The 104,906-nt window shown below is 38.4% G+C and overlaps 12 protein-coding genes across 14 annotated transcripts; 5 read left to right on the top strand and 7 right to left on the bottom strand.

Annotated features, from left to right (window-relative positions):
• Window positions 1–3,068: 3,068 nt before the first annotated feature.
• On the bottom strand, window positions 3,069–3,746 carry LOC117300961 (alpha-N-acetylgalactosamine-specific lectin-like). Its single transcript, XM_033784834.1, has one exon. It carries the CDS (start codon window positions 3,722–3,724, stop codon window positions 3,215–3,217), a length of 510 nt encoding a protein of 169 aa, XP_033640725.1. The 5' UTR covers window positions 3,725–3,746; the 3' UTR covers window positions 3,069–3,214.
• A 1,271-nt stretch (window positions 3,747–5,017) lies between these two features.
• Window positions 5,018–13,048, top strand: LOC117298688 (KATNB1-like protein 1). Its single transcript, XM_033782008.1, has 10 exons — window positions 5,018–5,087; window positions 6,772–6,897; window positions 8,115–8,164; window positions 8,393–8,480; window positions 9,216–9,383; window positions 9,816–9,982; window positions 10,691–10,789; window positions 11,426–11,533; window positions 12,020–12,113; window positions 12,704–13,048. Exons 2-10 carry the CDS (start codon window positions 6,772–6,774, stop codon window positions 12,731–12,733), a joined length of 930 nt encoding a protein of 309 aa, XP_033637899.1. The 5' UTR covers window positions 5,018–5,087; the 3' UTR covers window positions 12,734–13,048.
• Window positions 13,049–14,732: 1,684 nt separating this feature from the next.
• Window positions 14,733–16,608, bottom strand: LOC117295903 (palmitoyltransferase ZDHHC22-like). Its single transcript, XM_033778693.1, has 2 exons — window positions 15,245–16,608; window positions 14,733–14,949 (listed from the first exon to the last, which is right to left on the bottom strand). The coding sequence occupies exon 1, from the start codon at window positions 16,098–16,100 to the stop codon at window positions 15,246–15,248; it is 855 nt and encodes a 284-aa protein (XP_033634584.1). The 5' UTR covers window positions 16,101–16,608; the 3' UTR covers window positions 14,733–14,949; window position 15,245.
• Window positions 16,609–18,116: 1,508 nt separating this feature from the next.
• Window positions 18,117–20,213, bottom strand: LOC117300376 (palmitoyltransferase ZDHHC22-like). The gene is made up of 2 exons (XM_033784156.1): window positions 20,086–20,213; window positions 18,117–19,492 (listed from the first exon to the last, which is right to left on the bottom strand). The coding sequence occupies exon 2, from the start codon at window positions 19,481–19,483 to the stop codon at window positions 18,599–18,601; it is 885 nt and encodes a 294-aa protein (XP_033640047.1). The 5' UTR covers window positions 19,484–19,492; window positions 20,086–20,213; the 3' UTR covers window positions 18,117–18,598.
• Window positions 20,214–20,343: 130 nt separating this feature from the next.
• Window positions 20,344–28,209, top strand: LOC117300872 (ubiquitin-associated domain-containing protein 2-like). 2 transcript variants are annotated; one of them, XM_033784729.1, is made up of 9 exons: window positions 20,344–20,497; window positions 21,266–21,393; window positions 22,554–22,673; window positions 23,606–23,715; window positions 24,358–24,478; window positions 24,971–25,291; window positions 25,419–25,497; window positions 26,120–26,223; window positions 26,858–28,209. In XM_033784729.1, exons 1-9 carry the CDS (start codon window positions 20,467–20,469, stop codon window positions 26,966–26,968), a joined length of 1,125 nt encoding a protein of 374 aa, XP_033640620.1. In that variant the 5' UTR covers window positions 20,344–20,466; the 3' UTR covers window positions 26,969–28,209. The 2 variants fall into 2 exon arrangements, with proteins under 2 accessions (XP_033640620.1, XP_033640627.1); XM_033784736.1 differs by lacking the exons at window positions 20,344–20,497; window positions 21,266–21,393 and adding an exon at window positions 21,550–21,589.
• Window positions 28,210–28,414: 205 nt separating this feature from the next.
• On the bottom strand, window positions 28,415–42,972 carry LOC117290751 (PLAC8-like protein 1). Its single transcript, XM_033772299.1, has 5 exons — window positions 42,580–42,972; window positions 40,137–40,219; window positions 30,745–30,799; window positions 30,077–30,216; window positions 28,415–29,732 (listed from the first exon to the last, which is right to left on the bottom strand). The coding sequence occupies exons 1-5, from the start codon at window positions 42,944–42,946 to the stop codon at window positions 29,628–29,630; spliced, it is 750 nt and encodes a 249-aa protein (XP_033628190.1). The 5' UTR covers window positions 42,947–42,972; the 3' UTR covers window positions 28,415–29,627.
• LOC117290740 (tetratricopeptide repeat protein 22-like) lies at window positions 32,113–37,664 on the top strand. The gene is made up of 2 exons (XM_033772290.1): window positions 32,113–32,283; window positions 34,683–37,664. Exon 2 carries the CDS (start codon window positions 34,702–34,704, stop codon window positions 36,100–36,102), a length of 1,401 nt encoding a protein of 466 aa, XP_033628181.1. The 5' UTR covers window positions 32,113–32,283; window positions 34,683–34,701; the 3' UTR covers window positions 36,103–37,664.
• A 3,619-nt stretch (window positions 42,973–46,591) lies between the features above and the next one.
• Window positions 46,592–64,315, bottom strand: LOC117291107 (E3 ubiquitin-protein ligase synoviolin B-like). 2 transcript variants are annotated; one of them, XM_033772645.1, is made up of 14 exons: window positions 64,044–64,315; window positions 63,165–63,257; window positions 61,310–61,462; window positions 60,749–60,797; window positions 60,156–60,259; window positions 59,273–59,399; window positions 58,194–58,293; window positions 56,590–56,655; window positions 55,510–55,751; window positions 54,506–54,733; window positions 52,417–52,521; window positions 51,285–51,468; window positions 50,319–50,539; window positions 46,592–48,924 (listed from the first exon to the last, which is right to left on the bottom strand). In XM_033772645.1, the coding sequence occupies exons 1-14, from the start codon at window positions 64,170–64,172 to the stop codon at window positions 48,776–48,778; spliced, it is 1,950 nt and encodes a 649-aa protein (XP_033628536.1). In that variant the 5' UTR covers window positions 64,173–64,315; the 3' UTR covers window positions 46,592–48,775. The 2 variants fall into 2 exon arrangements, with proteins under 2 accessions (XP_033628536.1, XP_033628528.1); XM_033772637.1 differs by having other exon boundaries at window positions 52,417–52,524; window positions 64,044–64,314.
• LOC117295310 (speedy protein A-like) lies at window positions 64,280–71,632 on the top strand. The gene is made up of 8 exons (XM_033777912.1): window positions 64,280–64,317; window positions 64,827–64,912; window positions 65,787–66,134; window positions 66,567–66,625; window positions 67,180–67,265; window positions 68,153–68,324; window positions 69,140–69,452; window positions 70,542–71,632. Exons 1-8 carry the CDS (start codon window positions 64,280–64,282, stop codon window positions 70,595–70,597), a joined length of 1,158 nt encoding a protein of 385 aa, XP_033633803.1. The 3' UTR covers window positions 70,598–71,632.
• A 190-nt stretch (window positions 71,633–71,822) lies between these two features.
• Window positions 71,823–90,203, top strand: LOC117294938 (4-aminobutyrate aminotransferase, mitochondrial-like). The gene is made up of 16 exons (XM_033777496.1): window positions 71,823–72,562; window positions 73,006–73,120; window positions 74,058–74,179; window positions 74,676–74,708; window positions 75,475–75,592; window positions 77,367–77,416; window positions 78,251–78,331; window positions 79,680–79,772; window positions 80,718–80,777; window positions 82,860–82,923; window positions 83,857–84,005; window positions 84,985–85,122; window positions 86,783–86,950; window positions 87,427–87,576; window positions 88,089–88,200; window positions 89,960–90,203. The coding sequence occupies exons 2-16, from the start codon at window positions 73,033–73,035 to the stop codon at window positions 90,076–90,078; spliced, it is 1,545 nt and encodes a 514-aa protein (XP_033633387.1). The 5' UTR covers window positions 71,823–72,562; window positions 73,006–73,032; the 3' UTR covers window positions 90,079–90,203.
• Window positions 90,204–91,580: 1,377 nt separating this feature from the next.
• LOC117303067 (tRNA (adenine(58)-N(1))-methyltransferase, mitochondrial-like) lies at window positions 91,581–99,062 on the bottom strand. The gene is made up of 8 exons (XM_033787528.1): window positions 98,972–99,062; window positions 97,403–98,167; window positions 96,422–96,611; window positions 95,962–96,064; window positions 95,280–95,423; window positions 94,242–94,396; window positions 93,285–93,453; window positions 91,581–92,620 (listed from the first exon to the last, which is right to left on the bottom strand). The coding sequence occupies exons 2-8, from the start codon at window positions 98,140–98,142 to the stop codon at window positions 92,457–92,459; spliced, it is 1,665 nt and encodes a 554-aa protein (XP_033643419.1). The 5' UTR covers window positions 98,143–98,167; window positions 98,972–99,062; the 3' UTR covers window positions 91,581–92,456.
• Window positions 99,063–101,692: 2,630 nt separating this feature from the next.
• Window positions 101,693–102,274, bottom strand: LOC117295213 (alpha-N-acetylgalactosamine-specific lectin-like). Its single transcript, XM_033777791.1, has one exon. It carries the CDS (start codon window positions 102,272–102,274, stop codon window positions 101,693–101,695), a length of 582 nt encoding a protein of 193 aa, XP_033633682.1.
• Window positions 102,275–104,906: the final 2,632 nt, after the last annotated feature.

Raw genomic sequence — 104,906 nt, 5'->3', positions numbered from 1 at the left:
TCATACCATTATCCTAGTTGGCTTTTCTTTTATATTTAATTATAAGTTGGATAGTTGCTCAAAAGTTAGGAATTTTATAATTGATGGGTTTGATACGAAGGATATGAGATGTCTTTAAAAGGCTTTTAAATAATGTAATTGTTTTTTTTCTGGGGGAGAACAAGCCTCATATAGCATTTGAATTATTGAAGAAGAGAAACATATAAATTGAACATTGATGCAACGCAGTGATGAGGGAATTATAATATAATAATAATAATAATTGACACTTAATAAAGCGCCGGTATCCGCCGCAAGCGGCGCTCATGGCGCTACTCTACAAAGGAACAACAAGCAATGAAAGTAGCAAACCAAAAAACAAGAAAATAAACTTAACCAAAAGCTTCTCTATGAAAATGAGTTTTTAAACTGTTCTTGAATGTGTTGAGTGATTTGGAGAGTTTCACAGTGTCCGGGAGGGAGTTCCAAAGCTTTGGTGCTGCGCTTTGAAAACTTCTCTCCCGCCATACATGTTTAGTTGTTTTTTCCTGGAGGAGTTTGTGTTTTGTAGACCGTAAGCCACGATGTCCTGGGGTGTATATCTGCACAAGATCACTTAAATATGCTGGGGCATCACCTTGCAAGACCTTGAAAATAATGAGGCACAGTTTATATGTAACCCTTTGTTGGATGGGGAGCCAGTGCAAGCCGGCTAGCACTGGTGTGATGTGTTCCGTTTTCTTGGTGTAAGTGATCATCCTTGCTGCAATATTCTGTAATCGTTGAAGGCGAGAGAGTTGCGTATTGTTAATTCCGTATAGCGAGTTGCATGCATCTACCTTGGATGTGATGAAGGCATGGACAATGGTTTCAGCAGCTTCCCTTGTGAGGTGATTGCGTATCCTGCCAATGTTCCTGATTGACATGAAAACAGACTTAGATGTTGCTGTCACCTGGCTTTCCATTGTCATAGCTTGATCAAACATCACACCCAAGTTTCGAACAGTAGTGGATGGCTTTATGTAAGCATCACCAACTCGAACATGCTCAATATTCACTTTCATTATTTGCCGTTTGGAACCCAGAATTATGAATTCAGTTTTTGCGTCATTAAGTTTGAGGAAGTTATGATTCATCCATGTTCCGACATCGTCGATGCAGTGTTCGATTCTCTGAAGAGTGGAGTTAACGTCTGCCTGTAAAGGTTTCACTGGTATGTAGATCTGAGTATCATCTGCGTATAAATGATAGTTCAGGTTATACCGACGAATGATGTCCCCGAGTGGCAAAGTATAGATTGGGAATAGTCCAGGTCCAACACACGAACCTTGAGGTAGTCCACAATTCAATCTAGCTGCATCGGAGATGTCGTTGTTAATGCAGACTGCTTAATTGTGTTCTCCCAGCTAAGTATGATTTTAGCCAATCCAGAGCCACACCACGGATACCGATACGGCTTTCAAGACGCTGAAGCAGCTTATGGTGGTCCACGGTGTCGAAAGCCGCCGAAAGATCGAGCAACACTATAAGCCCTATCTGTCCATTATCCATGACGTGTAGCACATCATTCTGTACTTTCAGAAGGGCGGTTTTTGTGCTATGAAAAGCACGGTAGGCTGACTGGTAGTCCTCACATAGGTTATGTTGATGTAAAAAGGGTACCAGCCGTGCCAGAACTACACGTTCTAGCGTTTTACCAAGAAGTGACAAGTTAGAAACCGGTCGGTAGTTCTTAAACACATTCCGATCAAGATTCTCCTTCTTTATGAGAGGACGAATGTGTGCAACTTTCAGGATGTCCGGGAAAATGCCAGTTCCTAATGAAGTGTTGACTATCTTTGTCATGGCAGGTACTATAGCATCGGTAGATTTCTTAAGGAGTGAAGTATCTGCCGCATCGACACGGGACAGGTTTAAAAATGTAAAGAGTTTTCTGAAGTGACATGTCTGTTGGTTATTAAAGTTTGTGGAAAGGATTTGTGAACAACAGTTATCATCCGCGGATTGGTACTCTGGTCTGAAATGGATCTGATGTAAAAAAAACAGTCCCGGTGTCTTGGGGAAGTCTGTAATGACGTCATCAGCTCCTTCAACATCTTCATGGCATTTGAATTGGAAATCTTTCTGGTCTTTTACAAATGAATGTCCTCAATGTAATGCAATTCCTGTCATTCCACATTGATCTATCATACATCTCGACGCAATCCTCTTTACCACTGTTATTTGGTTCTCCCGGGGCCCAGTTGGTGTAGCTCCCGGCAGGGCTGCCGTCGATCCAGACGAAGGAACCCGTGGATAAATCACGTCGGTAGCCGAGCCATGTGTACCAAGACACCGCTCCGTCCATCGTTGTAGCAAGATCGACAAGGAAATCATTTTCCTCTTGGCTCATAATGGACGCCAGATGAGATGGTCTGCCAAGGCGTGACAAACTCTGACAGTACTGTTCAGCTTCATTAAAGGTCTTGGTATCCGTCACAAGAAGGTAACAATGATTCCCAAAACTTGTCCATGGGCTGCGGCAGGACAGGCATGCAGGAGACACAATCAGGAAATGCGACTGAAGGAGTGCTACAAGAATACTGAAAACAGTGAAGTTTGCTGCCATGTTGAGCGCCGAGTGATACCGTCTGTTTTCGGCAGGGCGAACACAGGTTGTGGTAGCTGTATCAAACTGCACCCTTGCCTTTCTTCTGTTATACCATTATCCTAGTTGGCTTTCCTTTTATATTTAATATTTATAAGTTGGATAGTTGTTCAAAAATTAGGATTTATATAATTGATGGGTTGGATACGAAGGATATGCGATGTCTTTACACGGCTTTTAATATAATCGCTGAGATCTTCATGTTTTAATTGCCCCGGCCATAAATAATGTAATTGTATCTTTCCGCACCATATACGCACTTGGTGATAAACACTTTATACTTCATATAAATGCTGTTAGAGTATTCTGGGGGAGAACAAGCCTCTTAGCGTTTGAAATATTAAAGAAGAGAAACATAGAAATTAAAGTTTGATGCAACGCAGTGAGGGAATTATCTGCCGCATCGACACGCGACAGGTTTACAAATGTAAAGTGTTTTCTGAAGTGACGTGTCTGTTGGTTATTAATGTTTATGTGGAAAGGATTTGTGAATAACTCTGGTCTGAAGGGGAAAATTAAGTCTGATGAAAAAATTACCCCGGTGTCTTTGGGAATTCTGTAATGACGTCATCAGCTCCTTCAACATCTTCATCGCATTTGAACTGGAAATCTTTCTGGTCTTTTACAAATGAATCTCCTCAATTTAATGCAATTCCTGTCATTCCACATTGATGTATCATACATCTCGACGCAATCCTCTATACCACAGTTATTTGGTTCTCCCGGGGCCCAGTTGGTGTAGTTCCCGGCAGGGCTGCCGTCGATCCAGACGAAGGAACCCGTGGATAAATCACGTCGGTAGCCGAGCCATGTGTACCGAGACACCGCTCCGTCCATCGTTGTAGCAAGATCGACAAGGAAATCATTTTCCTCTTGGCTCATAATGGACGCCAGATGAGATGGTCTGCCAAGGCGTGACAAACTCTGACAGTACTGTTCAGCTTCATTAAAGGTCTTGGTATCCGTCACAAGAAGGTAACAATGATTCCCAAAACTTGTCCATGGGCTGCGGCAGGACAGGCATGCAGGAGACACAATCAGGAAATGCGACTGAAGGAGTGCCAAAAGAACACTGAAAACAGTGAAGTTTACTGCCATGTTGAGCTCACGATAACGTCTGTACTCGGCAGTGAACAGGGCTTATATTGTTGGCAAGCAGCCCCACTCTCCACAGCGACGCTGCAAAAGAGTCAGCCGTCATTGAAATAACAATTAGAATTGGGACTGACAGGCAATGCTTTTATTAGCTTTAGAGCTCATTAAGAGAACACGTAGATGCATTGATAGTGTTAGGAAAAACTGCCGTGCCACCTCGGTGGCATTAATTAGGTTAATAAGTTCCGCATAACATTACCTGACATTAAATTAATAGGCTCTTTGTAGTTTATGAAGCAATTTATTTTATTAGTAGTAACCCAGCCTTGATCGAATGAAAGCTATTGATCGATGTAGGAGATTCTGTCGCCCCCCCCCCCCCCCGCTCAGCAGTCAGTAATACAAGCCTTTGCCTTTACGTGCAAGAAAGCTTCTATCTTGTTAATTAAAGCAAAGCCATTATCTAATAAAGCAGCAACTCAACTTTGAAGGGAGTATAAAATGGATGACGAATTGGTTGGTTGGTTGTATTTGTTGAGATGGCATTTCAGCCTTTTGGGTGAAATTTGTATATAATGTAGGTCAATTACATGTAAGTTTACAACCATGTACCTCTCACGCGGGGCACATTCATACAGCGCTGCTAAGCTGCAAGTCTAATATCGCCTTTAGATAGTGATTATTGTCGCTTTTGGTTATCCGCAGGCTTGTTCTTTGTGAAATCATAATTTGTTTTATTACCTATTCTTTGTATGTACTGTTTGCCTGGATGTAAATAAGTAAATAAATAAATACATAAAGTTATTGTTGGAAAATTAAAACTGCTAAGCAAAAATGAGCAGGATACTAGTCACAGATGTATACATGTCACATTATTGTATTTTGGCTATTAAACTTACTATTCTTGTTAGCATCATTGGGCCACGGTGGTCTGAGCTCACAGTAGTGACTTTTTGAAGCCATTATTTCAAAGAGCCGGCCAAATTATCTCAGTAACATTATCTCAGTAATAGTTTTTATCTCTCTCTTTCTATAAATTGAGAGAGGAATGCATGATGCAAAACTACTCATTCTGAGAATATACACATTCTGTACATGATACCCCCAAAAAACAGTCAATAATTTAAATGGCCAGTTGGGACCATTGGGACCAGGCAAATATTATTAAAAACCTACGTCACTTGTGCCTTTTGGGGGAAACCCACGCATGGCGATAATATAACTGTAGAGGGCGCACTATATTGAACGATCGATGCGAACGTTTCATTGGTCAACGCGTGGTGTAAACAAGTGATTTGAAAAACAGCTGGGTAGAAAGTTGTTGATACTTTTTGACACGGGAACTTCACTGATCACGTTGATTGATGTAAGTTGTAAAAGATAGTTTAATATTAACTTAATTGCTAGTTTAGCATGGTTTATGGGGACGATACATCGTTCGATCGTTGCCATCCCAATGAATAATAAAATGCCAGCAAATTTGTGTCTGAAAATAATTCACTGTGTCTGATTTGCCCTGGCTGCCTGCGTACATTCATTGATTGAGAATGAGAGTCAGTCTTCCTCCATTGATAGAATGTAGTGATATGAGTGATTAATGCATACAAAGAACAATCCAACAGCAACATACATTATTATTAAATGTGTGCACTCAGTAACATGCACCGTCAATAAGTTTTTAATTTTACTTACCTAGTTAGATCTAGATTCTCCTAGGGATTTTATGTTGGATTTTTATATAATAATTGGGTGTTGGATTTGGAGTCGACTCCAGTCCAGTCATCACATGTCATGGTTCACAAATCACGTCTCCTTTTCCCCCTTTTTAATGATTTAATTATTCGATGTGCAGTTGTGAGGTGGAAAAGTTGAAACGCTATGTTATTGTTATCTAATTGGCTTTTTTTTTTTTTTTTAAGTTAATTAAAAATGAAAATTCAAGCGCACTATTTCACAATGACAAAACAATGATACACTGCTGCGGTGTCATGTGAGTCCAGCGTACTGACACAAATACTATAGAATGGGGCTACTTCTTCTACTACTACGTACTAGTTAGTTACTAGAGTAGTATACACATATATTGACTGGCAATGAGGTAACTAGTGTACGTCGATTCCCCGAGGGACTTTGAGTGACCAGAAGAACGACCTATTTCCAGAGGTCGAGGGAAATAGGCCCCTAGTCTTTTTCAAAGACTAGTGCCCGCTTGGGAACTAGTTCACACAAAAAAATCGTGTGCGATCACTAGACTATATTATTAGTTCATCCCACACGTGACCGTGTTTCAGCCAACCAGAATACAGAACAAGCAAGAGGTGCGTTATAGTATTTTATATAACACCCAAGCAGATCCTTGCCATTTGATTGGAGGATTGTCCGTCACGTGATAGCAAATAAAAGTACCATTGCACGCTGAGTCACTCGCCGTGCTTTTTCGTTCCATCCGAAAAGTACCATTGCACGCTGGCACGCTGCCAGCGTGCAATGGTACTTTTCGGATGGAACGAAAAAGCTGAGTAAAAACATCACTGCGTGCGCGTGTCTTTGGTAACGCAGCAGGTGTTACTGCAAGAAGGCATAGTAAAATTACTAGCATTCGGCTTCTACAGTTGAAATTGTTTGTTTTGAAAGTTGTTTCTTTCAATCAAAATGACAAAGTTCTACTTGGATGTTATATAAAACAAATAATGAATGTTTTTCATTCGTGCAATGGTGCGAATATGTTCATTCGTTGAAAGCTGGAATGTTCCATTCGAATCGGCTCCGCCTCGTTGAATAGAACATTCGATCTTTCAACTCATGAACATATTCGCACCATTGCACTCATAAACATTCATTATGTGTATAATATTAAGGCTCTCTCACAGGGGAGCCTTTAGTTTCTAGGAAGAAGTAGGATGGGGCTAGCTTTTAACTCTCTGTCTGACCTTCATGCAAGTAAGGATTGTTAAGCCCGGTGCATAAGCCCATCTCAAATGGATGGGAAAGAGCAGAGATGAGCTTCAGCTAACTTTTAAAATTAACTAACTTTGTATACTCTCTTATAGATGGCTGATGCGAGAATACACCAAGCTGCAATGAATGCTGGAGGAGGGTTTATCAAATGGGACTGGAATAAAAATAAATATGTGTGGGTCAGCAAAAGTGAACTGCAGAAGAAGTCCGAGAACAAGGTGGGTACTCATTGAGTAGCTCCTACTCCTAGAGCTATGATGAGTTTTGTTCTGCTATCATGAGTCATGGAAAGTGAAGTAGTCGATGAGTAGCTCCTTTTCTTTTAGAACTATGACTCATGAGGTTCCTTTTCCTATCAATTATGAAAAGATAGCTAGGAACTAAACTCATAGTTCTAGGGCTAAAGTAACAATTGAGTACATGTAGCTCCTATAGACCATGTAAACTTTGTTTACAATAAGTGTGAACTTGTGCATTCTTCAGGTATTCTGACAGGCAATTACTACACAGGTCCTACTGTACATGTATGGGAAAGTTGGCATTTTGTGGCATAATTTCCACATTAATTTAAAAGTTTTGAGATGTGCCCCCTTTCATCATATCAAAAGTTGATATGAATTAGACAGTGCAATCTCCATAAAATGTAAGATTTTATGTTTTCTTCTATTAGGCTGTGTACAAATCATGCCTGCAGGAAGTCCAGGCTCTGTGGCTCTTTTGTAAACATGTGATGTCACAGGTCACATCGTCTATACTCCTAGAAGAACTATGAGGTTCATTCTGCTATCAATCATGGAAATGATAGTCAACCGGGCCTCTTAGTTCCAGGAGAGTGGGTAGTCATTGAGTTGAGTAGCTCCTATACTCCTAGCACCATGACGTTAATTCTGCTATCATTCATGGAAAAGATAGCGGAACAAAACTCATAGTTCTAGGAGTTAGGACTAAGTAATCACATTAAGTAGCTCCTCCTGTACTCCTAGAACTATGAGGTTTGTTCTGCTCTCAATCATGGAAAGGATAGTGGAACAAAACTCATAGTTCTTGGAGTAAGGACTATGTAATCACATTAAGTAGCTCCTCCTGTACTAGAACTATGAGGTTTAATCTGCTCTCAATCATGGAAAGGATAGTGGAACAAAACTCATAGTTCTTGGAGTAAGGACTATGTAATCACATTAGGTAGCTCCTCCTGTACTAGAACTATGAGGTTTGTTCTGCTCTCAATCATGGAAAGGATAGTGGAACAAAACTCATAGTTCTACCTACCTAGAACTATGATTTCCACAGTTGAAAACAATCAAATTGTGCCTGAGCCATTGTTTTGAAAACGACTCTAAGCGCTGGTGTAATATTGTAAGTACTTTAGGCCTACTTGTAAACTGCTCTTGCTTCAAAAAATTATATCAAAATACTTTTGTTTCATTTATTTTAGAAACTACCAACGCCATCACCATATGAACAGAATGTGGCAGCTCTCAAGAAGTGAGTATAACATAACAAACTCAAATTCTTATGCTCTAAACTGTAAGTGATGTTAACTTTTACTTGGAACAAGTTGTTAACAAATTTGTTTACAAGTATTTATTTTTTCCTTCTGTTGTTGACTGTCACGTTGTACAAGGATTTTAATAATTTCTACAGGGATTTATCTTCTGTGTGAAACATTGTCATTTCTATTTCTGACAGGTTGGTTTTGTCTTTTTGTTACAGACACCGGCACCATAACCAACCATCCTTCAAAGTTCCAGTAAAGAAAGCTTACAGGCAGCCATTACAAATGTCGAACAAGCAAATTAGGGTATTTGTCACATACATGTAGGAGAGTATTATAAGCAATGCTAGAACCATAATTTTCTGCATGATTTGTTTTAAGTTGTGTGAAATTTAAACACACGGGCGACATCAGGACTCAAATTAGGGGGGAAAAATCCAAATAACCGCAGGGCTTGTAGCTCAAAGTTAGTACTGGACCAGAAGTTTTTGGACGAGACCAGAATCAAAATGAGGACAAATCTGCACGAGTCATGACAACATGTAGTTATTGCACTAAGACAGAAGAGAAGATAATATTGATCTCATCTGTCTTTTGGATACTATGTAAACTTCATTACTCAATACAATTTAAAGGTGTTTTCCAGACTCAAGGTCAACATTTGAACATGATTTGTTTCTGTTTAAAGATATTACACAGTGAGATACTACTGTATTATTCAATTGAGAAAAAAACCAAAACCACTGGACTTGTCAAGTCAAGAGTTTACTGGCTCCACACTTAAACCATTTTTGGTCTGGAAACGCTTGAGTATTTTTTGTTAACCTTTGCCAAATATTTATTCAAAATTCTTGTGAGGCCTCAAAATTCAATCATGTTTTCAAACATGTTTCAAATCCTACTCTAGTAATATACCTGTGATTGTTTCTCAAAGTTCGGAAAAGTACTGAGTACACAGTGCTAACACACATCAGTGAATATGGGTAAAACAAAAATTAGTTTACTTGAACTAAAAAAGCTTTTTTGTTTGTTTTCGTACAGCCATCATCAAAGGGTCAGAAATCCAACTGTGAGATTCAGAAGAAGGAGAGAGCGGTTAAACCTCTAGGCCGAGATGACCTACTCAAGATTAGAGAGAAAGCTAATAAGGAGAATCAATCTGAGCCGTCAGCGAGGGTAGAGGCAAATATCCCTGCACCACCAGCCGAGGTATTCACATTCACCCATATCCCCCTGACTGATAATAGCCCTTTTAACACTGTATCTATTATCCCCAGGGAATACGGCCCTGGGGAGGCCCCACGATCTTTCACACTGTGTATGAAAAAAACATGTGAAAACTTTAGCTCAATTGGTTGTTGAAGTTGCGAGAAAAATAATGGAAGAAAAAACACCCTTGTTGCACAACTTGTGTACTTTCAAATGCATGATTTCAAAACCTCAAAATCTAATGAGGTCTCGAAATCAAGTTCAAATATTATGGTGAAGAATTACTTCTTTCTCAAAAACTACGTTACTTCAGAGGAAGCCTTTTCTCCGAATGTTTTATACTATCAACAACTCTCCATCGTTCATTACCAAGTAAGTTTTTATGCTAACAATTATTTTAAGAATATATGGCACTTTGGAATAATTTTGCAGTTGTTAGCTGGACATGGTACGTTCGTTTCCATTGTTTCCAATCGAGCGATTCATTTGAACGCTGCTCTGACCTTCTGGAAACAGAACCCGGGATCTCTCATCTCTTACTTGATTCGTACTGGGGATGACTCGCTCACCGTCGACGTCTTGCCGATTCTTACAATGAGGTAAGCTGGGCTGACAAATAATAATAATGCCTTCTTAAAACTGCGCATATCTGTTACTCAGGGTGCGTTTGATTAGCTTACCTGGGTCGACCCTGCAGTGCTAACTCGAATGAGCCCCTGACAAGAGCTAATCGAATGGTTACTCACCCTCTGTTGGTGACGTCATGCACCTGGGGCCAGCCCAACCCACTCCACAAGCAGGGAACTTGGGGCTGACCCGGGTGAGCTGCTGGAATGCAGTCAAAGCTAATCGAACGTTCCCGGGGAGCAACCCAGGGAGCTAATTGAACGCACCCATTGTGATGCCCCTGGCTCTTTAGCATGACAGTATTTCCTGCAAGTGATATGGGACTACGATTCAATTATGAGACCTCCTTGTTACTCAGCACCATGGCATGGTTTACAACGTGCTGTGGCGCAACATGCTGCCAATCAAAACCAGGAACACCTGGGCCAACGCCTTCTCTTTTTGATGCACTGGTTTTGTTTACATGCGTTATGCAACACACAGGACCAATGGCTTCACGTCCCATTCAAAGGACGAAGCATCATGGTTAAGTGTCTTGCTCGATCGTGACACAGGTGTCACTATTGAGACTCAAACCCACTCTCCTGATCAGAAACACCGCAGAGTTTGAATCTGCTGGGCCATAAAACAGATCATTAATGTTTCCTTGATTAATCCAAGTGTTACTTTTTGTTATGCAGTCTTGTTCGTCAGACAACAAAGGCCAAGCAGATATCCATGGGCGCCTGGTTGGACTTCCTACCGACTCTACATAAACTACTCAGCAGCAAGTTTGCAGAGTAAGTATAGTGTGGCTAATACAAAAAAAATACTGCCCCTAAGTTTTCTCAGCCAATTTCAGCACAAATCCATTCATTTTACCACCCATCTCATTTCATTTCATTTGAAAAAGAATGCTCCGTTGAATTAGCATTTAACAGTCAGTAAGAGTAGTTCAGCAGGAAATGGTGCTTGACAAATTTCTTTGCTAAGCAAAACATGAGTAGGGGCACCAGTCGCAACAATGTAAACTTTATGGAATGTTGGCTGGTAACCTGTTTTTGCTAAGCAAGATTTTCCTGTGCTTAGCACAAAAACCAGATTGAATCCTGTCTTTAGCAATACTTCTTTAATTGAGTTTTTTGGATCAGGTTGGCTCAGTGGTTTCTGTCCCTGCCTGTCACCTGTGTGGACCCTGGTTCGAATCCAGTCTTAGACCCAGAGCCTTGCACATGCATTGGTTTTTCAGTCCCTACCTCATTGCATGGGTCTTCCCCCTTTGGGGTTTTCCTCCATTATCTAGAACTGATTGATTCCTCTCATTTCCTATTCAAATTGAGCTGCTGATGTGTGATATTTGAAAACGACTATATTATAGTTGACGTCGGTAGCATGTATTTTTTTCTAACATTGTATAATTGATAATTAATTCCTAGCTATATTAAGGTTTGCTTGGATTTATTGCGTACTCTACTGAGGCACTGGGCTAAAGAACTGCAGAAACAAAAGGATTCTAGAAACGCGGATCTCCTTCTACAAAGCCAGTAAGTTGATACTAATATTTTTTATCCCCGATGCAAACTTCCATCTAACAAATCTCAGTGGTATAGTTGGTACGACACTATTCTAGAATTGCAAAGGTCGTGGGTTCATCTTTGGTGTTTCTGATCAGCAGAGTGTGGTTTTGAGTCCTGGTCGTGACACTTGTGTTCTTTGAATGCAAGACTCTTTACCATTATTCCTGCACCTTTGGATGGGACGTAAAGCCGTGGGTCCTGTGTATTGTGTAATGCACATAAAAAGATCCTAGTTCACTTATCGTACAGAAAAGGGGTTCGCCCTGGTGTTCTTGGTTTGATTGGCAGCATATTGCGCCACAGCACCTTGTAAACCATTACATACTTCAGGCAAACCTGATTGTTGAAGGGCCATGAGCATCACTGAGTGATGGATGAGTGTTATATAAGTAGCCACTATTATTATTATTATTATTATTGCTAAAGCAAACCCATTCTTTTTAACCCCAACAGGAGTGTCTCAGGAATCTATGGCAGTTTGATTTCCATGACAGATACAGTAAACAGTTTAGCTACGAGGAATGGAAGTGTAGGCAAAAAGGCAAAGGTAAATGTTTCTTCCTGAAAAAGCAAACATGTTTTATGGCCTCGTATTTCGATTTGTCTTTGTGCAAAAGACTTAGGCTCAGAACACTAATTGAATCACTATTCACGGGATGTGTAGTTGCAAACAACTCTGGGTTGAAACATTAGGCTATTAATACTTTAGTATCATTTTAACCACTGGCAATATTTTTGGTTGGTAAAGATTTTGCAAAAGAAAATTCCTGGTGGTTTTTTTTCCATTACAAAAAAAAAAACTAATTTTATAAACTTGAAATCACTACATGTACTAAAGCAATCAATAAACATGGAAGCATGTGATGATGTTTACAATATAGTTTCAGGCCTGGGATTTCATCATTTTTAAGGCAAGGCCACTTTGGCCTTTGATATGTGCAAATTTTGAAGGGCACCGAGGCCAAAGGAAAGGACACCAAGGCCAAACAGACAACTTTTCAAGGGCCAATTAAAAACAATTAGCTCACTTTGCCAAATGTTTTAGCAACTAGAGAAAAATGAGTAAAACCTAAGTTTAGAGAATTATCAACACTTTAAAGGTTATATAATTTTCAAATATTTGTCTTCTTTTTTTAGGCTGTTAAAGATCTTCTGGACCAGCTTTGATGTCTCAGAGAGTATTTATTTCTGTGTGATCAAAAAGATGTACAAATTCCGTCCACTGTTTACTCACGTGTAATTTTAGTAGAATTTTTTTTTATGTCATGAAGCAAAATATTATTGTACCATCCGAACAGTCAAAAATCCAAAAGTTTTCTGACTTTGGAGCAAAATACTTTACTATAAGTGCTTCTCATCACCCAGGGGTATAAATGGGTACAAGTTCCTGCGAGGATAGAGGTCGATATTATGTATGAAAAAGCCTTTGGAGCACTACGGTTGCTCAAGTTGTATACTCCCAAGGGTGCTGAGAAAGATTAAAGGAATGTTATTGTCCCAATGACCAGGGCACTAATGTAAAGCGCATTGAGACAGTTTTTGTAAAATGTGATATATGGACTAGTTATTATTAAGGACTGAATGCCCAAAGAATAATTGCCTAGTACTGAAACAGACATTAATTTACAAATCTTGGTCCAATTTCTTTACACTTTTGTGTAGGTGTATGAAATTGGGCCCAAGTTGTCTTTTAGTTTTTAAAAACATTTAGATGCTGAATTAAAGATGCTATGTGAGATTTTTGGCCCCAATTTTGAGTGAATGGCATTTCAAAGAGTATTACCCGCTCTAACGAAAAAAAGTTTAACTTTTACTTTTAATGGTCAGGAACCATGACAAAAATTAAAAACGCTTCTTATACATGTAAAACGCATAAGAATTGATCACGCGATATATTGTCGGGATCACAACAAAAACTCATTTTGAGCACTTTATTTCACTGCTACTAATAATTGGCGGACTTTTTCGAGCAATGGCTCAAATGAAAGCTTGTAACTTTCTCGACCCCCATCAAAATACCTATTGAGTTTTAAATCAAAATTTTTGGGTCAAATCGGCCAAAAATCTGACATAGCATCTTTAACACAGGAAGAATTTTAAAATAATTAGTAATAGGAATACACAAGAGTAACACTTCTCAGATTCAATTGATGGGGATAGGAACTGGTATATTTACCTATAACCAAATTACTTCACAATGAAATTATTCTCAAAATGATTTATACTATGGAAAGGTGCTGTACCCCTTCTAAGCAAGTAAGTTTTGATTGCCATTAATTTTGTAACCGCACCTGACATTTTATGTAAAGCTAAACATTATCAAGTACTCCGTCCACAATATGTACAATATTCTTCAACTTCATAATCAACAGAATCAAAGATATTTATTTGACTTTAAAGTCAACATTTTGAACATGAGTTGTTCTACATAAAAATGAGGTAATGTATAACTATTTCAATCACACCAGACCGTCGGACTTGTCCAGTCTGAAGTTTACTGGCCTGATGCTGAAAACACTGGCCCTAGGCCAACAGTCCAGTGTTAATTTAGAGCCCCGACAAGGTGTACATTATTTTCTTAATCTAAATCAGGTTGTGCACACTGTACTACAGTAGCCTATATGTATGTTTTAAAATGCAAGTTATATTTGATGTAAATATTACACAACACTTGTCAAGATTGATAAATAAATGCACCAACAGATAAAGGTACACAATTTCATTGCAAACTGGTATGAGTTCTTTAAACTTTAAAGAAGGATATTTATTTTGGTTTGACCCTTACACCGATACTTACTCGGTACTTTCCCCCAAATTCTGTGAAAAAAAAGGTCAAGGATTCGAACCCTGACCTTTGCATTTCTAGTTGTCAGAGCAAAACCAAAATAACAATTCTTTATCCCTGATCAGCTGTCCCTGATGCAAACTTAGCAAGTAGCACTCATTTTCCAATAGAGTCAGACTTGCTTCATGAAAGTGGGAAAGTTTTTGAAACGTACAAACTCAAGACTTGGTCCGTACATGTTTGCAATTGTGTTTACTCTACGCATTACAGGTAAAGTCTGCCTCGATTAACGTCACGAACAGCGCCCTCTCGGGTCCGGGTCTACTCTTAAATTTGTAAATAACTTAAGAACTGATTTTTTAAAACCTTAGTTAACTGTTCATTCACATTCCACTCATCAAAACACATATATTAGTGACAAAAGCCATATTTTGAAAAAATACCACTTCCAGATGACCTTAAATGATTGCACAAAAATTAAGAATTAATTAAATTTCAGACTTCAAATAAAACTGGCATGACAATACTAATCATAGCCTAGCGGTGTAAGGGAAAAACCAAAACTATTATTCAAATATATTTATATAAACAACTAGGAATGGGCCATATTTTTGACCGTGTGAGGGCGCTCTCAATCACTTCCGGGGGTATATTCATTCATACGCAAAACAGTTTTTAAAGATTGGAACACATTATAACCACAGACATCTAATCCATCACAGACAATAAGACTTTAAAAGGAGCAGTTATAATCCACCTCTAAAGCAAATTGAAACTACGGCGCAACAAAAGTGACAGAACGCCTATTAATTTGTGCAGGGCGAATCGCGTGTACCCCCGGAAGTGATCAAAATACTATTTATAGCGCCCCCGCGCGGTCAAAAATAAGGGGCATTAGGAATCATGCTTTCTGTTCGGTTTTCTCATTACATACTCATAACATCCTGTTCCATATTGTGGAAGAGGCAGCGGAACAAACAGCCCAAGAATCCAGTACTGGCCGAAAACGTCTTTAAAATTCTCCCGAATTGATGTGTTCGTTCCTTTCGTTCCGTTCATCATTTCGTGTGTGGTCAATCCCATTGATGTAATAGTCAGTTCCCAAGCGAGAAAGCCAAAGGAAGCCAGAGTGCTCATCAGGCAAATGTAGAGTAACAGTACAAGGGATACTTGAGGAAACCCAATCGAACCTTGACTCCACGCCATGAAAGACGTCGCGAAAAGTGTGAAGAAAGTCAAAGCTCCTGCAAACTCCATCTTAAACGCCAGATGCATGTATGTTGCTAGGGTGATAAGGCCGTACAAAGAAAGCAGCATGGTGTACATGTTGAAGATGATGAAGTGTTTCTGGTTGTGGTAACCAATGCATTTTCCGATTATAAAGCAATGATGGTCGTGCTTGAGAACGCATACGTTGCACAGTTTGCAGTGATGAGATCGGAAAGGTTCCGCCGTCAATCGTTTTTTTTTATTCCAACTCTTTTTCCAGTGAATGTCACGCAGAGCCGCTAGGAGATAATTCCCTATTCCATTGATTAGCAAGTAAAGGAGAAACAAGCGGTGTTTCCCGATGGAAAAGTCAAGTTTGTGCGACAGCTCCGGCAAAATAACAAACCATTCTAATGTAGCTGCAATCAATATCATAATGATGTAATAAAATACACCAATAAAATTCAATATGGACTTCCATTTGTTGCTATTGACGATACTGCGAAAGAGAGGTAGTTTCCACACTTTTAAAAACCCCATCTTTCCGTTGTTATTGATTATTAATGTTTAAGTCTTCGACTTTGCCCAGGGCCAGTTGTCATGGTTGTTGGATGTCCTTCCATACATGTACCACAAGCGAGTCGATCATGACATGACAGCACTGCTTTGTCCTTTGTTGTGATTTAGGTTCTACCTCTAAATAATTGGATTGGCAGTTACTGTTTACGCTTCAGGGTGAGCTAAGCCTGAGGCTGTCCGACAACAATGTCGATGTCAAACTCAAATGATGAATAAATGACTGAGCAGTGAGTGCGGAGGAGAGGGGAGGGCTAGGCTGAGGAGTGAAGAGTCAAGAGTGACAGGTTGAGCAATTTTGCCTTTACATTTTTGTACTCACTGACCCAACTAACCCTAACAGCTGTCGATCAAACGCACATCCAGTCAAAGTTCCATCCTAGCTTAAGTTCCGCATACGGTCAACACTCCACTCTCTTATTCTACAACTAGCTATGACCCCAAAAAATCCTTCTCCATATACCATGCGAAACCACGGACGCCATTTACAAAGTAAAACAAAACAGCACATCTACATAGCGCCCTCTCTAGTCAGATGCATGGCTTGGGCGGGGCGCGAGGGAGGGGAAGGAGGGGTAGTTTGATTGCGTTTGTTTACACCTCGGCTCGGTTTAGCCAACTTCTTTACCAAATAAATCAAACGAGCAGGCCACCAGCTATAATAGTGTAAACTGAATGGCATGCTTGCTGGTACCCTGTTTCTGCTAAGCATGACTTTTCTGTGCTAAGCAAGTTTGTTGTGCTTACAGACCTTTCTGAAATTTGGCTCTGGTTGGTTGGTTTCTGCATGGATTTCCCTCTCATATTAGCAAATAAACCCCAACCCCCACCACCAACAAAAAAATACAAATGTTAACAAGAGGTTCCTTAGTAAAAAGAAATTAACCCCAAAAGAGCCAAAAACAAATTAGAGGCACAACAACCCACTCCACCTACACCTACAAATTCTTTGTACATTTTTGATATTGTCCTTTGCACTCCCCATTTTCTCCAAGGGAGCTGAGAGGGTCATAGGAGTGAGTTTATGAGCAGAGACCAGAAGAAATAATGTTGGAAGCGCTTTGAGACGCCCTTGGGTGTGAAAAGCGCTATATAAAAAGCGAGGAGCGACAAAAAGTACAGTGAGCCTAACATTTCCTGACATTAAATAAATATTTTCCATAAATAAGATTGAAAACATACAAAAGTTTTAAATACATTGTTATTTATTCACACAACACTAACAAGCATTACGAAATCAGTTCAAAAACACTACAAACTTTGTAAAAAAAGAAATTGTACATCACAACTTTAGTTTTCTTTTATAAACAGTACTTATTAAACATAGGGTTTTATCTCAAAACAGTCTTAAATTTGGAAATTAATTGGTTCAGACGCACAAGTGAGATATTTAAAAAACTACATAGGCCTACACTGTGAGGTTATTCAGAAGTGCCATAGGTATCTGATTTGCTAAGACCTTTCGTGTTTTTATCCTTTCCATTGTTTTAATCCCATATAAAAGTACATGTACACAATAAAACTAAAATCTGAAAATACATGGTGTTACCGCAAACCAAATATATACAAAAGCATCATTTAAACAAATTGACTTTTACAATGAATACAGCTCTCTCAAAGCCTTTATGGCATTCAAAACGGTACATCTTTGTAAGTGATTTCAAACTAATAAATACTTTGCCACAAAATGTTTCACCAGCTACATATGTGTACATGTAGGAAAGTAAGTACAGTGTTTTACCTTTGTTTTCTTTCTGTATGACTTCACAGGTTTCCAATGCACAAAATCCATCCATAATGAGAAACCCTGTGAACCGTTACTAAGGTAATATACATATTGAATTACATGAGAGTTTCTCCCTAAACTCGTACATGTATTATGAACTCAGTAATCGTGTCCATGTCCATGAATATGATATGCCTATAGATGCAGTTCATTTGATTAATAAATCATGAACTGTGCATTTAGCTATTATCTTACTCTAAAGGGGGACTGTTTAATGATACCTACTGCAGTTATGGCACACTACTTTTTGAAGATTTAAATGTTCATTTGAAAACTTGAAAACAAAACACTGCAACAATTAGCTAAAAGATGCAAATGAGTTACATGTATTGTCAGCAAAAGTATGTTAATGGTGTTGTTGTTGTTGTTTTTGTGAGGGGGGTTGAAGTTTTATCATCTGTTTAAAATTTGTTCAGAGAAAATCAACTCAAAATTGGTTGGTCTTAATAGGTTGATGCATCTATATAATCCAGGCCTGATACTTCATAGAAGCAATGAAGGCAATTGTCTCCATGCCTGGTCCATGCCTTGGTGCCCTTGAAATGTTTTGCAGCAGAAATGTACAAGATTTCTATAGTGCCCTTTACCAAGGAGAAAATTGAATGCCTTGGTGCCCTTGCCCTTTCCAAAACGAAGCATGACATGCCTAATAATCTGTATCAATTGGTTTTATATGCTAATATCCTTTCAATTCTTTGGGTTTGTTCCAAACGATTCCGTCACTAGTCTGCTTCTGCGGAATAGGAACGAGAAACGTCAGCCACCAATAGCTCCCAAAGACTTCTTGCAAATTCCTCTGAGGGCCTCGACTGTAGGTTGTCACTCTGTGCGAAAACTCGTACGAGGTCTGGCAATGAAGAGCGCGCTGGAAATGAAGAGTAAAGAACCCAACGCAGCCGAATCCCAGCGTCAAACACATGTAGAAGAGGGCTAGTAGACCGAAAAGATGCGATGGGGTGTATCCAAACACCCACTTGGTTGTGGCGATGGGAAAGAAATAACAGTAAAAGTCCAGGGAGAGAAATGTTGCAAAGTACTGGTTAAGATATGTGAAGAAACACACTGCAGCATGGAGGGCTGATATAGACGCGTAGAAGAGAAACACAAGGAAGTATCGTTGGTTGAAATGACCGATGCACGCTCCGAGAAAGAAGCAATGCTGGTCTCGTTTCAGGATGCAATGCTTGCAGACCGAGCAGTGATGGGTTCTCGGTGGGCTGTACTGCTGGCACGGCACGCAGTATCCCCAACCCTTCGAAGAGGCTTCCTCCGTAACGATCCCCTCTGTAGATGTGTAGTGAGATTTCTTTGACAGGCAAATGAGGTAGTTCAGCATCATATTGAAATAAGCAACGACGAAGAACCACCATTGGAAACGCATCCACCCGAGGTTTTCAGAGAGTATACTTGGGATGATAACGAAAAGGTTGACGTAGAAAACAAGGAGGGAGACCACCCAGTAGTACCCCACACCACCGATGTTGGCTATGAGCATGAGTCTTTTCGCAGTAGGCTCTGTAAAAAACGACAGCCACCCCTTCAACTTTGCTCCGACATCCATCTTTAGGGTCTGTGGAGGAACAACACGATTACAATTAAAAAAACATGGTACTAGATTTGGTTGAACAGTTAAAGTTTAACTTTACCACAACTTAATATAGTTTGTTCACTTTGATTTGAAAAAGTGAACAACTGTATAGGGTGTAGAATAGGAAAACGCTGACCTCCAACGATAATTCCTATGGCGATTTAATGAATTGCACAAATCAATTGTGGTTCAGTAACTACACTAGCTAGGACAGAAGTAGAGAGTCAGACAGAGTAGACAACAGTACACTCATATTCAATTCTAGTCATTGTGAAGGTCAGCGGTTAGCTTAAGTACTAATACTTAGCGAGAGGATTCAAATGTAGTAATCAACTCTCTAAACCTATATCATCATAATTTGTATAAATGGCCGTTTCTGACGGCATTCCCCTGATCTATATGTGACCCCCCCCCCCCCCCCCGCATGTTCTGTTTCTAGAGTAGAAATTCTACCTCCCCTGGTTCATAGTTCAGCAACTCAGCATGTTGTTAAATTAAAACCGTAAAACGAAATATATTTTTTTTAAACCTGTAACACAAAACACTTTACATATTTTTTTAATACGGATACTTACATATTTACACCAATGGCTGACAGAGCAAGGATGGGACAACAATCGAACTGGAACTAGATGAAACAAACGTAGAGAACTTTGCTCTTTTTCTCTGCCTCTACTCTTGATTTGAGTCAAATTAAGAAAATAATAAACAGCGCCCTCATCGGTGGTGTTTTATCTCTCAGACTCAAATATAAAGTGTACCCAGACTTCAACGCACTAAGAGAAATGAGCTAGGCAATTGAAGGACCTGGCTTTTCTCAGAAAAGGGGAAAAACTGCGATCGGGAGCATCGCCGGTGATCAAAAGGTTGTGATCGCTTTAATTTTATGAAAGAAAAACTACAACATTTGTTAGATTTCTGGAATAAAAAGTGACATTGGATGTGGGGAATCGAAGATGTGGTCGCAGTACAGTAACTTTGGATTTTGTGAGTATTTTCTCGCCACGAAAACTGTTGTGTGTGGATTGATTAGTAAATGGGACTGCGATTGTGTACAATTGAATGGGAAGTGGGAGTGAGTCGAGTTGGTTCACATAATTAATACACATAAAAAACACTACACACACAGGCACCCAGCACAGCACCGGACACAAGTGACACAGTGTGCACAAATTAACTTCTCCACTCCATTCATTTTATGGAATTATATTATTAACCATAATTAGTATCACAAATTCACAGCAGGTTCCAAAAATGAAGAATCTGATCTGCGATTTCGCGATTCAGAACGGCAAAATGCTTTGTGGGTCGGCAGAGGGGGCATTTGACGACCCATGGCGTGTGCACGCATGTCCTACATCTCTGTGTGGGTTCAATTCAACACAACAGCCCCCCCCCCCTCTTGATTATGATATTTTGCTATTCGCAATAAACGTTAGTAGTTATGCCGGAATAATCTGTGTAATTGGAATACACAATATGATTGACAGACACTACTGTATCGTTTCAATAATGCTTCTCAGATTCAACTTTTGAGGGATAACCACTGATATTTCTTCAAATCAAATTAAAATGATTTTCAAATTGCTTGAAATTAATAACGTTTTTTTTTTATAACTATTATCCTGCTGTACTAAACCAAGTAAGTTTTTATTACCAGGTATGTTTTTAATAAGCTTGTGGTGCGGTAGTAATAGTATGCTAAACTTTTACTTGAACTTGACTAATCAGCTGATAATCTGTTTTTGATCTCAGATAAAACTCCAGTCAGCAAGGGGTTTCTTTCCTGTGTGGGTTGTCTATCAGTCCTTCTGTTTATCCTTGGTCCAAGCTACCAGCAGTTCTTTGCTTATACAACGGAATCATTGATGGAGAAGCTAGAGGTAAGTCAGAGAAGGGGGAGGGGTAGGGGGTCTGGGCCAAGCTTTAATACTAGCAGTTCTTTGCTTATACAACGGAATCATTGATGGAGAAGCTAGAGGTAAGTCAGAGAAGGGGGAGGGGTAGGGGGTCTGGGCCAAGCTTTAATACTAGCAGTTCTTTGCTTATACAACGGAATCATTGATGGAGAAGCTAGAGGTAAGTCAGAGAAGGGGGAGGGGTAGGGGGTCTGGGCCAAGCTACCAGCAGTTCTTTGCTTATACAACGGAATCATTGACGGAGAAGCTAGAAGTAAGTCAGGGGGGGGGGGTGTCTGGGCCAAGTTGGTTACCGTGGTCAAGTGGTTAGACTGCAGGACTTGCAATCAAAAGGAAGGTTGTGGGTTCGAATCCCCTCAGCTAACCACTGTTTTCACAATGACTAGAATAAATATTGTCGTCTAGTTACTTAATTAATCACAATTTCTTGATTTGTGTAACTTATAATCATAGACCTTCAACCAATGTTGGTATGAGAGAGATTGGCTGTTGCCAGCTTGGTGTTTACATCTCCTTTTGGGTTGCCGAGTTCCCTCGATGGGAAGATCATTCAAACAAACAAACAAACAAACACGTTCGTGTGGTTAAGGCTGTCGGCTACAATGACACTAAGCCTTTTAAGCAACCCAGTCATAGCCATTGTGCAGGCCTGATACTTCACGGAGGCAACAAAGCCGATTACCTCCATGCCCCCATGGACACTGCCTTGGTGCCCTTGAAATGATCCAGTCAAAAACTTACAATTTCCTCATGGGGTGCCCTTGATCAAGCAGAAAAAGCCACTGCCCTTTCAAAAACAAGACATCCACTTTCATTGTGTTCATAAGCCTGAATCCCAGAATCCGAACGTCCCACACAGTAAGATTCAGAAAGACCATAGGTCAAGGAACACTGCAGGACCACCTCGGTAGCACTCGAGTAATTTTTCAAACAATGTCTTATGACCCCATTGAGAAAAAGTGAGCACTCAAATGTGAATGACTTTTCTTCTTTGAGATGGCCTGGAACTGGTTACCTTTAACTTGCCTGTTGTGACATGGCCCATAGTTTTATAATTTCAGGTGATAATTTTGTGCATACTGATTATAAACTATGTCATAATTTTATATTTTTGCTGCTTTTAGATATGGCGTCTTGTAACCAGCAAGATGGTATTCTTGGACACGAGGAATCTTCTTCTTGGTTTGCTGCTGATGTACAACTTCCGAGTATTTGAAAAACGCTACGGATCAACAAAGTTTGCAGTGAGTTGGTACCAATACTCTAAGCCCCTCCCATCATAGCAACTTTCAACCAATGGTAGTGGTTGTAGCATCAACCAAGTAGCCAGAGCGCGCTTTCATTTTCTTATGGGATTTGAAGGTGTTCAGATTTTGGTGGGGTATTGGGGTTTGTGTCTGCAGTGGTGATTGGTCAGTGCATTTAAGGAAGAAGCTGAATGGTTTGGTCTGTTTAAACACTCCTACTGTCTGACCATTCAGTATCTTTCACTGTGGTTTTGAATGAAAGATGAACTATAGCAGCCTGCAATATGATATGCAGTGGATGCATACTGTACAGATCTGTACAGTAAGTCAACCCTCCTACTGTCTGACCATTCAATATCATCCACTCTGGTTCTAAGTGACTATGCCAGCCTATTTATTGATATTGTCCTGTTTGTCATTATTTACTCAACTTCGTTGTAACTTGTTATTGTCTTTACTGCATCTATGGTTTGCCATTATTTATTCATTACCATGTATATTAACTTTAATGATGTGCACAAATGTAACTTTATGGCAACATTGAAATAAATGTATTGAAATGAAAGAAATTGTGCAGTAAATGCATCTACACAATACACAGTCAACCCTGCCACAATTTGACTATTCAATGTCCACTGTTTGGAATGACAGATACATAATGCCAGCTTACAATTTGATACACACACATATAAACTGTTAGTTCTATGTAGCCCTTTCAACTGTATGGTTTCAAGTAGTAGGGAAAATGTAACAAGAGTAGGAGGGTCAAGGCAGCATGTACCTACCACTTGAACTTCATAATTATTCCCTTGTCTTCCACAGTGGTTAAGAGTTGTAAACCTTTTTTTTTCTTCAAAACATTCTACATAAGAAAGGGGAACAAATGTTGAGTTACTTTTTAATGTAAAATTTTGTTTTTTAATTTTCAGTCGTATTTGCTTGCCAATGGTGTTTTGACGACATGTTTAGAGGTCGCTGCACTCTTCGCTGTGCAGAACTATCAACAAGGGAGCATACCAATCCACTGGACCCCAGGACCGTGAGTGTTTTAAAGGTTTAAAAAACTGTTGGAAAAAAAAATACTTTTAGCTGCTTTTGTAAAATTTCCATGGTCAGCTGTAATGTACTGGATTTAAAAGTCTTTAAATTTTAAGGAGCGCATTGGATACAAGTACTGGAATAAACTACAAAGTGACGTCGCTTTGACGCGCCCCCTTTTAGCAGTGTCCTGTATTAATGGGAAGGTATACAAGGTTTGGTAGTCACTCTTAAAATAATGGCAATACAAACTTACAAGGTTAGAAAGTACAGCAGCTTTCAATAGATACATGCCATATTTTTTAGAATCGTTTCACTTCCGAGCAACTGGTTATGGAAAAGATTTCAGTTTTTAACCCACAAACTTTGAATCTGAGAAACGCTACTGTCAGAAATGTTTCTCAGACTCTCTTTTCCAATTACCAATTATTCTTCCTGTCTGGACAGATAACTGCTCGGCTTCTTCGGCGATATTTGAAAATTACTACCATCCTTTGTAAAAGATATTTTCACAGGATAGTTTCATTGTATAAATCTACAACACAGTTTTAAAACAATTAAACGGCTCCAAAAACCAAAGTTATAGGTTTCCTTTAACAGTAGTTTTACATAAATTTGCCTCTTTTCTGTTTGATGTTTTCAGGACTGGTGTTGTTGTGTCAATGTTTGTACCATTCTTCTTTGACCTGCCCTACCTTACTGTACAAAATATTGCTAGCCACGTACTAAGTGGCAAATGGTTCGTCTACATTGTTGGATTACAAGTAAGTACCTTTTTATAGCATAATATTATACAACATTTTTTATTTGAGTCGCCAGACACACAAGGCCTGAAGGCCACTCAAGGTGTAGTTTTTAATCAACCAATTTTCCAGGGGCCATTGCCACCTACTCCTGGTGATAAAACAGGGTTACCCCCTTTACAGTCCATATATGTATGTAGGCTCGGGTATCATCCATCAGAAGCCTGGTTGGTAGAGCAGAAAGCACTACCTCCCCCACTTTACGAAGCAATCATGGTTAAGTGTCTTGCTTCAGGACACAAGTGTCACGACCGGGGCTCAAACCCACATTCTGCTGATCAGAAACACCAGAGCTTGAATCCGGTGCTCTTAACTGCTAGGCCGTGTCATGGCACAAGTTTATTTGTTTACCAACAAAAGCACAGTGAAACGTTTCTTGTATTTTATCTAGCAACCCAAGAGACTTGTTTGTCATTCCATGTATCTCTCATATCCCCTATGTTGTCAAACCAGATATTGGCCCAGTCGACCCAATCCATTCTCGTTGTTGGATGTGGCCTCTTATCGGGCCTCCTGTATCGTTCCAACTTCCTCCGTCTTCAATCCTGGCTTCGGATTCCTAACCCCTTAAGCCGCCTGGCAGCTACTGTCCTAGGCCCCATCCTGAGGTCCAAACCTCCAGGGGATGTCACTCTACCAATGGGTGCAACATTAGAGCTACAGAGGCAACAGAGAATGGATCTAATTGAACAGCAGATGATGTTTGCCCAGGCCAGGCAGTACAGGCAGCAGGCAAGGCAGAGAGGAGAAGCATTCAGACAACGGCCGACCATTGTAAGTTGAGTAGGATTCCAAACTTTGCATGGTTGGAGTATAATTACTCAGAACTTGTATTTGATGCTCTAGACTTATTTCAATCAGTTAACATTATTGTTTCTTCACTCTATCGTTTGATCTACAGAGTGCTCCTCTTGCAGCGAGGTCATCAGGCAGCTTAGCATCAATGTTCAGACAACGCCGCAACCCCGCTAGTAACACTGGTAGGTTCAAATACAGAACATTAACCAGTATTACGAATTTGGTATTAATGAAGATATTGGAGTCTTACAGCGCACTTATCCACCAAAAAGATAAGATGCTCAAGGCACTTGAGAAAGGAGAAACACATTTTACGACCGGTTTTGAAGTTGTTACAAATTAAAGGTTTACAAGGTGCTGCACTGCACTCAGCAGCCACTACTGCCAGAAACACTTGGGCAGACCCCTCCTCTTAGCGATAAAGTGTACAATGTAACTGGGTTCGTATAGGTGCATTAAACAACATACAGTACAGGCCCTTTAGCTTTATGTCTCATTCGAAAGACGAATCAATAATGGTTAAGTGTCGTGCTAATTAACACATGTGTCGAGACTGGGACTTGAACTCATACTCTGCTGATCAGAAACACCAGAGCTCGAGTCTAGTACACTTGACCATGGTCAAGTGCCTTGGCTTACAAGTGTCAAGACCAGGACTCGAACCCGACACTCTACTAATCAGAAATATGAATGCTTGGGTCAAGTGTGCTTGACCATTTGACCATGACATGCCACGCCACAACTTCCAAAAAAATGGGCTCTAACATTTCCAGTAAAAATTTGAAATACTTTACTTTGCTAAAGGAGACACTCCAGACACATTGCCTGGAACAGCGCCCTCTAACGGCCAGGCGTCCCCTAACCAGCCAAGCACAAGCCGAGATACAAACTCAATACCAGAGGAACACGTAAGTACCGTGAGTTTGGCAAGCACACAGAGAACTTCTTGTGTTTGATGGGGAGGGGGGCACATTGCCATGAAGGGGCCCACTGCATTTGGGATTGGGAAGTTTTAAAGTTTTTGTTACGAAACGACTGACCTTACCTCTGAATTAAGATTAAGCCCAAATTGCACAGGTGTGCCACATGTATATGGTTGATCGCAGTGTTAAAGCACTTGATAAAAGTGTTAAAGTGCTTTATAAATGCAATTTAGTTACGTTAAGTTTAAAAGTTGATCCCACAAAACATGAACACTGTCTGCGACTATGTTGTCAGCTCTACCAATCCTTTAAAGGGAAGGTTTACGTTTAGTAGCCACTCTTAAAAATAATGGCAATACAAACCTATGACTAGAAGCCTACAGCAGTGCTTGGTGGTACAAAGCATTTTGAGAAACATTTCACTACGAAGTAATGTGATCTGAGATAACGCTTCTCAGATTGTGTATTCCTTTAGGGGTTATTTTTAAAAAAACTTTTGAAATGAAATGTTTAGGCCATCATGTCGGTTTTAAGGCCGTTGTCCAGTCTGTTCTGGGTTAGATATTACTTTTATTGTGTACATCTTCATTTATATATTTTTATTTTGAACTACTTCCAGGTTCAACAATTAACGGACATGGGATTCAATCGAGGTGCTGTGGTGCAGGCTCTCCTAGCAACACACAACAATGTATCCATGGCAACAAACTTACTGCTTCAGGATGGCTGATGAAAAGTTTCACAGAGACATTGGGTATTTTAAGGTTATTATTAAATTGATTGACCGTACTGTCTGATCGCTCAATACCAATCTGCTATAGTTTTTAAGTGATAAACTATGCCAGCCTGTTATAATAATATCATGTGGTGACTCCATCAACACAGTACACAGTCAACCCTCCTACTGTCTGACCATTCAATACCATCCACTGTGGTTTTGAAAACTAGGCCAGCATGCAATCCTTTTGATATCATGTGGTGCATGCATGTTCACAATACACAGTCAACGCTCCTTTTGTATCTGACCACTCAATATTAGAGAAACATACATGTATTTCATAATTGAGTTTTGAAAGTGTGTGTTTCACAGTTACAATGGATTAACATTGTTAAATCACTCATCAGTTTGCAAGAACTGCCTTTTACTTTGCTTATTATGTTCAGCAGTGTTTATGGAAGAGAAATTCTTCGTCTATATTATTAAAATGAAACAGACATTAGCTGCATAGTAGTGAACTTTTTATTTATGATTACTTTATACAGACAAAATCATTGAGGACCATTTTCACATTTTTGTTGTTTTATAGAAAATTTACAGATTAGCTCAGATGTTCTTAGACTACTCAACCTACCTTCAATATGATCATGGGTTTATGTATTGAATTGTTAGTAGGGTTGAATAAGCGCTTAACCCGTTCGTCCACAAGGCGGTTGGTAACGACCACCAAAAACACGCCAAATTGGACTTTTATAAAAAGTCAAAACTTAAAACTACAACCCCTAAATATACCGCCTTCATTCGATTGTTTCGAGCGAATGTTGAGCTTTCGTTGGTGTGATGTTCAACAGGGGGTGCCATTGAACAATTATGAGAAAAACACGATTGAACATGTTCTTTTTTTGTCTTTTAACAATAAATCTGTGCACCTAAGGGTTAATGCACTATTTGCTATTTTGAGGCCTGATACATCTACATTATTACACAATCTACTGCGCATTGTTTTGAATAACAAGACTTTAGGAAATTTTCCTGTTTAGTTTTTATTACCTCAGGTTTTACTATATGTCATTTTAAGATTTGTTTTGTATTTATTAATTGTATATTTACAGTCTATAAACAGCTTTTATTTACATCGAAAAGTTCCAGTTTTATGGAAAGTGAGATGCACTGGGGAATAAGTCGTCGTGTGCCCGGCAAAAGGACGTAAGGGAAAGTTCCCGGCAGAAGGACGTAAGCAATTTATGTTAAAATTTGTGTTTCAAGAATTATGAGCGGGAAAGTTTGGTAAATTTGTTGCCATGCAAAAGTCATTCTAGAAAGGTTAAATTCTGCATGGGGAATGGGGAAACATGTCTTCAGGGTAATTCTAGCAAAAGAACAAACAAAAATGACATATTTTTCATGTCAGGAGCCATTTTGTTGCTTACGTCCTTTTGTTACTGGGACGAACTACTTTATGTTCCCGGCAAAAGGGCGTAAGGCCTTACGCCCTTTTGCCGGGCACACGACGAAGTAGCCTTTTGTCAAGGCTCTCTTGGCTTGAACAGCTTTGAGAGCAGTGATCCCAAGCGACTGGAGAGGAGACCTTACACTCGAGTCAAGTAGCAACTGCCGCCACTCTCCCCTTCCAGTCACTGGGGATAGTGGTATTACAAAGCTTTCCGAGCTACGAAGGCCTTGACAAAAGGCTAGGGTATGAGAGGATATGTTTGGAGTTGGGTTGGGGGAGTTTTTCCATGGGAAATGGTATCTGAAAGAAGTTTAGTTTTACAATTAGACAACGCACATGTTGAAAACGGGCAAACTTTCTTATATTAGTTGCATAAAGAGAAGATAAACACACCTACAGAAATCTCAATTAAGTATGTGATAGCAACACTAGATGTAGTCAGAGGAATTTTTAATTGAGCATTCTCTTTGTGACCAAAGAAGGCTTTGTGCCAGACATTTGGTTAAATTTAATGGGCAACATGCATATTCTTTTTTTAAAGATAAAATCTTTAAAAGCAACTCCCTAAATTTGTTAACAAATTATTTTAATAAAAAAGTGAAGACCCGTTGACATGTATTGACAACTTTTAAACATGTATTAAAAACAAAGTTAAGGCATACATTATTTTCCACAGTGTTGAATACGAGGATGTCTTCATTAAGTCATATTAAAGTTAAGTCTGGCATCTGTACAAAATGTACAAAGTTGTTGCTGTTTCCAAATATTTATGTACAATTCTGGAGCCAATTTCATAGAGCTCCTTAGCTTAATCACAAAAAGTAGCCAAGCATAAAAAAATCAGGCTTACTGGAATAGGGTTACCAGTTGTCTATTTCTACAAACTCTTTCTAACTCGGGATTAATCTTAGGACTTGGAACGAGTTAAATTCCATATCCAAAGACGTGAGGGCGCATTGAACCCATCCTAAGTTAGGACAGGTAACTCGTCCTAACTCGAGATAGGATTAATCTTAGCATTTTGTGAAATCGGCTGCAGCCAAACTACTATATGTCACAAGCACAATTTGTGACTGGTATCCTGCTTATTTCTGCTTAGCAGACAATCACTAAGCAATATTTTTTTGCCTAAGCAGCTCTATGACATTGGGCACCTGTCTGTCGACCTTAGGATTTATTTTGGGATGATGGCATCATGAAGTGGTAGCCTGGTTCTTGTCACCCCACACGGCCTATCTCTGCATTATCCAACTCACGAGCCATCTGGCAAAGGGCCAGAGGGCAACAGCAAGTTAATTTCAGACAGTCATCACAAACAGAACCCTTAAATTAAAGAGATAACAAATCACAATCAAATAATGGACTTTCACTCAGTAAGCCCTACATAGACAAAATCAATTTTACACTACATCAATATTATCCCAAATATAATCAACCAAGTTTGGATCATTCTTAAAGGCAGCTGTTGGTGATTTATTTGATTTATAAGCTTGATCGATTAAAGACCCTTTTCGTAATTTTTATTTTTGTTTCAATGAATTAAAATATACCAAGTAAGCAACAGACAAGCAAACAAGTACGAGCACTCCCCCTTTTTTTGTTTGCATGCAACTTTATTAAAGCAGGTTCATGCAATTAAGATATTGGGGAAAGAATGAGATTCGCACCTCGACGTTCTGTTGCATCCTGAGTTTAGTTCGTAACGCTGTGACGCCACCGGGCACACACGCAACGACCAGCCACGATTCCCCAAGCTGCCGGGCAAGAGAACACGCTAAGCATGGACCACAAAACGCTCCCAATAAACCTGTAATAATCATCAGCCAAAACACAAGAACAAATCAAACACATGAGTTTAGAGAACGAATAGTTGAGCAGCAAAGTGTGTTTTTAATCAGATCATTATTTGGTTGTCGCAATTAAAATATATTTACATGCAGTCGGCCTAATAGCTTTGAAATGAGACTTTCTAAACGCATCGTTTCGATTACCGTATAGGCCCCTATAGTTTCGACATCCTGCTGAACCTTAACCCCGACCGTAATATCATCAGTTGGTTTTTGGCACATACTATAGAGCAGTCACTAAAAAGTAAGTCTTCGACTTGTTTCTCCTTGTAACAAAAAATGAAAAAGCCCCATTCATCACCGCATATTCCTTCAGTCCGACTGACACCTAGCATAAGTAAAGTGTTTCGTGAGAGAAATAATCCACAGATGTTTATAGGAGGGTGGCGATTGGGTTGGGTTGGGGTTAAGGGTTGGTAACTGATATGTTACGCGACCATGGCATTGCCACTGTGTGGCGTATATCCTCAATAATTTGAACTACTCACAAGTATGTTCATCTTCCATACATCCGAATAGATCGGTCGACCAGTCCAGCGTCAACTGTACAAAAAACACACAATCCAAACCGTGAAAACATGAGCTGAGGCAAATAATAGTTTGTAATTTATATAATATAAATATTAGTAGGTACTGGATCTTCTTCATCCGGGCATAAACAAGTACAAACAAAACCATATCCATTCAAAGCAGGAAAAGGAGCAAGTGTCCAGAATGCGGGAAAATTATAGCAAATCAAAGTTATTAGTTTACAAACGATGTGGGTGACTGAAATTATTCTAACCAGCAAAATACCATAAGACGTACAATATGTGACTGGTATCCTGCAAAATTTTGCCTAGCATGAAATGGGCGAGTAACTTTTTCTGCTTTAAGGCACTGGACGCTATTGGTAATTACTCAAAATAGTTGTTAGCATAAAAAAAAACTACTTGGTAACGAGGAATGGAGAGCTTTTGATGGTATAATACATTGTGAGAAACAGTGCCTCTGAAAGAGGTAATTCCTCACTAATTGAATTGAATTCGAGACCTCAGCCGAGGTCTCGAATTTCCTGTGCGACAAGTGTGTTTTTTCGTCCATAATTCTCTCACACCTTGACAACAAATTGAGTTCAAATGTTCACTGGTTTGTTATTTTATGCATTAATGTTGATATACACCAAAGAAGACTGGTCTTCACCAGTGATGTTACCCAACATATACACGAAATGACACCGTGAAAGTTTAAGCTCAATCGTTCAATGCAGACACGAGGGCAAAAAGGTGTACAATTCCAATGTTTTCACTGTTTTCAAACATTGAACTTTGACTCGCGAGATCAAATCGAATTTGTATACTCATATCTATATAAAAAAAAATTTTTAGCATTTGCATGCAAAGTTTTCATAGGGATTTTCCAACCACAGCAAACTGTATACCTAAAGTTATGTGTGATGTGAATACTCTTGCCAATGTTATAGAGCCAGGGGCTATACAGATCCAAATGGTAAACAATCTTTAGAAATCTGTCACGTGAGAAATCATTCGATTTCAGGCGATTATTCAAGTTCATTGTGACCTAACACAGGCCCTTTTCGAAACCACGGCTTCGGCTTTGGATTCGGCTTCAGGCTCCGTCCTCTCTCCCGAAGGTCTGAAGCCCTGAGCGCGTATACGCAAATCACGTGCAATATTGTCAAAACATCCGCGGGGCCAAGCTTGTCTGGAGCCGAATCCAAAGCGAAAGGCTATCGGAAAATGCCAAATTTCCTTGTTTTACAATCTTGAACAAAGAACATGGAAAAACCCCTGGTGAGCAATATGTAACTAAGCCAACAACGCACAGTTTTGAGTGACACGGTTATAAACAAGTTTCATGTTATGGCTTTGACTATGGATTCTTCCAACGCACACAATCACATTATGTCATACAACGTCATACAAAAAAGGTGCGGCTCATGTAATCACTTTTTGCTGGTGGCTTTCGTCTAAACACCTAACATTTTGTGTTCCTGTCATCTTGTGCGGATATCTTCGAGGATCTGTGTAAGTACTAACCCTTTTGTCGAATGTCTTGGAGTGTGCGACCCATCCAAATGTTGTTGAACTACAAAAACACAAGCTTTCTGGTGGTAGAGTCTTGTAGAAACTACTTTTTTTTATATATGTAAAAAATAATTTCATACATGCGAATGGTAAATTATGATAATGCAAATCTAAACTGCGATACCATCCATTGAACCATCTACTGTATAATCACTTTCGAGTTGTTTGAGAGATATACATTGGTGTTGAAGATATTAATTATCTTCGTTTTCATGGACCTCATCTATTGGAATGGACTCAGTCAGTCTGTGAAACCGTCAGTTGGCCGATTTAAAACCACTTTCAAGAACCATCTTTCCCAATATATCGTTCACTTTTGTGCTTTATTTTGCTTGCATTACCCCTTGTTTTAAAGGTAGTGGACACTGTTGGTAATTACTCAAAATATTTATTAGCATAAAACCTTTCTTGGTAACAAGTAATGGGGAGAGGTTGAGTGTATAAACAGTGTGAGAAACGGCTCCCTCTGATGAAGTAACTTAGTTTTCGAGAAAGAACTTCGCGTGACAAGGGTGTTTTTCTTTCATTAATATCTCGCAACTTCGACGACCGATTGAGCTCAAATTTTCACAGGTTTGTTATTTTATGCATATGTTGAGATACACCAAGTGAGCAGACTGGTCTTCCAATGTCTTTACCGGTGTCTTTTTACATCTAATGTCTATCAAGATTATGTCCACTCCGTTTGTCTGGTTCTGTTTCATTGGTTTGTTTTGTTGTGTTTTGTCTTTTAAATGTTTCATTTCCTTTTTAGTAATGTTTATATGATTAAATTTTTGGTTGTGTTTTAAAAGAAATTCCGTCTATAAGCTTCGGCTTCTTATGTGTATGCCTCCACCGAGTAGTTTTCTTGTAACAATATTGTTTTGCTTTTTAAAGTGCTTAAACGTTTCTGAAATGAAATGAAAAGCAATATGAATCTCTCTTCGGTACACCCAAGTTGTAAATTTTAACACACAATTTTTTGCAGTAGGCCTATAGCCATTAAGGCCCGATTTCATAGCTGCTTAACTATAAGCTAAAAATAATCCTTGCTTTGTAAAACTTGATTAACGGCCAAGATTTCATTCAATTGTTATGCTAAGCTAAATACAATCACAAGCAATGTATATGACATGAAATTCCAGCTAACAACGATCAGCATAACAACCAGGCCTGAACGTTTGACGTCAAACTTCGAGCGCGTATGAGTTACGCCAGATACCAGCCTTACCAGAAGTCCGGATTCATACAATTTACCTTTGACCTCGCGTTTATTTGACGCGGAGATTCTCACTCAATTCACACGCACATATACACATACATTATACCTCCATTATTGTATTACATTTAGTGATAATACAACACTAAAACGATGTACACAACACAATGCACACGTACTAATGCATGCAGACGAAGACCGGACCAATCATAATCCAGATATGGAAAGCATACGTCACAGCACGTTTATCCAATGAAATCATTTGGTCTGTAAAACACGTGCCTGTCTTTGTCCTTGGGACAAGTCTACCAAACATCACATTATTACTCACGCTACATCGCAGTATTAAAGCGGCTATAGAAATGTAAGCCTGAATGGGGTCGATATACATTTTCGAAAATGCTGCTATTTCACAATCTTGAGCACAGATTTGGGAAAAACCCATGTAGCTGTGAGAAATAATTGTCACAATGCATGACTTCATGCATGGTCAGCCAATCAACAACGCAGAAAAACACATATTGTCTACAGCGAGCAAGGGATCGCAATAGTCGAGTGATACATGTATTTGAATAACGCTGCTTGTACCGAGACTACATTGTTCAAAACGTAGTGAGAACGAGTTCGGTGTGATGGGGGTATAATAAGCAATCTACTTCCCGGTCAATTACATATTGAATAGTTTTTCCAGTTTTTCAAATTGTTTAAAAGCAAGCTCGTCAAAACGTTGAAACCAATTAAGAACCAGTCCGTAGTAAAGTTACAAGTCCCCTGGAGATCCACTAAGCAAAAGACTTCTGAACATTCCGCCCGGGGCCCAAATTCAAATAGCAGTAATATTACTAGAGAAATTTCTTTGCTAAGCAAAGAATGATCGGGGCACCGGCTAAACAGATTGATACTTTTCTGTTAAGCGATACTTTTCTGAAATTGGTCCCTTGTAGTTAGAAAGCAAGACGGTTCTTTTCAGAACTGGAGAAGTCTCCCGAGCGCCGGAAATCTATACTCGGTAGTAAAACATAAAGCAAGACAATTCTCAAAAGAACAAAATCTACCTGTAGATACACACATGGTGTTACCACAAACCAAAAACAAGGTTTCAATAATAGTTATTGTTAACATTATTTTCCCAATGCAGGTCAGTTCTACCAATCGACATGGCTGCAGCTGATTTTCCAGACGGCCATTTCAAATTGCCATTGGTTATCAATACTGAAGGTCAACCGTTAGACCCAATAACAACAGATTACAAAGCAGACACTTTAAAGCGTTTCTTGGACTACAAAACAAATCGTCCCGAACGCCATGCAATTCGAAATCTTCTCGGTGTCCTCGCCTTCAGAGGAGGAAATAGAGTAGAAGAAGCGAAAAGTTACTTCAGGAAGATTCTGAATGAAGACCCGGGCAATCTGAACGCAAAGGCCAACATTGACTACGTTGACATACCGGCTATGTCTGCTGAGGAGTATGTTACGTCTGGTGCAGGGATTGCAGCAAGCAACCTTGGCCCTGATGTCTCTTCAGAAACGGAGAAAAAGAAGCAAGGAAGACGATATGCTGAGCAGGCCTTCGCGTTCATTTACGAAAACTATCACGAGACAGTGACGCACGAACGATACAGCACGGCCATAAAGCTCTACAACATGGCGATGGACTTGGCTGGCAACCTGGTAGATGATAAAGAAAAAGATGACTGGCATTTGGGCATTGGACTGGCAAGCATGAAGATACTGAAGTCACGAAGTACAAAACAAGTGGGCGCAAAAGAGAATTTGCAAATCACAGTCAGAAATAATCACGCCGTAATCAACAGCGCATCAGCAGATAGTGATATGAAAAGCGAAGCCTACTGTCGCATTGGGCTTGTATCAGCAGAGGCAACTCGTCGTAAGATTCGTGTAGGCCAAGTGCCTCAAGATCTAGTTCAGTTCATTCAAGATCCAAAAAGGTGTTTTGAAAAAGCATTAGAACTTGCAGTGGACTACCCATCAAGAGCCAGTATATATACCCGCCTTGCTAGTTTCAGTTACCGTGACCACGATTTCAATGGGGCGATAGATTACTTAAATAAATCTATCGATCTAGATGGATCCAAGCACAACTTCCATGCTTACTCCACCAGGGCTGATATGTTGCTGAAGCAATTCAAATATGAACAGAAGACCGCTGAAAGACACCGACGAGGACCACCCCCTAACCGTGATCATCTCCTTAAGGCTAAAGATGACTTAGAGTTCATCTTGAAAGAACATGTTTCACCTTGGGATTTTATCAACCTTGCTGAAGTCTACTATCTACTCGCTAAGACATCCACCAGCCGTGCATCACTTATAGAGTACAACGAAAAAGCTCTGGAAACGTGCTCTAAGGTGGAGGCGTGTCAGGATGGGGCAGACAACCCCAACTGTCATAAAGTCAAGGGGATGTGTCTCTGCGTCAAAGGTGAACACCGACAAGCCATAGAGTCATTCAAACGAGGCATGGACTGTGAACAGAAGACTGACAGGCCTTGTGGCAATGCTCAGTTGTTGGTCTCAGAATACACCCATTTGTCGTAAGTATTTTCTATATTTTATACCCCAGCACTTTCTGAAAAAATGTAGTCGTGATGCAAGATGTTTTTATACACATCACTTGACTATTGCGATCCCCCGTTCGCTCTCTCCATGTCGCGCACATTACTATCGTCTTGCAACAGGACTACATTTTCAGAACGCAGTGGGAACGAGTTCAGTGTGATTGGGTATTTAAAGGGTTCTTTTCGAATCCACGGCTTCGGCTCCAGATTCGGCTCAGGCTAGCTTGGCCCCGCGTTGACAAAATGCGCGACCGTCTAAGGCAGAAGGTCGGCTATAACTGACTGGTTTTAGCCGCTGACTAAGACCGCTGTATTGCAATCCGCCCCAGGTCTTCAGAGGAGAGAGCCTGAAGCCGAATCCAAAGCCGAAGCCGTGGATTCGAAAAGGGGCATGTTGGGAGGTTGGGATGTCTAACTCTAAAGATACTTTTGACTGTCAATTAGCAATCAACATTGACAGAAATTCGGATTGAAAACGATCGAAAGTGTTTGAAATATTGATTTTGTGAAAATATAAATGCCTATAAAAAGAATGTGAACCCTTTTCAAGTAACTTTAATGTGGAAAAACATATTTAAATTACCCACAAAATATGTTGTAAAAGGAGAATGAAACTCAATGTGAATACCATTGAATTGTACGTTTTATTGATGCGTTTACGAAAGGATTTGTTGCCAATGTCTCAAATTATTGCCCATTTGGCTGTCAAGAGACTATCAACATGGACAGAAATTCAGATTGAAATCACTCACAAATGTTTAGAATAATAATTATATAGTTTTGGAAAAGAAAGGTCTAAAAATGACTTTCAATCTTTTTAAAATTAATTTTAGAGTGAAAAGAAAATGAAAACTGGCACGACAATATGCTGTAAAAAATATTTTTAAAATAAAATAAAAATTAAGAGCCGATACTATAGAATAGCAGATTTATAAAACATTACATACTGCTGTATAGAGCGTATATTATGCATAGTTAGTACACCCTATGTAAAGAAATGTCAGTTCATTATGTTTTTGATAGATAAAACGGTAATATCAAACCATTAAAAGTTATAATAATCTTTCTTTTATACATTTAGTAGAATGTTCTGTCTCTGAGATATCATGTGTTATAAGTGTACAAAAGGAAGAAGTTAATCGTGACATTAAATAATACAAAATAAATAAAAAGAAATGTATCTCTGGTTTAATGCAAACTATCCTATAAACATACATTGTAGAAGGTAATTCCAATTATATTTGGGAACATACCAAAGTTTTCAGGTGTGTGTTTTGTTTAAATTTTATTTTTACTTAAGTCACTCGATTTTAATCTAAATGGCTGCCATGTTTGAGAGGTTTTTGATTTTCGTGGAATAGTAAATTGCAAGATTTGTTTTAAATATAATAATTTTGTTGGTGATCAAACTAAGATAGACCTTTACTGAATGTAAAAAATATGCTGTAAAAAGGAGAATAATACGGAATTGGTAAGAAACAAAAACCGTGATGATCACAGATATAAAACTTACACGGTCTAATGATGATGATAGTAGAAAACACCCCTTGAAATATTTCTGTCTGAAATGTCATTTGATGAGAAATAAATAATTTGATTTCGCGTTTGCAGTTTATCGCTCAGTGAGCGTTTTATTAATTTTGTGTTTAGGCATCGATGCAATGCAAACATTTGTAATCGGTTTTTCACTATGCTTTCGTGACCCAGATGGCTGATCGATCTCAAACTTCGACATGTTTGTCAGTTTATGTCTATAATGGACTACATAAAGTGCTTACACTGCCAGCAACTGTTTTGTGAGCGAAAGCCAATTCTGTAATGTTCATTTAAGTTCTTTAGCGCGAGTTCATTTTGGTTATTATAAGAAAACCATGCCAACTGACAACTGGCAGTGCTTATATCAAGCCATTCAACTGAGGAACAAACTAACTACCCCCCCCCCCAACAGTCTTTCACGGTATAGATATTGCATTTCACTATTTCAGAGGTGAGTCTATGAATAATTGCACGAGTGGGGGTCAGGTGTGTCAAACAACATTATTACTACGAGTCACTGCTGCCGAAGTCCCTTGAAACAGCGGACCAGTCTATTTTGTAAAAAAAAAAACGCGGGTAAACGACCTTGTCCTGATTCTCAGGCGAATTATTTTAGAAGTCAGGGGTAATAAATGACTACAAATTATTTATACGCAGAGTAATAATTACAACAAAATTGCCGGTTATGCTAAGTAGTTAGACAGTTAAGCACCCAGCAGGGTGGATATGTGCGCATTACAAGTCTCATTATTATTATAATTATAATTAGTTGCTAACTGACATTGTAATACGCTTAAATAAGGGTTTTCATTTTTAAAGGGAAATTACTTTGTGTATCATGAAAGATGGAAGAGTCGATAATAAGAATGGTAGATTTATAAAACATATGAATACTGCAAAAAGGTGTAGTAGTTAATAGTACTCAGTCTTAGAAGACGCATAGTTCATTGTAAAGATGTTTTTAATCATGCAGCAAAAAAAAAATGGCTAATTATTTTTAAAAGACGTATATGTATACAGCTAAACAACAAATGTTAATCAGATTTGTAAGAAGATTGTTTAGTGATTTTAAAGATATAACAAATACTGTCGTATGTTTTTACACACTGAGTGGCCTGGATGTGATTTACAAACAAAAAAACATGAACATTACTAAGCAGTATTTTCTGCTTAAAGACAGTGGACACTATTGGTAATTGTCAAAGACCATGTCTTTTCACTTGCTGTATCTCAACATATACATACAATAACAAACCTCGTCAAAAAACAATTCGTCAAAATTGTAAGATAATAATGAAAGAAAAAAACACCCTTGTCACACGAAGTTGTGTGCTTTTAGATGCTTGATTTCGAGACTTCAAATTCTAAATCTGAGGTCTCGAAATCAAATTCGTGGAAAATTACTTCTTTCTCGAAAACTACGTTACTTCAGAGGGAGCCATTTCTCAAAATGTTTTAAACAATCAACAGCTCCCCATTACTCGTTACAAGTGGGGTTTTATGCTAATAATTATTTTGAGTAATTACCAATAGTGTCCATTGCGTTTAATGGCTTAATTATAAATTTTGTATTTTTTACCGGATTTTAAATGTCGAGTATTGTATCTTTTGCACCATTGTAAGACTGTTTTGGTATTTTGTATTGTGTTTGCTATTAAAAAAAAATGTACGGCGAAAAGTAGGCATAATAAATAATACATATACTGCTTGTAGGCAATAAACACACGAAGATGAAATCTGCATTATTTCTGTTCATAATCATGCGCATTGACCCCAAATCACGTCGCCACTACACTATGATCTGCTGAGCTATTTCAGAGTCTGTGTCACTGTGTAGAGCAAATATAAATTTTAGCTAAGCACAAACAAATTATGCTTACTATACTATCAGCCAAAATTCAATGTCACATGTATCATTTTAAAACTGGTTTCATGGTCATCGAAGCAGAAAAGTGTTAAACATTTACTGCATACTATAAGCATGTAGGTATAGAAACTACCTCCATAAGCAGCTCTTTGAAATTGGACCCAGTGCCCAATGTCATATAGGGCAGATTTAAGAACAAACACTCTGGCTAAGCGCAGCAAAATCATGCCGACATGACTAAAGTTACCAGCCAAAATACTAATCCATATGAACAATATGTGACTGGTATTTCTATGCCTTTTGCTTTGCAGCCACTTTCATTAAGCAGTAATTTCTGCTCTCAGCAGTGGTGATGTTTACAAGATATTTGACCGCCAAAATGGCAGCCATAACCAGACATTCACGCGTGACGTCATTGGAAGGGGGACCCGTAATGACAGACAATCCGACAGTATACATGCATATGACGTCATGGTAAGGGGGGGGGGACACCGTACCGTAATGACAGACAAACAGGCAGTATCATGCATGTGACGTCATGGTAATGACAGACAAGCAGATCATGCATGTGACGTCTGAGTGGAAGGAGGGGGGGGGGGGGTTATACCAACCTTCATGTACTCGGGTTGGGCTTTCCTTGGCTGTGGTTGTCTGATAATAGGTTCCGATCTCCTGAGGTGGTACTGTTTACATGCTAAGGCAGAGGAAACACAAACATTAAGCCATTTTCACACGGCAGCAATATTAGGAGGGGCCCCTTGTTTTATTTAAGTACATAAGGTTGTGAAATTGTGCAAGTTAGTATAAGCAACTGTGTTGGATTGTCCAAGGTCCCTAGAGTGAAATCTTATCATATCTGACATCCTTTATGGACAGTAGAAACATTATTGTCCTTGCACACGAGGTGCATTTGGTCAAATTTCGCAACCATGCTAGAATTAAGCAAGTGACCCTTGTTTAAATTGCTATAGAGCGGGCTTTGTAGACTAGATTTCAAGTATGAGATCGCAGTTATTTAGTCCAAAATACTGTCACGTTGTGATTGAGCAAGGCTTTCATTGGATGCAATGATTTTCATTTGATACGTTTTTTTGGTGCGTTTGGCAGCATGCGCTCGGTCCATTGCTCCTTGCGAAAAGGCTTACGGAGAATTATTAACCCCTTTTCGAAACGACGGTTCTATCCCAAAGGCTCCAACACCAATAACAGTTCTTTCGGCATGGCACAAAATGCGGACGGAGCCAATGTTGTGAAGTGAACAAACCCGGGTTTCGAAAGAGGCGAGCATTCCATGCGCTCAAGTTTGAACAAGGATCAACGGCACCCTATAACGAGCAACGTAACCTTTGAACTTTGAAAAGGCATCGGGCCATGGTTTAATGACTTTTCTCATCTAACAGTTGCCCCTACTTGTAAAATAATTACCCGATTGGTTGATCCGAAACTGCCTGATTTTCTCCAGTGCCATTCCACGAGATGACCACGGCTAATAACTGAATCTCTATAGGTCTAATCAACGAGAAGTCTTATACATTACATTCCCGTTGTCGAGCTCTATCTCCTTTTTTTCGTTAGAGCCTAATGCCTACACACTATGGAAGTTAATTTGGCTAGCGGGAACTACGTAGTCATGATGAGTAAGTGGACTATAAAGGCTTGGAAGTTTTTGGTGTATGATTCACCCCCATGTATAGCAGAGGAGTATTTTAGAATGTAGTGAGAAGGTGTCACGGTGCTGATGGAGATCGTTTGTACCATCAGGGCCAATGGTACATAAAGCCTGTAAGCACACCTGCTTAGCACAGGAAAATCTTGCTTAGCAAAAAAAAAAAAACTACCAGCCGACACTCCATAAAGTACACTGTTGCAACTGGTGAGCAGTATTTTATGATAAACAGCTTTTTTACCCCAACTGTAAACTCAACCAACACAAAACGAAGAAACCATTACGTCAGTGATGCTTTTGAAGGATTGCATGGTGTGAGTATAAGAAATAATTATAAATAAGAAAATTGTGGGTCCAATTTGCCAGAGTGTTGGTTCTCTTTTGCCAGAGTGTTGGCTCCAAAAAGAGCCGACTAGTTTAAGATATCCATAACTAATCAAAATGTTAAGTAATCAGAATTGTCAGTTTTAACAATAAGTATAAACAATTTCGTCAGTAAAATATTTCAGGAAACCATAATGAAAATGGTATCCGAAAGCCTGAAAAACTTTGTTTACAACCAAAATTAACGAAAAAGTGTTACTATTCTGAAAGCTGCTTTCACTGTTTAATTTCTCCATGACTCGACTTGAGCCCGACGCGAAAGCAATTTTTTTTTGTGACGTGCCGTTTTTTCCAATTGTGACCTTATAAAACTCGCTAAACTTTCGCTTTCGCATGAACAAGTACTCTGTCTCTCTGCCAATCCGGTATAATACATTCAAAAACTTTCTTTTGTGATCATAAAAGACGTGCTGTATTAGGCCTACCCCCTCAGTTTAACAAAAACGTTTTGACTTTGTTTTTTGTTTAAAGCGCACATTTATTTATTTTGCGTGCATGTTTATTTATTTCAAGTGGGAGAACGAAAATTTGAAAACCGCGGTGGTACTGCTGTGCGGCTGTTTGATTTGTGGTGTTTCTGAAAAGAAATTGAGTGTAAAACTCGACGTTTCGATCAGTATGCTCTGATTGTCTTCAGTCAGGAGAGAAAATGACGACCAAAGCCATTTGTTGCAATATAAAAAAAAATTGCTTTAACTAAAACAGCTTATTCAAAATATTAATAAATGGTTGAAGGCCTATACTGCGGATAATAATAATTATACAAAATCATCAAAATCACGCAACTGATTTGGATTATTTTGTGTAAAATTTAATTAGAGGTGCAAGAATAGGTGGAAATTTAGGTTTTAGCGGCTCGCACATCAGAGATACATTAAAACTCTTTTTAAAAATTGCTGCCAAAATTTCAGACAATAACTTTAAAATCGAGACGAAAACGGACACAGCAATTACTCACGAAATCAGGTTATTTGTTACAAACAAGAGTGAATAAGTTGCCATACCTATACACATTTCGTCTTCCCCGTTAGTCACATGTGTGAGACTAGCACTTGACTCCAGGCACACTACTTTGTTTGATGCTGGACACAACTTTCCCATGCCATTATTTCCCGTTGACTGTATAGGGAAGGTCCTACCCTTAGCGCTGACGTCGTGGTGGTGCCGCATAGGGAAGTCGCCATGCTCCAATTCCCCAAAGGCATAACTCTCGTAGAGTAAGTCAGGGACACTGTGCCACGGTCCCCCCATTGTTGCTGAACTATCGTACTGAAAGGCTAGCCAGAGTCCGTCCACCACAGCCAACTTCAAAACCCATCGCGTCATCCAAGCGAGTTTACTCATCTTAATTGAAACATTTCCGATTTCCATCCTTACCCCCCTTCTCTAATAGTCACGCGTTCAATTCACTCTCACCACCCTAATCCATCAGGGGAAGCTGCTATCCGCCAACCAACGTATGGCTTACACTCTTATCTCGGCCAACCATTTACGAAGCTCTCTTGGTTTTTAAATATTGGGTGGCTATGACTAAGAGGTACCCAAAATAAACCACTGTTCCACTATGGGGGTCTACCTCACTTTACCAAACATACGCTTGCTGCCGGGAAAATGAGTAAAACTAAAAATCCGTTTCCAATCAAAATAGTAGGTGCTGCACGAACTTTGTTGGAGTCACATTTAATTTTACAAAGTTTCATGAGCGAACAGGTTTACCGATTTTGGTGGTAAGCCTGAGGATAGTTCGAAAATTACAAATCCTGAAGGGGAGGGGGGATATTCACTTTGCCTGGATGGAGGATGGAGCTCTCTATAGAAACAAACAACGTCCAGGCCTGCTTGAATCATCTTTAAGAGGGCAAGGCCATTTCCATTTTGCAAAGGGCACTTCCATAAAACATTACAATGCCAACAGAAATATCGACTATAGCACAATTTCAAAGAACGATCACTGCGCTACACATCATTTCTGGTCACTGGGCCAAGTTATTTACTTCCCTATTAACCATCTCAGCTCCCACGGTGAGTATACAGCCTGTCCTGCCAAGGATATAACGCATGCCAAGTAAAAACTATCACAAGAACCATCTCTTCAGCCCTCTCTGGTTTATTTACCCCTACCCTATTGCTTTATACATATTTTATTACTCGTTTTATTACTTGTATTACACCCAGATGTGGGGAGGCAGGTCTATGGACCACAGTAATTATTTTGCTTTTGTTTCTCCTAGCCCATCTGGAAGTATTGTTTGTATTGTCATGTATTGTTGAAATGGCTGAATAAATAATAATAATAATAATAATAACCCCTGGCTGGGTGAGGAGTCTTGCCCATAGGACACTAGTATCATGACCGGGATCTGAACCCATACCCTGATGACTCAGCAACCAGAACTTAAGTCAAATGCACTTTAAGGCATGGACACCTTTAGTAATTGTTAAAGTCTTCTCGCTTGGTGTATCTCATATGTATAAAATAACAAACCCGTGAAAGAGCTCAATATTGGTCGTCGTAGTTGGGAGAGAATAATGAAAGAAAAAACTCCCTTGTCACATGAAGTTGCGTGCTTTCAGATGCTTGAATTCGGGACCTCGGCTGAGGTCTCAAATTCAATATTTGAGTGAGAAATTACTTCTTTCTAAAAGACTACGTTACTTCAGAGGGAGCCGTTTCTCACAACTTGTTATACTATCAACAACTTTCCATTGCTTGTTTCCAAGTAATTTTGTATACTAATAATTCTTTTGAGTAATAACCAATAGACTAAATCACCACTGATATTCTTTCGAGTCCATCATCTACTTTCATTGGGCGCAACTTCAAAACATAATAGCCAATAGAAGTACCAAGTAATGTTACCGCAGATACAAAGTGTTTAACAGCGTTCCAGTCGGCGTTAAAACGTTCGAACTACACAGACAGGAAACAACAAACCCATACAGAAACCAAAACTAAAGTTGGGTTGAAGTTTAATAATAATATTATACGAGTAAGTTAAAAATAAAACAAAAATAAAAATGAAGAACAAAGTACTAGTTTTAAATGTTTATATAATTTAAATATTCGTCTTATATACATGCCGTAATAAGTTGATCCCATAGATTAAATTTGAAACTCAGTTTGCACGGTAGAGAAATGCTTACTATCCCTTCAACGGAAATAAGAAACAGGGAAAGAGTTACACCCGGGCAAATTGAATTATTTAAATCAGACCTTTAACTAAAGAGTTGAAACAAAGTCTCTTAATCAAATGCTTCCTTCCTACGGATGGTATACATCTTTGGTAAGTCACTGCTTACAATTTGAATCAGGCAAGTGCGAGAGAAGGTTGAGCGGTTTACACAGTACATGCACATAGTCAACCCTTTTTTAATAGTATCACTGTGATTTTGAATTTGCACTTACACAGTCAACCCTCCTACTGTCTGACCATTAAACCATCCGTTGTTGTTTTGAGTGATAGATAAACCATGACATCTTGCAATGTCATGTGGTGAATGCATCTACACAGTACATGTACAGTCAACCCTCCTACTGTCTGACCATTCAAATTCATGCACTGTGGTCTTGAATGATAAATCAACTTTGTCGACCTTGTAGTGAATAAATATACACAGTACACAGTCCACCCTCATACTGTCTGACCATTCAATATCATCCACTGTGGTTTGGAGTGATAATTACAAGCTATGCTATCTTATTGCAATAATATCATGTGGTGAATCTACACACACAGTACACAATCAACCCTCCTACTGTGTGATCATTCAATATGACCCACTGTGTGTTATCAATGATAAACTATGCCAGCCTACAATATGATATCATGTGGTGAATGCATCTACATGTGTACACAGTACACATTCAACCCTCCTACTGTCTGACCATTAAATATCATCCACTGTGGTTTTGAATGATAAATAAACTTTGTCGGCCTTGTAGTGAATAAATATACACAGTACACTGTCAACCCTCATACTGTCTGACCATTCAATATCATCCACTGTGGTTTTGAGTGATATATAAGCTATGCTATCTTGCAATAATATCATGTGGTGAATCTACACAAACAGTACACAATCAACCCTCCTACTGTGTGACCTTTCAATATGACCCACTGTGTGTTATAAATGATATTAATAAATACCTTGGACGGTTTCAAGTCTCTGATTGGTCAAAACCCGGTCACATGGGGATGTATTAACGGGCGGTGTAAAGACTGGCTTTGGAAAATAGTGATTAAGTGGCCCCTAAATCAGCATACATGTACATTGTGTAACACTTGCGCGTTGCACTGTATCACATGCTTTTTACTTTCATGTTACTTTCATTGCAACTTCGCGTACTTGCGCGTACGGGCTGAAAATGGATCAATTTTGAGGTAACAGGTGCGCGCATATAAACTCATTCGTCCATATATGGTCTTGTTTACAGCGACATGCTACATTGAAGCTGAGCTCATGCGCGTGTTTTAATGCACAAAGAACAGCTATCGTCCAATCATTTGCCTCCTTTGACCCCAGTGAAGGCGCTGAACAGACTATCATTTATAAGAGTCACTGGTTTCAAAGATCAGTAATGTGATTAACGCACGAAAGAGATGGGAACCATCAAAAGCTCAAATATGGCCCCTGAACATGTCTGGAAGTATCGCCGAGAGAAAAGTCACAAAATTTTGACAATTTTAGCCGCTTAATTCGTTAAAAAAGGTATTTATTAATGGGAATAACAGTGTTCGGACCCGGTCTTCACTGCGTGGTGGCTGGCGCTGTTAACGGCTCGGTCCGTTAACAGCACCAGCCACCAACCATTAACAGCGCCAGCCACCAACCAAGGTCATTACCATGCAGTGAAGACCAGGTCAGAACACTGTTATTCCCTAAAACTATGCCAGCCTACAATATGATACCATGTGGTGAATGCATCTACACAGTATGCAGTTAACCCTCCAACTGTCTGACCATTCGAACCATCCACTGTGGTTTTGAGTGATAGATAACCTACATGTATGCCAGCCTGCAATATGGTATCATGCAGTGAATGCATCTACACAATACACAGTCAACCCTCCTACTGTCTGACCATTCAAACCATCCACTTATCATGCTGTGAATGCTCTGTACATACACTTACACATTTCACTATGTGCCACGTTACTAGTGGGAAGACACAAAACACTTTTAATAACTGGATATTTCTATTTGGTCTGCATTTCTTAACCCCTTGAAACTAACATTAGTTTCAGTAAAACATGTGATCATATTATTACCTTAATGATATTTGCTTCCCTAAAATGTTCACCTAGGAGATCCATGTGGAAGTTTATTATTTAATTTTAGGTTGAATAACGACAAATTGAGTATAGTGGGGTTTGTACTCCATCGACCTCCACATGTATTGGGCGGCCGCTCGAGCCCTGTTGTTGGCAGTCTCCCTATTATCTATCTTTGTTTAGGGGTGCCAGTAAGAAGCCATTCAACCTGGGACTGCCATAGCAAGGGATCACACCAAAACCTTACGACCCTAAATTACTTATAATTTACTGTCATTTCCCTTAAGGGTCTCTTACTTGATATTTTTTAATTTATTATGGGGTTTTTTAAACTACGTGTATCTTCATAGTTTGTTTTCCTTTGATTCTTTAAACATGGGTTTACAGGAAAAACGAAACAGGATTGAGGTAAATAGAGAGCCCTTTCTTCAAATCATAAGTTTATGATATTATAAGCGTTGTGTAAGATAAAAACAACCTAGTACCTAATACATGTAGATAGAAATTTGCATCGGGATAAAGAATAGTACCTAGTACCTAGTACCTATCATACAAATATTGCTTCGAATGCTATGGTTAAAACTATGACTCCCGAGGTGATCCCCGGAGCGTTGCCAATTTTCCCAATGCACAACTGATTGGGTTTGAGGTGGGTAAAAAGATGTCTGGGAACTGCACGCCGTGTGATAGTCATTGGACTATCACATGGCAAACGATGCACTAATACATGGCAAACGATGCACCATCACACGGCCGCCATTTATTAAAACTAAGAAATATCATGTGACACATTCTAAACCAATGAAAAGGCAGAATATTTGTAAAGGGTGTCATAAAAACTAATCTGTTACCATGCTGAACTAAATGAAACCTGTAAGAACATGATTGACAGTAAACCAAGAAAACCCAAATGTGTGACCCTTTAAATGTATTTTAAGATCACACAAAATTGAAATAAAAGATAAATACGCTATCAGCCCCATCACAAAAGCTACCTCGCTTTGATAGATTGGTCAGTCAAAAATTGCAGCATAACACAGCGTTCGTTCTAGCAAGAGAGTTGTGCACATGCTATTTAGCTGTTATTCAGCACAGATCTAAGCAGAAGTAAAAAATACTTGAAATTTGGGGATGTGTTTACCATCATTCCACAGACCAAAGGTCATCAAGTCAAAAGTCACCAGGCTAAAGTTCATCAGACCAAAGTTCATTAAGCCAAAGTTCATCAAGCCAAAGTTCATCAGGCCAAAGGCCATCAGGTCAAAGGTCACTGCATATTTTTTTAAGGATTCATGAAACCCTGGCATTTACACGTAAATCCCCTTTAACTTTCTCACTGATGATGCGTGAATCAAAATCACTGGCAGTATCAATGAGATTGCAGCGGCAGGGAAGTGGGGAAATGGGTATCTGGGGTCACTGCGCTTTGAACACCCAGCAGAGTGGATATGTGCGAATTACAACTCTTTATTATTATTACATGATGAAGGGCCAGACGAGACCCTGACCCCCAATCCCAATATCCCCTAATTATATATCACTTAGTAGACAAAGCGTGTACATCACTGATAACTTAACCTTCAGATGGGATGAATAGACAGGGTTCATATTGTGACTGTACAGACCAGCGGTGATGTCACAACCAATTACAACAGAAAACATGATACTCTTATCACTTCTAGTAGTGGCGAAGATAGAGAAAAGCGTCTCATAGCATAATTCTGAATTAAACTTTATGAGACGGTATTTCTCAAAGTCTACGCACCACACACAAAATCCCCTGCAAGAAAATCCAAACCTAAATCGGGCACAAACTAAATTAATTTTAAAAAAAAAAGTCACCACCGTACATCCACCAACGCCCCCCCCCCACCCCCAAGACGAAAACATTGAAATAGTCCTAGCATTTCCTTTGAATGGTTTTTATTCACGGGGAACTTTCAAGACGTTGTAATCTCCGTTTCCTAATTTCACCACGGTCATTTTCCTCTGGTCCATCTTCCTCCTTAAATTCTGGGATAAGTTCTCCCTCGGTGGAGGGCGTGAAGCCAGAGGCACCGTCCAATGCTGTCAGGTCTGAGAAAGAAAGATAATCATTCATTATTTTTAATATTATTATTATTATCATTATTATTATTATTAGATCATTCGCCATATTGCAGTATGGAGGCTGAATTGTACAGTGGTTACAGCAAGTTAAAAGCTCAAAAATACACAGTCAATGGTACAAGTTACACAAAGAAAGATAATCATTTAAAATTATCATTATCATTATATTTATATTTTATCCCTAAGGTTGAATTGCACAGTGGTTACAGCATTTACAAATTTAAAACACAGTTGATAGTTTAAACAGCACAAGTTACACATGATCAATATCATCTTAACAAATGCAAGAACATGGTCAAGGTTAACCTTTAAAAAACAAGACACGGATATAGCACATGCATTAATAAGAGATTAAGGTATTTAAAGACCTGCTTGAACGAAAATGTCAAGTCGTGAACTTAAAATGTTTTCGATGAATAAGGAAATCGAGTCATATGATTATAAATAGGTTTCAATTGTGTAAAAAAACAATCATTTTGTATGCCCTTGTCCAGAGCTTTTCTGCAAGATTTGCGAAAAGCCCTGTTACGTAATCACTCTCAAAACGTCATAAGTAGATAAAGCCGCTTTGTTGCAGCGATGATGTATAACAAAGCAAACTCCCACAAATGACGTCAGCGGCATTGTCCTTTGACGCCCGCTCTCAACGGCAGAAGTGTTTTTAGTTTTTAAAAAAACCTTTAGGTAGGGGCCTGATTTTTTACTCAATAATTACGAAAAGTTCAGAAGTGTACACATATCAAAATTACATTAAAATGGTGAACAAGTGCATTATAAACAAGTAAAAATACCATTTCTGTTGAAAACATTCCGCTCAGGTAGCTGTTTAAAAGATTGTACTTTATGTAACACATAGCAAATGCAATTTAGAATTATTTCACAGCTACAGAAAGATTTTCAGGCTCACTTAGAAAATCAACAACAATTATTTGGGTATTGTAAACAAAGCCTCCATGAAATGAAAGGTAAACAGCAAGGTACAAGCAGTAAAAGTCAGCAAAATATACAATAAATCTGGAACACAGGTGGTTGGCTGCACAGACCCTACATACAAATAATAAAGATTGTCAAAACAACCTCTACAGCCGACCCAGTGTCCAGATCATCACAAAAATGCAAAATGGGTTTTGAAATAAAACTCTTTTAACACCATCACAAAGAACATGGTTGACACCGATGAATTTTCATCTCAAAGATAGACTGACAATGCATTTCAACAATGGATAAAGCATCATGGATATTAAAACTATATTGGACTAAATTCAAGCATACTTGTATGCAAAATCATCAAAAACAGCATTTCATTGAGAAAAATTGACTGGTTTTAAATACAATAATTTAGATAATTGATAAATTCTTACCAGCTGAGGAGTCTTTTTCTTTCTTTAAGAGTGGTTCTGGGCTTGATGGTGTAGATGTCTTTTTAGGGATGGCCCCTGAATCTGCATTTTGTGTCGTACTTGTAATGTCTGCTTCAGTTGTGGATAGGGTTGTGGGTGTTGTGCTTGTTACAGGGGAGGTTGCAGTAGGTTGGGTGAAGCCATAGAGACTGGCAGGTGGGGGTGGTGGAGGGACGTTCGCACTGCAAACAAAATGATTTAAAAAGTTCTTGGTAAAGGTCTAGTTTTTTATTGTGTCATTAAAAATGTAAGGTTATGTAAGAGTCTTAAAAGCATGGCAAAAACTGTAACTGGCCACATTTTCATAGAGCTGCTTTACAAATCCGTGCTTATTAGCAGAAATAAGCAGGATACCAGCCAGAAATGGTGCATGTGGCATGGTATTTTGGCTGGTAACCTTACTCTGGTAAACATAATTCTGTTTGTGCTTAGCTTATTTTTTGCAGCTCCATGAAACTGGGTCCAGTTGTACGCAAAGAAGTTAAGTGTACATGAACTCCCCAAAAGCACAAGTGTAGCTGGCCACAATTTCATATAGATGCTTCCTGAAATTCCTGCTTAGCAAAAATAAGCAGGAATACCAGTCAGATATGGTACATGTGGCATAGTATTTTGGCTGGTAACCATACTCTGGTAAGCATACTTCTGTTCGTGCTTAGCTCATTTTTGCAGCTCTGTGAAATAGACCGCATCGAATATGACATTCAAACACCTGTCCCACAACATGGCGCCATGTGAGCGTGTGCGTGCGTGTGCCATAGAAATCAAACCAGGAACGCTGCGTGCTGCATCCCTCATTGACGTACGTGTTTAGATGCGCATACAGCCTGCTCTACATTATGGCCACTTGTATAGCAACAAAAGGGATATTCAATACAGTCTATCATGTCTATTGAGCCCAGTTTAACTTGAAGATGTTAAGTGTACCTGAACTCCCCAAAGGCACTAGTGTACTGTTGAATCTGCACCATGGCTGCATCCAGCAGAGCGTGGATCCCACGCAGACACTCTATCCTAGCCTCCAAGTGTTGTCTCTCTGCACCCTCCATGGCACGTAGCTCCTCATCGGTCAGACCAGCAAAGTCTGGTGGTGGCATAGGGGGAGGGGTGGCTGTACAAAGACAAGTCAGAGATCAACAATAAGCAAATGGTGTTAAGAACGGGTAGCGCAAGATGTTATATTCATACACAAAAGTCCTGCAAAAAATAGTTAACAGCTTGACGTTTCAACCCTAGCAGAGTCTTTCTCGAATGCTAAATCTGCTAGGGTCAAATCGTCAGGCCATTAACATTTTTTCGCATATAACATCGGTCCATTTGGTTGGTAATTTGTTTGCAAAGGCAAATTCGATCTTCTCACACAAAATTCCTCTCAAACAAAATGTGTAAAGAGAACCAATTAGATTTGAAACAGTAGTCCGATAATTGTTATCTGTTAGATCTGTTATCCTAGTTTTCGTTATACTACTGAATTCAGAAAAATCACCCAGGCCTGCAAGTTCAATCCCATGGACATTGCCTTGGTGCCCTATGAAATGTTCCAGTCATGCCCGGTCTATTGCCTTGGTGCTATTTGAAATGTTCCAGGTGCCCCTTGAGATGTGGTTCCCAGTAATTACCTTAGTAGCCTTAAAATGTTCCAGTCATTCCCAATGGGTGGATTAAACTAGTAGGATGAGTAATCCTAACTTAAGACTAGTCTTAAGATTTTAACAAGTCCTGGAACTAGTCTTAAGTTAGAACAACTAGTCCTAAGGGCATGGACCAGGGGTCAATTTCACAAAGATTGAAACCGCGTTTTCGGCTACAGCTACGGCTAGATCAGCGTGTCTGCCAGTGTTAAAGAATAGCAGACGCGATCTAGCTGAAGCTCTAGTCACAGTCGCCGTTTCGATCTTTGTGAAATTGACCCCTGGTCCATGCCCAGGTTAACTATTGATACTAAACCTTCCCTCAATCATAGATCCCCCCTTTCTAAATAAAAAACTGTTGTACCCTTCAAACAACAAGGTATCAGGACTGAATCAAAAGACAGATTTGATACATTACAAAGACTCACTAAATGGAGGCATCATGAAGAACGGCGGAGGGGGCATCATGAAGGGCATCGGGGGCACCGATGAGGGCGTGAAGGGGCTAGTTGGGGCACTAGCATTAGCTCCACCTGCTGATAAATCATAGGAAGGTATAATGTTATGTTCATTTAGTAATGTGGATAACTTCCTAACTAACTTGTTAACGAATTACTATTAGGCCAACTATTAATAACAATATTAATACTAATACTATTATCAATGTTACTATTATTATAAATAATGTTAGCGGTTTATTGAAAGTCAACCACTGAAAATTTGTTTTTAAAACACAGTACAAATCGTTACTGATATAAAATATCAAATTCTTTACAAAACCCTGGAAAACTAATACAAAATATTAACTTAATAATAATAATATGATACTCATTTAAAAATTAACAATGACATAACAAGTGTTTTATCAATGGGCGTCTAACAAACACATGAATAAGAGGTAGACTTTGTTTGCAATATGAGACTAAAATAGCAACTTGTAAGAGTTTACAAGGTGGTGTGACACAATTTGTGGTGTGACAAGTTCCTTGGTTATGGATAGAAATGCCATGAACAGGGCTATAAATACTTGAGAAACATACACATTGAAAACAAAACAACATTCCAGCAGAGCATATATTAAGAATGCAGAAAGTTATAAACACAAGGGAAGTAAAGTAAAGGGCACATAATAGTTTGTTGATTGATCAATGTTACAAAGGAGGAATGAACAGTTTATGGAAATAAACACAAAAGTAGTAAACAACAGAGAGAAAAAATGCACACAATTATCAGAGGATAACCCCAGAAAGGGTCCTTAGTTAAACGCATCAAGATAAAGCACTGAGAAGTATCTAGTACAAGAAAATATAACAAGTATTGAAATTACCAGAGAGTACAAGAAAATATTCAAGTTCAATAACACAGGAAAGTACCAGAAATGTGCAAGTTCAATAACACCAAAAAGAACAAGAAAATATGCAAGTTCAATAACACAAGAAAGTACCAAAAGAACAAGAAAATATTCAAGTTCAATAACACAAGAAAGTACCAGAAAATATGCAAGTTCAATAACACAAGAAAGTGCCAGAAAATATGCAAGTTCAATATCATATGAAAAGTACCAGAAACTATGCAAGTTCAATAAGATATGAAAAGTACAAGAAAATAATATGCAAGTTCAATAATACAAGAAAGTACCAGAAAATATTTGCAAGTTCAATAAGATATGAAAAGTACAAGAAAATATTTGCAAGTTCAATAACACAAGAAAGTACCAGAAAATATTTGCAAGTTCAATAACACAAGAAAGTACAAGAAAATATGCAAGTTCAATATGACAGGAAAGTACCAGAAAATATTTGCAAGTTCAATAAGATATGAAAAGTGCAAGAAAATATGCAAGTTCAATAATACAAGAAAGTACCAGAAAATATTTGCAAGTTCAATATCACAAGAAAGTATAAGAAAATATGCCAGTTCAATAAGAACTGAAAAGTACCAGAAAATATGCATGTTGAAAGTTCAATAACACAAGAAAGTACCAGAAAATATGCAAGTTCAATAACATAAGAAAGTACACAAAAATATGCAAGTTCAATAACATATGCAAGTTCAATAACAAATCTTTTATGGATACGTCTTGAAAGCTGCACAAATTTACATCTGTACAACAATCAGGGAGACATTTAGCATTACCCTCAATGTATGTATAATAGGGGAAAAGTTTTCATAATCAGGGTGCGTTTTGGCTGTCGTAACCAATTACTGTGTCGGTCATCAGCCAGTGATTAACCAATGGGCAACTCAACAGAAACGGTTATTGGTTGCGACCGCCAAAACACACCCCAGAGATTTTCAAATGTGTTTATGAGGGTCCAATTTCATAGAGCTGCTAACACACAAATTTGCTTAGCATGAAATTTCTGCCCCATCCCCCCCCCCCCCCCCCCCCCCCCCCGCTCAGTATTGACTTGAACGCAGAAGAAGACCGTGCAACATTGAGAACCAACATTGAAAAGGGGCAGGGGGACCCAGCGAGATTTGGCTGGGACTGTAGGCATGAGAGTTGTTACTCACCAGCTGGTTGTGTAGTGGATGGGGTTGTATTAGAAGCACCACCCTCCTGTCCAGGAGCGGCTGCAGCTGCACCCTGGGGTGGTTGTGGAGGTAATCCTCCCGCTGCTGCTGCTGCAGCTGCTTGTTGAAGTTGCTGCTGCTGTTGTTGCTGTTGAGGGAAATTGGCTCCAGGTTGATAAGGGGGCATCCAGAATGGATAGCCAGGGAATGGTGGTATAATTGCAGGTGCTGAAATACAATAAAGAAAGATTTGTGGATATCTATATTTATTGTATGTTATTCATTATAACTTATTTGGAAAGTTCACACCAAAATACAATAATACTTATACAAATAGGATAAAGAAATGAAAACCATTAAACATTTGGAAACCCAAATGTGCCCTCAGTGTTTAACTGTCTAAAGCACTGTTGAGCGCGAACGCGATATGCATTTTGACAACAAATTTGCATCAGATGACTTGTGTTCAACTCCTGCGAAAAAAAAAAAGCGCTCCGTGGCGTCAAAATTCACTTCGCATTTATATTCGCAGGAAGTATGAATTTGGGCTTTCATCAAGCTTTTGTGATTAGCATGTTTGTTTGAATTGTACAGGATTGTGAACAACCTGGTTGGTGTCCCCCACACATATCTGACACCATGCAACGTTTCTCTGAGGGGCCATTCTAACAAATACATGATACCATTCACCAGGACAGGGGTCTACCAACAGTCATTCTTTCCCAGTAGAATTAGAGTATGGAACAATCTCCCGGAAGACATAATCAACTGCACAACTTTTGCTAGTTTTGAGCAGGGTGTACAGTCAGTTAAGCTCCGCTAGGTCAGCCTGAGCTGTTTTTAGCCGCACTCTATGTTCACTGTTCACCCACCTGCACTCTATATATCCACACCCTCGAATGCACTCAACAACCACTGTACATAATACACCAGATAATGGACTATACTTTAACGAAAGAAGAATTGCAGTGCAGACTGTCTGTCTGTCGTCATGTCGCTCTTACCTTGCTGCTGTTGCTGCTGCTGCTGTTGATTCTGCTGCCCCGTCACCACAACAACAGGTGCCCTGAGTACATCCATGCGACATGTTGGACACGTCTGCTGACGCTGGAACCACGAGCGCAGACAAGAGGTATGGAAGATGTGGTTACATGGAAGCTTCTTACAACCTGTCACCATCTCTTCTCTACAGATGATGCAAACATTGTCGGAAGATGCCAGATCCTCAGGTGTTGCATCAGGATAACTAGGAGGAAAATCATTGAGTAATCAGCTGCTCTCTGCAAAGGTCTTGGGTTCAAATCCCAACAGAGTGATTTGTCTGTAGATTTTTTTCCACAGAACTCAGGAAAGTACACAGTATACAGTACTTAATGCACATAAATGTAAGGGTAAAAAACAAACTATTTTCTTTATCCCTGATGCAAAACGAACATCTACTAAATGCAATGAGTTTACATCATCAAAATCATCAACATAATTACTGTTAAAGAGGTAGTTTGCCTTTGAATTGGGCACTTTGGGTTAGAAAATGCATTTGTTTTAAAATGGAAAGATAAATGATTCAGATAGAAATACTCCTTGAAATTGTGTATTTTTTGTGTAATCTCACGATCTGCAATTTTGTATATAAAACAAACATTGAATGCATTGTATTTATGCATTGCGGCAGAATATAAGATTTGGCCTTGTGAAATAGAATATTCTATATTTCACCTTGACACCATTGTACACTATTTTGAATGTTCTTGTGACACTTTCTTTGATAATTTACAACAAAGGTTCCCAAGCCTACATCTGGTATAGTTAATATAATAATAATAATAACAAATTCTTATATAGCGCATTTCACAACAACCACTAAATGCACTTTACATAAGTGCCCTGGTCATTGGGCCAATAACATCCATTTAATCTTTCTCAGCTCCTTGGGGAGTATACAGCCCTGAGCTGCCGTGGCGCTCAGAAGGCTTTTAATTGACAATATCAACCTTTTAACTCACAGGTTCCCATTTATACCACTGGGTGAAGAGAAGCAATTATAGTAAAGTATCTTGCTCAAGTGTTACAAATCCTATACTTACAGAGTGTTCATGTTTCTAATGGCTCGTCTTGACATTATCACATCATTCACTGCTTTCTTAAATGACCTGATCAAAGATAAATCAAAACAGATATTTTTATTACCAAACAGATACACAAAAGTCTGAATCAAGATAAAGTTTGAAAAGATAACCCTGCTAAATGCAGCAACATGCAACAGAGAAATCCATTGCCAGCCTTGGCACTTGGTATTTACTCTCCGCTTTATGCACCAATATGCATTGGAGTTTGCCGAGGACGGCCCATACATGCCAAGGCCACGTAGAAACCTGCTAAATGCAGCATAGTGCAACAGATCATGATTTAGTTTGGCTGCTTTTTGCGACCAAATACAGCAACTTAAGAAGGGACTTATGTTCATATATCTTGATTTGATTTCAATTTAGGCAGATAAAACACAGCAAGAACATGGCAAAAATACACAGTATTAAAGGAGGACTAAAATGGAAATAAATACAAAAGTAGTAAATAGAAAGACAAAATTGCATTGTATCAAAGGATAGCCCCAAAAAGGGGTCCTTAATTAAAGCGTCAAGATAAAGTACTGACAAGTATAATGGCATAAGAAAATATGAAAATATACAAAATATTGAAATTACAAGAAAATATACAAGTTCAATAACAAATTTGTTCTGGATAGGTCAACGATTTATATCTGTACAACAATCAGGGAGACATTTAGCATTACAATCCATATAATAGAAAGAATGAACTGCACAGAACTATCAAATAATAGCCAAGAAAGGAATCTTAAATTAAAGCATCACTGAAAAACATATTACCGCAAGAAAATACCAAAATATAATAAATATTGAAATCACAAGAAAGTACAAGAAAGTATGCAAATTCAATTTACATAAAAGCAAGTATGAAAGTATAACAAATATTGAAATCACAAGAAAGTACAAGAAAATATGCAAGTTCAATAGCACAGGAAAGTACCAGAAAATATGCAAGTTCAATGACAAATCTATTATCAATAGGTCTACGGAGCTGCACAAATTCACATCTTAACATCAATCAAGGAGATATTTATAGCATTATAACCAATGTATAAATGCACTCAGTATGCATTGGAGTTTTCTGGAGACTGGGATGACACATTGACCATCAAGGCCATGTAGAAACAGCATAGTGCTACAGAGTATGGAATTGGATTTGGCTGCATAAATATGTAATATTGCGACCAAATACAGCACTTTTGTTGCGTTTTGTTGTTTGTCGCAGGGATAGGGTTCAAGTTTAAGCAAAAGTAAATGTTCCCAGATTTGCAAACAAATAGTACACATGGTTTACAAACAGTCATGCGGAAAAGACTAAAACAATAAGAAGGAAAAAACGAAAAATAGGGAAAGAAAAAAAAGAAACATTCATGACATTGGGTGGATAAATATCATAGAATGGGCAAGGTATTAAAAAGAACAAAAAACAACCCAAAAGGCATTCAAAAGAATGTGCAAGATTCCACAGTGTCCTAGTAAAATAATCTGTGAGATGAATTGTCTCAGTAACTCGGTAACATGAAGGCAATTTAAGGTTTGTATCCTAGGGACTACCATGAAGGGATATTAAATAGACTACTCACCTCATGGCTAGATACATTGGTCGGATGGCAAAGAGTGGGAACGTATGTACTTTGATCATAATGGCAAGAAACACTGTGTAAAGCATGACCTTCACAAAACCTGCAGGATGAAAAGAATCAGTATTAGTTGACTACCTTGATAACAAGAAAAAAACTAACGCCACAATTTCATAGAGCTGCTTAAACTTAAAGGTATGGTCATACTTTGGTAATGACCCCTCTGTCCCCCTCAGAAAAAAATAGAATAAAAAATCTATCCAATGCATCCTTGTTATAAATAATAATAATAATAATAATAAAAATAATAATAAAAACCTGTTTTTTTCACACCAGGAGGGCGTCCCAAAGCACTTCACATTATCACACCTGGTCACTGAGTCTTAATAAACTCCTTAAACCATATCAGCTCCTTGGTGGGGAGTATGCAGCCTGTGCAACATTAATATGTGCTACTCGGCTAAATCAATCACAAGAACCAACTCTGCCCTCACAGGTACCCATTTACCCCTGGTCGGAGAGAAGCAATTATGGTTAAGTGTCTCGTCAGGGACACAAGTGTCAAGACCGGGATTCGAACCCACACTTTGCTGAACAGAGGCACCAGAGCTTGAGTTCGGTGCTCTTATTCGCTCGGCCACGACACTCTATATAGATAGTAATGGTGGTAGCCATTGAAGGGCCCCCATAGGAAGCACAACAATTGGTTGTTTTGCCTAAAGTAGCCGAGCGGACAAGTGCATCAAACTCAAGTTCTTGTGTTTCTGATCAGAGTTTTGGTTTAAGTCCTGGTCTTTCTACTTCAGCAAGGCATTTAACAAGTAGTGTTTCGTCCTTCGGAAGGGACGTAAAGCCATAGGTACCATGTGCTATGTAATGCACATTAAAGAACTCTTATTAAAAAAAAAAGTGCCTGGACTCTGGCCTGCAACTAGAGGAGCTGCATACAGCAATGGAAGACCACTATGTTTGGAGGGCCATCATCCGATGCTCCGCATCGACTGCATTAATATGGATGATCAGCCCGATAAAACACAAGGACAGAGACACCTACAAATAAATGAGGAGTATTTATAACTTACTCATAATGAGATCGGTGTAGAGCATATAGACTGCTTTACTCTCCCATGGGTTCTCACTCTGAAGATCAATTGTATGCAGTATGTACTTGAATGATATGTTGAGAATGATGGTAAACAAAATTGCGTACTGTAAGGAAAACAAATAAAATGTGTCAAATACTCTGTCATGTCTGTTGACTGCAACGGGAGGACAAATTATAAACAGAACATTTCCATCGGCTCTTTTCAGAGCCAACACTCCTACAAAAGAGATTGAATACTCTAGAATGTTCCTCTTTAAATACTCTACCAATAGGCATTTGCACAGCTTCATCCTTAGACACATTTAAATTGCAACTGAAAACGTATTTGTTTCCTAAATCACTGAATTAGGCACTCTTTTGATTCTTTTCTTTGTATAAATTTCTTTGTATAAATTGCTTTGTTTGGTTTCTTTTCATCTTCAGCTCCTCGGGCTAGTTTTCTAGATAGATAGCGCTTTATAAATGCTAGTTATTATTACTATTACTATTAATACATGGTTGTAAAACATTTGCAAGTTTACTATTGTATTTACAGTAAATTCTTAGAACATTTACAGCCCAGTATGAAAGTAATCTCTTGTTAAACGCAACATGCAACCCTGTGAAACAGAAACCAGCCTGGAATGACATGGATGACAGGGCTTCTCTTGCCCTGGACTTTGCCTTGGTGTCCCTTCAAAAGTTCCCCATAGACTTGCCCTCCAAAATTACCTGAACAATTAATGCCATGTGACCTCCAATCAAGGCAATGACTAGGGGCACCACGGCAATGACAAGTGCCTCATTGCTTCCAAGGATTTTCACACCTGAGCTTTTTAAAGACGCTATTAAAGAATGCTGAAATTCAAACTAATTCTCACCTCAAACCCAAACACCAACTGTACAGAAGCTCCTTTAGTTAACGTACTATGATAGGCATAATTCATAAATGCCACATCTAAGGCTGCAAGAACACCTAAAAGACCTGTTGTAATAATGATAAAAACTTTCAAATTATGTTATTCTGTTATAATTGTTTTCAATTCAAATCAAATTAAGAGAGATGAAATATACAACTGACAACAGAACATTACGTTACCTTAAAAAATCAATCAAAGCAACTTAAATTTATTTTCAAAATTGGAATAAACTGTTCAAATAGCAGGCCTGATCGGAGGCAACAAAGGTGAATGCCTCCATGCCCCCTGGTCATGGCCTTGGTGCCCTTGAGATGCTTCTGTATAAATGTTCACTTTCCCATGGTGCCATTTACCTAGGAGAACATGCCTTGGTGCCCTTGCCCTTTTAAAAACGAAGCACACAGACCTGAAATGCTTTGGTTTACAAACCTGCTGTTACCTAAACTACCCCTGTTAGGGTATGTCTTTACCTTGATTTAAACCATATTCACCCGAATAGGGAATCATTGGAAACCCAAAGTACCTGTTTCAAGCATTTTTTATCTGGCACTCACCTATTACACGAATATGAAACAACCAAGAAATAACTGGACTCCTTTCCATCTAGAGAATAAAACATGTAGAACAAAAAACATAAACTAAAGCTATTAGCAAGAGTGAGGGGCCAATTTCCATGAGCTGCTTAGCGGCTGATTTTATGCTTACTGTTTGAGTTTTTATTTTCATAACTGGAAGAGTCTTTTTTAAGGATTTGGTAATAATAAGGGTGTCAATTCCAAAAACACAGTGTCTATAGAAACAAACAAAACATCTCGACATAAGAATGACAACTGAAATTTTACAATTCATACAAAGAACAGAGGAGAGGGTCTGCGTAATACATTGTAACTTGGCAGGGTCCTATAGTTCAGCTATAATAGACCAGCTATATTAGACCAACCTTTTGCTGCCACAAGATCGACGTGAAACTGTCATCACAAATAAATAGTGATTCCAGTTGTCTTGATTATAGCACTAAAAATATCATATTACCCCGGATGATGGCAAAATATTCATAAATATAAAGACAGGTGTTGCAAAACTGTCAGACCATGACGAATTATTCAAATACTTACATAATCTACCCGGTCTTCTGCCAGCCAATGGAAACATTTTAAGAAGAGTAGAAATGTAAACATTGCAACAAATTTAGGACTGAAGTCATCTCTGAATACTGTAAAAGCCAAACAGGTTTCTGTCACTGCGTACCAGGAGCGCTCAATCAGGTGCTAGCATTCAAAGAGAAAAGAAAACAAAATGGTAACAGCATGCATGATACATGTATTTGGTCCTAGCGGTTAACAGCATGCATGATATTTGGTCCTAGCGGTAACAGCATGCATGAGATTTGGTCCTAGCGGTAACAAAATGCATGATATTTGGTCCTAGAAAATGGTTTATCATGTACAATTGTTATAACTCTGCACAAATTGTGAAGTTTGATTGGTCGAGAACCAATCAGGTGCCGTGCAACAAATACGCATGTATCATGGCTAAAGATGCGCGTTACGCGTAATGCACAGCGCGCCGGGTAACATGAAAAGTGATGTACACCAGTGTACATCACTGATTGTTCCCACCGATGGTCGATTTCCAGCACTGTACGAAACACACGCGGTTCGAGGGAACAGGTAAAGATTTGTTTCTTATTTGAACTGTTTGTCTGCTTATTAAACCATGATTAAACTATGCATTGCTCCGTCTTAATAATGTTTGAAGATGACAACAGAACTTCGAGAAGAGCAATAACAATGTTACAAAGGTATAACAAAACAATTGTTGCATGCTGTGACTTGGGTCCTGGCTTCGCCTCGGTGTACAAAACGCAATGGATCCCGTCATGACACAGCGTGCAACAATTGTATACTGTACAAGGGGCGACTAACATTTAAACATGGTGAAGCAGGACTGATACTTCATAGAGGCACTGAGGTGGTTGCCTCCATCATGCCCACTGGTCATTGCCTGCTCCAGTAAAATTAACAATTTCCTCATAGGGTGCCCTTACCCTTCCAAAAACCAAGCATACAGGTAGGCTGTAAAATATAGGCTGTAAAATAGCCATTTCAGGCTATTCAAACACAATTTTTCCCAAGGAAAAGGAACAATAGGAGACTTTCCAACGCTAGGTGGCAGCAGACATACCGGGTAAGTTTACATTGTTTACGTAGTTCTGAACAGGCGCATAATTCTGAGAACAATGGATTTACCCGGTAAGTCTGCTGCCCTCTATCGTCCCAGAAAGTCTCCCATTGGAAAATCAGATTAAGTGGAAAGAACAGCATGCCTGTTAAATACAAGTTCTGTTCGGACGCTGTTATAACCCTTCAAATTATGGGGTGTAAAGATCACCCCCCACTCATACCTTGCTTTGTTATTGTTCCAATAATGGTTTTGAAGGAATCACGGTGTAATGTACACTGCACTGCCGGTATCCTGTGCGCTGGTAATTTATTTATTTTGGAGTGAGTGAAAGATGCTAAATTGCAGTTTGCCACAAATTGTAATAGTTTCCTCAGTGAATCTAATCAAAGTTAATATGAATTCACTACCTCCAGAAATTAAATCGACTGAAAATACTTATTGCATCAAATGTTTGCCTCAGGACCTTGAATATTTGATGAAAGAATATGCAGAATATAGAATTAACCTATTTCACAAACAATTCAATTGTAAGTTATGGAGCTGGGAAACACCTGTATGTATTTTAATTGCAAATTTGGCCTAACAAAATAAAATAGCTTTGTTTTCTGTGACATGCTGGAAAAAGGAGAGTCTGTAGGCAAACAAAATTATTAAGGAATGTTTACATAGTGGCAAGGGAATCAGTGTTACGGTAAGCTCTGATAAATTTAAGATTTTGCCATCTGAGCAGGTCCAAATAGACTTTTGTTCAATAATTGAATGAAAGGTTATTTGAAATGAACTCACCTCCATTTCTGCAGCTCTCAGTTGACCAAAAAACACCTTTTTGAAAAGTTTCCCCATTAAAATCACCATGACGAAGGCTTGCATGTAAATTACCTGAGTTGAAAACAAACAAAATACTATCAGTCAGTCAGTTATTATCTTAAAATTTATATTTTTTTTTTTTGAAAAAGCTGAATAGGACAAGAGCTCTGCCATGGATGTTGGCACAGCTAGCCGACGACTGAAAGTGTAGCATATTATAGACCTTTGTCATGCTGCCTCTATCTTGGTCATGTTCCTCAAAGTCAAACCGAATAACAATAATAAATACTAATAATCATTTGCAAATAGGAACCAGATTATTTTGTTCTTCCAGCCTCGGTTTACACCACATAAGAACTAGAGGGTGCACTGGCCTATATACGCGACCTGGCATGTGCGCAGGAGACCTTTTCTAAGTTGACAAAACAGGCATTGCTTAGCCTTACAAAACAGGCATTGCTGGCCCTCGCCTTCCGCTCGGGCCTTTAATTATCACACGGCAACGACCCTGCGGGTTCTATATGGCTGTGAAGGAACAAGTCGCTACCCTTTTATTCTCTTATTAAAAATAAAAGGCCGACATTTATTGTTTATCACTATCAGTTTATAAATATAAACTTAGGCCTAATTGTAATTGAATCCATGATAGAATTAGCTTTGTTATTTTCAAGAAAGGCCGTTAAGGCTTAAGGCCTAAGAACTAAAGGAAGTCTAAAACATTGAATACAGTACCCAGGTACCCAACAAGTTAATGACATTGAAAAATTTCCAATTAGTTCGTTAATTATTTGGAATTACAAACTGACAAAATAAATAGAATACACTATACAGGAATAATTATTTTACAAAAAAACTTACCGCCATGCTGGGGTTTGACTTGGTTAAATACACCACAGAGGGATAAAACTGTTTCTTCTGGAAGAAAGCATGACCAACAACGGATGCTGTTAGGCCAAAGCTGGCCGCTGTGAGTAAAAACCCTCTCATTTTGGGTTGTTTTTAGGACAGTTTTAGTGTTCAGTGTTCAGCGGTACACCTTCCTCATTTTCACACGACAACATAAGATTTTTGACATCATAACTCGTTGGTACACTATGACATGCGTCCATAACGCATGGAAGGCCGAATACCAGTTGGTCAGACATGAAAAAAACTACACATCAGCATAAAATAGGGGGCGCCCTAACACTTTAGCGGTGTACAAAAATAAAGAGACGCGCATTGTGCGTTGCGCTCGATCCACTGCGTGCATAAAAGATTATTGATTTTCTTCTTCAGAGAAATGAAAAACAAATCTTTAAAAAAGAAAGAACAAAAAACGAAGGTCAAGGAAGATTATATTATTATGATAACATTAATGTACCATCAGAGTCTATACTTTTTTGACAGATTTTTATCAAAATTCCCTGCCACTGGTTAGCAGACGACATTGTATTGAAACGCGCGCGAATGTTCAAAAGAAAAAGTGAACGTGAATAAATGACGTACATGTGCACATCGACGTGGTTCATGTTCTGCACATTTTGTTGTTTCATACACACAAAAACAACATCAGAGAATTAAAGCAGACGACAGTGGACGGTGGAGGAGGTGGCAGTGAACGGGTGAGTGATTAGTTTTGTTTTTTAACCTGAACGAAAGCCAAAAATGTGACAGAAATCATCCAGCCAACGAATGGGCTGACCGCGTACCATTTGACTTGGGTGATATAGGCGTGTTTGACCATGGTTTGACAAGCTTTCAGAACAATTATAATAAGTTTATAAATATGAAGAAATGAAGACAAACTTTTGTCGCACACTCGCATGTCATGATTGATGGTAAAAAGAGTCTTAACATTGGACAAAAATTAGTCAAGACAGACAAGGCTCTATGTAAAGATTAAAGGTGACCATGGTGATGAGGTTGTAATGTTGTAATGTGTGCGGGAGAGACAGCATGGACAGTTTGGCAAGCAAGCATTTTTTTGTTAGGCCATGATCATGTTCGGAGGGGCATGAGGAGGGGTTAGAAAACTTAGTTCTTTGAAAAAGAGAAGAAAAAGGTAGGACTTTCTTCAAGAAAACACTCACTTCAACTTCAGTTCAATTAAATTCAAGGTTCATTTTATTTTACAATATATATTGCACTTTTTGTATAGGCCCCTAATTGTATTGGGTTGCAAATAAATAAAATGAATTAATTATTTAAAAAGCAAGCAGCTGGCAAACTATTTTGTTTTCAATCTTTCAGTTGAATTGGAGTGTTCACTTTGAATAATTTTCCGCACCTAGACCTAGTCCTACCATCCTAGCCACCTAACCCGCCCTAAACAAAATTAAAGTTAGCTCCATTATGTCCATGGTCATTGGTCATGGTCAGACTGTCTGGAAAAAAAAATCAACTCAAGTAGTGTTCAGTTAAAGATTGTATTGAGTAAACTTTGAATAATATAAAAACAATATGCTTAATTGTTGTGGTCTAATTTAATACATCAAAAGTTGGGGATAAGCATGCTAAAATTAAAAGTAAAGCTCCCCTCGATGATCTGAATGACACTATTTTTTAAAAAGAACAAATATTTTCAATGTTGCCTTTATGATTTTTTTTAAATTTCTACAGCATACAGACTTTCCAATGAGGTTTTCACTCAGGACATGGCAAAAGGTTCCCGGCAAAAAGATTCAGAAATTTCTTCCCTGCTGAGCTGTTTTCTTTGTGGAACACTTTCTCCCATACCAGTCAACAACATTAAAAGCGAAATGCGGGTGGATGTTGTGAAAAACCCAGCAGCCATGCCGATTCTGCACCCAGTGAAACGCAGAATAGACACAGAAGTTAAGTCCTACCGTGGACCATGTCAGGACATTACCAATGTCACAGCCGAGTTTTGCAGTCCACCAAAGAGGGCTAAAAATGCTCCCATGACAGTAACAAGCAAAGAGATGGCAGCATTCTTCAGACTCTTTGGTGAGATTTTTTCTTATTATTGCAAATTCTTTTGAAACTTAAATTCAAACATAAATAGAATTAGAATATTAATATTGGTTTTACCGATATTCATTGATTTGTGTTATCACTGTATATTCAGTACTTTCCGGAGTTCTGTGAAAACAAATAGCGCATAACCTTTGCAATTCTAGAGTAGTGTCATACCAACTAGACCACTGAGATTTCCCAGTAGCTAGAGTTAATTTCAACCCTATGTTTAAACACCTTTAAACATCTATAACAACATCTGCTATGCAAATTAAACATCTTTTAAATCAGTAGAAAATGTACACATCAATATTATTTTAAACAATTGTTTATTTTATTATTTATGTTTTAGTTAATTTTTTTGTTTATATGTGAAAAGAAGGAAGGTTTTTTAACAATTGTTTTATTTGTTATTAAATGTAGATGATACCCTGATTCAAGATTTCCTCTGGATGGACAGTTGTGCGAGGGTAGCAGACAAGGTTAGAGATATACCAAGTTTGTATTTATAAAAACAAGTATCATAACTTTGATTTTTTTTTCTCCACATTTTTTCTGTATGAGTTTGTGGACAATGGCATGTCTTGGCCGAGCGGTAAAGAGCACCAGTCTCAAGCCCTGGTGTTTCTAATCAGTAGAGTGTGGGTTTGAGTTCCGGTTGTGGCACTTGTGTCACTGAGCAAGACCATAAATGCTTTTGTCTTTCGGATGGTCCCATGTTTTAGGCCTATGGTTGGTAATGCTCATACCCAGAACTCTTATCATAGAAGAGTAAGGGTTAACCCCAGTGTTTCTGGATCACATAGCAATCAACCTTGTTAACAGGTCTACTCAAGTTCACTTATGAGGCATCCTTGCTTTCAATTTATGTTCCAGAAATATAAAGGCCATTAATAGTTGTAATAATCTGATTTCACAGTTAAGTTACAGGATGACTTGGACAACTTGGACATGCACAGGATGAAGTGGACGTGGGAACTTGGGACTTGAAAACAAGATCTAATAACTATTATGGACAGCTTTATTTTCTTTACAGTATCTTCTTGCAATGGTGTTTGCATATTTCAAGAGAGCAAACTACACAACCAAGCAGTACACAAGAATAAACTTCTTTGTTGCCCTGTGAGTGTTACTTTTTTACTTTCTCTCATGCACAAATTGGTTGAAACCTTTTGGGTATCTCTATACACAACTTTAATGATAGGAAAATCTTGAGGAAAACGCTTGCTTTTTTTCACACAACCCACTGCCCAGTGCCTGTAAAAATTATCCATCAGATACCAACAAAATACAAACATTTGTATTGTGCATGTATTCAAGTCGCTTAAGCTCCTAAGGTGCTTTACAAAATGAACTATTAGTTCTGTTCATTTGGCCCTAAGCATTTCTGAAACCATCTCAACTCCTTATGAGTATGCAGCACCATTACTGATAACTTTCAGCAGAGTTACAAACAAGTTTTGTATTTACTAGATGTTATTGCATTGAGGATAAAGAATGTTAATTTTGTTTGTTACCCCTACACCGATGAATGTTAGTACTGAGTTTATAGTGCTAGCTCACATCGCTGTAGGGGTAATATAAAAAAAATTAATTGAAAGGCACTGGACACCTTTGGTAATTGTCAAAAACCAGGCATCTCACTTGTTGTATCTCAACAAATGCACACAATAACAAACCTGTGAAAATTTGAACTCAATTGGTCATCGAATTTGCGAGATAATAATGGAAGAAAAAAACACCCTTGTCCACGAAGTTGTTTGCTCTCAGATGCTTGATTTCGAGACCTCAAAATCTAATTCTGAGATCTTTATAATCAAGTTGAAATATTTTTGTGGATTACTTCTTTCTTGAAAACTAAGTTATTTAAGAGGGAGTGTTTCTCACAATAGTTTTTTTTACTATCAACAGCTCTCCATAGTAAGTTTTTATGCTATTAATTATTTTGAGTTATTACCAAGAGTGCCCAGTGCCTTTAATTGAACAATTTGAAATCTTGTTTCTGGCAGATACCTTGCAAATGACATGGAAGAAGATGAAGAGGAAAGCAAGTATGAGATATTCCCTTGGGCTCTCGGCCTCGCATGGAGAGATAAGTATCCACACTTCCTGAAGAAGAGAGACAAAATGTTAAGGACCATTGACTACAGAGCAGCTGTGAGTCGAAAATGCTGTGAAGAGGTATGTCCTTAAAGGCACTGGACACCTTTGGTTATTGTCAATGACCAGTATTCTCACTTGGTGTATCCCATTGTTTTAATGCTAACAATAATTACCAAAAGTGTCCAGGGGTCGATTTCACAAAGAGTTAGGCTAGTCCTAGGAGATATACAAAATGTGTGGCTAGTCCTAAGTTAGGACGAGTAACTCGTTTTCAACATTTCTCAATAAGTTATTCTTCATCAGAGACCTAGGAATGTAATAGTGTCATGGCCGAGCGGTTAAGAGCACCGGATTCAAGCACTGGTGTTTGATCAGCAGGGTGTGGGTTCGGATTCCGGTCGTGACACTTGCTACATAAAATTGGGGAGGTAGTGCTTTCTGCTCTACCGGCCAGGCTTCGAATTGATGATACCCAAGCCTACATTTGTATGGACTGTAAAAGGGGTAACCCTGTTTCAGCCCTAGGAGTGAGTAGGTGGCAACAGCCTCTGGAAAATATAATTGTAGCCCACACCTTGAAGTGACCTTCAGGCCTTGTGTGTCAGGCGACTTGCATATAAAAAATAAAAAAACATGCAAAAATTGTTGTCTAATAATTGAAGGAGAGAAATGGGAAGGTAATACTCCGCTATTAACTAGTTTGTTTGTTTCGCATCACCAGGAGTAAATATGTCACACACAAGGGAAGGTATTTGTGACTTTGGCTGATGGTGCTTCATTCTCCAAAGGATTTAAGTTGGTTTTTTAGAAATGTATAAGGCCCAATGAACAGGGCTTAGTAAAAGTGTAATGTGCTTTATACAAATACCTGTTGTTATTATTGTCTACCATAGCTGATGGCCATATCTCCTGATCATGTCATCTGGTTAAGAGAGCGTCCATTACACCATTCCGGTGCCATCAGGCAATATGACAACAACCTCAACAGTGAGGATGACAATGATGAGACGTGCCCCCGAGGTCCAGGCTTGTCCCCTGTCCATTGCGAGCTGTGTGCTGAGAGTGGAAGCTTTGCCTACTGTTCCCCTAGTTCCATCATGACTGGGAGCCCATGTCATCTGTATCTGTCATCGTGTACTAACACATCCACTGATAGTCTAGAAGAGCCACCATCCCACTTCACACCCAGCAGATTTGATATGCATGGTAAGTGTCATACTTTAATGTCTCAATTTACACAAAAGTGGGATTTGAAACTTTGCATGATGGAAATATGTTATGGAAAGTTCTGCGGTATCCCCATGTAATAACTATCTCTAAACGAGTTTGGCTGGTTCTGAAAAGAACCGTTGGTTTCAGTATGCTCTGATCGTCTTCTGGAGAAAAGCTGAGAAAAACAATCTGAGAGGTACTAAGAGGTACTAAGAGAAATCTTGGCCCTACTAAATAACCTTAACTTAACTTTTCAGCCTAAAAATGCTTAGCACCTTTAAAAAACTGCTTTGCAGGTACAAGTAGGCAACCAGCCAAAAATGTCAAGAATGTTAAGATTGATGTGATTGTTGGCCCCCTAAAACAAATTTTAAACACAAAAATGCTTAGTACATTGAAACAAAAAGCTTAGCAGATAGGCAACCAGCCAAAAATGTCTTAAATTTTTTAGTAGTTTTGATTGTTCCTGACTGCTTTTTACTAAAGAAAAATATTTTATTAGACAAGCATATAATTATTAAGTCTGCTGCCACTTTCCAATCGAAGTCTTCTGTTGACTCATTGTGGTCTTCGTTTACTTCACTTCAAGGCAATGTATACAAAATTATGCTCAGTCTTTGAAATGATAAACAAAGAAGCTTTTTTATGTACTATTGTACCACTGACACTAAAACCCAGAGCACTGATTGGGTAAAAGTTTCACCTGCTTTGTTACACAATGCCAAATGTTTCATCGACAACATCCCAAAATGCACTGTTGTGCATTTAAGGTGCATTTAGGATGACAAAAGGAATTATCATGCCCCCATCTCGTTCATATTCCTTCTATCCAATAAAAGCAATAAATGCTAACAAAAGGAACCAGACTAATTCTCCTTCCAGCCTCAGTTTCATTTCATTGATTTGAATGGATGGAAATCAGGATAGCCACACCATGATAAAGGTATATTAGGCAGAATATGGATGTCAAAAATGCTCACACTCCATGCCCAGGTTCTAGAAACAAGACTCGCTGTTTTATTTCAAATGGATAAAATCAGTTGTTTTACATGTTAGTATTTAAATTTATTTCATTATTTTCAGGTTTAAAGAGCACCTTGCAGGATGTCCCATATGATGCTTCTTACTTTTGGGGGTGAGAAAAACAAAAGTTGCTTTATACTTAAAATGTTAAAAATCAACATCGTTTCACAGTATATTTTATCTGAAATAATTATGAGAAGTTTTAAAGAAGAGAGTGTAAGTATTATGAGCTATTATTCAGAGAGCCAGTTCATATATACATTTTAATTTAACCCCTTTTATTTTAACAAAATCTTGGAACTGATGTTCATATTTTGTCAAATTTGTTTCTTAGAAATTAAGGAATAGTTCATAAATCTTACCTTTTGTTGTAGTTGGGAATGGCATGGAACTTAACTAATTTATGAAATATAGTTCAATTAAGTTTGAGATGTGTATATATTTATTGTGTTATTTACTATTTCAACCTATTTAAAAACCTTGCCTTAACCAATATTTATTTGTATATACTGTATTGTGATTTGTTGTTATTTATTTATTGTATTACAAAAATGATACACATCTTTATTTAAATGAAGTTTATAAGATATCCAAATCATATAAATTTGTCTAACCAAAGAAAACTTGAAGATTTGTTTAATACAAGAAAGATTATACAAAATACAAAACAAGCATGGTTGAAAAAAAGAAAACATTTAGATTTTTACACTCGGTAATATGCAGTTGCGTGAATTCAAATTGATTTATAAATATTCAACAAAAGTATTGAAAATTGGTTTTAATATTTAATCACTACATATTGTATATAAAATAAAACTCTATAAGTTATGATTTAAAATTAAAAACAAAAACAGAAAGGACTCTTACTGGATAGTTATTAAAACAGATACGCAAACAAGTTTGGATGCCAGGGTTTTAAGGGGTCTGACCCAATGTGGGGTCAAGCTGGCCCTAAAACTGGTTACAGTTAGATAAGTGAACTTGGATTCTACTTCAGCTTGACCCATGTTCTGGGTCATTTGCACAGAGATTCTGTGCCATACTGACCCTGATTTGGTCAGTATGACAGGAGTCATACTGACCTGAAATGGATCGGTATGACAGGACCTGGAATCCAGGTCAAGTCTGAATCCAGGGGTGGATTTAACAAAGAATTAAGACTAGTCTTATCTCAAGTTAGGACAAGTTACTCGTCCTATTAACTTAGGACTAGCACATTTTTAATGACTAGTCCTAAGTTAGGACTATTCCTAACTCTTTGTGAAATTGACCCCTAGTCAAGTCTGTTGTCTCTTGACAAAAAGCTGTTGTTTGTCATCACTTTTGATCTGCCTTCTGCTGGTTTGAATTTCCATTTAATAAAAAGGTTTGAGACTATTTTCCTTTCCAGGCCTCAATCTTTACAATGGGGGATAATAGTGGCAGCAAACTTACCTGGTAAAACCATTTTCAAGGATTTTTTTTCCGTTATTAACACTTTTTAAATCGATAAAGGAGCGATTGGGTTTCTGAAATTAGCTTCCGCTTTAAATTGAACTGAAACAATTTATGTTGTGAAAAAATAACTATGGAGGATGGAAATGTAATCATACAATTTTCAACTCACAATTTTAATAAGATTTGAGGTTGAACAAAGGAAAAAAATTGAATTTTTTTTTTGATTCACTCCAAATCTGATAAAAGACTATCCAGTCAGTTTTCCCTTGGGGTTTATAACTTGAATTCTAGTCTGATAAGAGTAAAGGAAATGTAGGTCGAGTTGAAAAATTAGGCACAGGCAAGCAGTGAAATGACATCATTATGGGAATGGGCAAGTTGAGTGACTATAAATAGAATCAGAGGAACTTTTATCCGAACTGTAAACAGAAGTCATCATCTAGGTCGTTGGGCATGGCTGTTGGTTTGCAGCCCCTGGATGGGTCACTGTTTGCACACTCGATGACCACATACAACCCACTGAAGGTAGTGTTTAAAGTCCACTGGAGTGTTGCAGTTGTATCCCAGTTTCTAATCTGTGAAATCACAATCAGATGTCGTTCGTGTAACTGTTGGACTATGTATTGACGTGTGCTGTAGTGTTGGTAAGTATAACAATTTATTATGCTATTTATCCAAAAAATGTTTATAAAATATTGATAAAGCACTTTTACAATAAAGCCAGCACATATTCAATTCTAAAAGATCACCCTCTTTCCTTTCAGGTTTGAACAAAGTTCTGATGCAGTAAAATTCACTTGCAGGAATTAGGGCAGGCCTGGAATTTTATTTCAGAGTAAGGCCATTTTCATTTTGCAAAGAGGCACTTCCTTTGGAAAATCTTAAAGTCTATAAGAAATGTTTGAAGGGGCACCAAGGCCAAGACCAGGGGCAACGGAGACCATTGCCTCATTGGCCTTTGTGGAATTCTAGGCCTGTTAGTAAATACAAGATGAAAGTCTCACTGAGATGTCCTTTTTCAAGTTTCTGGACTAGAGCTGTGACAATAATCCCATCTCTACATTATTATTTCTTCTTCTTCTTCTAGGACTAATAAATAGATTGTTACTTTAACATGGCCCTTTTGTCAACCGGAGGACTGTTCCACAGGATCAGTGGAGCAGGTATTTTAGCACGCACATCTCGCTGTACAACACTAAGAGGTGAGTTAATAATTTATCTGATATGAAGAAATCTTGTTCTAATTTTCTAGTGCCGAGGATACTGTTCCCTGAAGCTCCTTGAAGTTTAGGGATTATTTATGGTGGAAATGTCATCATTTTAACATACCTCCTAAAATTTGGGTCTGAGTTTCAGACTTTTTGTCAGCAATTGGGTCTGGCCCCCTGTGAAATGCAAAAATGTGAATGCTGTGCAGTGCTTATGTCCAAATCACTCATCACGTCTAAAGCCATTGGACACTTTCGGAACAGAAAAAAAATTAAAGTTCACAGATTTACAAATAACTTACAGGGTTTACAGAAGGTAATGGTGAAAGACTTCTCTTGAAATATTATTCCATAAAATGCTTTACTTTTTGAGAAAAAAATTAAAAACAACATCAATCCTCAATATCGAGAATTACGGATTTATTTTAAACGCATGTCATGACACGGCGAAATGTGCGGAAACAAGGGTGGGTTTTCCCGTTATTTTCTCCTGACTCCGATGACCAATTGAGCCTAAATTTTCACAGATTTGTTATTTTATATATAAGTTGTGATACACAAAGTGTGGGCCTTGGACAATACTGTTTACGGAAAGTGTACAATGGCTTTAAGTGAGTGAGACATCAGACTATCCTTGGGTCTCCCCCTCCAAGAGTGAAGTTTTAGGCATGGGCCGAACTTCATAAAACCTGTAAGCATAAAAACTTGCTAAGCACAGACAAGTTTTGCTTAACAGGAGCTCGTTACAATAAAAAATTCTGTAAAGCTGTCACTGTTGCACTCATTTTTGGCTCAGCAAAGAAATTTGCAAAGAACTCAACTTTAATACTTACACAAATCCAGGATAATTTTTATTCTTTTCTGATAAAACCCCTCTTTGCCCTTTACTTTCCTGTAACCCCTTTACATGGCTGCTGCTTTCTTTCGTCAGGATTGTCAACGGTATTGTCGGATGAAGCTAAGGTTAAGAAGGAAAGAAAGAATCTCCTTCCTCATATCGTTGAATATGGAGGTCCATTGATGAAGACTACTGTCCCTGGACCAAAATCTCAAGTAAGCGTCTTACCCCTTTATTCAGATCTTAAGCCTCAGAAGACAGGCAGCACAAATTCATGCTTATATTACAGCTAAAGCTTTGGCAGGTGTAAGATTGTATGAAAAGTCAGCAGTCGAGTTGGCGTATAGTTGTAATCTTTTCTTGCCATCCACTGTGCTGGGACCAGAGTTCAAATATAACAGGGAGAAAATCTAACAGTCCCCACCTGATTGCGTGAATTTTCCCTGGAATATCTCTGTGGGGTATCCCTCCCATATTTAAAACTGAAAATGTCCTTTGTCTTCTCCCCAGGAGTTGTTGGCTAGTAATTAATAGGCTAAGCTTGTTTTCTGAGAGTCTTTGGCTTCACAACCAGATGAAATGAAATAAAATGAAAGGCAAAATCCTGAATTTTGATAACATTATCCTGTTGGTCTGGTTTATCTAATAAAGAAGTAAAGAATGTACTTTTTGGAAACTTACCACTTCTCAAATTTCTTTGTAACTTTTTAGGAGCTGCTGAAGTCATTTGATGATGTAACTAAGGTGAGTTATGAATGAACACCAAGCTTTATTGAAAGTAGATTTCTTGGAATTTCTATCTTTGAGTGGTTGCATTTGGGTTCTTTAACATTGTATTAAATTGTGGCAGTATGTCGCAAAAGCTCAGTGTACAGTATATGTTCAAGTGTCATATAATATGTCAGGATATCTGATGACCCCTTGCATGATGCTGAACGCAATTAGGCACAATGTGCTTCTACCACGTTCACCATATTGGGGCGTGAATTCCTTTTTCACACCCAAAATGGCCATACAGGAAAAGCTGCTGTTAGTCTGCAGTGCATTGTGATAACTTACTGGCAAAGTTTGTGGGTTCGAATCCCACTCAAGTAATATGCCTGCAATTTTATTTTTGCACAGAACTTGGAAAAGTACTGAGTATACAAAATTAATCCAAAGGCCGCAGGCCTCAAATCAAATCCCCGCTTTGGTAAATGCTTCTTTGTTCAACCCCAAAATTGCCTTTTGAAGTATTTTTTGCATGAAATGTATGGTGTAGTTTTGCTAGAGGGTGTTTTTCTTCACACTATGTTCTCGAACCCAGATGACTGATTGAGCTGAAACTTTCACAGGTCGTAGTTGGGTGGAAGTGGAGGTACTGGTCTTTGACAATTACCAACGTTGTTTGGTGCTTAACAAAACTTGTTTACCCCATCATCTGTCACTACTATTTGGTGCGTTTGTGGTGCCTCACAGTTATTTCAAAGTCTTGCATTTTCAGTCATTGTTTGTTTTGTTTTCTTTGCAGAATGTTGAGACTGTACAGTATTTTGTGGACTTTCATCAGAGTCTTGGCAACTATCTTGTAGACGTTGACGGAAATCGATTCCTGGATTCCTTCATGCACATCTCATCCATTCCACTTGGTAAGATTTCACTCTATATAAGATCATCCAAGAAATGCATCGAACATCTATCAAAACATCTTTCCTTTTCAACTTATTTGCTTTCAAATAGGCCCCTCCACTGTCAAATAGAGCGTTATGATGCATCAAGGGGGCAACAAAGGCAATTGCCTCCATACCCCCTAGTCATTGCCATCATGCCCTTAGATATCTGCAGTAGAACTTTACAATTTCCCCATAGGGGAAGGAGAAATGCCTTGGTGCCCTTGCCTTTTCGAAACAAAGCATACAGGCCTGATTTATATTGAGTTCTTGTGAAAGCGGGGAATTTTATACCATTATTACCCCATACATAAAGACGACCCTTCGCTTGTACTGAGTGCCATGAGCAACCTTTTGTTCTAATTTAATACTCAAACAAGAAAATAGAATAACAAACCAAAAGGACCAGTGGTATAAATGCAATAAATAGTTTTCGGCGTTTCGCCCCTAGCAGACTGATATGGTTGTAGTGTCAGGCCATTAACTATTTTTTGCATTACTATTCAAATATTTACATGGTCTTAAAACTGATCTCTGTTTGTTAATAACCCCCAAGACCATGGACATTTTGTTACCATTAACAACCTGCACTTCAATAAAGTTCTATTCAATCGATATAAGAACAGTAATCTAAATCATATAGGCCTACTCAAACTTATTGGGTTTACTTCTTTTATTGTTTATTCTCCAGAAGGCTTTAGGGTTGAGCAAAGTTTCTAGTATAACTTCGTTCAAGCATAACATCCATTTATGCCATAAAACACCCTTTTTAAGTGTTGTGTGGGTGGGTGACCATGTGTTATATTTTGATGCAAATATTGTTCACTGTTCCATACAATCTCCATGCCTTTGACTCACAGAAGGTCAATCTTGTATGATCAATTGGATTTACAGAGCCTGGTCGGCGTTCCGTCTCAAGCCATTTCAATTGATCATATTTACATTGGCTTCCAGTGAATAAAGCACTTTAAATTTAACAAACTTGTGTCTTGTTTACAAATTTCTAAAGGGACTAGCTCCATCCAGCCAGGTTATCTTTGTGACTTACTAACTGTCAAATCAACTATATTCACTCTGCGCTCGACATCCTCTGGTGCGGTATATTTACAGCAGCTACTTGGCAAAACTAAATACCATGATGATATTTCCCCCTCCCGACCCTTGAGTCTGTTAAAACTTCTTCAAAAGCTTTTACAAATTCAGATTTAAATTTTTTGTTTGTTATTGTTTAAGTTTTAACTATTGATTTTGTCTTTTTACCCATATACACTGATGTCTGTTAGCACTGTATACTCAGTACTTACCCGAGTTCTGTGAAAAAAATCACCTGTAGGCATATTACTCAGGTGGGATGCGAACCAACGACCTTTTAAATTCTAGACCACCGAGATTGCCCGGTGGCTAGAGGCAGTTCAAATCATATGTTTTAGCAGTGGGTACAGCAAACAATTGATGCAAAATTGAAAACAGTTTTAACAACTTGGGTTTTGTTTCGGCTGCTTTTTTTCAGATTTCTTACAGGTAAAAATCCACAAGTAAAAATGCTGTACTTGTGATTTCTATGTGACATGTACAATGATTTTTTAAATAATGTTGATTGTAATCCAGCTTAGGATATTTTGGCATGAGCTGACACAATGTGTACAAGGTGGTTCAGACAATATTAAAATATGTTTGCATGTGACAACATCCCTTGCCACTTTTCAAGAAATATTCATTTTTTAACACCACTGTTGATTCTGTCTGTTTTCAGGTTACAATCATCCAGCTATTCTTGATGTAGTGAAAAACCCAGCCAACTTGGTAAATATAAAAATAGAATAAGCCATTGCAAACTGCTTACCAAATAAAAGGATCTATGGTATAAATGCAAAAGTAGTTAATGGCCTAACGTTTCGACCCTAGCAGATTATTTAGCCTCTTATGAGAAAGCTAAACTAGTGTTGAAAGCTAAGGCCATTAACTTTTTTTTTTTTGGCAAATTTGTAAATACTGTACATTGAAAGTTAATTCAGATTGAAGTAGATTGTTCAAATAGTGATTGAATCTTAATTGTATTGCCCTTTATCTTTGTGAAACCAGGCCTTGTTGCAGTGAATTAAACATTTTGTCATTTCAACTTGTATTCTAGATTTAACAATTTAAAACATTACTGAAGTATTATGGTTGTGATGTTTACATAATAGTGTCAACCAAATAACTATTTCAACAAGTTTTTTCCACTTCTGATGTCTCGAAAGTCCAAATAATTGAACATTCTAAATGGTGTTCAACTAACTTTGGACGGTTCCATTAGACCGCTAGAACAATCTACTGGAACAAAAGCTAAGATGCTTGTTCATATGTTTGAATTTTTCCTGTATAATAATTAAAGAGTATTTATATAGGGCCTTATGCCAGGCCTCAAGGTGATTTTCACTAAAATACAATATTTTAAAAACAACACTTAATATTGAAAAGGCAGCCAAGAAGGGTATGGCAAGGTGACCTGGTCAGCAGAACATTCTGATGGTCCATGGGATGCGGGTGTATGGCAAATGGGACTGTTCCTTTGTGCCTAGAACATAACCCACCTTTGAGACTCTTCATTATGAATATCCATATCTAAAGATTAAAATGTATGATTTATACTTACAGAGTTTATTTGCAAACAGACCAGCATTAGCTGTGAAACCAACCAAAGAATACCCAACGGATCTTTTCAATGCTCTCGTTTCGGTAAGACAATTTTACCAATCTTTAGAACGCTAGGTGGCAGTAGATTGTACCAGGTAAATTTTCATTATTTAGGTAGTTTGCATGCGCTCACTTCGGAAAACCATGGATTTACCTGGGCCTGGTTTCGTAAAGCTGTTAAGCAAACAATTCTGCTTAGCAAGTTTCCTGACTTAGCAAGAAATGACTGGGTCCCAATCGTTACATTGGTAACTGTATGGTGTTCTGGCTGGTAACCTATTTTTGCTAAGCAAAAGTTTTAGGCTTACAGGCTGAATGAAATTGGGCTCTGGTCTGATGTTCATCAGTGTATAAAAAATTTAAAAGCCAGCCGTTGATTTCACAAAGAGTTAGGACTCGTCTTATCTCGAGTTAGGACGAGTAACTCGTCCTAACTTAGGATTAATCTTAAGGTCTGCATGCTACAGTGCAGGGTTGGGACTCGTCCTAAGTCCTTAGATTAGTCTTAAGTCATGAAGAGTTTTGTGAAATCGACGGCTGATCTTCAAACAAAACTAAATTTGGAGTCGATGGGTGGGTCCAAAACAATTTTGAAATAAACTTTTAAACATTGACTACTCTGAATGGTCCCTGAGCAGTTGCCTGATTGCTGGGACACAAACCTCAACTTTTGGATACCATTTCTACCTCCATGTTGATACTAATCAGATTTAACTCATACACCAATGTTTATGCAGTACTTATCCGAGTCCTAAACAAACCACAATCTATTGGGAAGAAATGGCATATCAAAATTATCACATTTCATGATTTTAGTTTGTTAACCCTAACTCTCTTAAGTTATTTACTGGGTTCACCTGTCCACTCTTAATAGAAACAAAACTAAATGATGACTCAACACCAAACTGTTTTTATGGTGGTATGCCTGTTACCATATACAGCATAATAAGTTTATTAGTACATAATCTTGGTGCAAAGGTTAGGGTTATTTATGGTAAATAAGCACTTCAAAATAACAAGATGTGCAATATTGTTGGGGCATCAACATCTGATGCTTGAGTGTTTTTTTTAAATGAAACTTTATGTTGTTTTTATTTTTTTTATTTTTATGTGGAATGGTTCTTTGAATCTTTCAAAAAAAATGCTTTTAAATATGTTTTTGAAATGCAACTTTGCACTCTTGGTAAGAGGGCTACAAGAAAAAAACATTGCAAGTTCATCCTCTGATGGTCTGCCCAAAGAATCATAAGAATACCAACAGTAATGTAACTCCTTAATCATGTCGACTTGCTCTAGGGTACTGAACAAAATAAGACTCACTAACACTTTATGTTAACTTTCAGGAACAAAATGTACAAAAGAACTTTGTTTGTTATTGTTTTGTTTACAGGTTGCACCAAAAGGTTTAAAACATGTACAGACAATGATGTGTGGAGCATGCTCAGTGGAAAATGCTCTCAAGCAAACATACATGTGGTATAGGGTGAGTACAAGCCATTTTGTGATGTGTTTTTTCCCCCGTGAACACACTTCTCAACCTGAGTAGTTTTGAGAAATTTTGTGCGACAGAAGTATCATAAGGCTCTGCTTACCATAAGCACAGAATCAGCGCTTACGGAAACAGGAAATTCTGTGCTTACGTCTACGTATTTCACGGGTAAGCGGCGAATTTTGGCTTCTGTGCTTGCATACTCCACGTTACTAGGCATTCTCTGCTTACAAGGGTAGCGCAGAAATTTGCACAAAAACAGGGAATAGTTATCATAAGTGCAGAATTTTGAGTTGGGGAGCTAGTAAATGATGATTTGTTCGTCAAAGAGCTAGTGGAAGACAAGGTGTTTGTCAAAGAGCTTGTACAAACCCCCCGCCCCTCACTAGACAACAAATATTGATTTGACTCAATAACATGACCTGAAAAAAAATGGGACCTACAGAAATGGAGTTAGATAAGCTTATTACAGTGTAATATTCTAGGCCTGATTTCACAGCTGTAAGATTCATTTTAAGATGAGTCGTCGACATCACCACACTGATTTGTATTGTGACATCACACTTTGCTTGCAATTAAGAGCGATTTGCAGTTAAGACCTTATCGATTTACACAAAGACAGTCCTAACGTAGGATTAGTCCTAGGACTCTGTAGTCCAGTTATTACAAACTTAAGGCTAGTCCTAAAAGGAGATAAGATTAGATTTTACTCTTTGTGAAATCTACCCCAGGTCCAGGAATATTTTTTAGCTAAGGCTCTACAATCTTTTACCCCAAGTTGAGCCCTGCAGCCGATTTCACAAAACTTTACGCAAGGTTTATGGCGCAAGTTGCACCATAAACGTTGCGCAAATGTACTTTAACAGTTGAGTAAAGTTTTGTGAGATCGGCTGCTGGAAATGTAAGCTTCAAGTGTTCTCATATGTTTCTTCTTCACAGACCAAAGAACGAGGAGGACCACCTTCACAAGAGGATCTTGACACTTGTCTTCTTAACAAGGTGTGTTAATTTACCCGAGTTAACAATGTTTGTGCTGAACAGTTTTTCCATTCAGTCATGTTCTTTGAATTTCTTGATTTGTAACTTTTCTTGAAACTTTTCTCCTAAACAAGGTGTGAAAACCTCCCCCAAATTAACAATGTTTGTGCTGAATAGTTTTTCCATTAAGTCATTTGTGTAAACATTCTTGATTTGTAACTTTTCTCCTAAACAAGGTGTGATAACTCACCCAAAGTAACATTGTTTGTGCTGAGGAATCTTTGATTAACTTGGTCATGTTCTTTGAATATCTTGATTTGTAACTTTTCTTGAAACTTGTCTCCTTAAAAGGGTGCGATAATCTCACCCAAAGTAACATTGTTTGTGCTGAGGAATTTTTAATTAATTAGGCCTGAGTCATGCTCGTTGAATATCTTGTTTTGTAACTTTTCTTGAAACTTTTTTCTTGACAAGGTGCGGCAAATAACCTCACCCAAAATGTCAATGTTTGTGCTGAGGAATTTTTGATTAGATTTGTCATTGTTTGTTAAATTTCTCAATTTATAACTCTTCTTGAAACTTGTCTCCTAAACAGGGCGCAATAACCTCACCCATATTAACAATGTTTGTGCTGAGGAATTTATAATTAAGTCATAATTGTTTAAAATGATTGACTTGTAACCTCACCCATATTAACAATGTTTGTGCTGAGGAATTTATAATTAAGTCATAATTGTTTAAAATGATTGACTTGTAACCTCGCCCATATTAACAATGTTTGTGCTGAGGAATTTATAATTAAGTCATAATTGTTTAAAATGATTGACTTGTAACCTCGCCCAAATTAACAATGTTTGTGATCAGGAGTTTTTAATGAACTTTGTCATTGCTTGTTACATTTCTCAACTTTTCTTTAAACTTGCCTCCTTAACAGTGGGCGCTAACCTCACCCAAATTAACATTGTTTGTGCTGAGGAATTTTTGATTAACTTGGTCATGTCTGTTAAATTTCTTGACTTGTATCTTGTCTTGAAACTTGTCTCCTAAACAAAGTGTGATAACCTCACCCAAATTAACAATGTTTGTGCTGAGAGGTTTTCAATTATGTCAAGTTTGTTGAATTTCTTGATTTTTAACTTTTCTTGAAATTTGTCTTCTATATAAGCTGGGATAACCTCACCCAAAGTAACAGTGTTTATTGCTGAGGAATTATGTCATGTTCTTTGAATTTCTTGATTTGTACTTGTCTTGAAACTTGTCTCCTAAACAGGCTGCAATAACCTCCCATTTTAAAAATGTATGTGCTATTGAATTCCTCAATTTGTAACATTTCTTGAAACTTGTCTCCTAAATAAGGTATGATAACGCTATCCAAGTTAACAGTGTTTGTGCTGAGAAGTTTATAATTCAGTCATGTCTGTTGAATTTCTCAATTCGTAATTTTTTTTTTTTAAATTGCCTTCTCTTTTACACGATGTGCAGTAACCTCGCTCAAATTATCAATGTTTGTGCTGAGGAGTTTTTTAAATAAGTAATGTTTGTTGAATATTATTGATTTGTAACTTTTCTTGAAAGTTGCCTTCTTAACAGGGGGTAACTTTTCCTTGGTCGTCTAGTGTATTGTTTATTGCATTTTTATGACATTGCCTTGTACATGTTTCCTCTGTTCACCAACCTTGTTTTTACTAAGGGCCTGCATTTTCTTATTTTTTTTATTTTGCCTTCTCAATGACAGTGTTTATATTAATCATTGTATACAGCTGGTCTAATATTTATTGTCTCTAATGTATCTTTATATTTTAACCTATTACTTGTAAAGCACATCAAGGGATCAAAATATGTTTTACAAATGCTGTTTTATTATATATTTATTTTAATATTGTATTTTATTATGTATGCTGTTGTATTATTATTATTTTCTTTCCAGTCGCATTATACCTGTTTTAAAAAAAGTGTAAATGTTTTGTTTTCGACCCTCACTTTCATTTCAAAGTGGATATTGGCTTTCCCTGTATCCAACCAGCAAAACAGTACATTTATGAAACCCTTAATAGGAGCTAAAAACGTAATTATTATTATTCAAGTTTTATATTTGCCACACAGCAACCTGGAAATCCTCCATACAGCGTGCTGTCATTTCAAGGGTCTTTCCATGGCAGAACAGTTGGTAAGAGCAAAACCTTTCCATAAAATCATAAAAAAGGAGTGTATTCTTGTAGTATTTACTCCAAAAATGCCCACTGAGCTGGCCAGTCTCCTTTACCTGTACTTTTTCACCTCTCGTGTTTTCCTTCTTTTGATTCTTTCTGTCATTTGAGGTCCTGTTGTATTTTTTTCTTTATATCATAGTTTTTAATGTAGTATTTTGTTGCTCATTGTACTTGCCCGTATATATTGTATTTTTCCTATTTAATGTTTGTCTTTTTACTGTTTGTTGTACTCTACGCCTACAGATTTTTGTATAACATATAAATTGTTAAATTTGCATCGGGAATAAAGATTATTAATTTTGGTTTTTTTACCCATACACCGATGTGTGTTAGCACTGTATACTCAGTACTTTCCCGAGTCCTGTGAAAAAAAATATCACAGGCATGTTACTCGGGTGGGATTCGAACCCACGACCCTTGCAATTCTAGAGCAGTGTCACACCAACTAGACTTACAGAGGTTGCCCGGTAGCTAGAGGCAAATTAAACATCTCTTATATCGTTGCAGTACCCGCTGCCAAAACATAGGATTCGAACTGCCTCTGTAGTCTAGTTGGTAAGACACTGCTCTAGAATTGCAAGGGTCGTGGGTTCGAATCCCACCCGAGTAACATGCCTGTGATATTTTTTTCACAGGACTCGGGAAAGTACTGAGTATACAGTGCTAACACACATCGGTGTATGGGTAAAAAACCAAAATTAATAATATCAATTTTTATTTTTGTACCCTTTTGCCAGTGGAAACTGAATTTCAATACTTTTTGAAATCATCATGTAAGTTTGAATCCGACTGTCCACTCTGTTCTGAGTTCTTTGAACAGTAAATGAAATCTATCTCTCTACCAATCTTTGAGTAATTTTGTTGTCTTTATTTCCTCCCCCACTGTACAGCCACACTTTCTCTATCGCACTCTAAGATTGCCCATAGGATTGATATGCCCACATTGGATTGGCCTATTGCACCCTTCCCAAGGCTCCAGTATCCACTGGAGCAATACCAACAGGAGAACCGTGCTGAAGAAGACAAGTGTCTAGCTGAGGTAATCTTAAAAGTAGCCTCCTTTCAAGACGTTAAGTGATTTTAACTGTTTATAGTGCAGCCTAAGAATTGGGAATAACCAACAAACATTGTGAATCGAGGCTAACTCGATTCTCTTCTCTCACATAATAATATTGACTCCTTATATATCAGTGACGCTCAAGGTGCTTTAACGTTCAGTATTTTTCCTGCAAGGTTTCTGAAGAGCCTTGTTTTTGAAGTTTAAGACTTTTTTCCTTGACATAGCACAATATGCAGCCAATCAAATCAGGACCAACAGGGCTAACCCCTTCTCTTTTCGATAAGTGCACTGGGTTCTGTTACGTGCATTTTACACAACACACAAACTGCTTTTTGTCAAAGCATCATGGCTAAGTGTCTTGCTAAAGGACACAAGTGTCATGACCGGGACTCGAACCAACAATCTGCTGAGCAGACACCAGATTTTGAGGCCGGTGTCCCCTCGGCCATGACACGCTACATGTATTCTTAACAATAGCCTCAATCCTATGTGTAAAGTGACTTTAACTGTTTAAAGACACTGGACACTATTGGTAATTGTCAAAGACCAGTCTTCTCACTTGCTGTATCTCAACATATGCTGAAATTAATAAACCTGTGAAAATTTGAGCTCAATCGGTTGTGAGATAATAATGGAAGAAAAAACACCCTTGTCACACAAAGTTGTGTGCTTTCAGATGCTTGATTTCGAGACCTCACATTTAGAATTTGAGTTTGTGGAAAATTACTTCTTTCTCAAAAAATCTCTCACTTCAGAGGGAGCCGTTCCTCACAATGTTTTATACTATATCAACAGCTCCCCATTACTTGTTACCAAGTAAGAATGCTCATAATTATTTTGAGTAATTACCAATAGTGTCCACTTTTGTGATCATAATGGCCACCAGCACGACATGATGAAGGGTGTGTTCCTTGCACCTGCACCATTGATAGAGATATATTGCCCAATTGTTTTGCAGGTTTATGCACAGGTTGAGAGGATGAAAGCGAGAGGTGAACCAGTTGTCAGTGTCATCATTGAGGCTATACAAGGTGAGGGCGGGGACAACCATGCCACACCCTACTTCTTCAAAAAACTCCAGAGTATATGCAAAGAGGTATGGACAAGATCAATAGATGTATGCAATCTATGGCCAAATTTCAAGAAGCTGCTGAAGCACAAAAAGTGGCCGAGCACAAATCAATTTTGCTTATACCAGATCGAGTAAACAGCTATCCTTGTGTTGTCTGTGACTTGTGTATTGCTCATTTTTGCTTAGCAGCAAACCATTATAAGCAACCTTTTCTGATTGAGCAGAGCCAGGAAAGACTCCTTCGTATATTTGATTGTTTAGATGATCTTCGGCCAATCTCCTCATACAAACTTTGATTTAATGTCTGTTTGAATTGCACATAATAAAAATATCAAGAAATTGTGATTATCCTAGTCATTGTTAGATCAGTGGATTCAAAACCACACCATGGTGACTAATGCTACCAGATATTGCGTCCAAGGCACTAGACCACTTAGTAGTACTCGAACCCACAACCTCGTGATTTCAAATCCTGCAGTCTAACCACTGGACCATGCATATGGACATGGTGACTCTAGTGTTATTAATAATACTTAGCAGTCTGCTTAGCAGCTTTCTGCATATACATGTATATGAATTCCTCCTCCACTATAAGGGCATGTCATGAGCTGGAGTGGTCTAGTGGATTGGTCTCAGCACCTCTCAGTGCCTTAGTCATCAGGGTGTGGTCTTGAATACAGGTCATGACTCTTGTGTCCTTGACTGGCAAGACACGTAATGCTTCTTTTAACCTTAGGCTAAATTGGTATCAGTGAGGGTGGAGATGGGATCTTGTGATTGAACTTGGCAGAAAAAGGCTATAGCACTCAATCTCCAAGGAGCTGAGATGGTTTAACCTTTTCAGCTGTGTTGTCCAGGGTCGATTAAATTAGCCCAATCTTCGGACTGCCTTTTACCATGACTGCTTAGTTTAGCCCTCTTAATATTACATTTGTATTGGCCGTTGCATAACCTTCGTGAACACACACACTCAAGTTATGACCAAATTAAAGTTAGGGATCTCATCTGTGAACTTGTATTATATATGTCTTAACTGCAGTCAATGTCCACAGAATTTTTATTTGAAATTTCTAATTTCTGCATGGCATGAGCAAAGGGCTCTGCTCGGGTTAAGGAATAAAAGAAATGGCACAGCGTATTTCATTCAAAGTGTTCACTTTCTTCTCACAGTTGTTCTCACTTTATATCAACCATGCAGGGTGGGACTTAGTTCGTCTTAAGACAAACTTCTTCTTTAAAATTCCTTGAGTTCCAAATATTTCAGTGATAGGTCTTTCTCGATAGCTGGCCCCAACTTTTAAACAGCATCCTATCAGTATCAGGAATTTTATTACTGTATTTATTCTCCTTTTAATTATCTCTCTTGTGTTCTCTTAATCTTCTTTTTGGTCTATGTTCTTTTTTTTGTGATTGCAGCTTTTGATTTTTGTTTTTTTAGCATCTGGACCACCTTCTTCCCCCAGTTTTACTGTAAAAAAAAATATCAAAAAATCCATGATGGAAAATAGACATTTAAATGATTTAAAACAACCAATAATATATATTTTTAGGAAGCATCTGAAACACTTCTTATTCATTACACCATAGTTATCCTATTCTATTCTTGTTCAGTGTTTTGATCTCCCTGTAAAAGTGCTTCATAAAAAAATATTAATTATTATTATGAATATGATCAATTTCTTAGGTGGGTGCATCTTTCATTGTGGATGAGATACAGACAGGCTGCCTGGCCACAGGGACCTTCTGGGCGCATGAGGCTTGGGACCTTCCTGAAGCACCAGACTTTGTCTGCTTCAGTAAGAAGATGTTGACTGGAGGATACTACTTCAAGGAGGAATTCGCTCCTCATGGGGTAAGAAAGTGGGTCCACCCCACCCTAGTTATTTCCTCTTTCAGTGCCCATGTTTTGTTTGAGTTTTGAACCTAAAACGCCCAGCTTTTTTAGTTTGTTTTTTTAATTGTCCCCCAAACAAGTCTTTCTCATCAAACAAAATGTGCCTTTCTGATATGTGATGCCTTTTTACATCTCAAAGTCAACAGTATTTCTTGTCGTGATTTTGAACTTGTTACAAATTTTAATAGCATTTCCATTTACAATGTGAATGTTGTGCAGATCATTTTAATTTGTTGTTTTTACACTGTACAATCTTGTATCTTTTTCTGAAAGTATTAACGCTATATATTTAATGCCCTTAATATAAGTAAGTTTTTATGCTAATAATTATTTTGAGTAATAACCAATAGTGTCCAGTGTCTTTAAGTGCAATCCAAATTTTATGTAATTTGACAAAAAAGTTCACTTAAAAAGTTTTGATCTTGCATTTAAAGGCTGCTGGCAGAGTGTTTAATACATGGATGGGCGACCCACCTAAGGTCATGATGCTAGAGGCAGTTATTAAGCAGATCAAGAAAGATAATCTTCAGGAAGTAGTCCGGGCATCAGGGGAGGCCTTACTATCAGGCCTGGAAGATCTACAGGTAATTCTAGAGTTGAAGCTAACCATAGCATTTCAACACAAACCCTAACCCCAATCCTAAGTCATAACCCGACCCAAACGCTAACCACAACCCTGATCCAAACCCCAACTCTAATCTTAACCCTCTGATCAAGCTGATCGGAACCCAAAACCCAGCCCTTATCTTACCCCCCCCCCCCCAACCTTTGTGACTCTTTTCCATCAGGAATTCTAACTAAGTAAAGCCTGGTTCATACTTCCTGTGAATGCTTTGAGCGAAGCAAGTTAGACAAATTTGGCCGGAATGTTTTGCAAAAGTTCAGCAAAGGTCAACCCATCCGAATTGTTGGATGAAAATTTGTGACGTCATCCAACATTTGATTCGCATCCACAGGAAGTGAGGTCACCTGTACGCAAGTCGGTTGAGGGAGTTTGGGTTTTGAGTTAACATTTTTCATCATTTCGTAAACACATCCATGCTGTTCTGTTTGGTTTAATAAATAATAAATAATAACAATTAATCCTTCTCCCCAGGCTAAATATCCGGACCTCATTTCCAGAACCCGTGGTGTTGGAACATTCTGTGCATTTGATTGTAAGGATCCAGATACAAGCATGAAGCTTGCGCTCAAAACCAGAGATTCGGGTAAGCATATGAATCTTGTAAATGTAAGCATTTATAATTGGCATATTTCAACTGTGAAGCACTTGAGAAAAAGATCAAAAGAAATGGGGAAATAAAAGTAGACAATGAACCTAAAGGGTGTGGCATTCTTTGTTGAGATTGAAATTAATGCCTTTGCACTTTTATGTCTTTTTATATGTGATGCTATTTTTAAGATGTATTTTGACCCCCTCAGCTTAAGCTGCTGGTCATTTTTTTGTGTTTGTACCAATAAATAAAATAATAAATAATTATAAATGTTTACAGATTTGCACATGACAATGGTATACATTAAAGGTCATGGTGGAAATAAGCTGAGGTGGAAACGTTCCCTTAGGAAAATTTTTTATTTGTTTTTGCATGACATGCTTGGGTGGATTTTTGCATTTATGTGATCCTGACTACTGTACTTTATACATGAAGGTCAGGTTGACTAACGACCTGACCAACAGTTTGCAATTTTCGTTTCAATTGTTCATTTGTTATGCTGTGCTAAATTGTCTTTGAATCCTGAATTAGAAATGAATAGAAATGAACTTTGTTGGTTCATGAAGTGCAGATATAATTTGACTTTAGGTTTGAATTGATGAACATATTGCAAATACAAAAGTTGAGAGGTAAAAATATATGAGATATATGTAAGTTCCAAATGTCATTATTATACTTGGAATTAAAATGGTGCATATTTCTATTGATCATTGATAAAAAGACACTTTTTTTATTCTTTAGACTGATTGCTTTGTTTTTCCATCATTTTTAATTCTTTGCTTCTTTAATTTTCTGTGTATTTCCTTATGACTTTTTATTGACATTGTGATTAAAGACAGTGGACACTATTGGTAATTGTCAAAGACTAGTCTTCTCACTTGGTGTATCTTGACATATGCATAAAATAACAAACCTGTGAAAATTTGAACTCAATTGGTCGTCGAAGTTGTGTGCTTTCAGATGGTTGATTTCAAGACCTCAAGTTCTAAATCTGAGGTATCAAAATCAAATTTGTGTAAAATTACTTCTATCTTGAAAACTACGTCACTTCAGAGGGAGCCGTTTCTCACAATGTTCTATACTATCAACCTCTCCCCATTACTCGCTACCAAGAAAGGTTTTATGCTAATAATTATTTTGAGTAATTACCAATAGTGTCCACTGCCTTTAAAGCCTTGTATTTTTAATTGATGATGTTATTTGATGGCTTAGTCTGCATATTTACATTTGTGTGTATACTTTCTATAATTATTAATGCTGATTTATGTATTTTTGTGAAGCGTTTTGAGGCCTTGAATAAGGCTTTTATTTATAAATGCTTCATTAATATTTTATGACATGCATCAATTCTAATTATGATATGCACTTCATGTTTTGTTTGTGATTATAAGTAGTTTTTGGGGTTGATTATAAGTAATAACAACTATTCATAATCTGTATAATTCCAAATAATTTCTCAAGTTGTTTGTTTATTTTATACTATACTACATTTCTATTTTTCATGTTACAATTCAGTGTAGAATTGTTTCAAGGACCCTATCTAAAAATGTACACACAGGAGTTAACTCCCAAAATGGCGGAAATGGTAGACACAAACTTTGCATTATGCATTAAGGTGCCTTATGCATCCTACAGTGGGTCAATATGTGTGTATATGGTTGTTTTACCATAAAATGCAACTTCCCACATTTGGGCCTTAGCACCTTCACTAAAGACTAACATAACTATTTTTCCCTATGTTTTCATAACCCAGGTGTTCAAATTGGTACATGTGGGACACAGACAGTGAGATTTCGGCCAGCTCTAATCTTCCAGCCAAAGCATGTTGACATTGTGCTTGACCATCTGGATACTGCTCTAGCCGAGTTCTAAACGATAAATGAAATAGATTTTTGTATAGTTCAGCACATACTGGACAGCTCTTTTCAATTTGATAATAGGATAAATTTATATATGATTTGAGGCATTGCATGGTGAGGTATCAATATATGTTTGGTTTGCGGTAACACCATGTGTGTATCTACTTGCCATGTAGAGTTTGTTCTTTAGAGAACTGACTTTCTATATTCTACTGCTGCAGAGTAGATTTATCGGATTGTTCGGGATAAATTTAATGATCAGCCAAACCGGATGACTAGCTCTTGATCAAGGCACGCCAGCCAGCAAGAATGGTTTAGCCAAATGCTTTGCCTCATGTTGCTTCATGCCTCCAAACTCCAGCACACCCCCAACGTGGATCCACACACTGAATGCACTGTACACATAACATACAATGTACAATGTACGTAGGTACATTACAATACTGTATTACTCAACAGTATGACCAATGCATATAGTCCATAACATAGTGTGGTACAAGGTTGCACAGACAAACTTGTATCCATCCTAGTTACTGATCTACCGGGCGCCCAGCGACAATAGTCTTGAACCCAGGCTAGCCTAGGACTGGGTATGAAATCCTGGTTATGAAGTCTCAATTTAAGAAAATTGTCTTAGCTCGTAATTCATGTAGCTTCCTGTAAGAAGCTACTAGTGTCACCCCATTTAACATTCTAGACCCATCCCATATGTAAGACTGTTTATATGTGTAGTACAATCCTTTTACCATGGTGCATCTTTTTGTCAGCACCCTGTGACCCTACTACAATTAAATTGTGGTTAACAGACTTTTAGACCTTTTGCCGGGGTGCAACTTTTTGTTAGCACCCTACTACACTTTACAATCAAATCATGGTTATTAGACTTTAAGACCTTTTGCCGAGGTGCAACTTTTTGTTAGCACCCTGTGACCCTACTACAATTAAATTGTGGTTAACAGACTTTTAGACCTTTTGCCGGGGTGCAACTTTTTGTTAGCACCCTACTACACTTTACAATCAAATCATGGTTATTAGACTTTAAGACCTTTTGCGGAGGTGCAACTTTTTGTTAGCACCCTGTGACCCTACTACAATTAAATTGTGGTTAACAGACTTTTAGACCTTTTGACGGGGTGCAACTTTTTGTTAGCACCCTACTACACTTTACAATCAAATCATGGTTATTAGACTTTTTAAAGACCTTTTGCCGAGGTGCAACTTTTTGTTAGCACCCTGACTGTAATCAAAGCACATTGATTCCTATCACATACAATAAGAGAACCAGACTATTTCCCCATCAAGCTTCATTATATATGCATAGATTCTATTTCACAAGCTGCCAACAAATATTAAATGAGTCTAGCATTTCTGCAAAATAGAAGAAGGTTTGGGGTCACGGGTTGTAATTATTCCTATTGTAATGTTCAAGTCTATGGCTCATTCTCTAATCAAAGTTTGGAATTCAATTTGAACTTTTAAAAACAAAAACCTATCATCAACCTATCATAGAATTATGTCACACAGAATTGACAAGAGTGAAGTTTGTTCGCATACTGCAGTATTACATTATAAACCACAAGGCTGATTTATTCTTTACATAGATTTGTATTTGGTTTACAATTAAGTTTAAATTGTTTAAACTTCTTGTCATGTGAGTAGCTCACAAACAAATTATAGAAATGCATTTGCTTTTGGCTGCCATAATAACCATTTATAAAATACATTTTGGAAGGAAATATTATAAAAAGGACAACTCAAGATTTACTTTATATAACCTTTGGAGAAAAATAAGAATGAATTTTTTCAGACAACTTAATTTAAGAAAAGGTTTTAAAAGACAATGTAGATGTTTATGCATATTAAATAAAATATAAATTGTATGATATAAGAAACAGTATTAAAATGAGAAAATTGTATAAGTTTGCTTGGTGGTTCAGTGGTATAGACATACCAAATTATATCATACGTTTTCATGCTATCACAGTTTATGTATCAAACAAAACCACAATGGATGCATTAAATGGTCAGGGAGTAGGAGGGTTGACCATGTAGGATCATATTGCAGGCTGGCATACATGTAGTTGATCTATCATTCAGAACCAGAGTGATATTAAACAGTTAATGAGTAGGAGGGTTAAGTGTGAACTGTGTTAATGCATTGCCCACCATCTTGCAGGCTGGCATAGTTGATCTATCATTCAGAACCAGTCGTTAAATGATATTGAACAGTTAATTGGGAGGAGGGTTAACTGTGAACTGTGTAAATGCATTCCCCACCATGTTGCAGGCTGGCAAAGTTGATCTATCATTCGGAACCAGTCGTTGAATGTCAGAGAGTAGGAGGGTTAATACCTGTGTTGAGGTTCTTTTTCAGTATTCTGCATCTCAATATCACATTTTATACGTTGAAGTACTGCTCTCAATCTTCCTGAGTGAAACTAAGAAAGCTGTGTGTCCAAATTGGTTGTTGTGAGGCCGTGCAATATACTTTGGTACATCATCTTCAATGTATTGGGTTTTCTGTCTCAGTGGATTGTAACCATCATCTTCTCCATCTTAAATTAAAACAAACAAAAATCATATTTCAATTACACAGGTTTGAAGTTCACATGACCACTGTAAAGATGACATTGGACAAGTTTGTTTTTCAAATTATATTAACACTGGTTCTTTCATAGGGCAGGCCTGTAATTACTTTGATTCCCAGGCGGGACACCCGTGTCCTTAGCAAGACACTTAAAACCATGATGCTTCATCCTTCGGGTGGGACGTAAAGCAGTTAGTCCTGTGTAAACACACTGAAAAGAACCCAGCTGTCGATTTCACAAAGATGTAGGACTCGTCTTATCTCGAGTTAGGACGAGTAACCCGTCCTAACTTAGGGTGGGTTCAATGCGTCCCAACGTCTTCGGACACGGAACTGAACTCGTCCTAAAGTCCTAAGATTAATCCCAAGTTAGGAAGAGTTTTGTAAAACTGACGGCAGTGCACTTATCAAAAAATATGAAGTGGTTCGCCCTGGTGTTCCTGGTTTAATTGGCAGCATATTGTGCCACAGCACCTTGTAAACCATTAATTACAAGGTGCTATGGAATAGGAGTAGGTCTCATACATGTCTTGCAGGAAAATAATGTTATTAAAGCGCCTTGAGCGTTACCCGGTGATGGATATATGCACTTTATAACAAGCTACTATTTTTATTATATGTCTGTCCCTTACCGCTTTGATCTGAGGAGTTTGGGTCAACGGTAAGTCTTGGGTCACTAAGAGAAGTGCCGCTGTGTCGTCTTGCTTGATTCACAACCCACGCCTTATGAGTTACATCTAGTACCCTCTCCATGGTCAGAGGATACTCATTCACTCTTAGAAACTCTGCTATATCAATGATCTGACGGAAACAAAGAAAGTTACTTTAAAATTATTCTTAATATCAGAGTCCAATTTCATGGCTCTGCTTACCGTAAGCACTGAATTGGCGCGTGCGTACTCCACGTTACTGGGCACAGAATCGGCACTTACGGAAGCAGGGAATTCTGTGCTTATGGCAAGCGTGTTTCACGGGCTATGGCGTATTTTGGCTTCTGCGAGTGCGTATTCCACGCTACTGGGCATTCTACGTTTACAAGGCTAGCGCAGAAATTCAGCGCTTGCATGTAAGCGGGGAATCCCGGCAGTAAGTAGAGCCATGAAATGGGCCCTGATGTTACACTTCAAGGCTCATTAGTTACGCCAGAAACCTGACTTGAGGGAGTGGACGGATTCTTATGGATCACCTTTGACCTCGCATTCATTTCACATGGAGATTCACAGTCAAGTCCTATGTCCTATGAAGTGCCAGGATTTTTTGTGTGGGTAGATATTTGCTCTTCTCAGCATTTAACACATTTTTAAGAACTTGGTAAATAATGATATCTTAAATGAAATACATGTTTAACAACATTAATCTGTTCATAAATTCATTCCCATTCTCAAATTTGTATTGGGTGGAATTGATAGGTTTTCTGATGGAAATAATAATGTCTCTGGTACAATAAGGATTGGCACTGTTATTAACTAATCATTTTTTCCAACAATACCCTTAACTAAAAGCCTATAACTCTCTCTTAAATTAGAAGTCAAACCAGCAAAAAATCTGACCTACATGTATGTTTAAGGCGTGCGTGTTTGATAATTTACCTGTGTAATATTAGCCACATATATGACAGCAGATTTGCCTGGTTTAAGTCTTTCTGCTAGGGTTGGTATAGCAGCGCATGGCCTCTCCATGTCTATTACAGCTCCATCTACTAACAATGAGGGGCCAAGATCCTTGCAACGACTCTCCAACTTGCCTTTGAAATAAACAATGGAAAAGAACAAATTTATGTAAATGTTTAAGAGTTGGTCTTGCACTTTTCTTATAACACTTACTCTTTCTTTCATGTCAACGAAACACTTTGGTGTGTCGTGGCATCAGAATCAAGCTCTAACGGTTGAATCATCAGAGTATGGGTTCGATTCTCGGCAAGTGTCATAACCTGGACTTGAACCCAACTCCCAGTGACTAAACCACCACAACTTCAATTTGGTGCTCTACAAGCTAAATTGCTCCGCCATGACACCCTACTCTTGTGCTGTGTACAACCTAAAGATGTCCTGTTTTTGTTCTCTTCCATAGGTTAATTAAATAGGTTTTCCATTGTGTCTATTATGAATATCATTCATGAATTTTTTTTTTTTCGATATCTCAACCTGATTTCCTGCCCTGAAATTACAGGGAGGCTACAAAAGCCTAGGTTGCCCTGGTCTTGGCCTTAATGCCCCTTCATAAGTTCCCCTCGACTTTCAGATTTTCTAATGTAAGTACCTTCTGCAAAATGAAAATAACTATCCCTTCACTGATTGTGATTAAGGGAATAAAAGGGTAGCGACAAGTTCTTAAACGGCCTTTTAAAACCGGCAGGGTCGTGGCCCAGTTTAAGAACGATTCACTACTCTTTTTTTTTTAATTACAATTATATAGACACTTTGACAGGCCAATTCGAGATTTGCACATAATTTTTTCAAAAACTTTGTAAAAAATGTGTCCGCACGTTTAGAAATAGATTTTGTGCCGGTACTAATAGCTACGAATTGTGTTCCTTGTAAGTTAAGTTGGCGTACATGAGCTTGCGAAACTGCCTTGGGTATTTATGAATAACAGTTACCAAATTGTACTTTAAACTGACTTCTTACCCAAGTGAAAGGAGACATTTTGCGGCCAATGATGCTCAGGATGACAGACATTCCAAGATGACCTCCACTGGTTTATATTCTTCATAGCTCTCTTCTGGTGCACTTCCCTTGCTTCAAACGAATGAACACAGCCTCGTTCACCAACTGTATTGTACATTAACAAATCCAATTATTTAGGATAGAAAAAAGAAGAAGTAAGTTTCAGTTTTAGATTTCGGAAGAAGGCTCCCGAGACACCACTGAGTTAGGTAGAGATTGAAAACGAACCAATCCACCTAGTGCCCCTTGCGAGATACAAAAGTTTATCTGTCATTTAAAGCTACAGTGGATGATATTGAATGGTCCGACAGTAGGAGGGTTGACTGTGTACTGTGTGAAACATTCACCACATAGTACCATATTGCATCCGGAAATATATATATCACTCAACGCTATGTAGAGGATACTTTTGAATGGTCACACGGTATGAGTGTTAATGACCTACAATCCGGGCCATATCTGGTTGGGCCCCCCTGCCCCCTTTCAATGTTGGTTCTGATCGCACGGTCTTCTGCGTTACAGTCAACATTGAGCAGGGGACGAGAGAGAGATTGTTTCTTGTCAGGGGGAAGTGGACATGGAATGGTCTTATGTAACGTTGTGTGGCCCACGCATTTTGGCCGGGTAATTCTTCTAGACATACCTGCTCTTGAGAGAAATAGCGTCATGGCACCTGACCCTGTTCCTGCTTCTAATATGACATCACCTGGACTTGCATCAATCATCATCAACATAGTGCAACAATCCTTCAAAAGACAAAGTTTATACAATCTGTTTTAGGTTTGTGTCATTGGGCTGTCTCTGAAATGGTGATCAAACTACTAAAACTCAAAACGTGACAACTCAAAGAGGTCAAAACATCTCTTTCTTCTAGCAACTCACACCTGTTTTCTCTATGTTATTCCTTTACCTTGATTCACGTCCAGGGCCAATTGTGAGTAGAGTTGTGTGATGGAAAAGCTCCATTAAAGAAAGAGGCAATAATTTAAAACATAATTTTCTTCTAGCAACTCACACCTGTTATCTCTATGTAATTCCTGTTCCAAGCAGCTTTGGGATGTGATAAAGGGCTACATAAGAACCTAGTATTATTATTCTTGTACCTTTGGGTAAGATATAACGGGGGTACGCCTCATGTACAGAACAAACTCCTCCAGGGTGGGTCTCCTGATCATGATATCAATGTCCAAGTCAGTACTGAAAGTTCTCCCTGCTTGATGGCCGACGATGTCAGCATGGAGGATAACACCATACTTGCAACGGAATCTGTTCTGGGCGTCCAGTCTGAACATCCTGTGTAAATGAATAAGTGCTAACAACTTTATAAATGTTTTATGGCTGAACTGTTACAGTGGTGTGTCATGGTCTAATGCATTGGACTCAACTTGGGTTGGCTGAATTATCTGAGTGGGGGTAAGACTTTCGGTCATGACACAAATTTCCTGAAGCTCAACCTAAACCAAAATTGCTTCTCTTTGCCCAGGTTTATCTATTTTAATGTGAGAGGGCTGAGACAGTATTGTGTTGAATTAGTAAGCACTTAAGCAGCTTGGGTTTGTATGTTCCCAGTGATCTGAGACAGTTTGAAGAACAGTTGGAGTATGCCTGATGCACATAGATAATTATGATGTAAAGCACCATTGGGTGTGCTGTGTAGAACCACGTATATTACTGTAAGACCATTCAAGTACAGTATGCGTATCTTTTTATTCCTTGAGTTTTTGTCTGCACCTGCTAGTTTGCACCTCTCAAACAATGTGCGAGTATACTCCAGAGGAGGTTTCTGCACAGTATAGGAAGATGATGATGATGATGATGAAGTAACAGTACAATAGAACATTACATACTGTTCGAAACAATAAGTCTAGATCACTATGACTCATGCGTTGGATAGACTCTATGCGCAACATTGGTGTATGTAAAGGCCAGCCTGCAGTATAATGTGGTGGATGCATTTCTACAATGGGGATCTATGCAGTTGTATGGTTTTAAATGGCTGGTCAACTCACTGGTAAATGGTGCCAAGAGTGGGAGGGTTAAGTGCAGACGTATCTAACTATAAAAACAACCAAGTTAACACAAACCTACAAAGAAACTCATGTCTCTTGAAGTTTTCCCTCAACGCGATGACCATCTCCCCATCAATCATTAGTGGACTGTTGTGATACGTTGCTAGCTGCTGCATCGCTGCGCTGCCGCCGTTACCTGCAGCTGTGGACCCAACGCTGCGATCAGTCAGTGGAGTGCTGCTGTGTGAATCGCTAGTCATGTTAGCAGACATCTCGTCTTCTACATCATGCACTATCTTGGATGGCGGTTGACATGGTACCTCTTCACCGTCTAAATCCGTCTCCAGCATTCCCCCTACCCGTTCCATTGGCAACAAGCTCCGCCTCCCTTGAATGACCCCTCTCTTCCTTGCCTCAATGTAGCTCATCTTACCATGTGAAAACTCTTTGTCTTCACTTGAGGAGGATTTGTCGTCCCCATGACCGGAATGATCACTTGCAAAATGTCTGTAGATAACCTGATTTCTACAATGACCTCCCTGCCTTCTGTATCCACCTGGAGGAGGCCTCCATCCTTCAGGAAGATAATGCAAGTGTTGTTTGCTTTCTCTCATCTTCAGTCGCAGAATGCTTGAATGAGCTTGAGATTGTCTTGAAGACAGCATCGGAGGCTGGTCACTGTAGGAAGACATGGCTCTTTGGAGAACCTGGTGACTGATTCTAACTTTGTTGATCGGTTGATTGGTGATTGGGATTCTATAGTATAAGAATCTGGCAGAGCTTAAGCTCAGTCGCATGAGGTTCTGGTGGTCCATATTGATGTCGGTGCTGAACAATCAACTGCAACAGTCAAGAAAGGCAATACACTGACATTTTACACATGTAGGCATTAAAGACACAGATTTAATATGTATTCACTTCTGGGGCTTAAAAATACTGTTTTTAAGCCATACATATATGCACTTCCACACTTCTATTCCAAAAGCTGTGAAAGTCCAACTAACTAAAGCGTAAAAAAATTAAAGGAAAAGGGGCACCAATATGAAGATCAAGGAACTCACTGCTCTGGGGGCAGAGCAAAACGTGAACTGAAGGCATGATGCTGGGCAAAACATTTCCAATTAGGATTCTGGATCATCTCCTTAGATTTAGAATTATGAATAACCTAAAATGTTATGCGGTTCATGATCATGGCTCAGTTTGACGAAAGCAGAGCAAACCTCACACACAGTGTTCTACATTCTACATACATGATGATGTAATGTATTGTAATTTGTATTGCTGGAGTAGGCTAGATTTCTTTTTCTTTTTTACTTCAAACATCACTCATCAAACTGCAGTGAATTGTTCCTAGTAAGGAGCTAGGATAAGCTATTGAATAATTACATCAAGATCAAGACCATCCATACGATGTAAAACTATAGACTATTTTAGGCCTACCACCACTGTGTAGACTGCACTACCTGGGCTATACACTGTATGTACACAGCCGGCCGGTGAGACTTGCACGTACTTGCAATAAAAACTCTAAACTAACTTAGACCATTCTAACTCCATGCTCAGTTAGACTTAGAGTTTTTATTGCAAGTACGTGCCACTTGTGACCATATCTGACATCCTTCCTAAACATTAAAAACAACTTACGTTAATTCGGTTTGAATGTGCACACTCTGCCGAGTTTCCCAGCCCTCTACTCAGCCAATGTGTCACCCCCTTGGACGGTTGATCACTCTTGTTGTTTCGCACGTGTGTGTTGGAATCGGTTGATGAGGGTTTGTTTACACCACCGACGCTATAGAGGGCGCCCTTGCGTTCTCACGGACCTCCCAATCTGCGGGTGCCACCTGTTGTCCACAAAGTAAACTCCCTGTGCAACCAACACTAAATGCTGAATATTAAAAAACACTAAAAACATTGTTTAAAGTCTCTCAACCTATTGAAATCAATCAAATGTATTTTCAGACAACTAAACTTCAGGGAGGTCAGCCGATTTTGTCTTCTTCTAATCCCCAGAAAAACTTGCGCTGCCAGTTGTCATGAAGCACTCCTCCACTCCCAGGCCAAATAGAACCAATTTTTAAGCCTACACAGTTTCCTCAAGGACAGAAGCCTCAGGTTCTTTAAGATCGCGGTTTGTTTCCCCTTCAGCATCCGATTTGGTTACAGTGATTTGCAGTAGTGACAAGGAATATTAAAGGCACTATCACGTTAATTTTCAAAGCTTGATTTATTTTAGCATGTGGCGGGGGAGGGGATAGGGGGTGTAGTGCGCGTACTTTTGTACCCCTCCCATTCCCTGTTTTGTCATTTATTATTTTGTCCTCGTTGGTCCCCATGATTGCTTGTATTGCCTTTTACTGTACTGTTTTCTTTTGCTAGGTATAATAATACGATATTCGTTTATTTCAAATGAAGGCAGCTGTTTATCAACGTCATAGCTCTTTATGCATCCATCTATTGTAGTTGACTTTCTTAAAAATGGGCTGTAAAGGAAAAGCTACATTATCCCGCCTCGTATAGATCAACATCCATTAACTCCCTGTGATGTTGAGTAATGAGTTACACTGCTTAATTGTCTTTTAAAGAAATTCTACTGGAAGGGGGTGCACAATCTCTGTCATATAGATCAATATAGTACTCCCTTCAGAGTTGAGTTGCTGTACTTTAATTAACCCTCTAGTCCCTGCACCGCCCGAGTTTCTGAAAACCAATTTTTCAAGATTCTTGCAGTAAACAACTGGAATCGTAGTTCAATTTTTAAAAGATAGCTTAATATTTATGCACAATTGTTTACCCTTTCGGTAATGTTTGTATAAAAGTACAAGCTCCCATTGGGAACAATAATCGGCTCTCGAATATTTTTTTGTAAGGATAAAATGGACACAATAGCTTTTCAAGGCTTTTATCTGACTCAATGCTCAAACTAATTAAATGCGAAGGCGTTAGTTTTCGACAATATCAATATTAATGATGAATAAATACAGTTTCCTTTGTGTTTACTAATTGGTATGAGCTAAATTATTTCATCGTCATAAACTACAAAGAGCCTATTGTGATGCTCTGGTAATGTTATGCGTTATGTTTAATCCTAAACCGAAATGCCACTGATGGGGGGGGGGGGTGGGGCGACATAAATTCATACAGTAGACCAATGTATAATACTCCCTTCAAACTCGAGTTGCTAAATTACCTTTCAGATCACGGCTTCAATAAAACTATACAAAGATACAATTTGGATGCCTCGTAAAAAGACTACAATTTTCGTTTTATTATTGGCTTACAGCGCCTAGAAATGATTGAGCTAACAGTTACCTCTTACTGATAGGCAATAACGTCAGACCAACGTGCTTTAACAATTCTAAACTCAAGTGAGCTCCAATTCTACGACTGAGAATAATTTTTATAAAAATTACGAAATACCAAATTGAAATAATTTTAAGGCAACTTTTTTTACCAACAGCAACAAATTAACCGATGTTTTTCCCACTGCATTTAAAGCTTGTTATTGCTTTGAATGTGATTATTAAATAAATTGAACGAGCTCTTCTAATGTTTAAATGGTGCATATTACCAAATACATGCAAACATCGCATAGAATTTTGCAAAAGTAACAGCGAATCCAGGCACTGGACTCTATTGGTACTCAAAATAAATGTTAGCATAAAAACTTAGTTTGCAACGAAAAATTGAGGGCTGTTGATAATATGAAACATTGTGAGAATGGCTCCGTCTGAAGTAAAAGAACGGTATAGTTTTGAGAAAGAAATATTTTCTCACTGAATTCGAGACCTCAGCTGTTTTTCTTCCATTATTCTCTTGCAACTTCGATGACCAATATTGAGCCCAAATTTTCACACAGATATTTTGTGGATGCAAAATTGTGGGATACACCAAGTGAGAATACTGGTCTTTGACAATTATTACCAAAGGTGTCTATAATGCCGTTATAGATTCATGGATCGGCTCGTGCAGCAATGGTTAATCAGTTAATCGGTTAACCGCTCGCTGAATGTTAATCGATGATTATTAGTTAATAGTTAATATTTCGGCGGTTACTGATGTCAAAGAGTTGTTCTGTAGTTCCGACTTCAAATCATCATTATGCGTCCGTTCACTCTTGATACGAATAATCCATTTGACCCAAGAACAAGGGTTCGCTTACTTCAGTACACAAAATTGTTGTTTATAAGTTAATGTCCCGCCCTAATTTCAGTGTCATCGGTTGCTTAACTTTATATAGTTAAGTATATTATAATAGGCAGGGTAGATTGCCTTAGCACTCTATCCTAACCGGACCTTTATTATACATATTCTGCTGACGCTTAAACAAGCTATTACAGAGCCTCCTTCAGGTTCAATGCATCTTCATCGCGTTTCAACTGGAAATCTTTCAGGTATTTTACAAATGGATCTCCTCGTTTCCGTACAACTCTTGTCATTCCACATTGAAGTACCAAACATCTCGACGCAATCCTCTTTACCCATGTTATTTGGTTCTCCCGGGGCCCAGTTGGTGTAGTTCCCGGCAGGGCTACCGTCGATCCAGGCGAAGGAACCCGTGGTTGAGACACGTCGGTAGCCGAGCCATGTCGCCCGATACACCGTTCCGTCTATCGGTGTAGCAAGCAAGAGGAGAAAGTCTTGTTCCTCTTGGCTCATAACGGATGCAAGGTGAGATGGTCTACCAAGGCGTGACAAACTCTGACAGTACAGTTCAGCTTCATCAAAGGTCTTCTCATCCGTCACAAGAAGGTAGCAATGATTCCCAAAACTTGTCCATGGACTGATGCAAGACATGCAGGGAGACACAATCAGGAAATGTGACTGAAGGAGAGCTACAAGAATACTGAAAACAGTGAAGTTTAAGGCTGCCATGTTGAGCGCCGAGTGATAGCGTCTGTACTCGTCAAGGCGAACACAGCTTGTGGTAGCTGTTTCAAACTGCATCCGTGCCTTTTGTCAAACAAATTTCCTACTTAGTTTTCCTATTAACATATTATTCAGTTGGATTGTTGCTCAAAAATTGTGAATTTATAATTAACGGGTTTCATACGAAGGACAAACGATGTCTTTGCAGAGCTTTTGAGAATCGCTGATATCATGTATTTATTTCATATTTTAATTGCCCCGTCAGTCATAAATAATATAAATGTATCTTTCCAATGTGTGATAAACACTTTATAATTCATATAATGCTTTTAAAGTCTTCCAGGGAGACATGCCTCATTTAATGTGCTTAAGTATTAAAGAAGAGAATTGATCCCAATTTATTACAAATTTGCCACACAGCGAGGGAATTATCTGCCGCGTGGGTATAGACCATGTGAACTTTGTTTACAATAAGTGTGACCTTGTACATTCTTTGAGTATTCTGGCAGGCAAGATACTGCAATGGTCAAAATGGGAAAGTTTACATTTTGTGTCATAATTTCCACATCAATCCAAGAGTTATGAAAATAAAGCTTGACAAGTTTTGAGATGCCTGAAAGATTTCCCTTTCATCATATCAACGGTTGACAAGAATCAGACAGTGCAATCTCCATAAAATATAAGATTTTGTATGTTTTCTTCCGTTGAGCTGTGTACAAATCGTGCCTAGCAGGAAGTACAGGCTCTGTGGCTTTTTTGTAAATATGTGATGTCACAGGTCACATCGTCACTAGATTAAAGGCAGTGGACACTATTGGTAATTACTCAAAATAATTATTAGCATAAAACCTTTCTTGGTGACGAGTAATGGGGAGAGGTTGATGGTATAAAACATTGTGATAAACGGCTCCCTCTGAAGTGCCATAGTTTTTGTGAAAGAAGTAATTTTCCACGAATTTGATTTCGAGACCTCGGATTTAGAATTTGAGGTCTCCAAATCAACCATCTAAACGCACACAACTTCGTGTGACAAGGGGTTTTTTTTTCTTTCATTATTATCTCGCAACTTCGATGACCGATTGAGCTCAAATTTTTACAGGTTTGTTATTTTATGCATGTGTTGAAATACACCAACTATGAGGCAATTACCAATAGTGTCCACTGTCTTTAAGTTCTGTAAAGAGTTTGCTGGTTCGATGTGTCGTCAAGGAATTGTGAATATGGTTAAGATAGGATCAGCGGATTCTTATTGATCTCAAGAGGAAAGTTAAAAGTCCCGGTGGCTTTTGGAATTCTGTAATGACGTCACCAGCTCCTCCAACGTCTTCAACGCATTTGAACTGGAAATCTTTCAGGTCTTTTACAAATCAATCTCCTTATAATTGAATGTAATTTTTTTCATTCTAAGAGAAGGTGCCAAACATCTCGACACAAACCTCTTTACCACCGCTATTATTCGGTTCCTTCGCGGCCCAGTTGGTGTAGTTCACTGCAGGGCTACTACAAAATTCATAATGCTTAAGGCTTCCGGGGGAGGAAACGACCGGATAAAATGTGATTAAATATTAACCATTTAGCCACTGTACCGCCCAGCCGCCTCTATGCGGTACGAGGAAACCTCGCTAGCTTGTGTTTGTAGAAAAAAAGGAACATCAAGAGAAACTTAGGTCTACGCATTTGTTAATATATTATCTAGTTGTTATAGATCGTTATTAATTCTCCCTTCACAATTGACTTGTCGAAGCTAATGATGATGAAATAATTTAGCTCTTACGAAAAAAAAAAAACGCTCATTAGTAAACAGGAAATTGTTCCCCATTTATGAGGATATTGTCGAAAATTGACGCCTTCGCATTCAATCAGTATGAGCATTAAGACAGGCAAAAGCTTTAAAAAGCTATTGTGTCCATTTCATCCGTGCACAAACAATATTCGCCATAAAAATTACCGTAGACGTTTAACGAGAGGCATTTATTGTTCCCATGAGAACTTGTACTTTTATCAGGAAATGTGACTGAATGAGAGCTAAAAGAATACTGAAAACAGTGAAGTTTGCTGCCATGTTGAGCTCATGATCTGATAACGTCTGTACTTGGCAGGCAGGATCATGGACACACTGTACAGTTGCCAAGCAGCTCCACCCTCCAGCGACACGCAGTTGTACTAACTGCAGGAGAGCGCTCACCAGCTCACTTATACAATATTGAACAAAATTGTGTAAGTAATGGTAACTGACAGGCAATGCTTTTTAGTAACTTTAGATCTCATTTTTAATACCGTTCTAATCACAGTTTAATTGAATGAGCAATACACAAACATTAGTTGGTGTGTTTGTTTAGTGCGCTCTTATATGTTTCAGTCTCTGCATGATGACACAATAATTCTACTGCAGCGGCTTAACCATTAATGAGAAGGGGGTTCATGTGGGTAGGCCGGGGAAAAATTATTCAAAAACCCATACCAATCCCCCTCCGTTTACCCCCATTATGGCTTTGCCCCAGCTTGTCCAGAATACAATTGAATGGTTTAATCCAATGAAAACATGAAAAATTGCTTCCACCATAAACTAATTAGAGCTTTGATGTCAGAAAAAAGCTTTATAATGTATCTATGATTTTCTTACAATGATCAATGATTTAACAATGATGTTCTACAGTCCTCGTGTCTTCTGGACCATTGTTATGACATCAGTTTCTGTGAACTACGATAA

The sequence above is a fragment of the Asterias rubens genome, chromosome 1, assembly GCF_902459465.1.
Source record: "Asterias rubens chromosome 1, eAstRub1.3, whole genome shotgun sequence".
Classification (NCBI taxonomy): Eukaryota; Metazoa; Echinodermata; class Asteroidea; order Forcipulatida; family Asteriidae; genus Asterias; species Asterias rubens.
This window is presented reverse-complemented; position numbering and strand designations above follow the sequence as displayed.

Coding starts and splice junctions, on each gene's coding strand:
- LOC117291107 (XM_033772637.1), bottom strand. CDS start 64,172: ATGAGAGGGTTTTTACTCACAGCGGCCAGCTTTGGCCTAACAGCATCC. Junction 59,400..60,155: donor AGTTGGTGTTTGGGTTTGAG/GTGAGAATTAGT, acceptor TTTTCCTTACAG/TACGCAATTTTGTTTACCAT. Junction 48,925..50,318: donor AGAAAAAGACTCCTCAGCTG/GTAAGAATTTAT, acceptor TTTCTTTCTCAG/ACCTGACAGCATTGGACGGT.
- LOC117295310 (XM_033777912.1), top strand. CDS start 64,280: ATGACATGCGTCCATAACGCATGGAAGGCCGAATACCA. Junction 64,318..64,826: donor GCATGGAAGGCCGAATACCA/GTTGGTCAGACA, acceptor CCTGAACGAAAG/CCAAAAATGTGACAGAAATC. Junction 67,266..68,152: donor ATAAACTTCTTTGTTGCCCT/GTGAGTGTTACT, acceptor TGTTTCTGGCAG/ATACCTTGCAAATGACATGG.
- LOC117298688 (XM_033782008.1), top strand. CDS start 6,772: ATGGCTGATGCGAGAATACACCAAGCTGCAATGAATGCTGGAGGAGGG. Junction 6,898..8,114: donor AGAAGAAGTCCGAGAACAAG/GTGGGTACTCAT, acceptor CATTTATTTTAG/AAACTACCAACGCCATCACC. Junction 11,534..12,019: donor GATCTCCTTCTACAAAGCCA/GTAAGTTGATAC, acceptor TAACCCCAACAG/GAGTGTCTCAGGAATCTATG.
- LOC117295213 (XM_033777791.1), bottom strand. CDS start 102,274: ATGCAGTTTGAAACAGCTACCACAAGCTGTGTTCGCCTTGACGAGTAC.
- LOC117294938 (XM_033777496.1), top strand. CDS start 73,033: ATGGCCCTTTTGTCAACCGGAGGACTGTTCCACAGGATCAGTGGAGCA. Junction 73,121..74,057: donor TCGCTGTACAACACTAAGAG/GTGAGTTAATAA, acceptor TTCTTTCGTCAG/GATTGTCAACGGTATTGTCG. Junction 86,951..87,426: donor AGGAATTCGCTCCTCATGGG/GTAAGAAAGTGG, acceptor TTGCATTTAAAG/GCTGCTGGCAGAGTGTTTAA.
- LOC117303067 (XM_033787528.1), bottom strand. CDS start 98,142: ATGGACCACCAGAACCTCATGCGACTGAGCTTAAGCTCTGCCAGATTC. Junction 96,065..96,421: donor CCGTTATATCTTACCCAAAG/GTACAAGAATAA, acceptor TGTCTTTTGAAG/GATTGTTGCACTATGTTGAT. Junction 95,424..95,961: donor GCTATTTCTCTCAAGAGCAG/GTATGTCTAGAA, acceptor TGTACAATACAG/TTGGTGAACGAGGCTGTGTT.
- LOC117300961 (XM_033784834.1), bottom strand. CDS start 3,724: ATGGCAGTAAACTTCACTGTTTTCAGTGTTCTTTTGGCACTCCTTCAG.
- LOC117295903 (XM_033778693.1), bottom strand. CDS start 16,100: ATGGGGTTTTTAAAAGTGTGGAAACTACCTCTCTTTCGCAGTATCGTC.
- LOC117300376 (XM_033784156.1), bottom strand. CDS start 19,483: ATGGATGTCGGAGCAAAGTTGAAGGGGTGGCTGTCGTTTTTTACAGAG.
- LOC117290740 (XM_033772290.1), top strand. CDS start 34,702: ATGGCTGCAGCTGATTTTCCAGACGGCCATTTCAAATTGCCATTGGTT.
- LOC117290751 (XM_033772299.1), bottom strand. CDS start 42,946: ATGGAAATCGGAAATGTTTCAATTAAGATGAGTAAACTCGCTTGGATG. Junction 40,220..42,579: donor GGAAGACGAAATGTGTATAG/GTATGGCAACTT, acceptor CCTCTGCCTTAG/CATGTAAACAGTACCACCTC. Junction 30,800..40,136: donor CCCAACCCGAGTACATGAAG/GTTGGTATAACC, acceptor TTTTTTGTACAG/TTGACGCTGGACTGGTCGAC.
- LOC117300872 (XM_033784729.1), top strand. CDS start 20,467: ATGTGGTCGCAGTACAGTAACTTTGGATTTT. Junction 23,716..24,357: donor ATCCACTGGACCCCAGGACC/GTGAGTGTTTTA, acceptor TGATGTTTTCAG/GACTGGTGTTGTTGTGTCAA. Junction 25,292..25,418: donor TCAGACAACGGCCGACCATT/GTAAGTTGAGTA, acceptor TTTGATCTACAG/AGTGCTCCTCTTGCAGCGAG.